Here is a 144,179-nt window from a genome sequence, read left to right as displayed (position 1 = left end):
AAAATTATCTGAACTCACATTTGATAAAAATTCAGTAAGCTCTCAAGTATTTTTATTATTATTTTTGTTACTAATTTGAATGCTATCTTGGATGTTGTCTTCTATTCAGATTTCTCTGAAAATGCTGTATTAGAACACACGTAGTATTAATGTGTTTCAGATTCCAATATCTAATCTTCATTTACCCTTTTTTTTTTTTTTTTTAACTGGGAGAACTTTAGAAAACACTTGAATTTTGTTCTTCTAGGGAAAAGTTCACGATTGGTAAAGTCTCTTGGATTAAATTAAATTGTTGTCCAGCAATGATTGTGCAAAATGCTAATTCTTCTTAAGGATCCCAGATTCCACACCAAGGACTAATAATGCTGCTGACTACTGCATACATCAGGTCACATGTATCCCACTGAAAAATACTAGATCATATTACCTGAGCACGATGCTTATTTACTAATAGGGTATAAAAAACAAAACAAAACAATCAAACAAACAAACAAGCAAAAACCCACACCACCACACAAAACAAACCACACACAAACAGAAAACCCCACAATGACTCCCAGAACGTTGTAATCAATTCTCTGTATGATAAAAATATTTCAGGAGAGGTGTGACTATTTAAATATGTTTATTTATCCACAAACAAAAGTATTGCTCACATTCTTATTGCAAGAACAAGGGTCAGGGTGGAAGACTATTTACAGAAAGATTGCAAGTGCCTTTAAATATTTATTGTCTAAGGAAGTCCAATAAAGGATGGTGGGTGGAAAGGAAGGCACAGAAGGAAAATAACTAAGTCAAGGTAACACAGCAGGATGGTGTCAGCAATAGGAATAGGCCGTACTCCCAAACTCCAGCACTAGCTAGTTGATAATGCAGCATCTCATGCACCTTCACTTTATTTACCACTTGATCACCTCTTACCAAAAATGTGAGCATAAAGTTCAGTTCCTACATGTATATTGACATACCTTATGAACAAATTATTTTTTTAAATGCTTTTTAATAATCTGATCCCCTATGTAGTGCTTTGTTTCTCAGTCCAAAGCTCTTTGGACAAAATCTTGCCTTTACTGCTTCTCTGTCAACTCAGTGAAGTGAGTTGAGCCCTCTTTCTCCCACAGTAACTAAACTTTCCAAAATATTTAAGCCCTGATTTAAAAAATAATATTTTTTTTTCAAATTCCCTTGTTCAAATTCGAACAAAAAGGATTTTTGATTGCATTGAATTTACTGCACCTTGCAAATATCATACAGAAGCAGCAAAGATGGAATTTATATTTGCTGATGATGTAATGATTCTGCCAACAGTTCAATTATATATCAATATTAACACATATTAGAAGTTACTGTAATAAAAGTAGGAGAAAATGTTATCTTTGTCCTAAATATGTTAAGCTCCATCTGTTGTTCTCATTAGTTTCACTTTGTGCACTCAGTAATAAACTAGATTTTCCATGTTCTGACTTTAACATTTTTTCTACAGCCCCTTTTCTACCCCTAGCTCTTTGGTTCTGAAGGGTCATGTCTTGTAGTGAGGCATTTATCATAGTTAACAGAAACAAAGACAATTCACGGTACTTGTTTTATGGATGATCTTAGCTGTAGGTATCAACTCCAGAGCTTGCAATCTTTGTCTTTTCTGTAAAGCTGCATACTCTCTCACCTCTCCTACTGCTCCTTTTCCTAGCCCTAAAATAACTTTTTGAAAACAGTATACTGAAAAAAATGACTCTTTTTTTTACAAAGAGGGTCTGAACACATGCACCAAACATATTAGAAGCCATATGATTGCTATGCACATTCTGGATCATCATCAAAAGAAAATCTGTTTGGGATAAACTAGTTACTTGGGAGCAGCGTTTGGCCTATATGATCCCATAGATGTATTAGAGATGAAGGGGACCGTCTTTTGATGGAGGAGCTGGCATGGCAGTGTAGACAGCCTTGGTGTTCAGTGCAATGCTGTCACATCTGAGCCCTGAAATCTGTTTCTCATCTCTCTTTATCACCAAACTTAGGTAGAAAAGGATGACCTTAGAGAGTAGCTTGAAGAATGATAGACAAGTGGGAGACTATTGTAAAGGTCCACTGATACTATACATATCTCATAGCTGGGAGATGGACTGTGATCTGTGATAACAGACAGGTGATACACATGAACCTATACAGCCAGGCAACGTTTTTTCTCTATATAACTTTCCTAATGTCCCATCTGCTTCCTTCTTCCAAAGGGGACCCCCTGTGCACTTTGCTGTATTTCAATATATGATTTACAGTGCATTCCACTTAATCTGTAATGCCCTGAGAGATCAGTTGTCCATATAGCATGCACTGAGGAAGGGTAATTCAAGTCAGACGTTTATGGAAGAGGACCTCTAGGTTCTGGAGGACTTTTTTGTACATGTAGTATTATAGAGGTAACAATGGAAATTGCGGGTTTGTTCAAAGAAAAATGTAAATATTTATGTCATCTTACTAAAATTAGGTGAGAAATCTGCTGTTAATTTAATCAGACTGTGTTCAAATGACCACCTGCTTACTCAGATTTGAAGTAAAACTTCATGAAACCTTTAACCCTGGAGTCAAAAGTTTAATTACATTTTTCATCAATTTAGCATTTTAAAGGTCAAAGATTAGGGGAAATAAGCTATTTTTAGAAAAGAGCTCTAGCTCCTCTGCATGTTTTCAAATATCTCCTTTCTTGCCTCTTCCAACCGTAAACTGAGACTTGAACATGGTGCTATAGACCTGATAGAGTGAATCATTTGAATCATCGCTCCTGCTCTAACAGTGAAGGTGTAGCAGACTTCAGAAGTTCAAGAACTCAGTTCACTTGCCAGATTTTATTTGGTGCCTTCAGCTTCTGAGTGTCTCACTTAAAATTACGAGAGAGGGTGCAAATTTCAGAAGGGAGGTATCCAGAGGTTTATAAAATGTTTTGACTTGTGTCCACAGGCAGAGGTATCCAAGACATACGTTGTTTCCGACTGATGCAAAAATGATAAGCAGGTGTGAAAAGCTCATTTGTGGAAATAAAGTTTCTAATAATAACACCAAGCAGCACAGCAAAACAGAAACATATTAAAATACATGTTCTGGTCACTGCTATGTCTCTTCATTTCCTTGATGAGCTTGCGATGTTTTAAATGTTGTAACTCCCAGAATGCCACTATGTGTTGAGCAGCTTCCTCCTCCAAACTTCATTTCTGCTGCTTTATCCACCATATCTTCTTCCTTGTCCTTTCCTCTACCCCAAATTTCCTCAGGCTGATCTAGCACCTATAACTTTTATTATTTAATTTTTTACTCTTCTCATCCACCTGCTCTATGTTTAGCTTTCCTAGAAAACACAATAAATGTTTTCAGACAAGTAGAGAGCTAGGTTCTTACAACTCTTTAAGGCACTAGACTCTGTTTTGCCATCTCTGTTAAACAGCCTTTGGAAATTTTGATTTAAGTTATTTAGAAATACACGTGCCACTGAAATTACATTTTATTAAGAATTAGAGTTTTGCATCCTGTTTTGGACAGGCAACCATGTTTCCCATGCTAACCTATAACATAGGAGCTGATTTGAAATATCTTCTGCTGATTCTTACTGTCACCGTTCAAGTTTCAGGTTAAATGTTGCACGCATCTTTTGTGGATAATCAGTATTGAACATCCTGTATGTGGTAGACGATTGCAATTTAGGTCTGTTTCTGCCCTGGGACTGTATCCTAATTCAAGCCATGTGTGGGAAGCTAATGATTCAGTGAGCTGTAGATTGGACCCTACTTCATGCAGAAAAAGCCATTTGCTCCAGCGGTAGCATTTGCTTAGAAAGACGAGCAGTACCTTCCTTTATCTGTAACTGCCCCTACCGTAGCTGGCCATCAATAGGTTAAAAAAAAAAAAAAAAGAAAAAAAAGAACCTAAAGCCATCTCACAGTGTTACTGGCCTCAGAAAGAGGCTGTGGGTTCACCATTTCTGCATGGGTAGCTGTCTGATGCTGAAGATGACCATTTAGACTTCCAACACAGAAATCAAGGATTTCTCACTGAAAGAAAGTGATCACCACCATAGTCACAGATAAGCTGTAATATGTAATGCATACAGATATTGTTATTTCTTAGAGGAAGAGGTAGTGAGAACTCATCTCACAAAATTTGGTTGAAACTGTTGAACAACTGACAGAAGATGCCCAAAATAACAGATCAAGGTGATCCTAGACATCATTAGAAGACAGGTGAGGTTTATACAAAGTTAGAAACTCTCTATTTGTCTAAAATAAAGGACAATAGTATGGCAAGAGATATTAAAAGGGAAGAGCTTTTTGACATTTCTCTCCTGCACTGGGAAATGTTGAGTGATGTTACCTTCCTCCCACAACCCTGTTCCTGAAGCAGAAGCCTCGGTGACTGCATTACTGGGAACCTGGCATTGCCTTTGTAGCCCGGTGTCTTTCCTCCAAGCCATGAGCATTCAGAGGTGGTAACCAGCAGGACTAGATAGTTACTGGCACAATGCAAGTGTCCTCACTGTGAGCTGCTTCGGCGCTTTGTCTCCTTAAAAGGAACTCAACGATTTGAGAGCACGGACACCGGCGTTGCTGAGGGGCCACCAGGCCAACCATTACATCAGTCTGCTGCAACTCACACGTAGCTGGGTGGAGGCAGAGTCAGAAGTGTGGAAAGGCTTCAGGCAAAGAGGAGAAGGGAGAAAAGCTAAAAAGGGGAAGTGCCCCACCCTAGCTTGCAAAATCAATCCTGTTGCTTGAGACAGGTCCAGCTGCACTGGTGCTTTTGTAGGGTAGGGAAAGGGGCTGGGGGAAAAGACTGCCAGAGCTTAACACTTCTGTGCGCTCCTTCTGTAGGAGTTCAGTAGCCATGGAGGCAGTGTATTGTGTATGAGTAACAAAATGAACACGTGGCATGTGTGCACATGTGAATAGGTAATCATTCAGAGAGCTAAAGTAACCTTTGGGGACAGGCTGTGTAATGTGTTTTACTTGCTCAGGCTTCAGATAGACATCTCTGTTGCTCAAAGTTATGAAAGTGTCTAGGAGCTGATGAGCCTTTGTAAATAATTGCTGGTAATTGCTGTGTCACCCGATGTAGCCCTACTGGATCTCAGAGCAGAGAGAAAATCTGTTTCAAGATGGTTTGGGGAGCTTAAGGAATTGTATTTAACCCTCCACAATGAAACAGGGCTTGAAAGTCCAACTGAAGAGGCTTCTGAAGGAATTGAAAAACTTGTAACTAAAATATTTTAGGAACTTTTAAAAATAGGGAAGTTGGGAATCTCCCCTCTTGTTTGGTTGAAAGCCTGTATTTCTAGACCCAAAGAACTACTCCCCAGTATGGATGGATATTGTGTGTTCTGAAACCCTTCCAGTATGACATACCTGTTTTTAAGGGGAATGCAGGAGATATTTTTGTCAGGATTATTTTCATTTTGTGTGCAAGACTCTTCTTGGAATCTGTATAGAGGAGGACAGGGGTGCTTTACTGAGAGAAGGAATGTGACAAATTTTGTTAATCCCCTTATACACACCGTATGAGATATCTGTTATATAACAGCCTTCAATACTATGTTTTGCATGTGCATAGTGTTAAACAGTGTACTAGAGTGAGGTGCAGAAGACCCAGGTACACGGGGCCGTTGTGAAGCCGAGGAATTAGGCACACTGCAAGTGACAAGCTTTACTGACTTAGGACTTAGCAAAATGTGCATGTATTTTCACAAGGCCAGCGGAAAACAGCCCTCTTACTGAAGGAAAATTCCTTTATCAAACTTAAAAATGCTTGCTACAAGTAATGGAGGGTGAAGATTTTTGAAACAAGCTGGCAAGTAGTTTTTCGAAGGGAGGATGAACCAGCCTGGAAAGGGGAGTTGCTGCAGCACCAGTGAAGGCTGCGCTATGTTAGCGCAGTTTACTCAGCCGTGAAAAGCCAGGGCACAGCTACCACCTAAGCAGGCACATAAAAATTTGTCCCTCTGATAGAACTGGAGCGTGTGATAAAATCAAATCCTTGAGAACAGAACTGATCCTAAAAGAGAATTGCACTTTCCCAGTGATTTCTATTCAGTTTTGTGAGGAGTTTTTCCACTCCTGGCCCGTTTGGCAGAAGTATGATTTCTGTTGCCACTGTGTGGCAACACAGCAATGCAGTGGGTAGTGAAGCTATGCTTTTTTTCCCCTTATTTCTCCAAAGCTGTATAGCCTGTGGAGCTGTGGCCAATTTAATGAACACCTGCTTGGTACTGCTGTGTTTTCAAAGGGGAATGAATATCAGTGCTAAAGCTAGGGAAAGCCTGGGAGCTGTGCAAGGTCTGTTTCTTCAGCACTGAGAAAGCAGTGAATGTTGTCTGAACTGGAGAGACACAGTGTGTTTAGCTGTGTGGCTTTTAGGTACAGATACTGAGCCTGCTGATCTAATCTGCAGTTAGAGGAAGTTGTCTTTATCTGAGCAGAGGAGATGTGCCTCAGAGATAAGCCCCATTCTAGCTGGGGAGTTAAAATTATCTAGCAGGATCTCAGCCGTGGCTGCAGCACAACTCAGAGGGCTCTGGCTAGAAGGAGAGCATATTTTAAGCTGGGGAGAACCTCTGTAACTGCAGCTTGCTAAACCTCAGGTTATTTTAAGGGAATGGCTCTGCATCGGAAGGTTGGATGGACCTCCCAACACCAGCCATCTCTCTATTCTGTATTATTTATTGCTTGCTCTTTCTTTTAGGTTTGCTTTTTCCCTTGATCAATTTCTCGTTCAACCCAAGTGCTCTTCAGGAGTGCACCCTGAGTGAAAATCTTGACTGCTGGACTAAGGCATGGCATACAGACCACCTGCCTCTACAGAGGCACCATTTCAGAAGAAGCTGCTGTTTTGATTTTCTTCAGCCCCTCACATTTCTGCGATTTCAATTCCCGCTATGGTGGGTCCCTGGGAGGGGACAGTTTCTGGCTGCAGAAGACCTGCAGCGATGCTCTTCCCTCAGGTGCAAGCTCCCCAGGCTCTGTACCACAGCAAAATTTGCAAACACAGTGCCACTGTGGCTGCATCCCCACACTGGAGATTTGCAAGGAAGGGTTTGCAGCGTGGCTGTGCCACCACAGGTTTCCCCACTGTAGGACAAGTTCTTTATGGTAAAGAGTGGGGGATGGAGGGAGCTCCTTTTTGGAGCTGTGGTCCCAAAGCCAGGACCAAACACCACTCATTGCAGCAGGACAGAGATTTGTCCCCAAACCTCTCATTGAGCCCACTATGTGAGGTTTCATGAAGCCTCAAAAGACAGTTTCTCTGGAAAAATCTTTGCTGCATGTGCAGTAGGTAGGTATGCTAGAGCGGCCAGTGCAGGCTGAGTCTCAGCATGTCATTTATGGTGAAGAAGTGTGACCATAACAAACTGCTAACTTGTCATGGTGGAGCAGCCAGTACCTCAGGATTTTGGCCTCCAGAGACAGCTTGTTGGAAACTCTGTCCTGCCTCATCTAGCTGCCTCCCTGAACTGGGAACCAGCAGAGCAGCAGCCCAAGAGCAGGTTAGACCTGCAGCCTGCAAGGTGAGACACCTGCTGCTGCTCTCTCCCTCCCCAGTAAGTGAATTCCTTGTTGTAAAGGTGCACGTGCAGGGAATGTAATTCTTAGTAAAGTAACCCATTTGGTATGTGCTTCTCTTTTGTTGTTTCTTTGCACATTTTTATGTTCATAATAGTGCCTAGTTCTTGTATCCACTGCAGTTTAAGGACATGTTTCCCAGAGGCCTTTAGGTGTCTAAGTTATAGGCATAAGAAGAGATCCCAAGAAGGCATCTAATGTATCATTCAGCCATTAGCCACAGTAACACCACAGGCACTAAATGTAATTTTTGGAAGTAACTCCTGCTCCTTTGATGTAAATAAGATATCAATCCTCACATGCCAAAATCCATACCTAAAAAAGAGATTAAGAATCCAATTGAAGTTTTGCATTGAACTAATAAATTCATAGAGAACACAGAATTACTTCAATTTCCAACCAAAACAGGGCTGGTTCAAAAAGAATAGTAAAGGTACATGTTTTGCTCTTTGATTTTCACCTTCCATTTCCACCACTTCTCCCTCAAAGACAGTTCAAAATTATCTCATTTGAGAACTGTAATAAATGTAGCGAAAGTGGAGAAATGTGACAGAATGAATTGACTTCCACTCTTCCAAGCCACATATCAGAGTTTAAAGAGAGGAAAAAAAAAAAAAAAAAAGAGAAGAGAAGAGAAGAGACTGAAGAGTAAGGAGAACTTTCACATAAGCCAGGTTTTTTTTACCCTGGAAATGTTGCTTCTGAGGAAGTGGGTCTTACCAGGGTTTTCAGTAACTTCTAGTTTATTTTATGGAACAACATAAGAACTGGCCTGCTCCCTGACCCTTCCTTCATATAACAGAAAGAATCTGCACATGATTTTGCTCTCCTTGATGATTAAGTAACGTAACAGAAATGTTTAATGCAATGGTAAGGTGGGTTTTAACTAAAGTTGACGATGCTTTCAGCTTGTGTTGCAATTAATAGAAGAGGAAATATTCATTGTCTCTATTTCATCACTTAAAAGCGTCCTGTATTTGTAAGAAGCTGTGATCAGTCAACATCCCCAGTATGGATTTGAACTTCCCAAATCTTTGGTGGTTTTTGTGTTTTGTTTTTTTTTTTGTCTAAGCTAAGAGCTTTGTGTTCTGATTTTTAATGATGGCTCAGGGTTTTTTGGAGGGAGAGCAGTCCCTTCTCATCCACAGTGCTGTGCACCTCAGCATTATATGAACTGAGTTATTTAGCCTGTATTTTTTCTGCTGTGAATATGTGTTGCAATGCTCGGAAGTGGTGGCAGTGGTTGGTGTTGAAGCAGGATGGTTACATTAGCTCTGAAATGGCGACTGCCAGCTGGGGAACACTGCCATTTCTGCACCCCTTGCAACGCATCTGGGTTTCAAACACATCTTTCCAGCCTTTCCATATGAGAATTTATTTTCAGAGGAAAACAACACAGGCGCATACAGAATTCACTGTGAAAAATAGATACGCCTTATTGTGGGGTGGACTGAGACCCACTGCTCAGTTTTTGTGCCCAGATTTGCAAAGGGAAGGAAACATCTACGTCAAATTAATCCATCCCTACCCCGACTCCCAGCTGGCTGTATTCACAATTCAGGCTGTGAATGTCTCTGTCTCTCCCGAGCAGAGCAACCCACCTGGTTTCCCCAGGCTGAAGCCATGAACAAAGAGATGAAACGTCCCTTCAGCGTTGATATGGCACCTCCCTTTCTGAGTACAGGTTCCTGCTTTTTCCTCCCCAAATCCAAATCACTTTTTGTGATTGGCACCTCCCATGGTTTGCTGGGCATTGGAGGGGAGGTGGGTGTTAGGGAAGTGTGGAGAAGCCCTAAGGGCAAGTGTGGCAGCTGGGACTTTGTCTGCTGCAGGTGTGGAGCTACAACAACTTATCTAGAAGTCAAATGGGAACTTGGCTTTTCTGGGGAGGGGTAGAGCTTCCTGCCCATTTGTCCACATAATGGCAAGGAGAAATAAAAATGAGAAATGATAATTGTGCTAGCAAAACACTTCAGTGGCTTTGGAGTCCAACGCATGTAAAAAACGAGGAAGGAATAATGGTAATGAGGCATTACCGCTGTTGTAGCAACACATTTGTCTAATCTTACCATCACATTGTTAGTAAATCCTAGTAAAATTGGTATCTTACCATGGGCTTATTGTGGTGCTAAGTGATATTTTTTTGCTCCTTGCAAAACAGAGTACAGAAGTCTGATATTGTTTCTTCTGTAGTTACACATTAACGAGTCTGTATGTTCCTACATGGTGTAACCATTGCTAATAAGCTCTTTTCTGTGTGCCATGGAAAAGACTGATTTATACAATGCATGATTTAGCTCTTGTTGTTAAGGAGACAAGGCAAAAATATTTCTCATGTCTAAAACTTTTTGTAATTCATTTCTTCTCTTTAATACTCCCCTTGAAGTTAGAAATGGCAATGTATTTTCCAGCCAACAGGAGCCATTTATTCCATTTATTCTCTTTTACATGTGTAAAAGAGAATACACACGGATGTATGTACATACAAAGATATGTCTGTCAGCACACATACAATTATATGCCTGTAAAGTTAAATTCCTCTGTGTGCATATCTGTGTAAAAAACTAAAAAAACGAACATGTATGTACAAGAAGATTTATCTTGAAAGCTGAACTTTTAATTCTTCTTAAGCGGAAAAGAAAAGACCTATCAAACATATTCTCTGCAAAACAAACACACCATAAAAATATTTCTTTTCAAACCTAAAAGAGGAAAAGGTTAGTTCCTGCTAATTTGTCTGTATCCTTATAAGAAACCTAAGTGGAAATTCCATTTGGGAAGTGGGGAGCAGCTGAGGAAGACCCAGTTGTACCCATTGTGGCTTTTGTAGTCTGTGTAGATCTGCTAGGCTGAGGTATCTGTGAAGGCAGTCAGGGTCATGGTGCTAAAAGGGCCACCAGGGAGTTCATGAAGAAAAGGGGAACTGGGGAAAGGAGAGAGAGACATGCACCCCTTCCTGATCCTTCCCACTGCTGTTCCTTGCTCAAAGAGATGCCTCGGGGAGGCTCTCCTGCCCACTGCTGCTGGCTCAGCAGTGAAGGTGTACATGAGCTCTTGAGATCCTCCTCTGTAGTTCATAGGTGCTATTCCTTCCTGCTTTCAGATGGTTTATTCACTTTATTTCTTACAGTGTTATTCAGGCAAGGTCTGTAATGTAGAGTGAGAGGTACACTGATGAAATGTTTTTTTTTCTAGAGGATGCTTTTACAGTCCTATACCAAATTTAGGATTGCACAGTGAAATTTTTTAGGGGACATCTGTTGTTCCTCATGGCAGAGGGATAGATGGCTGACATATTGAAATAATCTAACGGAAAATGTAGATATAGTATCTTGTATCTCTCATTTGAGATACAACTTTCCACTAAACCTAACTCGATAACTTTCTTGGAGATGTTTCAGTAGCTAACTGAGCTAATGAATACAAAAGTATAATTAAAAGAACCGCTGTAACAGGTGTAGTGATGAACCCTTCTGCTCTTCAATCCTGGAAAGCGACAGTGATATTAATGGAATCTCTTTATGCATGTCTCAGGGAGCTACAGCTGAGTGCTAGTTGAGCAAAATGCAGTCCTTGGCTTTCCTGTGTGAGTACTGGTGTTTGCTGTGCAATGGTGGGGTTTTTTTTCACCCCTCTGTTTTACCCTCAGTGACACAGAGCACAAATAGTTATATTAGTTATATTAGTTGCATACTTCCTGAGAACACAGTGATCCACACATTCAGGGCTGCAGGTTGTGTTTTTCACATTCAGGCATAGGATGGGAGTTCATCAGATAGTGATGGGGAGCTCTAGCAAATAGCACATTTGCATCAGCAGAAACACATTTCACAAGACTTGCTGGGAAGGTTTGCCACAGCATGCCATGGTCCTGCACTACTAACAGCCGCTGCACATTCATTCGATAAAAAAGATGACAACAGAAAATGAAACTTTTAATGTTCTCTTCTGCGAACACTTGAGAAGCACGTTACCCCAAAGACGTGAGCCTGTGGCTCACATCAGCTTCACTGGGACTTCATGGTGCCTTTGAGATAAAGGAATTTGGTGCTGTGGATGAGCCATGCTTCGTTTGTCCTGGTGGCAAGGAGAGCTCTCGGCTCTGATGTAAGTGACCATCCTATGTCTAACAGTTTCCAAGAGTTCAGAGGATACTGGGATTACTTGAATTTGAGTGTCTTATGTACTCTGAAATATGTAGCCAGCACAATTTCATCTTTTTGCGTTAGACAAAGCAGAAGCAACTTTCTTTGAGATGCTCTCCTCCAAATGAACAAAGCATGATTTGTAAGTCCCATAGTTTTGTCTCTGGTTGGTGACCAGCTTACCAGGTAAAGGTTAATTTTCTGAAGAGCAACTTGGTGCACACTTGCTACAGCCTCTGACAAACTTGTCTGAATGTGACCTGTTTCAGCCTGTAGAACCCTATAGCCCAAACTGTATTTTCAGATGTGTATGTTCCTAGGTGGTGGAGTTAGTAGGATTTCATTTGCTTTCTTGATCTCATGCTGTACTCCACAGTGCAGCACAGACATCAGAGTTTACCTTAGTTAGTAAGAAATAGCAACTTCTGTAGAGTTGCTTTGCATTTTAATGGGAAATATTTTTCACTCTTTCCATTAGCCTCACTCTTAGCCCAGTCACACGGTCTAAGTGTTAGTATGAAATTTGGGTCCATTATGAACCCTGGATTGAGTAGTACTGATGCACTCCCTGGCTTGGTAGCAACAAGGAGTTGCAGCTTCGTAGTTCATGGGAAAAGAGAAGGTTTCCTAATGTGTAATAGCACACTAGGACACACATTTAGGTGTGTCTATGCTTAGAATACTTTGTGTTTGATAAAAAAATGCAACACAATGTCTGTTCCTTTGCAATATTTGAAAAGTGCTTTGAACATAAACTGGGCTTTAAAAAGTGACAAAAGGATTCCTCTAAGTAAAAGGCACTTGAACTGTCTAGGACACGAGACTAGGAGCAGAGAGGAAGTTTGACAGAAACTTTGACTGCTAGACACTTTCAAATATTCCATAAATGCTGAGAGGGCAGGAAATGCCAATGCTGATAGTCTGAACAGATCATCAGCCCTTAATGGGAGACCAAGTTTTGGTCACTCTCTGAATGCCTGGTGCCAGTTTTCACATCACAAACCTTCTTGTTACAGATAACTGTTTGTCTTCTGTCCATATTATTTCCTGCTGTTTACGTAAGACTGGGAAGGGATTGAATTAAGCTTTGGGTGTTTCTACTGCAGTTTCTCTCCAAACACTTTGTTGTTTTATCTATGAATTTGTGTTGTGGCACAGGATTCCTGGAAAAGGAACAGAGCCCCATTGCTCTAGACGCTGCACAAACACCGACAGCATGTCCCAAAGAGCTTACAATCTAATTAAGGACATATATACATGATGGATTAATTAAGCCCTGCAATTCCTAGCTGGAGTAAGTGTGAGGCAAGGCATAACAGGCTGTAATTGATTGTGATGTGGAATCTAAACCACGAACAACATTCGGGAGACCAGAGAGCAAATTTGTTTTTTTAATAGCTGCAGCAAAATAGTCTTGTGTGTTCTTCTAGAGGGCAGTGGGATTGGTTTGGTTCAAAGTACTCAGCTTTCTTTTAAACAATGTGTCTCTTTAGCTTGAAAAGTGGGATTGAAAAATATAAACCAGGTAAACATAAATAAATGAAGGATTTGGTGAAGGTACATGAGGCAACAAAATAAATATTGGCAGTAAATTATTAGATCATTTTGACAATGAAGAAATAATTTATTTTGTAACTTCTAATTTGTCTAGATCTTAGCACAGAGGAGCAATTCACTGTATCACTTGGAATTTTGTAAAAAGGGAAGGGCTGTTTTCCAGCTGCATGCTTGATTTGTACAGGCAGAAGTCCCAGGTCATGCCAATGCAATGAGTGAAATTACAGCCTGGTGCCACCATGACAGAGCAGTGAGTGAGGCTGGTCCTGGAGGGTGGGCAGCTGAGGATAAAGTTGGGATATAAGTCCAGATTTCAAGACGTCAAACCCATACTCTTGTCCAGGTTTTTCTTTTTGCTGAGATGTTTCTGAAAATCTTTTGCATTACAAAATTATATATATACTCTAGCAATTTGTTGTTGAAGTGAGATTTTACACCTCATAACCAAACATGTACGAGAAGCACTACAAAGCTGATGGCGATGACACAGTTTTCAGTATTTAGTCATTTCCTACAAAAAAGGTACAGGCTGAACCCCTCTCATTTCCTTTCTCAGACCACTGATAACTTCTGCCATGCTGGCTGCAGTGTGGCGGGAAATTAAAACCCGGTTTGGATATTTTAAACAGCTTATGCGCTTTTTTTTTTGCTTTTTTTTTTCCCTTGTGGTAGTTGTCTTTGGGATTTTTACAGCTCTCTTGGAACAAAGTGGTAGCATGGGAAAAGGTCAGCTGAGGAAAAAATATTATTCCTTTCCTATTTCTTTATCATTAGTTTGATGAAGGAAAAAAACTACTTTTTGACCTTAAGAAATCTCAGATAAAGGAGAGCTGGCTGAGCACTCCAAGCACTTGTTATCCAATATTTTACAGATGCAACTGAGGTTTATTAAGCTGGACAATAATTCTACCTTTGTATAATTCTGTAGTACACATCACAGATTATGGGTAGTATTTTCACAAATACCTAAGTGATGCAGCCTCTTGAGCTACAACTGCTGTCTACCCGGCAGTTCCTTGTCACCTTCTGTGGGATACATGCCAGGAGAATGACCAGTGTATGGCCAGATTTCTACCTCACGTGTTAGGACACTTGAGAGGCAGGTGCCAAGATGCAGGAATCACTCTAGACAGCAACATTGCTTTTGAGTTTCCCCATTAAAAAAAAAAAAAAAAAAAAAAGTCTTGTACCCACCCCTTAAAAAAGAATTGAAAATAATAGAAAAAAATTGGAGATAGGGAAGTATGGGCACATGATGAATTAAGTGTCTTTCCCATGCCCACACAGGAAGCTTGTGGCAAAGCTAGGAATTAAACCTTGATTTCCTCAGTCTGCATTCAGTGACCTGTCCTTCTTTGAGGCCATAAAGTTTTGTTTGTTATCAAATTCTCTATACGCTGAAGCAGAAAACTACTGCTTGTGAGGAAGCCAATAATTGAAAGATAATTACTATTTTTAATCATGAGAAACTGAGAATAGTTCTGGACTAAGTTTTGCCTATTTCTGTTACTATTGAGTGTTCTCTTTTTTCCAAGTTTACATCAGCGGAAAAATCCCCTTGTGGTATCGCTCCTTACCAAGCAAACTCCTCGTTCCTTTCCTTATGGCTAGGACTGCAGTAGAGACCAATGCTTAGCTCTGTCCTGGTTTAACAGTAAGTAACATTATGACAGGCTTGACAGGAAAATTACCATCTTTCTGCCTCTTTTGCTTTGTATTTCTCACCCAAAATCAAATACAAAAACTGTGTCCATTTGCTGTGGACAACACCCATAGCTAAGTTCTCTCTTACCATACTCATTTGACTTGACATAGCATTGTTTCTTGAACAGCTGCATGACTGGTTTTTGTATTTGCAAATGCTGAACTAAATAAAGAGGGGCTTCACTGAAGTTAAAACCAGACCAGAACTAGCAAAGCCAGAAGAAAGAAGGTCAAGATCCTCAAACCCTAAGTATGCACCAGCCCTTCTCTGTAGTAGGGAGGACATGATAAGCTAGGCAAAACCTTCACAAGTCATAGTCCCTCTCACATACACGTACGTGGGTATTACACAGCTTGGTCACCTTGCCACCCCTAGAAAAATAATGCAGTGTATAAACTATGCCACTGTGAAATAGAGGTGCTGGTGCTTCATCTGTAGGGAAGTGGAATAGCAGCCAGAGCTGCAGGATGGGACATGCAGTGCAGATCTCCACCAGTCCCAACATCTCAGGGACTGTTGCTCTTTGCAAGATGGAGCTGCAAATTCCTTCCTAGGCAGGTAAAGTCATCTCTCCTCTGTCTGACACATTACAAAATACATTAACTTTAGCTGAAGAACTAAACACTGATCGAGTGGCCTTGAAGATATTTCCCAATTCACAGATAAATGCTAGGAAAAATAACTGACCCTGTTGATATTCTCTGTGCCAGAGTGTTTCAAAGAAAGTGAAGCCTCAGTAATACCCATTTCTTATCACCTCCTGACAGCCTTCTTTGTGGAGGAATAACCACAAATGGGTTTGAAGAAGCTCTTCTAACAGGGTAGCTTTCCTGCAGTGATGAACAAATAATTATACCACAGTACACCTTTGTGTAACACTCCTGTCTTCATTTACATGTGGGATTTCACCACTATCTTCCTGAGAAGCTACAAAATTCAGTTAGATAAAGACTATTAGCATTGTGATATTTATAGAGAGTCATTTCTCAAGTTTTTACTTTCTACTCAGCCTTTTATCAGACAAATTCTTGATGAAAAGTCCTTGAGAAATGGGAGAGTATAAAAAGCTGGGTCCTACTCTGTTCTTAAAGAGGTTCATGTTCTGCTTTGTGTCTCTTTTACCTGCAAATGGAGAAGAGAAAATTCTTCATGTGAATTACAAACACTTTCTGCTGCTCTGGCCAAGTTTCATTCTGAACGAGCGGGACAGAATGGTGCGTGATCTCTGTGGAAGGACTTCCTAAGTTGTCTGCTCCATCCGCTGTCAGACGAGCAGGTTTGCCCAGTTAGGCAATCCCTACTCTGCCTTAGCCAATTTCCTTCTATACCCTTCCATCACTCTGTCCTTCCTGGCTGCCTTCAGCACATAAAGCTATTGCCTAATCAAGATTTCTTGCCCTGAGGAGAGGCATTTTGAGGCCTTTTCTTAATGTTCAATTTCCTTCTTTTCTTTCTGAGAGCGATTTTAGGAGTCCCTCCTCTTGATTGTTCCGAAGAGAAGTGGGGGGGGGGGGGCGCAGCTGGTTCAGGTTTGGTGCAGTCTGACTGCACACAGAGCACCATAGTTTGGTAACTGTCTTAAAGAAGTGTGAAAGGAAAACACACATCAAGTGGGTGAAAGTCAGAGTGAAATAGTAATCTAGAAGATTTTTGCAGAGGCAGAAAAGGCTAAAGCTATGTATATATATATATATATGTATGTATGTGTGTATATATATATATATTTTTTTTTTTTGTGCTAAGCCACGAAGTATAATTCCTGGTCTGTGCTTCCCTTTCTGTCACTTCTCCATAATTCTTAGCATTTCGGTTGGGCTGCTGTCTTTTGGCTGCTTCCTCTTTTCCTGCTTTCCTATATTTCATTATTTGCCCTTCTTCCTCTTCAAGTGCCTTTACAACAGAGTGAGGAGGATGTGGAAACCCAGTTACAGTATGACACACAAACTGCAGTGTCAAAACTACAGCTCTTTGGTTTCACCTCTGGCACTGCACAGAAGCAGGTCATGGTGGAGAGGCAGGAGTAGGAGCTGAGGGAAAGAAGGGAGAGATTTGTAAATAAGGAGGATAAATGACAGGTCCCAAGGTTTCCAGCTCAGGAACTTGAGATAATGGCTTGCCACATAGTTTAAGATAATCCCAAATTGAATCATCACTGTGTCCTTGAATGCAAAGGAGAGATGGCAGTCTAAGGGTCTCCCACAATACTTCTGCTGCAAAGAAGATATAGCCCTGACATGTTTCTGAATTTGCCTCTAGAGATATGAAAGCTGAACAGACCTCCAGGTCTCTATGGTGCACATCTCATAGCATTGTCCTTTCAAACAAACAAACAAAAACCTCAAAGGAAAAATTATTCTTAGTGCCCATGTCTGTGTATGAAGTAAACCTTTGGAAGATGTCGTGGATGAAAATGAGGAGTTGCTGTATCTTTCTTAAGATATGAGGCAGCTGGAAGACTCACTCCCATGGACTTTGCTCTAACTACTTTGTAGGGCACCTATTAATTAGAGGTGCGCTTCCCTTCCTCTCTCGTTTGTTTGTTTTTGTCTGGGTTCTCCTAGAAACCTTTCAGCTTGGTTGATTTAGATTTACATTATAACAACTGGTGTAGGACTTGCTCCAAACTTCTAGACCATGACAGATGCTAGGGAGATAAACAACTCTGGATTGGGAGGAAATGGGTAATATGTCCAGACTGCTCAGTGTGTTTGTGGAAGGAGTTAGAGGAACAGTAGATAGAGGTTTCCTGTTAAGCTGGACAAGGGGGAAGCTGTGATGTTTCTCAGCTATGGCTGCGATTGGACCCAAGTTCAACAGCATTCTCAGTGTGGGTTTTCTGTTTCTCCACCCACCATGAGAATCTCAGGTTGTCTTAAAAATCTGAATACCACTGAAAGTGAAGGAGATTTAAGCTCCGAAATAATTTAAATACTTCAAAGTTGACCTCCACTGCCACACAGTTGCTTGCAGCCCATGGGATGCTGCAACGGATCAAGGGTTTGATAGTCTCTCTCTCCTGTGGACTGGCAAGCAATGCCTGAACAAACTCTGAGCTTTGAATTCAGAATATGCCAATACACATCCTTTTTGTTAACTACTTCTCCACTGATCAACTTACAGACTATGACAAACAGAGTTTGTAAGGAGCTAGTAAATGCCTGGGCGAATGTGTATGCTAAGCAGAGGGTGGTCCTGATTTTCAGAGGTAACTGGACACCCAGAATTCAGATATGGAGCTTGAGATAGCAGTCTCATTTCTCTGTGACCAATGTTTTCCAAGCTAACCTGTTTTCTCATAATCTATTTTCATTAGTGTCTGAAGTTGGAGAAACCCAAAACATTAGTTGTTTTTGTAAAAATCTTTTCTTGATGGAAAAATGTTAAAAAATTGGTAAGCATATTAAAATGAGTGGAAGAGTTTAAAGAAATTCGAGCAGTATTTGAATGCTGGTTAAACCATCTTAGATATTCTCTTCTATACCTCACCCAGAAACGAAGACCTTGCTGGAAGAATTTCTGTGGTCTGTGTTATGCAGGTTTCTCCTGTTCATAATACTTGTTTTGGGGCTACTAATTATGATTTAGTCTAGAATGGTGCTGTTGGAGACCATTTAATTCAACAACTATTATTTTGAAAGCCTTTTTCCCCTGGAGTTCTGCCAGCAATATTGGCTTGGATGTTTTGTTGATCTATCCGCATTAAGAAAACCGTTGCATTTTGATGAAAGATAGTGATACTCAGCATGGTGATTGTGACTGTTTGAAGATAGTGATCTTGACTGTGTTTCCAGTGAGTTTCAAATGTTGGATTACTTGTTCAAGAGAGTGGTAAAATAATTTTAAAATGCCCTTTTACATTCACCAGACTTAAGCACTGCTGAGGATTTGCTCAGAGTGTGAGGAAGCTGTGCCAGAGTGGATTGCTATAGTGGCTTTTCTCCTCTGAGTGCATAATACTTGCTCCAAGAACTCAGCTAAACCTCAGCTTGGAGTTCCCTTCTGCAGCATAGTTCCTTTCTGATTTTGAAGACAGCCTTCAGGACAGGAATAGGGACTCCTAAATTCAGTAGTTTTAAATCACAGCTGAGATGTGTTTGCAGAGCAGAGCTAGGAAGTTCAGCTAAGATGCTGTTTCTGAGGTAATGTCTTTTACATACGGATAATTCTTTAGCCTGAACTTCTGTCCTGTTTTTCAGCACATCTTTCTGAGAAACTGTGCGTTTTTTAAATAATCTCTCCTTTTTGAGTAAACTGTTGCAGAAAGCTAGTGGAATCTAGAGTTTTTTCTTAGTATTATGTTCAAGGACCCAAAGAAAAAGTATACAACTTTGCAATTGTTGGATGCCTCAAAGAAGAGGAATCAACCTCAGGGATGACTTATAGCACTAATAATGACTAAGCTTGGATTTTGTTCTGGGAAAGAAAGAAGGGCTTGTTTTTTCTGAGGTAAAAGCAAGGAAACAACAGGCATGAAAAATGGCCAAGGAAATGAGGAAAGACAAGTAGTATTTTTAAAATGTGGGCTGAACTGAGGTTGCAAACTTCCAGAATGATCCAGATCTCTGAGTGTTTGAGAGCGTCCCAGCATCATTTGGGGTTTCTTGCCATTTCAGTACTGAGGACTGATTGCCTGAGGGGGATCCAGGTCCCTGTAGCAAAGCATTGGCTGCAATACACAGTGAGAAAGAACTAAATTTGTCCTGGCAATTTTCTTGTCACAAGCTATCTGGTATGTTCACATTCAGACAATTTCTTTAGGATTTGTGTAGAACAATTTATGCCTCTTTTCCAGAAGATGTAGATTAGGATGTCCTTTCACTTGACTGTTGAGGACACTGTAATCAGGTAAATAGCAGTTTACATTGCAAAACCTTCTGGCAATATTTCTACAACCCAAAAAGAAAAAACATTGATAGCCTTGGATGGATACTTCTAGAAAAAATAACTGACCACTGAGGATTAACAGATCTAGAATAGGTTACACCAGGGTTACCTTTGTTGCAAAGTCCTGAGAGAGACCATCTACTTTATCACTCATGAAATGATGATGACATTTGATTTATTATACTTTAGTCTAAAATAAACTCTCAGTATCCCTGGGGGTTTTTTTGTTTGTTGTTTTTTTGGTTTTCAGTTTTGGGTTGGTGGGTTTGTTTGTTTGTTGTTTATTTATTTAGTTGGTTGGTTTTGGTTTGAGTTTGTTTTTTTTTTCCCTATCCAGTGAGGGAGAAGCAGAGGACCTTGCTTGCCAATTTGTTTTCTGAGTAGGCAGGATGATAAAATTGTCATAAAATATTTCCTCTCCAGTGCTGAAACGACTGAGTTCCTGGGTTCCTCTTAATTTCATGCTCCGACCTCTTCTTGAAAGAGCAGGCTGACAGTGCACAGGTTTGGCACAGCACCCATAGGCACCTCCCCAGACCTAAACACAGCTGCTTGGTCTAATTTTAGATCTACTGACCCTTTGACAGCTGGGGAGCTATGGTCATTTGTGCAAAATAGCTCTCCAGACATCATCACAGTAGCTAAAACGTCCCTGGTTAAAGTCCCTGTGTCCATGTCGCTGACAGTGAACGCATGGCACATTAAATGTCCACACGGGTGGACTTGTGAGAGCCTGATCCTGAACCAGGGTTGTTCTTTGCCATGCCAGGGACAAATTTAAAGATGTGTGAGCAGCTCACTGAGCTGGAGCATGAAAAGGGGAAGGTTTACAAGGGTTAACTTTGCATTCAGGGCAAGGCAAATTTAGGTGCTCTGAAGCAATACACAGAACAGTTCTTGTCCCTGCCTGTCCTTCTGCACCCTCACACACCACACTGGCTTTACAGAGAGCCTAGGAGCTATGTCATCCCCTTCCCACCACACTTCATTGCTCCCAAGGGATAGCTTTCTTCTGCAGCCTAACAACTGCAATTTTCAGCTGGTACAGGTCTGTTCAATACCCTCTGTACATGTTTAGATTTCACAAAGTTTTCTTTTTGGTCAAGTTAGCTTAAAATTCCCCTTCTAGCTATAGTTCATATCATTTGTGTGTAACTGATCACCTTAAGTGTGTAGCTGTGCTGCATTCATATTTCTGCATTTGCTAAGCCCTTTACTTTGCCTAGGGATCCTCACAGTAACCCCTGAGTTTGCAGCAGGGTAAGGACAACTTCCAGCCATGACAGAATGGCTTCATGCAAGAACCTGCCTGTCTCTCCCATCTTGGTAACCTTGTTAAATCTCCCTTGGTAATTCTTTGGTAACCCTGTTAAATCTCAACATAGTTGCTCCTCTTCTCCAAAACACTAACCTTTGCAGGTTCACACTCTTTTGCACATTCTCCTAGGCTGCCATTAGCTAGAATTCTGTTGCTTCAATTGAGAACAGGTCAACACCCATGAATTTCACCAAAGCACACTTTGTAGAAGGATTAGAGAAGAAGGATGCCTTGTAAATGTTAGATTATTGTAAGTCTGAGGCTCTGCTTCCCTTGGGTAAGTGTTGCTGTGTGGGTAAAGGTATAAGCCACAATGTTTGTGCCTATAACCTTTCTGGAGAACACAGCTTCACAGGTGTCAGACTTGGCACATTAACACATGTATCTGCACAGATGTTCTTGTGTGAGACAGGAATGTTTCAATATATTATAGAGGTTTTACCTCACTATTGTGTATTGTTACTTGAGGTTACTTTGCTTTTTAAAATATTCTTGCTAAATGCCCTTTTGCTACTTCTTCATCATTTAATGCCCATATTAAAAAAATCTGATGGAAGCAGAAGAGACCAAGGCATTGAGGATGAGAAGTTCTATTCTCGCTGTCATTTGTCAGCAAACCCTTCCCTCCAGTTGGAAAATCTTCCCATCTTACTTCTCAAAACAGAAAAGTATCAGTAAAGTCTGTTACTGGCAAGCCTGCAGCAGTTCCCTTAGCTTGTCCATCATGCAGACAGTAAAATATGCCCTTTGTATAGAGGAAACATGGGTTACACATACATGTGGAACTTAAGAAATAAGTTTAGCATGGTTTTTCTTGATAATGCCCTTTCTCTTGCCTTTCAAACTTTGTTTTTCTGGTAATTCAGATGACGAACATCACGCAGCCAGGTAGTTAACAGTCCATTGAAAAAACAACTTGAATCCAGTATGAGGTGTACCAGCAAGTTGCACAACAAAGACAATAAATATGAATTAGATCAGCCCCGTGGCTTGGTTACAGATGGTTTCCTGCTGAAACACAAAATCAAAAAGATACATGAAAAGCACCTAGCTTCAAGGATGCAAGTAGGTTTCAGGGGAATTACTTAAATCTGTCTTTAACCTGTCCATCTTTACTAATGCATTAGAGCAGGGGTGTCAAACACATTTTCACTGGGGGCCACATCAGCCTCGCTGTTGCTTTCAAATGGATGAATGTAATTTTAGGGCTGTATAAATGTAGGAGTAGATACATTTATGCAGTCTTGAAATTACATTTGGCACTTTGAAGGCAATGGAGAGGTTGATGTGGCCCCCAGTGAAAATGAGTTTGACACCCCTGCATGGGAAGATTCCCATAGGTACCTAACGGGACGTTACTGGGAATCTGCACCATGGAACAAGAGGCTTTTTGCACCTAGAGAGGACATACTTTGGTGGTTGTATTCTTCACTTGTTTGCATTCCCTGTGGTTTGATCTCATTGCAGCCCCCAGAAAACCACACTGATAGGTTTTGCAATGCAGTGAGCACCCATCCCTGCTCTTTGCTACCAAAGCTGAGCCGTGTGTGCCAGCAGGCATGGGCGCCAGCACCTCCCCATACAGAGCTGAGTGGTGGGAGGAACTGTCAGTCGTCGGCCATGAGATGGGTGGAGCTCCTTACAGCGCTTGTCCCATGGGAGATAGCTTATCTGGGGACGCCTGAGTTTCTGGAATAATATATATTTGATCAAAAGCCAAAATTAGAGTAGGGAAGAAATTGGCTGCCAAGGGCTGATTGGCACTTGGAGTCAAAGGAGGGGCAGCATGGACCCCGCAGGGAGGATCTCCTTATCCGTCTGCACCAGTCTGCTCTACCTGCAGGTGTGCCCCGGCGGTTCCTGCTACTACTCTTCTGTTATTTTCGTTTCACTTTAAAAAGCCAGCTGAGAGCCTCTCATTAAGAAGCCTTCATTTTTGTCTGTTGCCCTCTCTTAGCCATGTTGCAGCCTGTGGTAAAGACTTGGGCTCTTTTGAGAAAAACGATGAGGTGCCAGCACCACGTTGCTGTGCTGCCTTGCCAGCCTCAGGCCATGTGAGTGGTCTCTGTCCTGTCACACAGTGAGTGCTGGGTCCTGTTTAACAGAAGCCCTACCTAACAGCCTGTGCAACGTGGGCTGCATACATCCCCTTTTATTTATTGATGTGTTTCCTTTTGTCTATAGCAATTGAATTGCATTGTAGGTTCTGACTTTTTAGGCAATTCTTATCTGCCTCTAATTTTCAGCATTTTACACATGTAGACACCACAAATGCTTGATTAACTGGGCAATGCAGGGCTATGTGTAGAAAGGAGAGGGCAAAACAGTCATTATTATGAGCACTTGGATGGATCCACTTTTTCTATAGCTAACTAACTGGTTAGTTTGAATCAGTCCCACCTATGTTGTGTTGTGTCTTCTGAATTTTACTGAAGAAGGGTTGAGGCCATTGCATAACTAATTATGGTTGCTCTGCCCAGACTTTTTGTTGGTCTTTCTTACATCTACATGATTCTTCCTGTAACTTCAGAAGTTCATAAGGGAAAGATTCTATTAATGGAAGAATAATTTAGTTTCAAGAATTGAATTTTGTTGTTGTCAAGCCTAGTCAGGGAATACTGACTCCTTAAATATTCTGTCGACAAACAACTTGCTTGTGTGACTTACATATCTGAGAATGACATCCTCCATCCTCAGTGCTCTTGTATGGTAAGAACAGAGATAATGCCATAATAAATGACCATGACGTAAAAAGGGGGAAGGTTTGGATTTCAGGCCATAGCCAAGTGCTAGAATTCAGTGCACTGTAACAAAATAGAATAGCTGTTATGTTTTATATCAGAAATAACAGGTGGTATCACTGGCAATATTCTGTTTTCTAGTTTTTGCACCTATGTAAACAGCAAGTGATCCTGGCTGGTTTTGTTGACACATATTGAGGTAAATTTTTTTGCCTGATAGGCTCTTTTCATCTTATTCTGCTTTTTTAGCAACATTTTCTATATGTTAGAAAGGGTGATGCTGAAGGTTTTCTCCTCCTCACCCTAACAGTGCTAAGCCACCTCTCAAATCAGCCAGGTGTTGTTGCAGATTCATCTGTCTGCTGCTTGAATAGTTATGGTGTCTTCATGAAAATCTCTTGTTGGAGTTAAAAGCTACCACTTTAACAACAACTAACATCAACAAAATACTTCTGACTTGTCTTGGAATAACAAATGAGCCATTCAAACAAAAAAAAATACATACATTTAAATTGCTTGAAACAACTCAAAGAGAGGTCTTTGCTGTTGGCTACAAAGTACAAGCAAGACATCACACACACCAAAAATCAGATTATTGTGGTTATTTTCAAATAAAGGTTAAAGGCTAACTTCTTAAAGGCAGGTGTATGACACAAGATGCAGCTAAGTACCTACTGGGATAAAAGTACTAAAGATGCTCAAATCCCCTTAAAAATCAAGGGGAGTTGAGGAACTCCATTGTTAAAATGCCCCCAGAAGCTATAGTGTGATTTATCTTTTTCTGTTACTCTCTAAATTCTTTTGATAGCCAGGTCTTATGCTTTTTTCTTCTTCCAAAATTCCACTGGAGAAGAATATGACTTTGGAGGTGAATGCCTCCTTCCAAATGGGATTTTGGCCCAGGTACTTAAACCTGCACCAGTGCCAAAATTTCACAAAACTGAAAAGATTTTACATCTGGAAGGGAGTCCCATAGCTATAAGAGAAGGTAAATTGGCAATGGACTGAAAAGAAAATACTCATTCTTCATATGCCTTTTTTTCTAGCTGCCTATTACTCTGTCCTTTAACAGCCACCCTCCATGTCCTGTTTCCCAGGAGCTGTTTGGTTTCTCCTTTCTCCCCACTACCAACCCTTTCACTGGTTGCAAAATGCCTCCCTTGCTTACATTGCTTAACTGTTGCCGGGGAAATGTGACTCTGTCTCCTCACTCTCCGTCCTCCCTTCTTGACTGTCGCAGCCTGAGTCTCGTGCTAAGCCAGCTACACCACCCTTCAGTGATAAATCACATCATCAACCCTTATCCCTTTGACATGTCATTTTTTTTCCAAAACTTGCATTAGCCACCTTTAACCATAGGATACAGAACAGTCGTCGTAACATAAATTTAAAATGCTCTTTAGAAAATCCTCAGTGAAACTCCCAGTAAACATCAGAGAGCACAAGAAGCCCACACAGTGCCCTGTTTTGGGGTATATTTTCCGCACTAGGGATATGTAAAAAGGGAGAGGGGCAGAGCTGTCAGTTCAGTGACACCGGTGCACCACCCACTCCTTGCACAAAAATAAGGGCTTGGATTAAATTCCCCTGAATTGCGCTAATGTGTACAAAGAGTAAAATACAGAGCCTTTTAAGGTCATCTCCAACCAAACTGAAGTAAACTAATTAATGAGTAATAATTTAATGGTGTTAGAACAGCCAATGAGAAATTATTATCATAAATTATTTTAGAGCTAATTAATGTCTGCATGTATGTACACATAGAGATGGATGTGCACAGAAATCATTTCTACAAAGACTGTATCAAGTATCTGTTTAAGAAACTTGTGCAAATACTGAGCGTGTTCTTGATCAGTATATCTGAAAAGCCTGATTCTGAGGTATTTGTTCCATCATTAGTGCCCCAAGGGCGGGGGGAGGAACAAACAAACAAACAAACAAAAAACCCTATAGCCTGCTTTCTCATTTCTCATTCAGATTTAATAAAAATCCTTAGTATTTGTACTGGACTGATTTCTCTCTCCTGTTTTGTCTCCTACATCATGGAGCTTTTTTCACTGGTTTTCATTTGGAAAACAGATTTGCAAAAAGCACTAAGTTTGAACATGAAGAGATTTTGTTTGTTAATTAGACCCATCAAATCTCCATGAGGATCCAGGGCAAGGTGGGCAGCCTCACTGCCCATCAGCTCTCACTGGCAAAGGGAGCTCAGCACCTGAACTGAGCCCCTGCCATGGGCTGCGCTGCCGAATGGATGCGCTTGTGAGGGCATCCTGGGTGCTCAACTGCATCTGCGTGGGGACAGTCATTGAGCAACACAGCTACGACAGGCCAGGGGCACAGCTATGGAGAGCTGTAGTGACAACTGACTAGATCGATATCCCTATCATTGCTTATGTCGAGTAATTAACTCCATCACTACTTGTATCAGTGTGCCTCGTGGTATGTTAATTTGCACTTGGCTGCTTGTCACATGCAGGGTATAGTGTGTTTGTGCAGCTTCTTTTGTGTAGATATGTTGTGAGGACAAGCCTTAGAAATACAAACAATATACATAATATACACAATAACGTATACATAAAATTGAATTCCCTCTTCTTCCATTGCATAAGACTAGCAGGCCTGAGAAGAAAACAACACAATTTCATTTTTCACAACTGCAGTGACTGGAAACAAGGGTGTATGAAGAAGAGATCTCTGGTACACAAAGAGAACACGTTGGCAAAAAAAATAATGCTGAGAGGAAGCTTGCACTTGTAGGGGCCCACAGTTTCCCTGGGTTAGGTGCTCTACTTCCCCTGACCCTTTCAAGACATTTTGGCAAAAGTTCCTCTTGACTCTAGCAGGAGTTAATCTGCAAGCAAGGGGAATACCCAAGAGAGGTTATGCCTTTAGAAAACATGACAAAACTTGTTGGATGCTTTGGAAGAAAAGGGCATTTTTGCAAATGCGAATTGTTCTGGGCAGGTCAGGATTCCCCTGCCAGCTGTTCTGCTGCTGTTCCTGCTTCATCCTAAACTGCTTGTGTTGCTTCTGTGATAACAGTTCTGTCTTTCTACTACTTCTCTTATAGCAATAATGCCACCTTCTTTTACGTTTACTGCTAGCAGTACCACAAACCAGCATCCTGTTTGCCTTCTTTATTACAGCTGCATACGGGGCAGACGGCTTTAGGGACTTTCATGCAATAATTCCCAAATCTTTTTCCCGTAAGTATACTGCAAACTCAGCTCACTACAGAGCATTTCCATCTAGTTCCTAATTTCATTATTTTTGTTTGTGTCATTTCACTTCTCAGCAATGTATATTTGTCTGCATATGCTGCCATAGGGATAAGTAGTCTGATCTTTTTGCTTTGCTCATTTGTATTTTGTTTTACTTAACATAAAGCCTACTTCAAAATTAATTAAAAAAAAAATAAATAAAGCCTTCTCCAAATCCCTGACAGGCAACTGTTTTGTAAAAATGTTTACATTCAAATTATAATTTTTTTTATTATAATTAAGAGGAAAAAAAAGTAGTGTGTGAATTATGGAAAATCTGACATATACTTAAGCCAAATAGTTCTGTTGCTTCCATTTGCCTTGGTAAAAACAGCAGAGTGGGGTTGTAGTCCACTAAATTTGCAGAATGATGTAGATTACTTCTGTTCAGCCAGTCATGCCACCTTTGTATATCACTGTTTGCTCATTGATCATTATTCTTTCCATATCTCTAAATTATTCCCCTTTTTAGGGCATGCATTTTAAAGAAAATAATTATATTTATGATGTGCACTCATTCTGTCTTGCATATGATTTCCATTAAAAATGTGACATTTGAAAAATCATTAAAATGCCTAGATTGGTAGACTTTATAAAAGATGTCCTGTCAAGAACTGTTCAGAAATGTGAACACCTTTACACTCAACATGTTTCCCAGTAAGATTTTGAGTCAGATATTCTTGCCAGTCACATCCATGAGTCCTCCTGGAACATCTGGGAGGTTTCAGGGTGTAGCAGAGCAGTTTGTCAAACCTTTCGACTTCAAATGAATGTAAAATTCTTTAATCTCTTGAGGTAATTATTGCTGATAGCTTAATTATGTCATTGTTACACCATCACTTATGAATAAGGCTACCATGAAACTGCTGTTCCACAAAAGGAAAAGACCTGGTCTTTATTGGGTGAAACAGACCCCTTTTGTACACAGCTAACCACTAAAGAAAAATGCTTTCTTTTTGGGGGTGGAATGAAGCGTAATGAAGAACTGTTTTTTTTCATCAAAATAATCAGGTTAGAAAAGAGAGAAATAACTGTAAAGATGGTTTATTCTACACAAAATGTCATACAGTCCTGTGGAAAGAAGAGGAATGAATACTGGTACTAGCTGATCTGAATCTTGGCCCTTTTCCGCAACATTTAGGTTTGCTATGTTCATATCAGATCAAATTTACCAGCCTACATTTTATCACATGTATTGAGGCTATGCTAAATTTATACCTGAATTCTTCTTCTAGCTGCACGCGATTGTCACCTCTGGGGTTATAATACAAAGGACTTATCCAATCAAATCAAAATGGTTCTCCCACCCACCTTCGTTTATTTGACTGTTTTTTAATAATAGCTCATGACTGTAGACTTCCTCTCCTCTTACTCAGTGATCCTAATCCTGCTGTCCTAAAAACACAATTATCACTCATAATTTCCTGTAATGATAGTTCTTGCCCTTAAATTCTTTCTTCTGTTCTTCCCCACTATGATTGCTTTATCAATATGTGTACTCTTTGCTTTCCCATTGTCCTTGCTTACCCTAAAGAACTGCAAACCAAATATTTGGATTCACTACAACCCTCAGGATCTTCCTGCCAATTGGAGAATGTTGTCTTTTCCGTTCATTTTCATCCATTGTCTTTGATGAGTTACTTTCACAATTGCTTTGGACAAAACCATGTGAAGTCGATTCATTTTAAGTTTCATTCCAATTAACCTGAACTGTCAAAATGAACATTACAAATGCAAAAATCTCAAAGTGACCTAGGAACAGACTTGTAATGTTGTTTGGGTTTCCAGCTCCCTGGATGCTTTGCATTTGTGTTACTAATATTCACTGTTCATTGCTCCATGTGTTACAAATGCATTGCGTTGCCCATAGAAATGTAGTCATGTTTGTAGCCTTTGTTACTTAGGTATATTGTACATGCTGTTTAGAAGTTATCTCCTTTGATGTGATTGTTTCTTTGCCACCGTATTTATTCCCTAACAAAACTGAGTGGCATCCTGTATTGTTTTTTTCAGCTGGTAATATTAAAATAGAGACTCAGAGTGATGAAGAGAATGGGCGTGCCTGTGAAATGAATGGGGAAGAATGTGCGGAGGATTTACGAATGCTTGATACCTCGGGAGAAAAAATGAATGGCTCACACAATGGCCCAGGCAGCAAGGCTATGTCAGGAGTTGGAGGCATTCGACTTCCTAACGGAAAGCTAAAATGTGATATCTGTGGGATAATTTGCATCGGTCCCAATGTGCTCATGGTTCACAAACGAAGCCACACTGGTAAGGCCTGACATAGTTTTTCCTTTAGCTGGCAACAATTGGCCACATATTAGGAACTGAGATTTATTTTCTGTATCATGCACATGTTCCCTCTTGTAAGATAATGCAGCATCAGTGAGCATTTGGAACTTGGTTATTTTGTTATGCCATTTCAGACAGCAGAGGAACTTAAATTTCTTCTCAGTGGAAGTCCATCTATTGTGCTAGAAATTGTGCAGTTTGCTTTGAAGCTACATGTTGGTTTTGTGTTTTTTTTTTTTAAAGTAAAGAAATCTTGTTTAATTTCTGAGAAATTTCTAAGAATTCCTGAAGAAAAACCCATATGTGACTAACCCTGAAATCAACCAAATTCTAATGTTTTCAACAATGCAACAAAGCTTGTTATAGATCAATGATTATTGAAAGTGATTGGTAAAATAAATGTTAATGGAATTGTACTGGCAGTCTTAGTAAAAAAAGGGGTTGATTTTATGTCAAATGTTTCATGAAGTAAAAACAAGTACTGTCACTGGTCGAATTTGGACTAAAGGGTTTCCACTGGGACACTAAAAGGGTCATGTAAAGATGTGCTCCATAGGGATAGCTTTTCATTGTACAGTGCTGTGTATCCTCTTGCCCCAATTTTCTAATTGTAAATAGTCTCAAAGAGTGCAAAAAATGAAGAGGCTGAAACAAATGAAGAAGTAAAGACCAGGGTGAGTCATACCTTACCTGCTATAAGCTGTTTAAAAATTAGGCTTCCAATCTAAACTCTGTGGTCATCCATAGTCAAAGGACAAGAACTGAACTGTACTGTTGTGCTACATAAGTTACTTTGAAAATAAGTAAATAAAGTGTTGGGCATTTTTGCATAAATATTCAAATGAGAGATGATTATTAAATATTTTCAAGGTAAGAACGACCTGTCTGATGGTTAAATTCCACTGAAATAGTCATGCTAGTGAACACATAGACACTGTCTTCACCTGCCTCCCCCCAGTCACGCCTAAATGATTTCCCCAGGATTACTAAGGAGTGAGATTAGCAAAGCATTTTGAGAGTTTAATGGAGAGGATCCATGAAAACACCTCAGGTGTCATCCACCCCTCCCAGTGCTAATGTCTGTCGTTGTAACTGTGGCTGTTCAAGCCCTGGAAGGGTGCGATCTGCCAGTGTATGGTGGATTAGCCACGTCCAGAAGCAGTGCTGGGGATGTTAGCAATGGTGTTACATTGTCTATTCAATTCAATATGATCAATCCCTCTATTAGGGAAGAGCAGATAGTTACCTTTATTGGAAGAGTCACAACTTGTTCTCAGAATAGAGGCTGCAGCCTACATCCTAGGTATAATAACATGCTTGTTGATTGATATTTTTCCTTTCTTTTTTAATTTAATGTTACTGTGATCCTTTAAAAGTTGATAAAATGTATATGGAAAATGACTTGGACATGAGGCCTTTTAAACAGACCCATGGGCTTGGAGAGGATGCCATAGTAGCTAAAATAAAATATTGCAACTTAAAATGCATTTAGAACTAGAAGTCTTTGTACTTGCTTAAGGAGGCTGTCATTTCAACAGATGTATGCTGTTTCTGCTTCAGAGGAGCAGTTTTGGGTCCCTGAAGGTCAGAGGCAGGGTTTGCACCAGGGCTGAAAGGTCTGTGTGCCTGATTTAAGGGAGGCAGTGGGCAGAGCTGCTTTTGTTTCTAATGCACTGACTGGTACCCAGTGGGCTGAGTCTCTGGAGGACGAGCTGGGCCACCTGTTCCCTGTGTCGCTGCTTTGCCGGGCACAAATCTCCAGTTGCCCAAATACCCTACCTGGCAGAGGGGTTCATGTGCCTGCCAAGGGTGTCTGGGGCCCTGTCACACAAGGGCTGCCCCTCCAATACTTCTCCACCCTTTGCAGAGCCCTCCCCTTGCCAACTGGACCTTTTTTTTTAATCAGGGAATGTAGTTAAAACCAAAGGTGGAAGCACCCCACAAGCTGCACTTCGCTCAGCAGGACCTTCTTCTTTCACACTTCATAAAACTAAAGAGTGTAAAGTTGCACCCCTGACTCCTTCCATGGGAAGACGCTTTCCCTCCTGACTTGTCCTCAGCTCCTCTCCTGAGCAGCCTCTTCAGGTGAGCTCAGGTGGTTTTTCAGGGGCTGGCAAGGGAGTAGAGGCTCAGAGCTGGTAGTTTAAATTAAAGGGACATCATGGGGAAATGGTGGTGACTGCTTTTCCTTTCAGCTGTGCTGTGAAAATTAAAGTAGAAATGGGATATACTATTGCAGACATTTAACTGACTACACCAAAGCCCATTTCAATACATGCCTGGTGAAGGAATAAGACTTGCAAATGAATTACTTTGCTGCTAATTCATGTAAAACCTGCATATGCACTGAGGTTTCCTTAAATATTTGATAAGTGAACAAAACTCTAGCACACTAAAGTGCCAAATTAAAATGACTGTCTGACCTGATAAAAGGCATAATTACTTTTAATGAATACACCTGCCAAGTGCAGATATGCAGAGCAGCACCTGATATTTCTGCCCCCTCCTGTCTGCAAGCAGCCATACAGCACTGACTGCTACCTAGTGCCTTACCTGTTGCTCCTGTCTGCGGAGTGAATCCCACTTATAGATGCCCTACTCTTTTCAGTCTCCTTCTCCAAGGCTTTCAGTACACTGATTTTTCTCCAGTCCTGCTTGGTGTTGAGGAAAAAGGAGCTCTAGAAAGGAGAAACCCTCCTCTCCCGCCCTGCTCCCTGGTGCTGAGACCTCAGGGTATAGATTCAGGCTTTGCTTGCTCAGTGTGCATATATGTGTGTGCCTGTGTGCCTATGAATACATGTACATATATATGTATGTGTGCACAGGTATACGTATATATATCTCCTCCTTTAACATAAGTCATCAGTTAGTTCACTTTTGTCTTGTTATATTGTTTAAGAAATTAGAAAGATTTCAATTAAGATGACAGATATTCTTCACTGAATAAGTAGTCCAGGGCCCACCTTCCCACTAAGGCTTGCAAATCACCACAATGGTGGTTGATTCAATTCAGGGTCCCGTTGCAGTCTTTGCACCTGGGCCCATGTTCATCCATAGCTACACATCATGCAGTGAAACCAACACCGGATAGACATGCTATTCAGAACTGGCAAGAAAATAACACACAAAGCTGAGTGTTTAAACAAAAGATGCATTTTTTTCTTTCCATCCTGTCCCTTCCCCATTTTGGGGGGACAGCGCCACACCTAGTAACCTTCCATCAGTGACCACCTCCATCCTAGCGGGGCTGAGAGCTTTGCTGGGCTCACAAGATGTTTATTCCCCACCCCAGTAGTTTCAGCATGAATGACCAAGGGCCAGGCAAGCTACACATAGTTTGAGGGTATTTTGGTGCTTGTGTCGTTTCCCTAGAACAGCAACATGAGTGAAGGTTCTGTTATGTTTGATCCCACTGTAAGTTTTGTAGAAATATTTGTCATTCAGCAGTCTTGTTTGAAATGCTCCACCCATCTGTCTTCTCCACCCAGTGCAAAATTTCACCCTGTAATTGCGAGAGCTGTAGGCTGGAGATAAATTTCATTCTTACTTTGCTCTGCATTTCACTCCTGGAGTTCTTCTACAATCCTCATTTCCTCCTCTTCTACTCCTCTGAGTAAAAATAACAGAAATGAAGGCTAGGAAAGCTGTTTAATAAGAATCAACCATTTCTTCTGAATTTGTGTCCCCCATGAGAAACTGACTTCTTCATTACTGTTTCAGTCCATATCTGAAAAATACCTTCCACACTGAGTAACTGCCCCAAAGATTAAGAGGTAAAGCAGACAGACTCTTAATTGTTATTTTTTTCCCCTAACAACTATTGTGCATGGCTTATGAAGTACCTTGCAAAATACTGTCAGGCTAATGCTGGCTTTTTTTGTGGGCCACCCTAGGTGAACCACTTGCAGATATAGGTTAGACGAATACAGCTACTTGATGGATGAAGAAAGTGAGCTCATTTGGCTTGACAGGGACTATGCTGATCTGCTTGAAGCTATTTGACCAATGAAGATATCTTGCCATAAAGTAGATTCATTTTACTGATTGCTGAATGCTAAAGCTGTCAGCCTGATGGTCAAGTTTGCAGATTTTTAGGTTGGGACAGTGCTGCTGCCTAATTTTTTTTCAGCTGTTCTGCTACATTACACAAAAGTCAAAAATTATCTTGCTGCACACATAGGGACATATAGGCTGGTCCTAGATGTGCAAAATAATACATGATGCTTAAATGAGAGAGAAGAAAGAAATTGTTTAACCTGGTTTTTTTTCATATATATATTTAAACTTCAGCACTGAAATTTTAAGTTCAGTATTATTGTTATATAAAGAAAATGAAAATGAAGAGCAGTTCATCTCTGAGCTGTTGCTAATATTGCAGATGCATTGTAACTGCTATAGCAGATTACATTTATGCCTAAGAGAAATAGAATTCAGCAAATGAGTTTCAAAGTCTAGTTTGACTTATTTGAGGGCTACAGAGAGATGGGCATGCAGAAGCAGTTCCTGTTGATGGAGTACTTTCATGTCTAAATTTTCCTTTACGCCTATCTGATGGATAACGTAACGGATAACGTATCTGATGGATAATGTAATACTGGAAACATATTTTATTTCCCACTGAGTTATGAAAAGGCCTCATCTATCTTAAATCTTTAAAAAGCAACCAAACAAACAAAAAACCCAAACTAAGTGAATAAATGAGCGTATTGATTTTAAACAGCACTAAAAAGCAAACAGCCATATTAACATTTGCAAAGGCTAGTTGATTTGCTTCCTTGATAACAGGCACCAGCTTAGACAAATCAAGTCTGTGTCTCTTCAGGTTTTTCCCTGTGTCCCTCCGAACTGTAGCCCAGCAGGGCCCATTTGTGCAGCTCTTCTGTTCATACCTTACCTAGAGAAGGGCTGGGACTTTGGCGGGGAAGTACAGGGCTTCCTTTGCACTGTCTTAACTTACATGATTTTACTCTCTCTCTTTCTCTCTGTCTCTTTCCTGATTTGGCTGCTTAGGGACAGACAGGTAATGGAGAAGAAATTGAAAGGGAAAATACAGGGAAAATGTAAATGAAAAGAAGTTATTATAACTGTTATAATGAAGTGCCTTTCATTTAAATATAAGAATGTAACGCTGAAATGAACTTGTGATCCTGAAATGCATTTTTAATGAGTTTCCTTTTTATTTTGCTGCTTCAGTGGCATATTTTAAAGACCCTTTGAAAAAAGCCACATTAAAAACCCCACCAAATGCCACAACATGCAAAATTGGATATTGGTTTATTCCAAAACTGCTGATCAGGAAGAGTGGCTCTTCAACACAAAATGTTGCAGTCACTTTATTTAAATGAGTTTGAATTTGCATTGTGATGTGCCATTCTGATTTAGAAAAAAAAAATTAGATTTTCAGATCAAATTGACCCAGCCAGTGAAGCATTAAGAAACTGGCAGGTTTAGTCTGAAAGCCTCATGTTATATCAAACCTGCAGCCGGTGGAAGTCACAGAGCAGCAGTGAGAAAACAACTTTCTCACTGAAATCTTTCTCTTGTCACCGTGTAAGTTTTTTTTTGTTCTCACATATTTTCTCCTTCTCCCCATAGGAGAACGCCCTTTCCAGTGCAATCAGTGTGGAGCTTCCTTTACACAGAAGGGCAACCTTCTGCGCCACATAAAGTTGCACTCGGGTGAAAAGCCCTTCAAGTGCCACCTCTGTAACTACGCCTGCCGTCGCAGGGATGCCCTCACGGGACACCTGAGGACTCACTCGGGTAAGTGAAGGGGTGGGACTGTCCAGAGGTCGTCCTCACAGCATCCATTGAGGAGACGGGGACATTGGCGGACACCAAGTCCCACAGGTCTTCTCACCCTGGGAAGAAGAGTCACCCCATGTTGGGGTTAACCAAGATGTGAGCCGGCCATGGTGTTTTAGCAGCAAAGAAATTACTAAACTCATCTCATGCTCATGATCCTTCACCAGAAGAACTCTTTCTTTTTTCCCCGTACTTCTTGGCTGTTTAAAAGTTTCTGTATAAGGATTTCATTTTTCAAGCCTCCTCTAAGTAATCCGTTTTGTGGAACTATGAACATGAATTAAAGCTGATGAATTTTTTTTAGAGTTTGGATGGCATTTATCTGCATATAGAGATCTAAGGTCTAAACACACTAGGTTTTAAATAATGAAATCTCAAAATCCTCCAGTTTGGTAAGTCATTCTCGACTGGAGCGTGAATACCACCTACAGCATTTAGCAGCAGTTATTTGTTGTACCTTGTTATTACAAGTACTTTGAAAGAGAAAGGGTGGGAAGGAGGGAAGGAGGGTGAAAGTGGGGGATAGAAAGATGATAATCTTCCAAAAAAGAGGACTCTGCCACAGTTCTCCAGTTTTTTGTCTGAACAGTAGTATGGAGATCTGAATAAACACTTTTGAATAGCTGTGCTTTTCCATTACCACAAACCTCTCATTGTTTGGCAGAAGCCATAGTCACAGACCTTCTATGAAGCAAAACCAATTTAGCACCTTTTTAAAGTGCCTTTAAAAGCGGAGTGTTGTCTCATCTAGTTTCCCAAGCTAAGCTGGTAAAGTAAATGGTTATTTGGATAGGAGACCTCCAAAACACATTGCTGGAACTGAACACTGGTAACTTGTGAAAGTTGGCTTTGGAACCAAATTCTAGGTAGCAGAAGATCTCAAAGCAAAAATTTTTGTGTTGCAAAAACTAAGGAAATTCTAGCACAGACATTAAATAATAAGATCCATAACGTTGGTCTCAGATGTCCAAAATGAGTCCTGTTTCTGCTTGGTTCTGGCCTGATTCAGGAAAGTACATCTTTAAAAGACTATTTTGCCTCCATCTCCCTTACTGTTACTGATTTTCACGGCTGCACAATTTTAAACATAATTTTATATATACACATGAAATTACAGCTAGGCATTTTTGTCAAACTCTGAGGATTCCATAGATAAAGAGACAATGCATAAACTATAGATTTGGATTAGCTCCTGCAGTTGGCAAATTGACGTCAATACGTTATAAAACAAGTTGGATGTCTGAGTCTGATTTTCACTTGAGAATTTGTAAATAAAATTCAAAAGTTAATCTGTGTAATCATCTAAAATTGTGAAATCACATGCAAAGTGAGTCTTGTCATACTAGGACAGAAAATTCAGGTCCAGAATTCCGTGAAAACATATTGTTACTGTGAAATTCCCGGAACTACATACATCCGGATTGGTGTAATACAGGAAGAATTTTGTCATGCCATTTCTCTTGAATTTCCAGAATCAGAAAACATGTGAAATCTAACACTGTCCTAAAAGGGTTGTACTGGTTCTGGTTACATCAGAACTGACATCCAGCCGTGGGCTTGTGTCTCTACCTACACCACCAGTTCCCCTGCTGGGAGTCTCTGTGGGAGCTCGGCACAAAAGCGACTACGCCCAGACCTTTGAAGGTGTCTCAGTTTCTGACTTGCGTAGACGCTGTTTTTGAGGATTTAATGTCACGGTCCTTATCTGATGTGAATCATCTGAAATCAGCTTGCAGCACCCACAGAATTGGCCTGTTGATGTAAAGGCATACAGTTTTCCATTAGTTTGTTTTTGGTTTGGGGGGGGTTGTTTGTTTGTTTTTAAATTAACAAGATCTTTATTTGGTTCACCGTAGCATGGGTCTATTTTTGGCGTGAGCTTTTTTCCTGCTGTTCTTATCATTGTTAATACACTGTTGTGTACCTCATCTGAATCTCTCAATGAACTGTGTTTTCTCCAGTTGGCAAACCCCATAAATGTGGATATTGTGGTCGCAGCTATAAGCAGCGCAGCTCTTTGGAAGAACATAAGGAACGCTGTCATAACTACCTGCAAACTATGAATATCTCAAGCAGCCTTTATTCAGGTAATAAACGTGTCCATTTGGGGATTTACATTGTCCTGTCATGTATGCAGAAAAAGGAGTGCAAAAGGAACAGTAATACCATCTGTGCATCTTTTGCATTGTGGAGGCACACTTCTCAGCCCCCCACCATGTGTATGATATTTCATCTGGATTTATTCTATATTTGATAAATATTTGGCTGTTGTCTTATTTTGTTTAGCTCAAACAAAAAGCCAAAGTAAAACTCAGGCACATAGCAAAACACTTGCAAGACCTGAAAGATTTCAGTTCACCATCTCAAGACAGTGTGGCTACATCATCTCACCACCTTTCCCTTTTGTCTGGAGTCCTGTATCACAATACTCTTGTGGATGTATTCTTAATAAAGACTTAATACCAGTGTTCTAGGTAGGGCTGCAGAACCTTCTGCATTGCACATCTTCTGCCCTTCCCAGGTACAGATTAAGGGGCTTAATTGACCACTGGGACCAACTTCTCTAACAAGGATGAGCCATCTGGTTTTGATCTCCCTTTTTACAAGCAAGAGGACATGAAGCCAGAAGCATTTAATTTAGCCAGTTTGACTGGGACAGACCAGCAAGACTAATAATTTGTTGACAGCATTCTACCCAGCCTCCTCTTTAAAAGAAAGCTGGGAGAGGTGAGCAGCTGTTGTGCTTCTCTGAGAGACGAGACCAATCTTATGATGAAGGTAAAGTCCATTTCTCAGAGAATACAAAATCTAAAACTATGCCCAGAAATAGAGCAAGCAGATATTGGGGTTTGGATTTTACTTAACAAAGATCCTAAATATCTCTATGGGATTGATCACAGCAAATAGCCATACAAAATCCCCTTTCATATGGAGTTTTAGATAGACAATATAAGATGCAGCTTCTGTGGTAGAGTTTAAACCCGTCCAGTAAGTTACATTTATTGCGTACTTTTTGATCCTGTCAGTATATGTTATTTGGTTTGTCAAATTACAAAAATGGAAGGTTGTCTCTGACCTATTTGCAGTGATGCCTCATTCAATATTTTGTATCTGGACAGAACCTGAACCTGGTTTTACGTGCTATTAAATAATGTAAAGTATATACACATAATGATAGCAGCTGAGGAGCTTCTGGCAGACAACATGTTAGAGTAGCGCCCCTTCTAATTTTATTGAGGAGCTGGAGAATGTATAAATAGAAAAGCTCAATGTAATATACAGTAAGCAGCAATACTTATTCCTCAAAGAGGTGACAGGATTTAGAAGCAAATATTCTGTCTTGGGATTTGAATTTTCAGTGTGTGGCACATGGACTTGAATGGCTACAAGCAGAACATGAAAATCTGTGTGAATGAGTACCTGAACTACTACTGAAGTCTTAGTAAGCAAAAATGTCCAGATGAAACCAGTGTAAGGAATCATAAACTTTGATAAGAAACAATACAATTATAGAGATGGACATGTGTTTACAGCAAATCATGACAGGAGAGTTTACACCAGCTTGGGACTGAGTATCTAATATCTCAGTGGGATGAAAACTTGAGGAATTCATGCATGCTTGGATGAATAACTTCTTCCTTGCATATACAGAAAGTCTCATATAAATCTGTATTTGATATAATAGGAGTACTTTTGCAAACGAGAAAAAAAATGAAAGGAGTAACTTCTGGGTTTAGACGTTGTATCCTGGGAAAAAAAAATCACTCTTAAAGTATAAGAAAAAAAAAAAAGTAGTACTCTGTTAATAAATAAATTCCTTACATTTCTAAAAATAAAGCTTTCCTGCATTTTCCTAGTATTTCACATTCTAAAAATCTCTTCTACTTCATTGCAGATATACAATTTTGCCATGTTTACATTCTTTATTTCCCTTTCAAACTTAAAGATAAAAACATATAATGAAACAGTTGAGAATGAGTGAGTGTCCTCAGATTTTTTAATGCATTCTACATTATACCTAGAAAAGCAAGTAGTTACACTACCACTGTTCTTGTAACATTTCAAGATGTGATATGGAGCTATTAGAGTCATAGTTCAGGCCCTTTATTTTTCCCCAAACTCAAAAAATTTGGTACAAAAATCTGCTACGGCATCTAATTTGACATTCTGCTACAGTGGGATTGTGTTTTACAGCACTTTAAAATACTTTGTTTTTAAAACATAGAAAAAATGTCAGTTGAAAGGGCCTAAAATGGTAAAAGCGATCCATCAGCTTGTAATTCTAACAAATATAATTGGGAAAGAACTTAAGTAGGGGAAAGATCCAGCAAAAAGGAGTAAGAAGGGGAAAAAGAGATTGTATTTATATTTTACCTTTTATTTGATCTCTTTAAGAGAATGAGATTCAGCATGAAATTAGGAACCTGCTGAATTTTAAGGCAAAGTTCTTATTTTAGAGCACTAGAATCTCACTGTCCATGTGAAGTTCTTCTCTCAGAGATATTAATTGGAGTTTTGCATTCAAGTTGGGTGGAAGTGTGCTGAAGTCCTACCAGGCCTGTATAAAATAGAACCAGAAATAGTTGGTCAAGTTTTAAAATACATCACTTGTGGATTTACATATGGAAAGATACTTTTTTTGTTGTTGTTTCAGAGACACCAAATTACAGAAAATTAGTGAATTAAGTTGTTGGCAAATTTCAGGGGGTGTCAGTTGAAAAGGCTGGAAATTAGTATGTAATTAAATTTGGCCAGATCTGTGGGTTATTTTGGTTTTTGTGTGTGTGGTATTGTTGTTGTTGGGGTTTACTTGGTTGGATTGATTTTGTTTTGCTTGTGTTTTTGTTTGTTTGTTTAGTGGGTTGGGTTTTTTTAGTGGCAGTTTTAAAAGTTGCAACATTAAAAGTCTGAAAATTGAATACATAACTTACCCTCTCTTGAATCAATTAGAAATTGAATGTTGTTATATCCTAAACAGATACTTTGTGATCATTTCAACTTTTAAACAAAAATTCAATTTTTTGTTTCCTTGTTGAATGGGCTGCTTTAAAACATTCTCTGTAAGTCTCTTCGTGAAGTGGTATCTGGAAGCCTTGGTCAGCACAAGGTGCTTGCTCATGTGTGCTTGTTTGATGATGGCTAGATACCATCAATGCCCTTTACTATCCTGCATCCTCATGAACAAATTCTTGCATTGGTCACAGTCTTAAGTGTCTTATGGGGCTGGGACATAATTCCATGACACTCCCTGTCACTGTTACCACCACTGTCACCATCACTGAGTATGTGCTGCTGCAGTAGTGACCTAAGAAACAGTTGTCTACTCTTCTGCTTCGTACTGTGGGGTGTTGCTGTCTCGGACATTTCACCTGCTCTTTCCAGTTATCCACCAAATCCTGATTTCACATCTTTCAGGAACAATGAGACTTTCACAAACATCCTTTCGTGGCATTAGCATATTGCCAAAATAACATTGCATACAAATGGTGTGTTCTCAAGAATTGAGAAACACCCAGGTACCAGAGTAATGGGTTCCATGAACCAGTAAATCCAGTGATTGAAGAAATTCTCAGCAGGCACAGAAGGTAAAAAGTAGCAGAGTGGTGCACCTATTTGATATAGCTTGCAGAATCGAAGTCTAAAAAAAAATATCTTTTTGTTTTTCTCACAAGTTCAGGAAAAATATCCACATCCTAGTAGGAGGTAAAAGTAAAATTAACCCCTTTCTCTCTTGCCTCTGATGTCTCTTGGAAAAAAAACCAAAACCAAACAAAATACAGTTGTGCTGTGATCTCACTGTATATCACCTTTCCTTTAGATGCTGGAATTCAGAAACACCTTTCCATACATATTTCATAGTCATTGTTTTGACAGTGCATTTTCATACACCTCTTCTGTTTCTGCAGGAAAGTACTGAAGTGAAATATAGTGAAAGTGGAATAGTCTCCCTTTCCTAGACCCTCACAGCTAAACTCCTTTCTAATTCTGCAGTGTCTCAGCAGCAGCTGAGGTTGAGAAACATGTTTGAGCGCTGGAAATCAGTGTTCCACTATAGACATGACTTTACCAACTTAGGTTAAATTGCCATTTAAAGTCTAAAATTGCATCAAGGAAGTTTAGCGATATTAGGGGAAAAGGGCTGGTGTAGCTTGCAAACACATCTTCCACTGCTGGAGTGGAGAAGTTTGTCCATTTTTCCTGCTAAAGAAGCAGTGATCATACAGGCAGTTCCCCTGAGAGAGGTGCAGAGGGATGGGTGGGGGTGACAGTGGGAGGGTGAAAAGATAAACTGCTTCATGTCCAGTATAAGGTTAGGATGCAATTCATTCACAGAAATGAGAGTGGCTGTAGAAAGGTGGAGTGATTACATTACATACAGGCAGATGCCTTGCAGTTGCAATCTCATTTTTGTACCCTAAATGAGGGAAACATGAACATGTGCATAAATTAATCAGCATGAGGGACATTGTTACCAAGAGTCAGAATCATCCTGTGTCTGCAGCGGTGAGCTCCTCCTTCCAGCTGGTTGGGAGCTAAAAGACATTAGCTGTGAAGCAACAACCTGAAGACAATAGTTCCATTAAAATGGAACAAACATGCCTAACCCTTCTGATGTCATTTGATTTCAGCCATAAAAGAGGAAACTAACCAGAGTGAAATGGCTGAAGACCTGTGCAAGATAGGGTCAGAAAGATCCCTCGTGCTGGATAGACTAGCAAGTAACGTCGCCAAACGTAAGAGCTCTATGCCTCAGAAATTTGTTGGTAAGAGTTAAACGTTTGCTGTCTCGTAAAAAATAAATGAAAACAAACCCCAAAATCCATCTCATGGGGTTTTTACTTTTGCTTTATGATTTTACTTGTTTTTCTAAATTAGCAATGTCTCTATAGAAGCAGATAGAGCTATGTGCTGGCAGGAAAAAACAAACAAACAAAAAAACCCCATCAAACTTCTCCAGCATACATTTCTGAATGATTAATTTTCCACATCTGGAAACTAATTTTAAGGTTTTTTCCTGTCTTTTCTAATTCTTATGAACCAGATCATTACGAGATCTGGACAGGCTCTTGAAGTTGCCTTAAGAACCTGAAGATAGAAATAGAATTTTCCTATTGGGAAAGCATTTGACCACACTTTCAGGGTTATTTTATTAACTTCTTGGATGACATCCAGATCTGGGTATATTGGTGTTTGTGAAAGCATTTGTGAAGACTTGAGCATAGGCTGGATAATATTCTTCACACCTTCATAAATTCTGTATACATTTACAGCCCAAAATGATAATGGAAATAAACAAACCTAGGTCTGAGAATAGTACGTAAAATAAAAGATCTTTGAATAGATTCTATATATGATAGAAAACCTTCATGTCCATTTGCACCTAGTAGTTTTTACCTTAGCAATGAAAACATAGATGCATAAAAATGGAGGCTATACCTACAATTGCTTTCTTTGGTAAGCCTGTATGAAGTAGTGGTTACATCAGTTTTGGAACAGTGATAGCCACAGACAATGTTTTGTCAGCTGTATAGAGTTGGTCTTCAATTAATAAAAATATGGGAATCAGAGGGCAGAATATCCTCAGAAGTAGTTAGGTTCTTTTATAATTCTCTGCACATTCCTGTATAAAATTATTCCATAGGAGACAATCAAAGAACACCAAAGTCTTTGGAAAAAAAAAAAAAAACAAACATACATTAGAAGGTCTTCAGTCAAAAGTCAAGGCAAAAAAGGCCAGTTTATGGGACAGAAATGCCGAATATATTTTCTTTAATGAAGACAGAAGGATGAAAGCAAAGCTAGTATTTTATACAAGGAAAAGGGAATCTCAGCTACGTCAGGAGGTGCAACAAGGTTTGAAATGGAAGTCCAAGATTGTCTTCAAGTCCAAAGGCAACAATTTCAGGAGGTATTCAAGGATAAGAAATGCTTATTTTTGAAGGATGAAACTTTTAGTAGAGATAGTTACCAAAAATATATCAACTCTATGAGGCAAACCTGATTCATTTAGACACTCTAGTAACTGATTGCAATAGGCAAAATACTAATTCTATGAAAGCTTCAGGAAGACCAGAATTGTTAAAATGTAAAATGTACTAGCAAGTATCCTATATGTGATGTATCTGTGGGTGTGGTCTATATTTTTCATTCTCATTTTCTCTCTTTCTCCCTGAGAAACAGTACAGGCAGACAGTTTAAATAGGACTTTTAGGAGGGCAGTGTTTCCTGTCAGTTATTCAGGGTGCGGTGTAGGACGACAACCTACTGACAGCAGATATTTAGGGAAATTTGCTAACCTTCAAAAGGATGAACTTTTCTGACAAGAAAATGCCCCCAAATCCTTTCCTTTCCAATCCTCACCTGCTGCTTCATGTAATAGGTACATTCCTGAGTAACGCAAGGTTGGGCCAGCTGGTCAGGAGAGTTTTTGAGCAATAAAACATGTTTATTGCTCTGGTAGATTACTGTGTCATCCCAATCCCTGTGCTGAATTCCAGGGAGAAGGAGCAAATGGCATCCTTTGCATAAAGGAATGACTGCTTCTTCACTCATTTTTCTCAAGGTTAAATTCATTACCTTTCAAAAATGAGATTGTTCACCAAATAAAGCCAGTTGTCTGTAAAAATCTCTCTGTATTTCATACTAGAATAGCTAGCAAACTACAATAGAGAGCAAAACTGGGCCATCCAAACTAGAGAGTGAAGACTGCAGGTGATGTTGACACATTTATCATGTTAAAAACATAGGCAGAAAAGAAGAAAAAGAGGGAGAGGGAGAGGGAGAGGGAGAGGGAGAGGGAGAGGGAGAGGGAGAGGGAGAGGGAGAGGGAGAGGGAGAGGGAGAGGGAGAGGAGAGGAGAGGAGAGGAGAGGAGAGGAGAGGAGAGGAGAGGAGAGGAGAGGAGAGGAGAGGAGAGGAGAGGAGAGGAGAGGAGAGGAGAGGAGAGGAGAGGAGGAAAAAGAAAATAAAGAAGGGAAGGGAAGGGAAGGGAAGGGAAGGGAAGGGAAGGGAAGGGAAGGGAAGGGAAGGGAAGGGAAGGGAAGGGAAGGGAAGGGAAGGGAAGGGAAGGGAAGGGAAGGGAAGGGAAGGGAAGGGAAGGAAAAAGAAAGAAAAGTGTCCATATGCACTGAGTGTATTTTTACTATTTAGGTATCTGCTGCAGAATCTTGAGCAGTTCAAACCTTGAAGTGCATCAAACCATTGGCAGTTTAATTTACTTATGCTCTAATAACCACAGAAATGAGCTATTATTTTTAATGAGTGCAAGTATTATCTGCATTGCCCAGATATAGAAATGATACCTGCCTACCTCAAGTTTGTGTCTGTTTCAGACATTCTGCTTGGAAACAAATTTTTCTTATGAGCACTTGATCCTCTCAGTCCCACTGCCAACTAGTTATGCTACATAAAGCAAATACTACCCAAGAAACAGCTATGAAAATAATGCCTTCTGGTTGCCCAAAATTTTGTGTATAATGAAGACTGGTCCCACTTTTCAGTGGTATGCAGTGCTTATGGAATACAAATTATTTTGGCCTAATTTTTTCTCCCTTGAGTCAAGGGATATTCATATTAGGAGAGTTTTTCTGTATTTAATTCAAAAATCTTTCAAAACACCTATTTTGAATCTTAAGACTGAAATTTTGCTTGAAAACTACAGCATTAGAAAAGGCAAATCCGGAAGAAAAAAGAATGCACCCCAGTAGAGGGGTGCTCAAATTGTCAGAATAATAGGGAAAGGAAACAAGAGGAAGCAGAAGCTTGTGCAGCACAGCTGGAAGGTGTCTGTACCCTACATCCACTATAGGAACTTACGCAATGCTCAGAATGTTTCTTTCTCTGCTTACAGAGCATGGACAAACTAGTATGAAACCAGATCTTGTGGGAAATGTAGACAGCAGGACTTTCTACACTTCAGCCCCATCATTGCAATAATGTCATACTAGAAGTTTTCTGTGCTCTTCACTGACTTTGAATAGTTGATTTGAGTAGAAACTGGGTGGGAAGTTGTTGATCAATTAATTTGCAGATCTTCTGGTAAATTTTTCATGCTCCTGTTAGTAGTTCTTTTAGACAAAGTAGGACTTTCCAAGGACTACCAGCAAATGTCATGTTGATTAGGAAATAGTGACAGCACCTCATAGAGATGTTTGTGGCTTTCAACAAATTTCCCAAGATCTACAGAGCTAGAAAATCCATCCGGACCATAAACAATGTGTAACTGATAGTCCCTAGGAACTTATGGGGATTTTTTACCACTTTGCATTTGCACAAAATTAAATAGGGGCCTGATAATAACTTCAATAGTTTACCTTGTTTGAGAAGACTGTTCAGGTTCATAAAATCAGCATCTGTGCATCTAAATAGCTTCTCTCACTCCTAATTTTTACCTTCTATGTTTTGCTTAGTCTTATCTATCCATGAATTTTGAGAAATTGTAGTGAAACTCAGCATTCAGTAAGAGGGTATCTAGCTAGAGATACATTAATGTAGTCTTGACTTTTGGCATCCCAAATCAAAGTTACAAGTAACAAGTAATGTTGCTATATAAAGGCCCTACCTCCTAGGAAAAACATATTCCAACTACAAATGCACTTTAATTTTTTCCATGGTTCTTGGCTGCTCCGGTGGTTAATAACTTTTTGGCACAAACTTCTGGTAATGTGTGTAACACAGCTTATTTAAAAAACAAGGTGTGTGTGGGAGGTGTCAATATGAAAAGTTAAGTTTTTGTTGATTTTTCCCCAAAACTACATTGGGCCACATTGCCAATGTGGGTTATTTATAAGAAACTGAAGGTCTAAAACTAAAGCATACAATTTCCGGTCTAAAATTGTAATATTTTAGGGATAAATATTTATAACATGCTTCACGCTCTGAAGCATGAAGGCCAGGTTCACTGCAGTTGTGCTGGTGCACTGTCTTCATGAACCACAAAGGCAGCCTCAGCTCCATGCAGGAGGCAGATGAGGGAGTCCAGTCAGAAGGCAGAGAGGATGAAGCACTTGATGCCGTGAGTCCCCATATAATTATTTCCAGAACGTGTTTGCATCTAGTTGCTTTCCCAAAGACCTCAAAGTACTTTGCAGGTTAAAACAAAACAAAACAAACACCAACCAACAATTTTTCTGAATGGCTATATTGAAGAACTATGAATACCTGAGGTGAATTTCAGAGGTGGATTTGATGAACTCTTTTCTTCCATATTGCTGTTTTAATAATCTATGATATTCCGTTCTTTAATTATGTAGAAATCAACCCTCTAACTCCTGACTGTTCTTCACTGTAGGTGAAAAATGTCTGCCTGATCTTCCATATGATGCCACCACCAACTATGAGAAGGAGAATGAGATAATGCAGACGCACGTTATAGACCAGGCCATTAACAACGCCATCAGTTACCTGGGGGCAGAGTCTTTGCGTCCCCTTGTCCAGACACCACCAGGTGGTTCTGAGGTTGTGCCTGTCATCAGCTCCATGTATCAGCTCCACAAACCCCTCGGGGACAATCAGGCTCGCTCCAACCACACAGCTCAGGACAGCGCAGTGGAAAACTTGTTGCTGCTTTCCAAAGCCAAATCTGTCTCTTCCGAAAGAGATGCCTCACCCAGCAACAGCTGTCAAGACTCAACAGATACAGAGAGCAATAACGAGGAACGTAGTGGTTTAATTTACCTGACAAACCACATAGGTCCCCACGCAAGAAATGGCATCTCTATAAAAGAAGAAAACAGGCAGTACGATGTCTTGAGGGCGGGTACTGACAATTCCCAGGATGCTTTCAAAGTGATCAGCAGCAATGGGGAGCAAGTGAAAGTTTACAAGTGCGAACACTGTCGAGTCCTTTTCTTGGATCACGTGATGTATACGATCCATATGGGCTGCCACGGGTTCCGTGATCCTTTCGAATGCAACATGTGTGGCTACCATAGCCAGGACAGGTACGAATTCTCTTCCCACATAACTCGAGGGGAGCACCGTTTCCACATGAGTTAAAACTCCTCCGGCACAGATCTGGCCTCAACAGCTGTGTTACTGGAGCTGCACGAGCCACGACAGCAACAAAGCACAAGTCAGCTGGACAGTGAAAGCAACAAGAGAATCAGAAGTTCAGCTATCTTCTCCCACAAGAAAAGATTTTTCCTTTTGGTAGCATGCATTGTAACTCAGTTTTCTAAAATAAGTACTGAAGTTTTTATTGAAAATGTTTGATCACCAAAAACCTTTAGTAATGTAAGTAGGAGTTTTTGTAGTCACGTAACTGAAAGCCCTTCCCTTCACTGATGCTTCTTGCAAACCTCCCTTGCCAAAACTGTTAACCATGCGCAGGATGTACCACGCAAAGGAGGACATGACAGGCAGGAGTGGCCAAGCTTCCTTTCTTAACACCCTGAGCATAGGCCTCTTACACCAGATGTATGTTTTTTGGCTTCCTGATATTATTTGACCCTTTTGGGAAGATTAACCTCAATTAAAGATGGAAGGCCCCATCCCAGATGACTTTGCAGACAGCTGGAGTGGGACAGGATCCCCAGTCAGAAGGTCCTGAGTTGCTTTGGTGGTAAAAAGTACAATGTTTCCACCTGCAAGGGTGCTGCTGGTGTTGACATCACAGCATGCCTTGTTTGTGTAACCACGCAGGCGAGCAGGCATGTGAAAGAGATAAAAACCACCCTTGTAATATACTCTGTGAAGTATGAATTGCATTTAATGTATAGAAAAAGGGTATTGTTGGCTTTTCTTTAAATAAGTGTTTTCTCTCCCTATCCAATAAACCCCCACTTTTCATTAAGAAATCCCTCCTCTCTCTGCATAAACAAGTTATGATGTATTTAATTTTTTCTTTCTTTTTAAAATTTTAGTTATATAGAAAAGTATGATGTACAGTCGAGATAAGCACTAGCTAGAAATACATGTGGGGAATGTCTCCTTATGCACATTTTTCATCTTTTTAAACTGCCTGGAAAACATCCAAATGTCCCTCTCTTGCATATGCAAACAATCCCATTGTACTTTCACAGAAGATGTCGTCTTGTAGATTTTGTGGCTCTACTCTTAAGTGTTGCACTTTTAATTATGTTTAAAGCACTGAGCTGAATTAAACCAGCCCATCAAAATTCACAGCCTTCTCCCTTTTTACTGGCACTTGCTGTTTAATGCAGCACCAAGCCCCTCAAAGGTGCTGAGAACCCCGGCTTCCTATTCAACAAATAATTTCACCATGTGCTTTAAGTTACTTTTACTTCAGTGGAACTAATGTTAAATTTTTAAAAAATCGTATTTTGCTGAATAGAGACCACAGACTGCAGCACTTTGCAAAGTGCAGTAAAATCCACCAAGACCTTACTCCATGGCAGGTTCTGCTGCAGATACTGTAACTTCAGTTAGAATAAAAACTTCTATGATTAATTGATTTTAACCCTAAACACAGCTGATATTGGTTTTTTTAATCTTCTTCTTAACTTCCTCTTCCAAATAGTTCATTCTTCTCCCTGAACTCCCTGATGCTTTAAGATTGGGCGAAAAATACATTTTTGCAGCTGCATAAAAATCTGTCATCGGTGCTGCAATACTTCCTGGGCAACATTCGTAAAAATAAGCCATCTTATTAACTTAATATATAAATACTTCCACTCTGTGTAATTAGTGGATATTCTCCAACAAACATAGTCATATAACAAACGCTAGCAGCCTTGTCACACACTTACATGTTTTCCATTCACAAGTGTATGCAAGCACATATATTTATTATATGAGAGATTTGATGGAACTGTGAACACTTATACCTAGGCCAATTTGGCCTGATATGTGTAGCTATATTTGATATACATTTCCTATATATACATACTATTACAGGCATGCAGAGTTCCTTGTTCTGCTTTCACTTTTGCAGGTGTAAGTCAAGAGCAACACCACCGAAGTTACAGGAAAGATACTGACGAGATAATGAATTACAAATGTATGCTTTTACAATCTCATGTCTTAGCTTTTCATGCCAACTGTAAGAAAGACACTCAATTCATATGACACATGGTCATAGAGGTGTCTTTACACTGAAAGTACATGCCTAAGTAGTAGCTTTGTCCCCAGATGTGAATGCTATGTATGAACATCCATGGACCGCTGCACATACACAACAGTGAAAACAAATTACAAGTACATGTTAGGTGGGCTACTACATACAGAATGGCCAACAACCCTAAAAAAAAATGAGCAGTGTAAGCTAGAGGCCCAAAGGTGATCCCCTCTATTCCCACATTATAGCTCAGTTGCCTCAAAAGACATATTGCTCGTTACCTTCCAGCCCAATACACTGTGCAGACGGTGACCACAAGGAATCGTTGGCCACTTTCATGACCCAGAGAAAATTGTGTCATCAATGGCTGCTACACATTCAGCTTCAAGGCAGGCTGTACCCAGCAATGAGGCACTGACAAATACTTTGTATAGAAATGACCTGAAGAGGACCTTCAAGGGGGTACCTTAGGGTGATGAGTTTACTTCATTACTTTCTTTTCAAATAAAGTTGAAATGTGTTCATTTTTTCACAGCTGGTAGGATACCTTCGGTTCTTCTTGCGCCTCTCCACTTTTGACTGATACCAACCAAGAAGGGACAAAGTCATTTCCCAGCTCTGCTGCAACGTCCTGTGTGTAGTCACATGTTAGCTGTACAGAAACATTCTGCTTTTATTGCTCTTGCAGCAATTTCCTACTGAGCTTAGATTTAGGCCACTATATACCCCATGCCGTAATTTTTTTTAACCCTTCATTTTAAGACATCCCAAGCTATAAAGAGGAGGGAGACAGGAGCTTACTCAGGTGCTTTTGTTGCTTTGCTTTTACTAAAATCCAACACAAATAAAGCCACGTTCATTAACCGTGTAAATAAGCACAGCTCCAGAGGAGTTTAAGACTGCCTTGAACTTAGTTTTTAAATGTGATTTCAGATTATTGGGTAGGTTCACTGCCTTTGCAGCACTGCTGTGCACACATGCACATGTATGAGTTTCCGTGTCGCTTTTCTTGTCGACATGCACATGCTCGATCTGTAGGTTTGCGTATCATTAATATTTTATATACATATGTATGTGTATATATATCAAAAATGGTTCACATGACATGATGATGCACTGTCAGTCACAGTAGGTTTGTTTCCTGGGTCTGGAGTTTTCTTATTTATACTATAACAGAATATGTTGATGTTGTATATTGAACAGTACAGTAGTAAAAGTAAGTATAGTAAGACACAGTGTATCAGAGGGCATAGTGTAAAGGCAGGAGCAAACAGCATCCTCTGTTCATGAAGGGGCTTTTTTAGGTTTGCCTTTTTTAGGTGTTTTTTTATTTTCTGTACAAAATCAATTTGTTCAGAAACAAGTGTTTCGATAATTTTATTTATGAACATATGCAAGGATGGCAGGAAAATAGGATGTTGCGTGTCTGTACATTGAAACAAACTGTGCCCTCATAAAACTATAATTTAGTGTAATATCCCTTTTTATCTTTTTTTTTTTTTTTTTGCTATGGTGCAATACCCTGATATGGTTTAGCTGAACCCTAAAACAAGTAAATATGGTGACTTGCTTTAATTTTATATATGTTTTTAAAAAGTAAAAAATAACCGCTTCCCAGCCCTTCCCCAAACACTGCCTTTTCTGATAGACAAGTTGTATTTACACACCTTTTTGTTTTTGCTGTGATTTTATATTGTAACTTCATTTTTCTTTGAGAACATTGTATTTAAAAAAAAAAAAGCAAATTTCATAAAAAATTGGATATGTTATTAAATTATGTCTACAAAGCGAGATGTATCTTTTAAGACAAGAGAACATGGTAAAAAAACCTAAGGCCACGCCCCAGAACATTTTTGCCGCTCTCCGAGTGGGTGAAGAAGGCAGAAGAGCTGGATGCTCTGTGTGTGGGGTGGTGACTGTGTGTGTGTATATGTGTGGGCAACGTATGGTGAGATGCAGACACCGCTTCGTGGGCAGAGAGGGAGTGCTAAGCATTGTGCACAACCTCAGCCTCTGCTGCCGCACCTGTAGCCTGCACCATGGTGAGTTCATCCTTGCTCCCCTCACAAACCATCTTCTGTGGTCGAAAATAGTCACACCGTGTCTGTCACTCTGCACGCACCAGCTATGTGAAGCAGCCTTGCTAAGCCAACTCCATCTGAAGATCAAGTCCTAAGTTGTTCACCTCCTATCCAGACTGTCCCCAGCCACAATACTCACAGAGCTGCTGACTTTGAGGTTTCTTCCTTTCCAGCCCTCTCCTCTTACCCTTCCCTCCCACCAGCCAGCAAAAGTCATTACAGAACACAATTACTTCTGCATGTAGAGCCATAGTAATTCAAAACAAAACACTGAGAAATTATTCCTACTATTTGCCGTAACAAAGGTGATTTCTCTGCAGGTGTCTCTGTTTCCTTCAGATTCCAGCACAGTACATTTCACATTATGTATTTATTGCAAACAACCACCACCGTTTTGCTTAGAAAAAGCACCATTTATAAAGTTTTAGAAATATTTCCATTCGTGAAACTGTATAATTATGAACACAATGAGATAAAAACCAACTGAACACCTCTAATAATATTGCAATCAATTCTTCTACAGGTTCCCAAAATCTAAATTTTCCTTACATTACTGTGATACGGTTTTATCATAAACTGTGACTACTTTCTATAAGAAGGAACCTTTTAACACTGTAATTCTTTTGTTCACCATCATAGCTAATTCTCAGTAAATGAAGTAAACTACAAATTTCTGTTTCAGTGGGTGACTCTCCTGCAAAATAAATATGATCTGTTAAATAATAGTAATCCCAAAAATAGACCAAAGTAATATTCTTAGTTAATATTATTAAATCCTTGAGCTTAAGTAAAGACATGCACAGATATAAATGAAAGTTTGTGTAGCTAAACATCTATTCTGTGTATCTATTGCATTTCAAAGTCTTTTTTTCAAATCATTGCATTTATGTCTTTTTTCTGCTCCCACAGTTTCATTAAATTACATCAGAAACTGTTGTAGGTGCAAAGACACAAACATATGACTACCAGGGGTGAGTATTTTCAGTCTTGAGTCCCCACACAGGCTTCCCAATCCATACATAAGCATTTAAAACCCAAAACAGTATGAAGATGTACTCAGCACCCAACATTTCCTAGTCAGTTTTTAAAAATCGAGAAATACACTAAAACATACAAGATTCTTTTAGCAGATACCAAAATGAGAACTCAGAGCCAGACCTGGAGCACACAGATCTGGTTATGTAACAATTTTATATTTTTTCGAAGGTTGGGGCAAGGTCATTCAACATCTTATTTGGGGAAAAAGGGTCAGAAATGCTCCTGACTTTGCCAGTAGACTGAGGATATTGCACTGTTTTTGTCAGCTTGTGAGATGGTCAAAAATAAAGAAGTTTTCACTGAAAGCTTCAAGTTTCAGCAGTAACAGCAACAATTTGAAAGCTGAAAATGTTGCAACTGGAAAACTAAAACGTTTGATTTCTGAAAAAAAATGTTCCTGCCTGACTAGTGAGTCAGAGTTGCAGGGAATCCTTCCCTCCTACGGGCCACCCGGTTTGTGTCTACCATCATGAAACACAGTCACACAGTATCACAGTATGTTAGGGATTGGAAGGGACCTCAAAAGATCATCTAGTCCAATCCCCCTGCTGGAGCAGGAACGCCTAGGAGAGGTCGCACAGGAATGTGTCCAGGCGGGCTTTGAATGTCTCCAGGGAAGGAGACTCCACAACCTCCCTGGGCAGCCTGTTCCAGTGCTCTGTCACCCTCACTGAGAAGAAGTTCTTTCTCAAATTTAAGTGGAACCTCTTGTGTTCCAGCTTGATCCCATTACTCCTTGTCCTATCATTGTTTGCCACTGAGAAGAGCCTGGCTCCATCCTCATGGCACTCACCCTTTATATATTTATAAACATTAATAAGGTCACCCCTCAATCTCCTTTTCTCCAAACTAGAGAGACCCAGATCCCTCAGCCTTTCTTCATAAGGGAGGTGCTCCAAGTCAACCTTGTCTGGAAGGAAAATGGTGCATGAGAATAAATTCTGGTCCAAATGCATAATGAAATACAAAAATACATCAGACCTGGCCTGTGGAAGGCAACAGAAGTCTTAGTCTTAATGAGAGGTCCATATTTCCAGTTTCTCTATTTTAATTTTTGATGCATCTCTTTTTCAACTACACGGACTTCGAATTTTCAAGGCTGCTGAATGTGCAGTTCTCATGAAAGTCACTGGCAGCCACATAAATGCACCATTGCCAGAAGATGGACACTCAGAAAACAGGAGGGCCAAAAATTCGCAGAGTTTCACTGAACATGGGACAGATGGGAGTGAGATATTCAAAGCTGGGCTTCAAATGGGAGGAGTTTATCACATTTAAACAAAAAAAGGATGCAGCAAGCATAGCTGAAACCCGACTCTTGCTGAATGCAGTCCCTGTTAACTGCAGGAACACATTTGCTGCATTTAGCTTTATAACATTTTAGTTATCTATCTCTCTCTATATATATATGTATGTATGTATGTTTTGCTCTTTTTTCATATAAGCTAAGGTCTCAATGTTTTAAAGCCCATTCCAGGACACGGAAAAATTCCCAGTTTTATCTGTCCTGACCACACATATGAAACATGAGAGTGATAGAGCAGCTGCTTCTGCTGCTGCCGCTGGTGTCAGCTGCAAATCACACAAACCAACGCCTTCCTGTCCCTTGGGAGAGAAGTGAAGGTTCTGGTTTATAAGCAGTTAGAGAAGAGTAACAAGAAAAAAAAAAAAAAAGAAAAAAAGATCTACACCTTGCAGCAGACAGTGAGCCTGGGGCTGGCGGGGTGAGGAAGTTAATCAGCAGCAAGCAGGCTGTTCGGGATGAGGCCAAACAGATGGCTCGTCTCTGAAACGGCAAAACGGGAAGCAGATGTGGCCGCTGCTTCTCCCCATGCATAACTGGGAACCAGCCGGTTGGTGAGGAAATTTGCATAACAGGGATAATTTGGTATCAAAACTGTCCCTAGAAGTGATCTGAATGGATCTGGGCACAGTTGACAGTTTTCACTTCTTGTTTCCCACTCAATGTTCAAACAGATTAAATTTTAATTTTGAACCTATTGTTTGCCTGAGGTTGCTCTCCGCTTTCTTCTTGGGAAAGCTATGATGGGAGGACTTGCCAGGTCTCTACTGAAGCTTTCAGGGGCAAAACTCTGATCTCTGTTCAGTCAGTTGAAATTTTAGTGATTAATTTCGGCAGGCTCTGATTTTCAATTTAAGTTCCATAAAGTTCACGTCATCCTACAAACAACCAGCAAAACTGAGCCTGAGCTAATATATCCTCTATTTGCATGAGCTGAAATGTATAGAGCCTGGACATGAGAACGCTACAGGCCTGGGCTAACACCCTTTATAAGCTCCTTACAACCAAAAGCAGAGCCAGGAGCTCCAGGCGAGCTCCATTGCCTCCGCCTGCCCTGGGACTGGTTGGTCACCAGCTCGTCAGAGCCTTTGCACCTGACAGCACTGCACAAAAAAACTTCCCAAAAAAACTGGGAAAACGACATGAATATTTAGGGGGTAGTTTAACATGGTGATGTTAAATCGTATAAGTAAAGGTGGGGTTTCCTTTTTTCTATCCCTCTCTATTTTGGTTCAAAGGGGACAGTAATGTCTGTTTGGCTACAACATTTACTTTATGCTGCTCCTGTTGCATTGACAAGGACTAAATACATCATATAAATCGAAACGGAGACCCAAAGAGCTCTTAAGGGAGGTTCAAATCTAGATTCAAACACTTTGGTTTTGTTTCACTGATAGTTGTAGTGCACAAAGAAGTACCTTTATCATCTTAGGGAGATTCCTGAGTGTAGGTATGGGGTGAGAATATAGGTTCATTCTCTGTTGTGCTGGAGAAAAAGAAGACGGAGTAAATATTAGGTTGGTGCAAAAGTAATTGCAGTTTTTGCATTGTTGAAATTTGCCATGTGATACTGGAATACATTCTGAAATAAATGTGGTTATGTCATACATCATTTTAATGTGCTTTTCTCGCTTTATGTTTTTTTGCTACTGACTTATAACTTGCTGTTTCTTTTATATTTATTTTAGACTATGGAAATGATGTTAGACAAAAAGCAAATTCAAGTGATTGTCTTCTTTGAGAACAAAATGGGTCGTAAAGCAGCAGAGACAACTCGCAACATCAATAAGGCTTTTGGCCCAGGAACTGCTAATGAATGTACAGTGCAGCAGTGATTCAAGAAGTTTTGCAAAAGAGACGAGAGCCTTGAAGATGAGAAGTGTAGTGGCCGGCCACAGGAAGTTGACAAGGATCAGTGGAGAGCAATCATCAAAGCCGATCCTCTTACAACTACATGAGAAGTTACCAAAGAACTCAACATCAACCATTCTAGAGTTGTTTGGTATTTGAAGCAAATTGGAAAGGTGAAAAAGCTCAATAAGTTGGTGCCATGTGAGCCACCAAAAATCAAAAAACACGGTGTTTTAAAGTGTTGTCTTCTCTTATTCTATGCAACAACAATGAACCATTTCTTGATCAGATTGCCACGTGTGATGAAAAGCAGATTTTAGACAATGATCAGTGATGACCAGCTCAGTGGTTGGACCAAGAAGAACCTCCAAGCTCTTCCCAAAGCAAAACTTGCACCAAAAAAAGTCATGGTCACTGTTTGGTGATCTGCTGCTGGTCTGTTCCACTACAGCTTTCTGAATCCCAGAGAAAACATTGCATCTGAGAAGTATGCTCAGCGAATCAATGAGATGCACCAAAAACCACAACATATTTGTGGACACTAATAAAATCATTGTTATAGGAATTTTACCTTTTTTTTTTTTTTTTAGCACAACACGTACACAGTTTACTTCCTCACCTCAGAAGTCCTACTCTGAAACATTCACTAACTTTTTATTTTTGCATCACATCCAGTCACTTAGTTCTAGACTAGTAGTATATATAGTATTTTATTTGCATAGTCTAGCAAATGCACATGGGAAATACACTTAACACACACATGTATGTAGGGGTTTTTTTGGACTCATTAAATATTGGTACAAATTAGAATGATTACTTCTGCTTTGGAAACATCTGCATCACTGGTCCCTTTGTAAATGTAAGCTGGCTGAGACACAAAACAGTTTAATAAGGTCTAATGCTGACATTACGATAGTACCTGAAAGAAGAATTTCTACTGCAGTAATCAGAGTAAACCTGAATAAGTGAAAATAATCAAGCTGTTGAAGAACACACAGTACTAACAAGATCCTGTAGTTCATGCATGTACAGCATGCTGCTTCACCCCAAGTCACAACTACACTGCGTTTAACTGACCTTTAAACAAAGTTTGGGTCCTGATGAGCAGAAAGAGTAGAAATACACAAAAAAAGCAAGAGTGGCTTTGGGAAGACAATGAAATGCAGGTAATAATATGTTAAGAAGTCTAAAATTAGGCATTTTCAACAAAATTCCAAAGCCCAAACCAGGAGAAGGAAACTGTAGGCATCTCCCTGAGTTTTGTTAAATAGTTCTTGACAGCTGAATCATAATTTGGTCATTGAAGGTTGGGGCAAATGTACCAGAAGTGATAGGAAGAGCAGAAGGGAAATGAAGGGTGGTAGAAGATTGGGTGGAAAAATTAACACATACAGTTCAGCAGTGAAGAAATTACTCTCTACCATAAGGGTTATTACCACAGAATTAAGAAAAGCCAAAACCAGTGTATTTCAGGGGAAAAAAAAAAAAAACATTCTTAATAGGTGCATGCCTTTTATACCATGGAAGAGTTGGCCTCTTCTCTTGATTATGCTTAAATCTAAGATGAATTTGTGAACTAAAACTTCCCCCACCTGCCAAATCCAGACAGTCAATGCAGGTGTTCTCCGTATACATTCATACTTCCTTTTTTATTCAATACCTGACAAAGCAGAGAATCACATAGTGTAAATCCTTTTAACAATTCCTTTCATGATGTCATTAAGGTTTAAAAAATTCTCTTTTTCTTATATTCCAGTCTCTGGAGACACACAGTTCTGGAGAATATCCATTTTTGTTTCAAATACAAGAGGTGCGTAGCTCTATTATCTTGGGAGAGGGAGGTAAGATTATAGTAAGTAGAAATTACTCTGAACTAAAAACGAAAATAATTTCATCCTATTACCTTTAAATTTATTCTATACTTTCTAAAATCCAAGATATCATTTCTGAAAAGCTGATAAACAGCAGTACTACTGTGAAACTAATACATCCTTCCCCTTCCCTGAAAGGGAAATCGTAGCACAAAAAAAAAAAAGAAAAAAAAAAAGTCTAAATTCCTTACGCAAGATCATGTAATGAGTTTTTGACAAAATCAGGATTGGTAGACAGGTCTTCTAAGACTTGTTTATCCTCTAGCCACAGACTAGGCTTCCTCTTCAGTGGGTAGTAAACTCAGGAATTCACATTTGCTGACCCTTGCACTAACTTAGGCCATAGGTCTAAGAATTCAGGTTTTAGGTTACATCAAAGTCTCTCTGTATGTGTGTACTATTTGTGTATACATTATATATGTGTCTAATTCAAAATATTCAAAAATTTATATATCTTTAACCAACAGTTGCCAGTTTTCTGTCCACTTCTTTGTTACTGAAAACACTTTACCTAAACTTATAGAGTACTTTGACCACACATACAAAGATACATAATCTTGTTCATGATCAGTTGTGGAAGTTAGACAGCTTTTCCCTTGCAAATATCTTTAAATGAAACACAGATAAAAAGGAAAACAATACTGGGAGAGAGGCCATCTGTCTGATCTGTTGTTCTGTGGGCCCTCTCTTACTTTTCCTACAGACACATAACGAGCTGCTCAATTAACAGTTTTACGGTAACCAACCGATGTAACCAATTGGGCTGTTTTTCTAAGGCTTAAAAACACAATGTAAAATCACTATTTTACTCTCCCAACTATCTCAGGAAAAATAATAAACAAACAAACAAAAAACTAACAGGACAATAGCAACATGAAAATATCATGCTCCAAAGAAAGAGAAGCCTATGATGGCTTTAGTTAGCAAGCTAATTTACAAGAGAAAAGAGAAGGCTCACTGGAAACTTTGCACAAACACCAATGTGCAAAATAGAAACTTCAGATAAGCTGTGGAGAGAGGGTGGGATTTCCAGAAAATAGGGAAGGACTTGTTACACCCTCTTTGTCAAATTTTGCAGGATCACCACAGCTTCTCTGGAGAAACAGTATGTGCAGAGGAGGAAAGCTGAGAGCTTTCCTTTTGGTTCTGCTTCTCCTAAATAAACTGCTTGCCCAATTTCCTTTGCAATTAGAGAAATATTCGACTCAAAAACCCAACCTTTCCACATATTACTGTGCTGTTTGCTTTTGCTACTAAGCCTTTGGACACTTCCATAATTTTATATTGCGAATATTATATCAATACCTTACTTTTGCTCAGACTCTATGTTGCACCAATATTAAGCAAGGTAAAGTCACCAGGGCAGTGAGAAGAAGGAGACTGGTGCCATTCAGCAGCTCACAGCAGACCTTCTCCAAAAGGCATGCGGGGACCAAGGGTCACGTCCCTTCACTGCTTCACACCATGCCAACATGGGAAGTTACACAGCCCATCCTTCTCAGTGTTTTCTGAGGTCATCCTTGGAGTTTTTTCTCCAGAAAAGCGGTCTGAATGCTTTCTCACAGGGAGACTAGCAGGGTCTTGCTTTCTAAGCTCTCCCATCACGACTGCCTCCTGAGAAGACACCAGTCAGAGACCTTCCCTAGCCTACACACCCTGACTTCTTCAGCCTGGGACGTGCCCTGCTGAAGCCCACCAGCTCCTCAAGGGGACAGCACAGCAACCCAGCCCTGGTCTTTGGCCATCAGACAAGCACTCCAGGGACATTCATCTGCCTTCAGTCTTCACCAGGCACCTCGAGACACCCCCATTTCCTCACGAGGGATGTATTCACCCCCACAACACACCTTGCCAAATTTGGTAGCATGAAGTTAGAAAGGAAGTACTTACAAGAAACAAACATATGGAGGTTTGGTGGCAGTGGAGAGGGGAAAGTAAATTTACACAATAAGAAAAAAAAATATTTGGGGGCAGTAAAGTACAAAAAATAACTTCTTGAGAAAATGAACTTTGTTCATTCTTGCTTTCTTTTGACTGAGCCTGCCTCTGCATCAGGAAAACACTGGGAGGAATTAAGGTAGATATAAAAATCCTGGCTTTTGCAGTTAGCTTTTTAAAAGGTTTTATTGCAGTGATAAGGAAAAAAAAAAAAAAAAGGAATAGTAAAAATGCTATGTACAATCAGCATACAAAAAGGGGGTCTGGAAACAGCTCCTGCAAAGATGCATATTTCACAGAAGGAAGTTATAGTTTTTAGGTAGCCTCATATTGGTTACAATTTTAACTATGTATGAGGAAAAAAATTAAATAGGGATTTGGGATTGACTCATGGATGTCTTGAAAATTCACATAAATTCCTGGGCACCACAGAGTACCTCAGCCTGCTTTAGGCACAAAAATTAAGTTCAGGATCCAAGAGTGCACCTCTCTATTCAACGGGCAGGACAGCTATGTTACATGGCATCATCCCAGAAGCCAAGAGGAGACTCCTCCAGCCATCACCCCTACCAGGATTTCAGCAGCAGCGTGTTCAGACCCACAGGACAGAACAAGAGAGAGAGATTATTGCCATTTCCTCTCTCTTCCCTGAGATGTTTGGTCTGTAAAGAAAATGCTCCTTTCAAAAAAGGGAATTGCAGCGGCACACAGCTTTCCCCCAAACATCCATGTTGCCACTCTTTGCTGTTGCCTTTCCAAGGATTTGTTGAACGGTGCGGTGCTACTGTGTTGAAGACTGAATCTGTAGTCCAGTAATTTGTTGGTTCAACAAAAGGCATGGCTGAAACAAGCTGCCTGACTCAAAGAGCATACGCTTCCTGTTGTTGGCAGAAAGTGAGACTCTGTGCTGTTCCCCCTTGCTTCCTTTAAAAACAGTGCCAGGAATTGATGTAAATTGGCTGCAAAGCATCTGACCCACAGAGCAGGGAAGTGAAAAAGTGTAGGAATCAGGAAGGTAGAGCAATATTAGCCACCTATATTTAAATATATGTATATTTAATATACTTCATCAATGATCATGGATGGCATCAGCGATCTTTGCTTGAAATGCGCTCAAGGGCCTGGTGTCTTCAGCAACTCTGAAGAATTCTTTCTCTGGAGAAATCAGTCCAGTGGTTTCTTCAGTCACGAAAACTGCCTACAGTGCCAACCACAAACAGGCATGGCTTATGCTGCCCAGACAACTCGGTCAAACATTAGCCAAGGGATCACCCAGAAAGTTAACTGATTACCCAGCACGTAGGAGTTCTGTCTTCTGGGACTTCTCTCAAGTGGGTCAGGATAAGGTCCCTGCACCACTGGGGTAAGAGCAGTGCCAGGTGTTCTCTTACAATAGCATTGACGATTTCTACTTGTGAGGCAACATGAGGAGAGCAATAAATGCCAACTGCCATCAAGCAAAACTCAAATGAATTGAGATTCTTGAATTAGGTGGACTCAACTCCTATTAACTACCTGTTATGTATCTACATTTCAATGCATTTTCAGGATCTTCTGGCTGGGAGACTGCTCATAGCTGCTTATTTACTCTGCTAGTAAAATTCCTAAGACTGATGATCTGTTTCAAGACAAATGCACTGTATTGGGATTTTCACCTCTTTTCCTGTCCTCAGTGTAATATTACAACCTGAGACATAAGGTAAAATTAACCTTTAAAAATCCAATCTTTGTTAAATAGGGAGTTACAGAGATGTCTGACTGGTTTCCGCAGCTCACCCAAAAAACTTCTTAAAAATCCAAGTCTACCCAATGAACCAAAAATAATCCTTAATAAAATACCAGTAATGAGGTATCAATACTGCATGATTTTAAGAGACCAAACAAGGCAACGTACCTTTGACTACACTTGGGCTTTCCTTAAGAAACTGAGTGGACTTGTTTGGGAAAAGATCTCCATCTGGTGGTAGGCTATAAAAAAGATCAAATCAACACTATAGGTGCATTATTTCCCCTTTCAAAAACTGCTGTTATGAGGAATTCAGGACATTTGTTGTGGACACACTTTTTTTCCATAAATGTTTAAACCTTATATAGGTTGGATTGAGCAAGGAATCTTTTAGTCTTTCTATGTCTGTCTTAGATGTATGTTTAAGCAAAAGCATTTGAGCTCAACTGGCTCAATTATCCCACCACACAACTTTTCCTGCCAACATCCCTGTAGGAAAGACCTCTCCAGCCTGTGGATGAAGAGAAGCAGCAGCACCATTGCCACCTGCATCTGCAGGCAGATGTGTCCAGGATATAGGGACGCACCTACAGACAATGGCTATACATCCCTCTGTATCAATGTAAATAAGGTGGTACTCCCTTCCTGCTGCTATGGGCACAATTAGACTCTTAAACGATACAATTTTTCATGGGGATTATGTTATTCAGATAAAGGTAACCTTCCCTGGTATAAATTACCCCCACTCTGGGGTCACTAGAGGAGGGAGGGTTATACAATCATAACTATATGGGAAGTCGGACTACAATAATTATTTTTTTAAAAGCACATGAGAAAGAGTTTTAATGAACGGAATGACAACAGAGCAGCCCCCAGCATGGTCAAGTCCATCCTTTCTGAGCCATTTAGAGAAAGAGCATTAGTATATATTTTTAGCAGATGACAGCGAAAGTTTCTAAAAATTTGATCTTGAGTTTTCTTGTACTTCTTTGATGCAAATCCTCTGGTTTTGGTACAACTTCTGATATCACAATGTTTTAATTAGCATATTTAATTTTTTTCAGTCAACTATAAGACTCACTGTCCTATGACGGTAAGGTATCACATTAAGCATGGTTGAACCTTTTAAATTTATCATTTAAATTGTTGAAAAAAATCACTAGGGATGCTCAGAAAATATCAGACTAATCGCAGAACCTGAGAACAAATTACCTATTACCTCCTCCCTTGTCACTACAAAGATGATTTCTACTTCCTTCTCTTTGGTTGTAGCTATATCAACCCAGAGTTTCTGTACCCTTCTTGGAAGTGGAGTTTTTATTTTTTCTAATTTTATGCTATCACTGCTAAATATGAGCTTTTATATGATGTTAATCCACCAACAGATATTGAAAAAAAGATCACAGAATCATAGGATACTTTTGGTTGGAAGGGACCTTCAAAGGTCATCTAGTCCAAACCCCTGCAATGAGCAGGGACATCTTCAACAAGATCGGGTTGCTCAGAGCCCCGTCCAGCCTGGCCTGGAATGTCTCCAGGGCTGGGGCATCTACCACCTCTCTGGGCAACCTGGGCCAGTTTTTTACCACTCGTAAAAAATTTCCTCCTCTTGTCTAGCCTGAATCTCCCCTCCTTTAGTTTAAAACCACTACTCATCGCCCTATTGTAACAGGCTCTGCTAAAAAGTCTGTCCCCATCTTTCTTCTAAGCCCCTTTTAAGTACTGAAAGGCCTCAATAAGGTTTTCCTGGAGCCTTCTCTTCTCCAGGCTGAACAACCCCACCTCTCTCAGCCTGTCCTCATAGGAGAGGTGTTCCAGCCCTTTCATCATCTTGGTGGCCTCCTTTGGCCCCTCTCCAACAGGTCCATGTCTTTCCTGTACTGAGGGCTCCAGAGCTGGATGCAGGACTCCAGGTGGGGTCTCACCAGAGTGGAGTAGAGGGGCAGAATCACCTCCCTCAATCTGCTGGCCAAGATCCTTTTGATGCAGCCCAAGAAAAGATTTGCCTTCTGGGCTGCAAGCGCACATTGCCGGCTCATGTGCAATCTTTCATCTACCAGTACCCCCGAGTCCTTCTCCACAGAGCTGCTCTCAATCCCTTCATGCCCCAGCCTGTATTGATACCAGAAGTTGCCCTGATACAGATGCAGTACCTTGCCCTTGGCCTTGTTGAACCTCATGAGGTTTCATGGGCCAACTTCTCAAGCTTCTCCAGCTCCCTCTGGCTGGCATCCCATCCTTCAGGTGTGTCAACTGCACCACTCAGCTTGGTGTCACCTGCAAACTTGCTGAGAGTGCACTCAATCCCAATGTCTATGCCATTGATGAAGATGTTAACCAGCATTGCCCAAATAATTTTAAAGTATATGTGTTTATTTGCATCTTTACTTAGAAAAGTGTTGTAAGGAAATTGATTATATTTTCTCTGTTGATTCTTTTTGAATTTTGTCCCTTTTTTCTTGTTTGATGCCAAGTTACAGCATTCTTCAGGTAGCTGACACCAGAATACCTTGCAGAAACTGGCTTCCAGAGTTCATGTCCTCTCTGAAAAGAAATTCTCCATAATTTAAGAAAAATTATGAGTCTCTGTAATGCTACATACAGCATTCTTCATCTTCTTCATTATAGTAGACCACATAGTCTTCATTATAATAGATCTATATCCATTCTGCAGCGTAAATAATTGATATGCAAGGAATAAAATATATTGAGAGTATTCAAAATCCCTATGTCAATATCTCACACCTCTTCTTATTTCTTCTTTTTTCATATTTGAAAAAAAAGAATAACCCATAGGTGAAAGAATAATGAAGGTCAAAGTTCTCCTTCTTCAGAAAATCAAATGAAGTATATTAGCACAAGCCATTTCCTGAAAGCTCTTGTGAGAAATTCCATTGGTTACATCAGACCTACAAGGATAAGCAATCACTAGTTGTAAATGACAGAACATAAGAATATTTATCTGTAAAATCTTAATCACCACTGAGTAATATTTCTAACTGGTGATGCCTACTAATCACAATGATTCTGTGTAACCGGTTTAAGTGGAAGGACCATCCCAACTGAAAGACATCCTTTCCTCTAGCTGTAAGTAAAAAGTTATCAAAAGACTAATATCAGTAAACAGAGTAAAAAATAAAACACAGAAGCTATTCTAAATTGAAAAGCAGAAACCTAGGCAATTTTAACTCGCACTACATTTGAGCCCACAGTACAGAACTCAAAACCTTTAAGAACTGGGTAGGAATTTTAACAAACCACTGCCTGAAATTTTGTGATCTGAGATTCAAACAAACAAAAAAAGCCACCAGTATTTTTTTTTTTCCTGACTGCAAATACACAATGATTCTAGGTGGTCTTTCAAATGAATGCATTAGCAGACCCATCATTTAGTTTCTCATGCCCAGGTGTTTCCACTTTACAAAGTCCATTGAGGAATTCAGATTACGGTATTCCAATTCCAAAAGCAAAACTCATCTGAAACTGGAATTTTCTGTTGACACAATTTAAGGAAAGACTCAGTTCTTGGAAGCTTTTCTCACACGGTTTGGGTGAAAAGCCCCAGAAGAGCCCAGCTGTATTTCTAGCCTGGATGTTTGATTATGCTGCATACAGTGGTAGCCAAAATGATATGTGAAGTATGATATGTTCAGAAGTAGGACAGAACACAAGATGCCACTCCACCCTTTAAGTCTCCAAACTAGCATGACTGAAACAGAGGGGAACTCTCATGCTTAGGATGCTGTTAGGGAATCTGAGGGACCATTTAAACCACACACATCCAAGTCAGGATGAACTACATGGCATAAGAATTTGATGATTTCTTAGGGTTCTTTCTGAATCCATGACTTTGTGACAAGGGATTTTGGCTTCATGTGTATGAGCCAAGATTACATGAAGTTTCTGACTTAATGGGAAAAAAGTGAGTCCTTGAGATCTAACAGTACAGCAGCTGCTTATAGCTGCAGCACCATACAACTGCTTTTCTGCAGATAACATAAAGCTAATAAAATATTTAAAAGGCTAAAAAATCTAGTCTTGGGAATTTCATGTCAGTATCTTCACTGAGGCCTGCAGTTATGTGAATTACTCCGCTGAAGGTGTCCATGTTGGTTGGAGGTGGGAAGGGTATGGTAGCAGGGATCTGCAGGAATGGCCTCCATGGGAAGAGGCCTGGGGCTGCCCCATGCTGAACACAGCTGGTTCCAACAGACCCATGGTGGAGCAGATATCAACACTGTAGCCCAAGAGACAGCCCACATCGGAGCAGATAGATATTCCTGAAGAAACTGTGGTCTATGGACTGCCCACACCAAAGAAGAGGAGAAACATGAGGTGGAGGGAGGTGCAGCATGTACTGGCTGCACCTTCTTACCCGCCCAAGCCCTGTGGCATCAGGGTAGGAGAGTTGGGCGTGAAGTCGAGCCTGGGACAGCAGGGAGGAAAAGTAATAATTGACAATAAGTTAATTTTCCCAAGCCATGTCAGTTTTGCCCACAATGGTAACTGGTGAGTGCTCTCCCCATCTTTATCTCAACCCAGAAAGCTCTCTCATGCTATTTTCTCCCCCTGTCCCACTGAGACAGGGGAGTGAGTGAGTGGCTGGGTGGGCACCTGGCTGTGAGCAAAGGTTAACCTGCCAGAGTGTATCTTTAGGTAAGAAAGCTACTTATGAGCCTTCTTCCAAAACTCTCCTAAGCCAAACCTTTCATTTAAATTTCAAAGGAATACACACTCATAAGTTTGAAAACAAGTGAAACATTGTATATCTACAGTACAAAACACCCATTAAGTCTTAGTAAATATAAGTGCTCACCAAGGCAAATCCCTCTCTGGGATTTTGGCATGGGACTAGTCCCATAATTTCTATTAGAAAAACAGAAATTGCCTTATTTCAATAAGACAATCTTCACAATGGTCTCAGAGGCCTGTCTGGTTTTCATCTGTTTGCCATTAGTAAATGATGATCATTGCTGCTTCATCAGCTTTTAACCTATTTGTGTTTGCACGGCTTTCTATAAATGAAAATTCATCTGGGGATTTCATACTACTTTGAGACAATTTAGCTAACTCAGATACAAGATGGGCTGAGAAAATGAAGAATTTGGATTGCCTTGATTATTAAGACCTCACTTTTCCAGGACTGCAATTACTTACCTTTATTTAAGGGAAACTAAGAGATTGTGCACCAAATGTTACTGAACCACAAAACCAGGAGAGTCTTGCATTTTTTCTTACAAAGTTCAGCCAGCCAAAAGGAATAAATAATGAAGTACACAGGTTTCTGCATACACCAAACAGATCCATTAAAGTGGATTTATCTGCACCATTTCCCTTAAATTACAATCATGCTCGACTTCTGTGCAATTTTCTATGTTTTGTGAAATTATGTTACTGGTGATCTAATCTCTTGTTTGGTGGCACTGTTATAGCAGGTTATGAAATACATACAGGGCTAATATTGGAAGTCCTGCTGGCTGTGAGTCCTGCAGCAAAGCCTGAACACTGCGAAATGGCTGAAGAAAAGTCATATTACCTGCATCATTACCAAAAAAGAGAAAGACAAAAAGAATAAACTTTACCTAATGTTCCCTTTCACTACTTCTATGTGTTTTCTAAAACAAAAGCATGCTCATGTATTCAAGAGAGTGATAAGAAATGAATAATGTAAGAAGAGGAAGAATACTCCTGTCTGGTGCTGCGGTTTTACCTTTTATCTCTTTCACAAGTTCCACTTCGCAGGAGACAAATACAGAAGCACGGGATTTCTCTCCCAGTCCTTGTCACCTTAGGATGCATTTTATTCTCTATCACCATGTGCATCCTCACTGGTCATTTCAGCAGAGCCATTTCCATTAAAATATGAATATCCAGATACATAGATGAGCACAGTATGCTCACATAGCATACCAGAATAACTCTAAGTATAAATAAGGCAATTATTTAATCATACATAAGGGTTTCATGATCTGTGAGCAAACCTTCGGTTTTACTAAACAATTAAAATTCTCTGGGGTTTTCATTCACTTGTCTGAGAAAAGATTTTAAAAGCATTTTTCCATTAGGGTTTGAGAGATATCTGGAGAGAGTAAAAATCTTATGTAGTATATGTTTATAGCTCTTCAATACTAAACTTGTAAGAGCAGATTTAATCTCATAATCTTTACCCAAGTGGCACAAAAGTAATCACTTTGGACCACATCACACATTCATTCCTAAAAGATAAACTAATTATCCTGCTTTCACTATTTCAAAAATTAAGATAAATTTGAACATCTAAATTTCTGTATCTCTGAAAATAATTTTTAACACATACCAGACTTTACTAAAAACATAAGCTAAGAATCATAGAACCATTTTGGTTGGAAAAGACCTTTAAGATCATAGAGTCCAACTTTTATCCTAGCACTGTCCACTCCACCTCTAAACCATGTCCCTGAGAACCTCATCTACATGTCTTTTAAACATCGCCAGGGATGGTGAATCTACCACTTCCCTGGGCAGCCTGTTCCAATGCCTGACAACCGTTTCTGTGAAGAAACTTCTCCTAATATCCAATCTAAACCTCCCCTGGCAAAACTTGAAGCCATTTGCTCTCATCACTTGTTTCTTTGGAGAAGAGACCAACACCCCCCATGCTACGATCTCCTTTCAGGTAGTTGTAGCGAGCAACAAGGTCTCCTCGAACCTCCTTTTCTCCAGGCTGAACAGCCCCAGTTCCCTCAGCTGCTCCTCATAAGGTTTGTGCTCTAGATCCTTCACCAGCTTTGTCACCCTTCTCTGGACACACTCCAGCACCTCCATGTCTTTCTTCCAGTGAAGGCCCAAAACTGAACACAGGATTCAAGGTGCAGCCTCACCAGTGCTGAGTACAGGAGGATGATCACTACTCTAATCCTGCTGGCCACGTGTTGAGCATTGATAAGGATCATGGCTGAAAACATTGTGACTAGTTCAGCCAGAAGAAGACACATTCAGAGCAGGAGGCACTGCGATCTGCACATCAACGATGAGCTAATGAGTCACAGATCAGGCTGGCTGACCGAGAGGAGATGGAGGATGTGCTGGAGGGCACATAGCCCCATCTCCTGATATGCCCAGCTTGGCAAACAAAGGGGAAAAGTTGGGACCCCTTTATCATGGCCCAGGGCTTGTAGAAACTTGTTGATCTTTTGCAACCACCATTTCCCCCTGGATTTCTGCACAACACAAAGGGAGACCCCAAACGTGGCCCAGGACTTGTCCAGACTTGTCCCTCTTTCGCAATCACCACTTCTGCACCGCCTTCCCTGACTTTCCTCTACTCTGGACGCTATAAAAAGCTCACCCTAAAACAGAGGCGGGGGGAATACCAGTCTCACCAAGGGAACATCAGCTTCACCAGGGCCTACCAGACTTCATCAAGGGAATACCAGCTCGGCCTCACCAAGAGAATATCAGCACCCTGAGGACCCTCACTCTGAACCAGACAGAGGACGCTGCGCTCCTAACCCCAGCATCCTCGCCGTGGAACACCGAGGCTACACATCATCGTACAAGTCCTGTCATCCACACTGCAGGGCCATAAGAGACTGGATCCCTCACTCTTTTCTTTCTTCCATTCTCTCCACTCTTTCCTTCTCTTCTTTTTTTCTATACCCCCACTTCTCTGTCTCTCCTTCAGTGTATATATATATATTAGTCTTTTTCTCTCTCCCTTATACCTTAGTTTTTTTTCCTTCTCTACCACTCTCTTCCTCTCTTTCCCTTTTGAACATATAAGGATAACATCATCTCTAAGCTCTGCTGTTGATTTCCGGTTAAATTTCATATTATAGCCATTGATGGTTGCCAATATATCGCTTGTAGTAGGACTTTCGCTGTTAATGTGTTGATAAGTTCTGTTATGCTTTTGCCAAGTCACCATTCGCTGTAACCAATATTCCAACAAGTACTTTTAGTAAAACTCACAACTGAATTGGACCCCGGAGGTGATTGTCTGTCATTCACTTCACATAACCGCACAGAATTAACCCAGAGTTAACTCACACCTGATCTCATCTGTTGAGCCAGGGTGCGTGTTGCGTCTAGAGTTAACTCATCCCTCACCCCATCTGTTGGGACGGGACACCACGCTATTCCTGAGACAAGCCAGGTTGCTGTTGGCCTTTTTGGCCACCTGGGCACACTGCTGGCTCATATTCATCCGGGTGTCAATCAATACTCCCATGTCCTTTTCCCCCCAAGCAGCTTTCCAGCTACTTTTCCCTGAGCCTGTAGTGTTGAGGTTGTTGTGACCCAAGTGCAGGACACAGCACTTGGCCTTGTTAAACCTCATACAATTGACCTTAGCCCATATAGAACTGACTTTTTAATGTTTAAATTAGGATGAGTTCAAAGACATGCCAAGTCTTCCAAATTATTATGAATTCAAGGTTCACTATAGTCTCATAGTCCCTGTAGTTCCAAATGACTTTAAGATAATGCTAACTAAACAGTACTTATGCATTTTTATAAAAATCTAAGACTAGCTTTTAAGCTCTGCATTTCCCCCAACAGGAGAAAAAGTGCTTAGAGAAACTGACAGTAAAGCATGCATAGCACTGCAGCCAGCTCTGCCACACTAACAAAAGAATCCAAAGAAAAGATTTTAATCTGTTTCCCATTCCAGGGCAGCTCTGTCCAGCCTGCACACGACGACAGGTTATGTGAACAAAAGTCAGAGCAGTTCTTTCAGACTTTAGGTAAGAACATCAAGTACAAGCTAGCCATGAATTTTACCATTGTTGTATCAAGATTTTTTAAGGAACCCAGTCAATGTTGGGACATGAGATTTCTTCTTCCCAGACAAACTGGTTTCACTCTCAGACTGAGGCTTCTCCCATCTTAGTTTGATGGATGTAGCTGCTGCTGCTTTTCCTTGCAGATCCAGCCAGGAGTGAGGCTGAGACCCTAATCCAAAACAGCAGATACACATAAACACACAGAGACATAGAGTGAACAGTGCATTTACCAGCATGCAAATACACAGCAAATGTGCTCACAGAAATTCATCAACACAGCCCCATCCCCCACTGAACAGGACTGAAGCTCATCAGCGAGAGAGAGGCCCCGCACTCTCCAGCTTCATGAGGGCACCACACTCAAGGAGCCTTCAAACATTGCCACGGGATTTAAGTTCACCTAACATCCATGCCCAGACCCCCAGGCCCTGTACACTGACGCTGGCTTGTATCTGGGCTCTTTACAGACACTGATTTCCTCCTACTTGCCAGCTAGTCCAGCTTGAAGTTTGCTAGTGAGTTTTGTTAGTGAAGTTCACACACACATCAGGATCCCTACAGCACCTGGTTGTAAACACATTGGCTGGCCCTCAGATCCTACAAGCCCCTATGCCTCACAGTCTTTTCTCCAGCTGCAGATGCCCAGACCTCCTGATAACACACATCTACACAGGCAGACGCAGCACAAAACACAAGGTCAAGCAGAAAATCCATCAGGAAAAGTATTTAATAGTAAGCTGGGATAGACTGCAGTGATGTGGCACAGGGCTCAGACAACTGCAGTGGTTACATGAGACCATTCCCTTTTATTCCCCACTTCTATTTTTCCATGCATGCTCTTTCCACATCCACCTTGACCCTTTCCTTCTTCCGTTCCTGTCTCCTCCCAAACAATGCACCCCTAACTACTTTTCCTCATCAGGCCCAGTTTTGTTACATCCCTACCCAAAACTGGTATTTCTGATAACATTACCTGGGTCCTCTTAGCCTTGCATGGTATTACTGATACAGCATAGTGGGCCTTGCAAGATTCCCCCCAATCCTCCCTTCAGCTACATGTGAGATTTGACCATCTTCCCCTTAATCAATGAAATGTATCCATCTTTTACAGCAGCTATTTGTAATTTTTGTCAGCTTCTCACCCTGTAGCCTGTGTTCAGCAATTATCACATATCATGACCACCAGTTTCTCATGGTCTTTTCAGCTGGAAAAACCTCAGGCCAGGGCCTAGACAACTGCCTGAATAACCTAAGATTTACTTCAAAGACAGAAACAAAAAGAAGTGCAGACACTCAAAATTATCATGGGTTTAATACACAACAGTGCTAAAGGAATGCTTCTGAGAAACAGTTAGGATGCAATTATCTACCACAGCCAAATGTCTGGTTCCAGGTTTCATACAGCTCTAGGTCCTTTGAGGAGACGCTGGGCCGCACGGTTCTGAAGGCACTCTCAAAGTCCAGAAAAGCAATAGGCCGCACTTGGTCTGGCGTGATGGTTGCAATGTCCATGGACTGAAGACTGCGGATGGGGCCCAGAGAAGCTTCCCGACAGAGTTGTGTCATGTCTGCCCCAGAAAATCCATTTGATTTATTAACTATGAGTTCAATTTCCTCTTCATTTAGAGAGCAGTGCTCCTTTGACATTAGACGGGTGACAATCTGCTTCCTAGCTGAGGCTTCTGGAAGAGGGATGTACAGTCTCTTCACTAGTCTCCTTCGGGCAGCTTCATCGATTTCTTGAGGTCGATTTGTTGCTCCAACCACCAGAATACGATCTTCAGAGGAGGTTGTTGCCCCATCTAACTGGACCAGAAATTCAGTTTTTATTCTTCTCGATGACTCATGCTCCCCATCTCCACGCTGAGACAACAGAGAATCTATTTCATCAATGAAAATCACTGCTGGTTGTTGACACCGTGCCACAGTGAACAATGCACGGACCATCTTTTCCCCCTCACCTACCCACTTGGAAGTCAGAGAGGAGGCACTGATGCTAAAAAAAGTCGCTCCAGACTGGCATGCGATGCACTTGCCTATGAGAGTCTTGCCTGTCCCAGGGGGACCAAAGAGAAGAATTCCCTTAGGAGGACCACGTAACCCAGTGAAGATGTCTGGCCTCAGCATAGGCCAGACTACTATTTCTTTTATAGTAGCTTTAGCAAATTCAACTCCAGCAATGTCATCCCAGTTGACAGGAGGCCCGTGGTCCATGATCTCATGCATAATGAGTTCAACCATTTTTGGTTCTATGTTTTTCAGTCGTTCATCTACAGGCAGCAATGGATCTGTCTGCCCTCTTGCATGAGGTTTACACTGTGCTCCTCCGTTTTCATTTCCATCTTGTTTAGGAACTGGAGGAACAAACTTGCCAAAGGGACCCCGAGATCTGCCTGCGCCCAGTGATTTTTTTACACCTCCATATGATGAGACTGGTACACGCTGGGATAGATTTTGAGATTTCTTTTGCTGATCCACCCACAGCTGTTCTTTTGCAGTTCTAAAACCAGGAACGCTGCTCTCTTCATTTCTGTTTCTATTCCCTGAAAAACTACTGGTTTCAGTACTAGTGGAAGCCTGGCATGGAGCAAGGCTAGCAGTCACTGTGCTGCCTTCATCAGCCAAACCATAAAATGCTTTTCTTTTTCCAGAACTTGCAGACCATGCAGGTATAGCTGACTGATTGGAAAGAGACAAATTTTGTCCATCGTGACAGATACTCGACATTTTCAGAGAACTACTTGTCACTTCTTTGGTTCCAAATAGCGGAGTTGCCTGGAAACCTGTGCGAACCTGTTCATTTAAGGAGGCTGAAGGGGGAGGAAGTGTATCCAATGTTTTGGTCACAGAAGGCAAAGTGCTTTGAGAAGACTTGAAAGATGAAGGATGCTCAAGGAGAGCTGGTCTTTGACTTGCACATTTTGCTGAGCCAGCACAGAGCTCAGTCTCTCCAGCACTGCTGAAGATACTGAATTTAGGAAGACCTGGAGTAGCAGAGGGACGGACCCCTTGATCAGCAAGTACACAGGCATCTGTTGGTGCCACCTGAGAGCTCTGGAAATTTTTGCCAGTCTGCATCCTCTCTTGCACACACTTCAATTCAAATACATTCTCGGTTGTCAAGGCAGATTGCCACTTGTCACTGTCATTTTGCTGACATTTTGCCAAAGTCAAAATGTTTTCAGCATAGTTATTCAAGCCAGTCTCTATGTTGTCAGAGTCAATAATTGCAGCGTATTTCTCTGCATATTTTTTAAACAGGTGGGCAGCACATACCTGAGAGATCTCGGAGTTTGCCCATGCATACTGAATACGCAGGATTTTGGCACGGTACTCATCTGCCTTCTGTCCAGGCGTGCAGGTGCCAGAGGTAATAGCAAAGTAACTTTTCTGCCAGTCACTCAGGTACACTGTGCTGTGGGTGGGGGTTTCCATCACCGATGCTGAAACATACATAAAATATCTGCTGTTATAAAATGCATTTCACAGCTATTCGTTTTCACTTCTCTCCCCGCTTCCTAAACACATACACATGAAAACATACATTATTTTCATTGAGAGAAATAGAGTAGTAGATCTTGCAAGCTACTTAGTCTGGACACAACCATTTTCAAAAAGCAAACAGCTTTGAGGTATAAATCCATTTAGACTGAGGTTCTCTTTTCTTCCTTGTTGAAAGAAAGAAAAGAAAAAAAGAAAAAAAAAAAAAAAAAGAGAGAGAGAGTTTACTGCTAACTAGAGGTCTCCTGGGGAGGTAAATAGACTGCAAAGGATGGTAACAGATGGTGAAACAAAAATTGGCCTTGTTAAATGAAATCACCAGTGCTTTCCCTCTTCTTCGACAGAATATGGCAGAGTGCAGAGGAGGACAGATTACACATCACTGTCAGAATGATGACATTTATTACAGTGATGACAGCAACCATGAAGCAAATAAATAAAAACTACAAGCAAAGTCTCTGAAGGGAGGTAAAAATTGAATGAATAAACCTGAATGTAGTAAACTTCCAGATTAAAAAAAATATTTACAGATTCATAGCAAATGTTCAAAACTATTTATTCCATTTAGAACATAGTAAAATATCCCCATTTTGGATTTTAGAGAAACAAAGCTCTAGTATGTTTAAAGCAATGCTTGTTTCTCAGTCTTATAAAGAGGGAATTAAATTCATTCAGTGAATTTTTACTTAAAGAAACTGAAAAGATGGCATTTGGCTAGAAAGAAGCATTTTGCTAGACTTGAAAATATATGCTCATCTTTATGATGTATTTTCAAAAAATTCTTTCTCTGCAATGTATCATGTGCAGAGATATTTCTGGTAACGTCCAGAATTCATGATTTCAGAAGAGACACAGGCACAAGCAACACCATGAGAAACCTACCACTGTCTCAACAGGGTCTGCAGTAATTCCAATCTTCTGTCCATAATGGACATATGTCTAATATATGATATAATAGAAATATATCAAATTCTAATTTATCTTTTTTAAACTTCAATGTGTACCAGGATGTTTCAGTCTGAGAACATTTAAAACAAAGACTGTCAAAGTGGAGGTCCATGTATTCTGCACTCCTTTCAACAGAGTATGAGTCAACTTGCAATATTCTTCTGAATCAGCAACATACTAGGTATGAGTGCAGATTAAGGTACAGGTGTAATGAACATACAGCACTGGGGAGAGAGAGCTGAAGGAATCTGGGGCATGGAGGGGTGGGTCCTCTCTGTTTACTTTCAAAAAGTCAGTGTTAGACAACAGAGAGCACAACATGGTTATGGCAGGAGGGGTTACACACATAATAAACAATCAGGAGATAAATTATTTTGGTTTGGACTTCAGCCCAACTTTGTAGAGCTGTTTAGAAAAGCCAAAATAACTTCTATATGCAAATTCAGTGCCATTACCATGGAAGTCAATTAAAATCGAAAAACAAACCACAAAAATAAAACTTCATCTGAAAAATTATTGTCAACATTTGCACCTTGAATTTAACTTGCATTTACTGAATGAGGTGCAAATTCCCACCATAATCCATCTACAGCTGAGCGACACGTGAACAGAAGATGAAGGGTCGCAGCCTTTTCTCTAAACAACTACTAAACAATTTACTAAATAAATATCGCACTGTGCACATAACATTTTTGTAACTGTTGAATCAAAACCACCTTATGAAATGTAAAAGCAATGCTCAGGAAAAGATTAGTAGCAGGAATTTGCTCCCATGAAATATTACTATAGATTTACATCATTCGGAATATAAAAATCTCAAGTTCACCAGCACTTCCTAAAGATGAAGTAATCATCTTCACAGCACTGAGGGAAGGTCATAAGTGAACAGAAGTAGCTAGTTTAAAACTTCAGTTCGATTTTTCTTCTTAAATGTCTTCCAATATCGTATTCTCTTCCTGTTCCAATTTGTATTAGTTGTCATCATAATCGTACTATTTTCCCCAAGAGGCAGTCTAATGCCTATGTGGACCGTCAGTCCTTCAGCAACAGCCAAAACTGTTCCTAGATGTTGTGGGCACCATATTTTCATATAAGTGTCTAAAGTTGGGAGCTTATCAACACATCAACAATACCGGATTTCTGGCATGCAAGTGTTCAGCGTCAGCAAAACAAGGGGTAAGTAACTACCTGACAAGCCACGCACGGGATATCATTACATTCACACATGAACATATACGCCCATTAAAAATGTGGGGAACGCCAGCCTGCCCGTAGGCAAGCACAGCAGGGCCGCAGGCCAGCTGTCCGGGCACGGCTCAGCCTTTCCCGCCGCTCCAGAGCACGCACAGGCCGGTACCGTGCGGCCAGCAGGAAGCCCAAGCAGGGCCCGTCAGCTCAAGAGCCCTCACCGGCACAGCCCCGAGCGCCTCAACCCCGCCACCACACCGGGGGAGGGGAAGCCGAGACTACAGCCCTAAGGGCTCCCCAGCGGCCTTGGCCCCTCCGCACTGGGGCGGAGGGACACCCCCACCGCGACTGGGCGGGCCGCCCGTGGGGGGTCGGTCGAGGGAGCGCAGCGAGGGCCCTCGTGCCTGAGGGGGAGGGAACGCAACGGCCGCCAACCGTCTCCAACGGCCGGTGCCCGGCGCCCGCCGCTCCGCGCCTGCAGCGGAGGCGAGGGAAAGGCGGCGGGGAGGCGGGCAGGGGGAGCGAGGCACCAGCGCGGGAAGGGGCAGAGGGGGTCCCGCAGCGCGGCCGCACAACTGCCTCCTCCGCTTCTCCTGCCCACTCGCCGCGCGCGCACACCCACCGTGCAAGGGCAGTGCTGCCAGCCGCCTCTGCGGATCCCGCGCCCGCTCTACCCCAAGCCCCACCCCGTCCCGCTCTCCAATCGGAAAACAAGGCTCTGGGAGGCGCAGCCAATCAGAGATCGGGAGAGGGGGCCGAGCGGAAGCGAGGCGAGTTCTATGAGCTGACGTCACCCACTCGGGAAGGAGGGAGGGCGCACGGGTGGGCGAGGCCCGCACGCGGGCGTTCCTGCTCCCTATTGGCTGCGCCTGAGACGCACGCCCTCCAATAGACGCGGGATCCGTGCCTTGGGAGGCGGGCTGGCTCCGCCCCGCCCCGCCCCGCCCCGCCCCGGCGCGGAGCGTGAGGGGCGACTGAGGCCCGCTAACCCCGTTCCGGGTTCCCTGTCTCGGCGCCCCCGGTGGCGGCCCCGAGCCCTTGCCTCCTGGGCCGAGACCGTGTGCCTATTTTCCGGAACGCCGTTGCATGCCCGGAAGGGTTCTCGCAGCCTGTCAGGCCTGAACGCGCTTCGGAGAAGCTGCTGTACTGTACCACAGCCACCGCGGCAGGACAAAAAGCTGATGCTGGCCAACATTCTTGGAAACAACAGCTGCTCAGCGTGCCTTCTTGGAAGAACAGCTCTGCTCCAGGTCTCAGCAGCAGCAGCTGGACTCTGGCAGAGGGCGAGATGAGTAAAATGATGCCTCACAGGGAAAAAGATGGTGGCCCCGGGGAATGTCTCCTATGAGCTAAATCTGTTCATGGAGTCCCTGGCTGGACCACACCAACGTACTTTCAAATTAGCGCACCAGCCTAGATGCAAATTAGCACACTACACTGCAGTTACACCTCTGGTATTAACATAGTCACTTCTGTGTGGGTGAACTTTTGATTTCTTATGAGAAACATTTATTGCAGTTACTGTCAGGTTTTTGTTAAATGTCAAGCTTGTTATACCATTAGTGCAGACAGCATATTAAACTGTCTGTGCTGCTATGCAAGGTGTCATATAAGACCCAACTGGGCAAACATTTATAGCTCCTAACACTGCTGCCGTGGAGTTTCCACCGAGTTGTGCTCGCCTGATTTCCCTGGGGTGGGACAGGGCCAGGGAGTGAAGGCACCTGCAATTTGAGGTCCACTCGGGGACATCGGCTGCAACCGGGCAGGGCTGACAAAACGGGACCCTGCCTTGTTCTGCCCGAGGGCACCTGAGCTGCAAGCCAAAGCTGGAGCTGGGCAGCCCGTTCCAGTGGTAGATCCAGCTGCAGGACTGTGCAGAACTTTACTCAAGGGTGGGCATTGACCCCTGTTATGGCCAGGCACTTTTCAGACTTACGTTGCTGAGGAGGAATCTTCCCACAAAACCTCTCATTTGCAAAGTAATTTGTTGGAAGAACAAATTGAGAAAAAATCACTGCAGTTGAAAAGCATGACACTGGCATGACTCAGGAGGCGAAGTTGGACCCCTTACAGTGCATATGCATGAATAAAATGGAAAAAGCTTAATTAGTAGCAAAGACAGACAATACTCATAGTTTTGTTTCCATTTATTTAGGCTGCTGATTAAAACTCACATGTCTGTTGAAGAGTCTTTGGATACAGATTCTAAAGGAACGTGACAGCTCACAAATTACAATAAAAAGGCACTAAAGTCTGATTATTCTTCCATCTAGAGCATACACCCTAAAAATATGCTATGTAGATATTATTGTTGTTGTTGTTGTTGTTGTCATTGTTATTAAATCTGCCCCTACCCCTCTGGTCTTCAGAATTCTCAGACTTATCTCTCATTTGCTCCTGTATTTCAGCAATTCAAGTTTACGCATGCCTCAAGGTTTAGACTGCTGTTGTAAGACAACTGCACTGTGAGTACTACTTGATCAAATGTGGTATCCTTACGGGAGACAATAACAAGAAGCAACAACCATGAGCAGAATCTTGTATGTAAAGGCAAGAAAAAATTAGCTGTTAAATAATTATGATGCAGTTCAGACCATAATATATTAGCAATACTTTCATAAATCCATATATTTTCAATATTTCACCATTAGTAATAAAATATATTAATAATCTGTCATTATTATTATGAATGTAAGTATTGTACTAGTACTCTACTATTTAAAAAAAAAAAATGTATGGTTCCTGAAAAGTTGCTTTTTTCCCTCCATCTCTAGTATCTGCATTGTCTGCCTTTAGATGTGAATATTCTACTAAAGTACAATTCTCACTTTTTGTAATTATTTTTAACATCAAACAGTATTAATCAGCACAGACTGTATTGGCTTTTACACACAAGGCACAATAAATCCAGGTTCACATATTAACTATTCAGAAATACAGTATTTCTCATTTTACAGACATGTTGCAAAGCTACAGAACAGAAACCGCAGTTGCATTCTTCTTTCAAAAATATCATTTTCAACACTTTTGTTCTTGAGTTCATTACATAGCCCAGATTTTATTTTCAGATGACCTAATATTACTACTCTATTAATGAATTATCATGTGGGGAAAAGAGAGTATGAGAGACTAAATACTAAGGTGGTCTTCACTAATTACATATTAAAATCATCCAGAATTCCATAAAAACTAGAACTGTGAACTTCAGATTTCTGTACTGGGCTGGCCATGGGGAAATATAATTCCATGGGTCTTGTCACTGCTGTTTATTGGAAGATTTATTTATGGCACTTCTTCAAAAACGAAGTAACTTTTAATGCATTCATGGTATTTTAAATTAACCCTTGTCCTAAATTCTTTACCAAAAGGAGTTTTGGTGTCTGGACAACAGCCTCTTCTAAACCTGATACTCATAGGCTGAAAAATCTTTAATTAAATGTCAGCTTTGGGAACATTTTCCCTCAGATGTCTAGAGGGACCTGTGTCTAATTCTGGGCTGTTGGGAACATTTCACCTCTCCTGGGTCTGGGTGTGCATCCTGCCCTCATCCCTGTTCAGCAGTTTGAGGCTCTAGTTTCCATGGAGAGGATTTCCACCAAAATTCTCTTAGTGTTGCCTTAACTTATGCATTTATTTTCCAATACTTATTAGTCTGATCTTAACTTCAATTATAGCCTCATAAGCCCAAAGCAACTCCATTTCCTTTCAGTGGAATTACCCTGCATTTACCCTAGGATACCTTTGATCAGAATCTGATTTCTTTTTTTTCCTGGACAGACCTGCTTAGGTATTTCACATCTAAAATACCAGTCTGTCTCGTATAGAAGGTGTAATTCTTCTGTGGCTCCTAGATTGTAGTAAAAGCTGATCATGTAAAAGCTGCAAACTTGTATCAATATGGATCATATTTGCAATGGATGAACATTGTTTCCCAAGTCATGAGAACGGAATAATGTTGCTTTAGAAAAACTAGTGACAAAGAAAGGGAACAACTGCCAGCATTTTCCGCTCTCTTCAGTCTACCAACATATTGCATTGTGCTACTGCAGAATAACTGAATTTCGTACTAATTCTGCTAAAGGGAATGTTGCTGTCAAAATTTCTGATGATGTAGCTGAGAGTAGTGTCTTGTAGAATGGCTCACTCACCTGCTTGAATATAATTGTATTATTATATTTATATAGATATGTATTTCATTTATATACATATATATATAATGGAGTTATATATATATACAGAGGAGTTGGACTCGATGATCCTTGTGGGTCCCTTCCATCTCAGGACTTTCCATGATTCTACTTGTTTTGCCATATTAATTTGTCATCCCTTGCCTCATCTGTTACCTGTGAGATCAATTCCTTAAAGCAACAGTAATCAGCTTTTCCATCTGGGTGGATAACATAGCCCCTGGCTAGCCTTACAGAGGGTGGAATACTGCTGCCTCCCCTAGTCACATAGCTTGACCTGCTGGAAATGCAGAGCTTGGTCTGTTTTTCAGAAGTGTATGGGTTTGTGCACATCTCTTACGTACCAGTTGAACACACACTAATACTAATTCTTCCCCAGTTTGCATTGCAGAAGCGAGGTGATTAGGAATCCCCAGAAAAATGCACCTGGTCCACGGTCAGCTGCTTTCATCCCTTCTGGAGAGACAGTGGGTAGGAGCAGACTATGTGCCAAATCTACCATTTGGGTCCATGTTTCATGGTCTACATGCAACTTTCCAAATATAGGTAGGTAGTATACTTGCAAGAGAGGGAGGAAGAAAGTTGAATAATTGTGCAAGTTGTTCAAGATGCTGTAGAAGTCAATATGACCCCTAAAAGGGGAAAAGGAAAATAAATGCAAATGTAGAAATGATTCCTACAGATTATTTTTCTTGGAGTACCTATTTATTTTGTTCTTATTTGCAGTGAAATAACTGTTCGGAAATTATGTTTTCAAAATAACAGAAGTACTTATGAAAGTCAGATGCTGTTCCTGACTTGCATTACTACACCTGCCTTTGACACAATGACATATCAATGGTTTGTGTCACGTACATATAATTTGACTTTCTCTGAAGGTTAATTGTTTTTCAATGTTTTCATACACCCTGCTTCACTCCTAATAGAAGAAAACCACTGATAAGGCCACCACAGTATATTTTGGGCTTCTCTTAATTTCTGGTTTTATTGTAATTTGTTATCTTATTTGTTAGCTAATTTGAGAAACAAAGAGTAACATTTTTTTTTTTTGAATCACATTTCTTAACATCTTTTGAAAAATATTTATTACACAATGAAGTAAGCAGAATGGTAGCCCTGAAAAGAAGTCACAACAGGCTTTTTTCAAGTAGTCAATGCTTATAATAACTTGGCTAAAATATGGAATACCAGGTAGGACATTGCTTTTAACAGAACTCTTAAGAAGGAGCTTTTAAGAAGCCTCATTAGGAACCATCAAAGTGAAAACCAACTATTTGCTGAGATGTGACAAAATGGCTGTTCTAAAAGCAAACCCTTTAGAAGAAAGTAGAGAACGTGCCACAAGGCCAGTTAGAGTTCATTTAGTGCTCTCTCCCCTCAATCTGAATATGTCACCAAGGAAGTCCTGAAGTCCTAACTTCACAGATTAAATGACTGCAGCAAGTGTGTCATGACTTGATAGTGCCCCAAATAATGAGAACATCTGTGTGTGCCTGTTTGGGTAGGACCTGAACAGTGTTAGCACCCAGCACTGAACTTCCCCCAACCTGGATTCTTTCTGAAGTCACAGTAATGTTAAATTAATTGGTTACAACAGTTTCATCTGTGAAGAAAGGAGTGGCTGTGCTAGAGGTTAGTTGAGAGAGCACTAACCCTTTCGTTTCCATTGCCTGGTTCAATAAATGCTCTTGATTACAAAGTGGCAAGAAGACAGCTCGAGCCCCCATGAATATGTGCATCCTAGAAACAGGCAAGAGAAAGAGTGCAGCATGGAGAAGGAATGAGTAAGGCTACAACACAACTTGCTGGCAAGGGTTTTGTGACTGCAGCTGGGCTATATAAGAAGAGGTTTTGTATTTTTTTTCCTACATAGTTTCACTTTCCCCCCTGCCCCTTAAATGAAGCTTGTAACACAGAGAAAGCCAGTTAATTTCCTCCTCCCCACTGCTACTTCACTGCTGGTGCTGCTGGTGGTTGTTTTGCTCCCATGCTTTCAGAAGATCAGTTGCCAGCTGTGAGATGTGCTGCCAGGCAAACGTGACATGGGTGGATTCCACGGTGCGGGAACAAATAGCAAAACGAAGCACAAACTTCTCTCGCAGGTGGCACGGAACCAGATGAATCTTCTTGGCCTCATTTATGCTTTTAAGAAGCTCCTTATTTAGTTCATTTGAGCCCTGAAATCATTGTAATTCAATGGATATGGTGATGAATTCCAGAAGCAAGTTTTGAATATGTAAATCGCACCAAGCAGCCAAGCCCAAGCACTTCTAGTAACATGTAACCGCTTTTGCATCTCCCAGTGCTTTGCCATCAAAGGATTATGAAAAGATAATGGCTCAAGAGAAAATTTTTCAGCCACAAAGAGACTTATGGATTAACTGGAGTTAACTGGGGCATTTGTGATAGCCAACTGCTTTTTTGTGACCTAAGGATGTGAACTGTGTAGCTTCATTTAGAAACATTCATTATCACATCCATTTCATTAAACATTCCTTAGCTTAAACAAAACTAACATGGGAGGAAAGTTTGCAATGAACTATACCAACATCTGTAAGGCAAATCCTCCAGTCTTCACTTGAGCATGGCTGCTGTGAGAGGGTCTTTTGAATATGAAGATGGAAATCTTACCCTTAGTAAAGAAATAGTGAAAGTAATGTATCCCTGATATGAGTAAGCTTCATACTACCAGTAGAAACCCTAAAAATATATTTACCTCACATTCTATAGGAAATGTGCACCGCAGAATCCTACAGAGTGAGGTTTTCGGGGGGTTTTAGAAATGTGGTAAACTGACCCTCCCTCTGGAAGTAAAGAGCCTTCTGCATTCCAGGAAACAAAGATATAAATGTTAAATATCTCACAGAAGGTCAGAGGGACTTTACACTAATGCAGTATGGAATTTTATCTCCTTCTTGTGTCCTTCATTCTCCTTGTGCTTAAACAGTGAATGTGAGGATTTCCCTTGGAGCAGCTGTAAGCATTTAGTATCAACCCTCAAAAGAAACAGGACTGCAGGGAGGAATACTGTGTCTTTCGCAGGTGCAGCTTATGTTGAATCGATGGTTTTCCTAGTTTGAGTCCATTTGAGAATCAAACAAAGGGTGTCATCAGATTTGCAAAACCAGAAGTAAATTGCTTTGAATAAAATGAGGAAAGAAGGGATCCCTTATAGAACACTGTCTGTAGTAAAACAGGCACAAATGGACAAAACTGTCCATCAGCAGTTTACTGTGTTACTGCAGCAGCACAGGGCTTTTTGAAAACATTGATATCAGAAACACGTGCAGTTGAGACTTGCCTGCTTAGCCTTTTCCATATAATAACAAAGCATCAGGAAGACAGAGTATCCTGTTGGCACTGAGAATGTCTGTGTTATTATCATGCTTTTTTGGATCATATTAGAATTAGAGCTGAACCCCAGTCAAAACCATTCTGACTTAGCACAAGTTGTCAGGGATTTTGAATGAGAGCCTGAAACCCATGGCTTAGCCTTCGTTTTCTAGGAGGTATTTGCGCAACTTGAATGCTCCCAAGAAAAGAGCCAACTGTGGTGTTTTGCAAGTCCCCAGCCATTATGGGTCAGTCTGGTGACAATGATATCCATATCTGATATGCTTTCTTATCAAAGGCAATCCATCATTTAAATGATGATCCTTGTCTTTAATATGAAATGCACAGCACTAACTTTCAGGCAATACAAGGGGTTATATGATGTTAATGACTTTGACTTGGAGGAATGGGAGGGATGAGGAGAATTTATGTATCTCTCTTCTGTTCTACTCTCACAGCTGCATGTAGGGGCTGCTGTGACACTTGGGTGTCACATCAAATTGAAGTTAGAAGTGACTAATCCTCTCCCAGAGCTCTGAGAAGCAGCAGCCAGCTCTGATTGAGTCTGTCAGCTCCAACAAGACAGTATTCTCACCCCCTGGAGAAATGACTAGCTTGACATGTATTCATCTGCAGACATGACAAGGAGGCCAAAAAATAACCCTTTGGCATGATACATTTGATGAACTAGTTACAATATGAAAGTCATTATTATTAGCCCATATGCTCAACAGTGAGAAAGGCAAAAATCTAGAAGTTACTGGTAAGCATAAAAGTAAAAAAGGATTTCTCAAGAACTAGGGAAGGAAAAATATTTCATACTTTCAAAGCTGTGCAGCATTACAGTTCAAGTCCTCTGTCTCTCAGTCCTTCTGCGACTACAAAGAAGTTACAAGTATCCAACTTCTAAGATCCATTTTAATATGAGTTACAGAAATCACAGGAAGATTTTTGAAATAATGATTTAAAAAACAAATAAAGCTGAAAAAATAACTATAAAATGTTCTTCATTTAAAAGCTTCTTAGTTTTGGGTTTGGGTTTTTTTTTTGGACAGGGAAGACAAATGATGAAAACACTGCCATTCATCATTGGTTTTCAGCAGAATCACATCTTCATTCTAGAACTTGTTCAAAAGTTTCTTAGCTAGGTGTCCAATATTTACCTCCTATTGTAAAATTGTCTTTCCCTGTAGACCTCATTTCTTCCTCTGGATCATCAGGGACAGGAGAAGAGATGTCGATAAACCACTGGTCTGATCAAAAGTGACAATTCCTGTGTTGCTATGTTCTATTTCACCAAGGCTGCTCCTTTAAAGTCAATGTAGAGCACTGACTAACAGCTGTCTCTGGATCTGCAGAACTAGTGTTTGCTTGTTCCATGTGAGAGGCTGGCTACAACTAACATTTTGCTTTGAGCAATAAAAGCCAGAGAACCTATTCCTCAAAATCTTTAAAAAGTTCTTGTTAGGAAAGAAATTCCGTTCATGTTCCCACTTACAGGAAAATCTCCACATTCTGTAATCAATCTGATCCCCTAGCACCAGACCAATTTTTTTTCCTTTCATTTTAAACAACATAAATTCAAGCAAATCTATTTTCCTCTTCCAGAGAAATTCACCATTACCTTATTGCTAACAATTCATTAAGTCTTCAGCCAGATAACTGGGGCAACTGCATGACTGAAAAGAATTTGTGAGAAGCAGTGGTACCACACTACCCAGAAGGAGCCAAGATGCGTTGTGAGCCTTCAGGAGAGCTAAAAACTGATTTAGGTATCATGTGAACCAGTGCTGTTATTATTACTATTAATATTGCTTGGTGTTCAAATTCAGTGTCACAATCCAGCCCTTCACAGAGGCTTTAGTTGCAGGCTCTTCTGTTAAGTGAGTTCTTTACCCAAAACAACACATTGATCCCCTTGTAATGTCTGATGAAACGAGAGAAACCTCCCAGCTCCTGCAGCTCTTATGCCCTGAGTGCAGAGTGGGTTCTCTAGTTCCTGTTGGGGGAGGTCTCTACGTCAAGGAGTTTGGCACTTACAGAGATTTTGGGGAATGAAAGGCCAAGAGGGGCCGAAGGATCATGTTCAGCAAATAAAAGGAGACCAGGGCCAAGGGCAGCTGGAAATGCGGCTTCCTATGCAACCTGTTCTTACTCAGATTGTGCTCCAGTTTGTCCAGTCTGACTGTAGGATTTTATAAATGAAAATGTATTCTTGAAAGAAAATTTTAAAAATGTTTAGTATTCTAGTCTTCATCCATAATAGCAATGATACATATAAATAAATATATAATTGTTTATTAAATTTACACACATGGAAAATTAGGTTGACAAGAAACACACAGACACATACACACATCATATATAAATGTCTAGGAAAATATACTAAAATAATCATCTTCATCAAAGCCCATGAAACATGTAACAGTAATTGTGTATGACTGTGTAGACTAAGACCATTTGTTTGTCCTGACTGTAAATTTACGCACCCTAATATGCTTTAATTTCTCTTAAGCATATGATTAAGTTTTAACAAAATTGTCTTAAGCTTCTTTCCTTAATCTGCTTTAATTTACATGAACTCCCACTACTTTCCTTAAAAAATAATTAAGTCTATTAGCTACAAAGACTATATTCTATTGCAGGTTATTCTGTTGCTATAAAACATGACAGAAGACATAGGAGGTCTCAGCTGCCTTACCTTCAGCCGAAAACAGACTAGTCCCAAGACAACCTCAGCACAGATCTCAAATCTTTCGTCCTGAAGGACTAAATCTTCAAACTGATGTGACAGCCTGATGTGCTGAGAAGGGAAAGATAATATCTGTGTTGTATTAATTTGATCTATCAAGAGAAAAGTTATGCTTTCCATCTCTAATATTTTTTCTCAGTTTCTTCTTCTGCTATGTGATCATTTTCACATGTTGCCATCTGTTTTTGTTCGCTTACCCCCATTTATGACTTTCAGAGACCAAATTGAGCCATTACTGTAATAGCCACTCCGTCTGCCTTAGGCCATACTAGTCTGTTTCGTAATTAAATGTGTCAGCACAGTTTTGTAACTGTCATGATACCAGATTAATAGTAAATAATGGTAATATTTCTTCTTTAGGCTTTCTGCCACTCTCCATTTTGGTTGAGAATTGCTGAAGGGTCCAAATCTTATTGTGGGTAAAGGAGGAGATGCACAGATAGAGAGAAAATGATCAGAATTCCAGTGCAAAATAAGCTGGAAAGATACACTTTCTATAAGAGTTCATTAAATAGGAGAGTAAATGTGAAGAAGGATGGAACGTGCTCACTCCTCTGACCTGGGTGGTCAGGTTGCATTGAAAAGTGGTGACAGTATAATCAGGAAAGTGGATAGTGAACCTCAGCCAACCTGTTTAAAAGTTACTGGGGAATAGCATTGGGCACCAAGCCAGAACAATTATTTTGAAGCATAGGAAAACAGTGCTCTCCAAAATCAAACAAATAGGAAAAATGCCAAGAGACATAACAACCAGCAGGGATGTCTCAACATCAGTCAGTGATGCTTGCATAATCACAGAAAATGAATTCAAAAACACTTGGAAAAAAAGAACCCCTATCTTCATCAGGTACCTGCAGCACCCTATCCAGTGCCTCTCTCACTGGCTATCATCAGATTAGTGCTCACTACCCACGGCCCGCCCCGCCCCCCCCGCCAAAAAAAAAGACAGCAACAGCCAGCTGTTAGAATTACAGTTTGCCTTCATGCAATAGCCAAAAATGATCAGTGACATCTAAAAAGGTGTTTAAAAGTTTCTTAAGTTTTATGTATTAATGATTGCGAAAAATTTTATAAAAATAAACAACTAACTCCATGTTTTTTTCCCTGCTTTGCACTTTGCCTTTTTGCAAGTTCGAGGACAGACTTCAAACAAAAATTGTGTCAGGATTAGATACGGAATGTTTCATCTCACAGGGACTTTTTCCAAAAGGGCAAGAAGGAAAAACAGAAATTACTGTAAAGAAGAAAAAGGGAAAAAAAAGAAAAAAAGAAAACTAAGGGAAAAAATACCACCACATTTTGATGTTTGTTTGTTTCTTAAAATAGAAAAAAACATTGTTTATATTGAATCAAAACATTGATTCAAAACCTTCATGTTGGACATAGTGGTATCTCATGAAACCAGCCAATCTTACTGTTGTTACCAGTTCATCTCTGGTGTTTGTTATATCCATTTACCATCTCCCTCTAAAATCCAAATGGAAGCTCTTTACATCACTGATGAGACCAATGAAATGCCCAGTCTTTTCCAAGGCATTTGAATGTTCTGCTGATATGAACAGTCTACAGCTATGAAAATTGACCAGAAGTATGTGTATCCATACAGATACTTGTGTGCACATGGAAAACATATGTAAAATGTGCACATGTGTTGTAATGATGTTTTACTGTCTCCTCCTTCATGTTCTATAACCTTAACTAAACTGATGTCTTTTACACAGCTCTACAACATTTCACACTGCATGTACTAGGTCTTGGAAATCAAAACCATTAAAAAATCATGTTCAGCAAAATGAGAATTTCACAACTGTTCATCTGAATGTAATTGCCAACTAATTAATCAAAATTTACCCGTGTAACAACTAAATAAAACAAAAATCTACAATTTGGTTTACTGTGAGCAGTTTGTACAAGAAAACTTTGGACCCATGCCCTAGATGGTATTTATACCTCTCTATTTATGCATCACTTTTTGCACTAAAGGATTTTTCAGAAATCTGAAAGAAATAAAAGCAAGGAAAAATAGAGAATATTCGGTAAAAGACTAGTCAAAATTCTGGAAGTATTTTGTATTCATGCCTGGATGCAAGTATACTTTTAACCACAGCGAGTCTTAACAAGCAGCAATAATTTGTAAAGCCACAGGGGGGCACCAAGTGTTTTAGAGTTTACAGAACTGGAAGGCGAGAAAGTGGAGATTCAGCTAAAGTTTCACCTGTAGAGCTTTGTTTAACTCAGTTACCCAAAGTTATTCTCCCGAGTTGCTCTTACAAAGGCTGTTGCAACCAAACATAATTAAACCCAATAAAGTTAATTTTATTAAGTCTGGAAGTTCAAACTCTGTAAAACCAAAGGGCTTTTAGGCATCACACCTGCCTCTGTGAGCCCGAGAGCTGCGCACACACTCTGGACATCAATGTGGCAATAACTCACAGGAAAACACACGTGGCTTTAGTGCTTCATTTTTTCAAGACATGCAGGTAAATTGTGACAATAATGTCCTGTTTGGAGAACCATAGGCACTGAAACTGAGGACAGGAAAGAGTGAGAGGTAAAAACTGACAGGTTGTTCTCAGTTTTCTGCTGAATGTGCACATACCGAGCCTGACCTATGGATATTTTAAGCCTCTGAATGCTTTCGATTTTGACATTTGTTTTATGCTGTGTCTCTAGCACCTTAACTTAAAATTGATGGTCAAATATTATTTAAGCTTTAAAAATTGTTTTACTTAACACCGTTACATAACTCAACAAAAAGTGGATGTACACAAACCAACTCACATACTGTTTCCAGGAGGAAGATCATTTGGACAATTCCTTTATCACATGGGTTCTCAAAGTGGAATCCCATGGACTGCATTAGCGACCTGAAAAGTCTTGGTATGTAGTAACAGAATATCAGTCCTTCTCACAGTGAAATTTAGTACATTGAAGACAAAAAGCTTGTAAGGAATTTTTGGGTATCACTATCTGACATAATGAACCATTGCTCTTCTGCCGTGAGAAGGGAAAAAAGAAAGGGATCTAATTCATTTGAATGTTTGGGATTAAAGGAAATGTCTCACATAATCATTGATGGCAACAGAAAACTTGTGAGGCATTAAGATGTGGTCCCAATTTAACAAATCTGTGTATGTGTATGTGTATGTGTATGACTATAAATATAAATATAAATATAAATCGTCCTGCATTGACAGGTTTAAACTGAATTTTGATTTTTGGGCAGAGCCTTAAAGACCTAGAATAGGGTTTGATTGAAGGGAGCTTCTCTGGAGCATCAGGATACATTTATGTGTATATACAAATCAGCACACCTGCCTAGCCTCAATCACTTCATACATTTTCTCATATAGATTTCACCTCTGTGCCTGCCTTAGCTCACATCCCACTACACTCTGAAGAAAAACACTGTCAAAAGAGTTTTCTCAAGAGTCACGTGGACTGCACCACTCCCCAGTTGAAACACTTTCTCTGGCATTGCTGTTCTGTACAGTTCCAGTTTCTCAGTCTCTGCTGTTAATATTTAGTGGAATTCATTATCCTCAGTGAAGAAAGAAGGATGCAGTACACTGATTTCTGCTGGTCCTGTGGAGAATTTGCCTGAATACTTGTGGGGATTACATGCAAAAACATTAACTGCTAAATTTCTCATATTATTTCTCAGCTCTTGGAGGGGACATAAACTGACAAAGGAGTGATACACACTCAAACAGTTTGCAAACTGACCATTTACAAATAAGCCATTTGGATGTCACATTTATACTGACTCTGAGTGTTTCAAACCTGGAAGACTGCTGTTCTTGTTGGTTTTGACCTCTTGGTACATCTCTGTGGCTTTAGGATTTACCTCCAGAGTCTGTACTTTTCGCTCTCCGCATCCGTCAGAGATGACTGTCCTTCCCTGTACCACCGTTTTGTTGTTGTTGTTTGGGGTTTGGTTTGGTTTCGTTTTCTGTTTGTTTGTTTGTTTAGTTTGGTTTTTTCCCTAGGTGAGCCCAGCATCTCTATTTGGATTTGCATAAACTGAGAAAGGAATTGAAACCCTGGGTCGCAAATCTCCTGGTAAGGCCCAACCCTGCATCTGAAGAGGCATGGTTTAGCTGCTATGGTATAGCACAGGTGTGTTGACATATGGAAACTACGTGGTATACAGCTGCATGCTAGATCCTAAACTAGGCATCCTCTTCCCCATGTTCCAGCCCAAGGAGCTGTTTCAAACCTCTGCTCTTCTGCTTGATTCTGTGCCCCTGGCCCTTCCCTGGGGCAACTCCTTAATGACACAACACAGAGCACTTCTTCCCCCGCCCCCAGCTCCAGACACCTGCTCTCCACTTGAAGGATGCAGTACCTGCTGCTGCTGCTGTTCTATATCTCTTCTTATTCCACCTGTGCCCACTCTATGACCCACTGTAATAAAAGCAGCTTCAGAAATAATTTTGGCAACTACAGGACTTCACTTAAATGCAGCTAGAAGTACGAGCACTTCTCTTCAAGGACTGCCTTTGCCAGCAATGGGGATATAAAAGCTGTTATTGCAAGATGCTATGATGTGTTTAAAAGAAAGCAAATTTCAAAGCCAAGCACTGGGACAAGCAGTGTTAAAGTTCAGTTAACAAGTGAAGCTCCAGGTTACTTTTTGTTCTGAAACTTGTCTGCAGGTTTGAAAATACAAACCAGTGTCAGGCTGGTTTACATACTTCATTACTGTACTACTGAAAGAAAAGTCATCACAATATTACTGGAATCAAAGATAATTCCTGAGAAGAAATGGGCAAGTTATGAAACACATTTAAAAAACGTTGTTTTGCAGTGCTGATAGAACGTTGCTAACATGTCTACAAACTTGCAAGATATGTCTTAAATACTGGTAGAGAAGGCAGCAAATGAAATGCAATTGTTTATCTAAAGGTAAGTTCAACAGAGAACCGCTGGAGATATACTTGACTTTTTTTAAAAGCTGCTTTACAACCCACTGGATTTTGTCATCACTCATCTGGGGAAAGGTGTGATGAGAAACTAACTTAATAGTTCCAATTTGACAACAGTGTACAGGGACACAAATTCTGCACTTAATTACCCCTCTTGTCTTTTCAAAGTTGCAAACATAAGGTCATAACTTATTTTTTCCATACACCAGGGAACACTGTAGTCCCTAATGAAATATTAAAAATACACCACGCTCAATTCAACAAATCCTTGGAAGTCTAGCTGCCTGAATTCCATTTAAATGTAAGGGAAGATATTGAAATTTTACTTTGGAGTCAGTATGTTTAAGGAGAGATTGATTTGCTAGGCCTTCCTGAACTGTGTTATCACAGAAAGTATTAAAAAATGGTCATCAGCTCTGATTATAGCAAGGCAAGCACTTTTTGGCTGGACAGTCATGGAAATGTCTGGGAGACAGGGGAAGAGGGAACCTGTTGAATGTAAATACTGGCCTGTACGAATCAGCCTGATAAAAGACCATGTTATTAATTCCAGGTTTCCAACCCTCTCTTTTCCAAGTTAGAGATTTAGCCCTACTTAAAAACCTGGCATCATATTAAAATAATTGTAGTCTCCAGAAATCTGATGTGAGAGAGAAACCCACTGGAAATTGTAATGGTGGCCTAGCACAGTGAAAACAAATCTTGTGTCAATTGTTCATGAGAAAGCTAAGTATCAGTTTGCCACAAGGGTGACAGAACATCGGGATTGCCACTGTTGTCAAAATGTATTCCTGAGATCCTCACTAAGGATAGAAGTCCAATTCAGAGATCTGTGCAGTCAGTTGATTATTATAGTGTGATAAAAATGAGAAGCAAAGAGAGTACCCTCCATCTCAGAACCTTTTCAAATCAGAAGAAACTTATTCATGCAGTGACCTTACAACAGTGGAAAAAGCCTTTCTTAGGAATTAGTCTGTTTAGTACCACAACAGAAAGCAACGTATGTCTGCAGAGAGTTCGGTATACTAGACCAGCTCTTAGCTAATGGGTATTTTTGTAAATATCTAGACCCAAGTCATTGATCTCCCCTCACTAGAAGATTCCTTAAACTTCATAAAGGTGAAAGATATGCTTGAATTTGACTTTTCTGCTACAGAGCAAGTTTATATATAACTTAGACTGGCACCAAGTGTGTTTTTTACTGATAAAAAACCCTGTCTTTTTACCTCAAGAAGAAGACTCAGTATTTAATCATTATCAATCATAATCATGTTAACAAACTCTATTTTGTACACATCCTTTTTTTTTTTTTTTTAAACAGGAAACAAAGAAACAGCAGAGGCAGACATGCCCAGTAAGTTACTGTATCATAACTACAGTCCAATGAGCTTAATCATGACCTAAGCATGTTATCAATGCAAGCACATAGTAAAATGAAGAAGTCATGAATAAACATGCTTTTCCCCAATAAAACCATTAAAGTCCTCTGCCTTAACTTCTGAGGGAACTATGGTCCCACATGATAGAAATTCCAAATTCTTAGACTTGTCTTCTCTAAAGAGAAAAACCAATGACAGTTTCAATCCTGGCATGATATGAAACTGTGATAGTACGTGAGGCAAGCAAGGAGTAGTCCTGTTGTACCCAGCTGTCCAAAAATGTTGTCTGTGCTTTCTGTTGTGTGCAGGAGTCATGGAGAGAAGACAGGTAGCAAGCTCATTTTCCCTTTCCCTCCCACCACGGGTTACCCAAGAAGGCAAACCACAGTCACCTTGCGGATGTGCTCCTGCAGTCCCCTGACCCCGTACATCCTCAGCACGAACCAGAGCTTCAGGGAGCGGAACCGCCTGCCCAGGGGGATTTGCCAGTGCTGCAAGGCAAGGAGAACCCACATTAGAAGTCACCTCTGCAGTGATGCTGCAGAAATTGTACATTCTACAATGATTTGAGGCATTCCACATTGCCACTTCCTACAGGCAATTGCTGAAGGTGGGTCAGCTGGTAGTAGAAGTGTCTGTTTCTGGTTAATGCCCTGATGTGACTGTTTCATATTTAAATTTTTCAAATGAAAATTAGAAAAGGGTATTGGTGTCAGAATGGTAGGGTTACAAGGCAAATCAAATTTTCTTTGTGCATCCTTAATTCTCCTTGAAGGCCTTGGAAAAAGAAGTATCTTAGAAGCTCATTTACATGGGCTTGCTTACAGTTGTGGGGCTCACATCTACAATGACGGGCACATTTTCCATTTCAAAACAACAGTGATTCTATTGATCAAAGGTTAAAACACAAGTGCATTTTTAAAAATGTATTATTCACTCTGTTACAGAAAATGATCTTTAGGACATTTACTTCTACTTCTTAAATCTTGAGACGTTACACATGCGAGATGATTTCTGCTTTTAAACAATTTTTTTTCAAAAAGAGAGAGTTTACAGTTTCAGCTTGCAGAATGCTACAAATTTAGCAAGCTGCATCCTTCCTGGGAAGAAACGTCAAGTTCTGAGGTCTATAATAGTAATAGAAAATGAAAGTCTCAGAAATATCGGTGTATGCAATTAATAGTATTAATTATTACATTGATGCTGTACTTACCCGATAATCTGTTACAAGGCCTGGAAGTTAAAGAGAAAAAAGTTCACAGTGTTTCATCACAACAGCCAAAACCTACAGTCATTCTAATGCTATTCAAAAAGCTGTATCTTTGCTGTCCTTTATGTTTGCTACCAACTGCAAAATTATCATTGTCAACAGGAGCACTAGACACCTAGTAGGATACCTGGCAGCACGGTAAACGGAGGTGCTTGTAAGTGAGCTTCATTCCTTAGCTAGTCAGAATATACCAGTAACAAGTTAAATGGTTTTTAGAAGAAGATACATGATTTTTCCTTTCTATTATACTTCAGATACTGTGGAGACTAAATACTGTGTTTATTTTTCTCTTGTAAGAAAAAGAAATAGTGGATTAAATTGCAAGTATTCTGTTTGCTTGAAACCGTCTGCTGAATCCCCACACTCACTTCATCATTTATTCTTTGCTTCTAACTACCTTTTATACTCATCCACATATTTGTTGCTAATTCTTCAGGATGCTTAATAAGTGATTTGAAAATTTGATTCAGGATTGACCTCTTCATGTTTGGAGAACAGCATTCTGCATTTTTTTATGGCTCTTTTTCATTTGATGCACTTAAAACCTCTTACAAACACAGACTGACCAAGCCACAAAGCGGTCCATGGAGGCAAGCGGAGAGTGTTAATAGTTATCTTTTATATGAGCACACAGAGTCAAGATGCATCTACTTTTTCTTTGAATCAGGTGATTACACTCATTTCACTGTAAGGGAAACTGTAAAACAAAACTGGATTACTTGCAATGAGCCAGTGACAGAAATTAAACTGACTGAAATCTAAACCACTTCTTTAGGAAAGTGTGGAAGCATCTGTTGGCTTTCTTATTCTGCCTTATTATTCTGCAGTGGAGCATAAGCATCATAGGAAAGTATGTACTGAAATTCAAAGTGCTCCTGCAACTACATAACTGCAAGGTACTGTGTAGAACTGTAGCTTCTGAATTTGACCAGTTTATGTCATTTATGTAATGCTCAGCCTCTGTATTGTCTTGGGGTAAAAAGACTGTATTTCCTGTGTTACAAGCTCTCTTGCCAATGTTCTGTCATCTATGCAGCCAAAACATAAGAAAAAACATGGTCCTTCCTCACTGCAACATATAGCCATTTGATTCTTTAACCTGTGAACCTGTGACTAGGCTATTTCCCAGATTAAAAACAACAACAAAAACAAACCCAAACAAACAGAAAAAAAAAACAAACAACACATAACAATCAACAGTCATAAACCTGTTCCTGAACTTCAGGAAATGAACCTGGTTGTCTCAGCTCAGTAACAAGTTAATTTTATGACATTCATATTCTTCTGCATTGTAGCAGCCATTTTTACTTGATGGCTGCAGGACTAGTAGCAAAGAGAGTAAAGCAACTGGTGATAGATAAATAATCCTACATTCCTGTAAGGGGCTGTGTCTAATGATCCACAACAACACCTTTCACAAGCTGTGGAGCAGAATGCAGTCAATGATGAGGCCTTGATTACAGGCCTTAGTCTCACATCTGTTTCTGGCCAGGAGGAATTGCATTGTGGGAGCGTAAGTGGCGTTCACAACAGAGTGTAAAGCTGCATTCTTCCAGACCGCCACTAGAATCTGACCTAGATCCTGGGTTGCCAGGCAAGCTAGTATAATCTTCCTGGTGTGATGTGCAAATCACAAACAATTATAATTAATGACAAAATAAAGACTTTCCCCTTGGGGGCACACATAATTGCCAGATGGTTATTAAGACTAATTGCTCACAGATAGAGATATTTTTCTGCTCACTTAAATTCTTGAGTGAGAGAAGAGCAAATTCAAAAATGCTGCTTCATCAGCCTTGTAAACCATGATGGGAATTCTTAGACCTGAGACCTACTCAGAAAATAAGACCCTGCATGAGACAATTTGTGTTTCCAGGAGCGCTGATGTCCCATAAATCACAAAGGAATCAACAGGGATTGTAACAGCCTAGCACCTTTGCAGATTTGGCTAATTTTATTGAGAGCATAAGTGTGTATTTGATTTAACAGTTTAACTAGAAGCATTTGCATTTGCAAAGTGTAGTCTAGCTCTTTGGAATATAGGTATATAGATAACGGATAGTGATAAGTATATTTGACATAACTTGTATTTTTCATGTAAAAGGCAGGAAAAAAAACAGTTAACACTTCTAGTCTTTGGAGGGTGAACCTCAGCTCCAGAGTTACTACATTGTCAAGTGTATTGCACTGTTTTATATTGGTGTTTCTTGGAAATGTAGAAAAGAAAGAAAATGCAGAATTTCAGTTAGTTCAGGACTAAGGCGTGAGAATCCTCTTTTCCTAGGGCTTTTTAGTGAATGGTGGAATTCTGGATGGTATTAATTTAAATGTCAATGAGGTTATAGCCATAGTAGACAGAAAAGTACTTGGGATACGCTTCTGAAAACAAATCAGCACCAGCAATTCCGGGAAAAATAGAAGACTAAAGGGTAAGAGCATCCACTTGTGATTGACCCTCTAGAGAAAGTTATGAGGGAACTTGCACCACATGCTGACACTGCACTGCTGTGACCTTCTCCACAGTAGATCAGTTATTAACCAAATGTGTAAAAACCATCTTTAGGATGGCAAATGCCGCTCTGCAGTTGCCAGGTATGTGCATGGAGCGACACTAATCCATTAGGGAGATTTGTGCAGGGCCTAAGATTTGTTGGTTCTTTGCCAGCGTTTTGTGAAGAGCTTTCGTGAGCATTTTGTACTGGGCAGGCAGTCTGAACATACCTCCCTCTGCAATCACTGTAAGATCACGGGAGCAACCGGATAATGTCCCAGATTGCTTTAATTCAAACCAGAGCAGAGGTATCAAACACAGCTCACCTTTGCTGTGTGGTTTCAGGGAGTGTTTGGTCTTGACAGGGATATTTGAAAAACTGAATCAGAGCTCACATGCATAGATAAGAGAAAAGGTCACAGACCTCAGAAACTCTAAAAACAAACCAGATCCTGAAACCATTCTGGAGAAAGAGATGTTGGCAAAGGCAGGTGAAGGGACTCCATACACAGCAGCCAATATGTTTATATGACTATCAAAAGCTGATTAAGAATTTTCTCGACACCCCTAAGAAGAGTCAGTCGTAAATCTGGAGCTGGGGAAATACCGATACAAAAGTATTCATATGATGCTTTATAAAATGTCTTTCCATCAACTGACTTTTTTTATACTAACTAAAATCTCACCAAATATGTGTTTGCACTTCGATAAGCTTTACTCCCTGGGGCACCTGGAAATGGAAATAGGCTCCTAAACAACTTAAGTAGTTTTAAGAATTTCAGTTTTGATCTTCAAGTCTTTTGTCCCATTAAATATCAGTGTGCAAACAAAACAATAACAATCTCATTTAATTATAAAATTACCAGACTCATGATGCTGATGCTGCAGGTAAAGAGGTTCCAGTTTAAAGGCACCTGTTAAATCTGATCTTTTTTTCACCCTGTATGAAAAAATAGAGGAATAAAATTGCAAAATTTAAGAGATTAAATTTCCACAAGCGAAGGCAAATTGAATGTGCTTAAACTGGCGTATTTCCTGAGCACAGCCTGTGCCATTTTCAGTGCTTTTTCACAGCCGCACCAGTACTGACAAGTAGTTAAGTGTAAGGCTCAGCAGGAAGGGGCAGCATGACTGCACGACTTGCATATTTAAAAACAGACAAGAAACAGACACAGAGGATCTTTTTATGGTGATAGACACTCCAGAATGTGCAACTAGCTGAAGCAATGTTCATGTTTGCAGTCAACAGAAGTTGCCTTGAAATTACTGCAGTACAGAACTGTGGCTTCCTAGACATGGAGTGCAGATGCCCTGAGGCTTTGGGGGTGCTGGACATGGTCTGTCTGTGCTGTGGTGGCAGCAGCAGCCACTGGTAGGGATAAGACACCCAGTCCAGACTTGGGCTCCCCTCTTGTACCACTATGCCCTTGGTTGGGTCCAATACATGAGTACTGACTGACATACTACAGCACAAGGTGAAACTGAAGTGTCCTTCCTATTGCCAGCTTGTGGGTGGTGTAACTGGACTGAATATCAAAAGCCAATGTTTCCCTTTTAGAAGGAAAAAACTACATTCTGCCAGTGGATAATAACAAGATTTTGCTAGTTTATGCTTCACTCCGTGTGTAAGCTGACTCATCTCTACAAACAATGTGGTTTATAGAGGCAGAAAAAGAAGAAACCAGAAATCTAAAAGGGAGAGGCTTCTACATAATCATATTAGGCCTATAAATATTCACAAAGTAAGCAATAATTATATCAACATGGGGACACTCTCAATGAGAAAAGTCCAAACCTTTTATGACGTTTCTGTGCATCTGGTTTTTTATGTTTTTTAATGTTTTATGCTAAATTTCAAGTAAAAAATCTGATTTTCAGTATTTTAGTGTGTATGTATAAATGCACAGGCCAGCACATATTCCCAGTGTCATCCACATCTAACCTATGCTCATAAAACACCTTTTTGAAACAAAGAAAAAGCTCTCCCCTCACTTTAATGGTCAGAAGAGTACCAAGGTTAACAAGGTACTTGCCCTCATGTGTGGAAAGTACATAGCTGAAGACATGTAGGCTTCTGCACGTGAAAAATAGTAAAAGACATTCAAAAGACTCTCAATAGAAACTGCTAATAATCTATTTGTGTCTTGAAAATATCCAGTGGACAGAAGGAAGAAATTATTATCTGAAAACACATTTCATTATGGTAGATATTGTAAACAAACCCTTAGTTGTTCTACTGTAATTTATTTGATACATTTGGATACTTCAGTATATTTGTGTTTCAATAGTTGATTCTATAAGCAACTAACTCAAGTTACAAGCAACATCATTAGTTGTCTTGGGAGAGCTTAATTCCTTTTCCTGGAATATGCTGGCCTAAACAATGGAACATGTAACTATTCTGCAGGAACATCTGGTCACTTAGAAACTATAAAAATACTGTCATCTTGCACTTCCTTGGTGATGTTACTGCTTTTTTAGAAGATGGTGCCTGTTCCATCTGGGGACTCCACCGGTCTTGGTCTGGCAGCCATGACGAGCTATCTAAAAGGGTTACTAAAATACATCCAATGCCTGGACATCAATGAGTATGAACCAGTTGAGTTGCACCTCTGTATGGCATGTCTAGACTTCACACTGCGGATTTAAATTTCTTTGCATTAAGTGCTAGTGTCATCTGATAATGGGTAGAAGTGATGTTCTCAACTTTCTTTGCAAATACCCCTGGTTGACTGAAGGAACCCGAAGACATTTTTCAAAAAACTTCTTTGTCAAACTAGAATTTTTCTAAGGCTTGATGTTATGTGAATAAACCTGCTAAGATCTCGCTTGAGGGACACAGATTGACATATCAAGTACTCATAATACTAAACACACAAGAAAAGTCCAGGTGATTAAAGCAATGAAAATTTGTGAAGACTTAATTGGATTGCACAACTGTAGCTTTTAACAGCCTCACTCTATTCTATCCTTTTTAACTGCAAGATACAATAACCAAGGTGACTCCATAGTGTAAAACAACAGGAAAATTTCACTTCGATATACAGGTAAACATTTCCTATAAGCACCATCCTTTCAAACACTCAAACAACCTCCCCAACTAAAAGTTAACACTTAAATCCTGAAAAGAGTAAAAGAAAAGCAAAAATACCAAGACTTTCCAATATTATTATTTTCACTCCCTCTGAAAGAAGACACTTCCTCCTATTTCATAATATTCCAGAGTACCAATTAAACAAGTCAGGCAAAACTGACTGGTAGCGTCAAGGCACAGTCTCTAAAGGACCCCAGCACTTGAATATGGAAAATATACTTTGTTAACAATGTCTCGGAGTGATGAGAAAGGAAAATGAGAAACTACCAATTATCTTCTCCCTGTTTTCGTGTACAGGGGGAGACAGACAGCTAGTTAGGAGGTACCTATCAGCTGTAGTCTTGGGTTAATCACTGTAACTACTGATGAATCAGAATCCAAATGTAAGCCACTTACTCTGAGGAGTACAGTGGGAAAATTCTTAAATTCAAAAATGTAATGTGTATCTGAATAATATGCATATTTGTGCAAAAGCCAACTTTGCTGAGGATTTTTAAGAGGTTGAAGGTTAACCAAAGGCAACTGAGAGATCACTATCGCACATTTCTTCTTCTTTTAAATAAGTTGACCTATTTCTGGATGATGTTTTAGAGTCTTCTTGTTAACATTGGTTTTTCTTCTTTTTTTTTTTCATTTTTGCAAATTTTGTTCTATTATAGCTGAAATTAATGTTTTCTTTTATTTTGATAAGTAGTCTGCATTAACTGAATAGCTGTTTTGCTAATAACTATCATTAGTCATGACACTAAGTTCTGGAGATTCCAGTTTGGGACACAATCATACCATCTACTGTGGGATGTTGTTACTGTTATTGTTACAGCTATGATACTTTGCTTTGTTTCAAATTATATGTACTGGTTTCTACTTTGGCATATTTTTATATCAAAAGGTCATCTCTTCTGTCACCTGGGGAAATTGCAATTGAGTACAAAATTTCATAAACAGTCCTTTTTGAAAATGAATGCTTTTCATCAGCCAAACACCAAGCATTTTTAGAAAACTTTTGAGTCAACACTCAAACAAGGAGAAATTTTATGGAAAAGAAGAGAAAGCCCTGGCTAGCATGCTCTTCATTACATTAACATCCTTAAATAAAGAATTTTCATTTATGCTTTAAACAGTCACAAAATGGAACAAGTCTGAATCTGCACACTTTCCCAGATTTCTCCCTCTCTGGAACATAAGGCAGAGCTCAGAGCTCTTTCTAATTTTTGCCTTTTTTGAAACTTGGATTAAATGAAAGAGTGAATTTTGTAAATAATTTACAAGAGTTAAAGCTATCCAGAACTCCTCATTTCAATCGAGAAATGTAAATAAATGTCTACTGCTAGGAAGGCAGAATAATTTAACATGGGATTTTTGTCTCCTGTAAAGTTTTCTTTTACTGTCATACTTACCACATAGCAGAGCAGTCAAAATTCACTAGGAGCCATTTGTGAGGATTAAAGTTAAATGAATCTGCAAACTGAGAATGAATAAATAATAAACAGAATTATGAAATAGAAAAGGATCCTTGTGCTAATGATCCATCTTTCTCAAATTGTCTGAGTACACGTTACCTACAAATGAATTCCCGAACTGGGGCTTTATAGATAATGTTCATGCTAACATCACCTTGCTTAAAAATTATTGTAGTTAAATCTTCATTTATTTGGGGGTTGGAATTCAGGATAGTTGTGCAGCTAGGCTATTGGTATTATCAAGATATTGAGAATTTGTTATCACAGAATCACAGAATGTTAGAGATTGGAAGGGACCTCAAAAGATCATCTAGTCCAGTCCCCCTACCGGAGCAGGAACACCTAGATGAGGTCACACAGGAAGGCGTCCAGGCGGGTTTTGAATGTCTCCAGAGAAGGAGACTCCACAACCGCCCTGGGCAGCCTGTTCCAGTGTTCTGTTACCCTCACTGAGAAGAAGTTTCTTCACAAATTTAAGTGAAACCTCTTGTGTTCCAGTTTGAACCCATTACCTCCTGTCCTACCATTGGTTGTCACTGAGAAGAGCCTGGCTCCATCCTCATGACACTTACCTTTTATATATTTGTAAACATTAATAAGGTCACGCCTCAGTCTCCTCTAAGCTAAAGAGCCCCAACTCCCTCAGCCTTTCCTCACAAGGGAGATGCTCCACTCCCTTAATCATCTTTGTTGCCCTGCGCTGGACTCTCTCCAGCAGTTCCCTGTCCCTCTTGAACTGAGGGGCCCAGAACTGGACATAATATTTCAGATACAGCCTCACCAGGGCAGAGTCGAGGGGAAGGAGAACCTCTCTCGACCTACTAACCACCCCCCTTCTAATACATCCCAGAATGCCATTGGCCTTCCTGGCCACAAGGGCACAGTGCTGGCTCATGGTCATCCTGCTGTCCACCAGGACCCCAGGTCCCTTTCCCCTACACTGCTCTCTAGCAGATCATTCCCCAATTTATACTGGAGTTATCAGTTATATATGTTATGGAAAAGTATAAATCTCAATGTAAACTAAAATGAAATCTGCATATTCAGGTATACCCACTGTAGTTCATATCCCAGTTTCCAAAAACAACTCACTAAGCTTTCAATTTCCAGGAATATTAAACACATACACAGAAAACTCATGCTTAGAGACAAATCATATCTTTAGTTCAGAATCTGCATATTGCATTCATTCATAAAACTACAACTGACCAGGAAATTACTTTTTTTTTTTTTTTTTTTACTGACAGGGTTTTTTCTTTTAGTAGATGTCATTTTTTCACCTAAGTTAAAAGAAAAAACAACACAGAATAAGCATTCACAATAGATGTTTATATAAATCATGTAACAGGCCCATTTCACTTAATGTGAGATTATCCATCTGTCTGCCTGTCTATCTATCTATTTATCTATCTATCTCACTGTACTATGTAAGGTAGGAAACCTACTCATGGTTCTTTATTATTTACTCTTGTGACAAATGCTGGCCCAGACAAGGGATGCTGTTTCATCTCCTTCAGGAACCAATAACCATAGTTTAAAAAATATTCCCCCACAGGAAATTACAAGCAGCTTCATTTGATGATAAAAAAAGGAGTCAGAAAGAAATGCTTTATTTGTGAGGGGGTTTTCCCTCCCTTTCCTCATTAGCCACTGCATATCAGTGCTGTGTTTGAACTTCTGGCTTTACCAAACAGCAATATTTTCTCCACTGACATGGAAGACATGGACTTATCTGACTGTCTGAGGGAGCAGCAGGAAATTGAAGTGTTCCTATCTGAGCAACTGAACGCCAAGTAGCTCAGCGAGCGGGGGAAAAGGAGCAGGGGTGCTGTTGGGGGAATATTTCATTTAGTTCTCTTGGTTATTAAACCCTGTCTGTTTGAGATATAGCTACTGGCTGCATCTGATATGATTTCCAGAATCAAAGCAAAATAACAGACATAATGAGCTCATTAGTCAGTTGAACATTCTTTTAAATTATTTTTTGTGTGTGTGTATTGTAGAATTAGGGTGTTATAAATGTCCCCTTTTGGATTTTTGAGAAGGTGTTCCTCTTTCTGTTTTGTAAGACAATTTGTTGATTCACGACTACATGCTGTTTTGAATGACAATCTTTTACATACTGTGGTAACTTGGATACTCCCAGAATAAACCAGTAAAAATTATGGTAACATTAGTGATGTATATAGAATATATAGGCATTTGCATTGGAAACTGAAGTGCAACATACTTAGAGATGCTGGAAGAGCCATTAATGTTGGGTGCACAAGAGACCCACAAATTCCATGTAAGAGGCTGGTTTTAGCAGGCTGCTATAGAAGAAACACTTCACTCACCTCTACTCCATTTAGAAGATGCCTGAATTCAGGACAGATGAATGCACTCCCAGCATAGGCTGCATCAATATGCATCCAAATATTTTCCTTATTGCCTAAAAAAAAAAAATAATAATAATTAGAGGGGAAATAAGCTAAGCAGCAGATTCAAAAACCCTGTTAATTTGCATGCAACCAGGTGCCTGAGAGCTTTTCTTTGATGTCATTATTTTCCCAATTTAAAATTAAATTAAGAGATCAAATGTTTCTACCATCTGGGTTTCTATTAATACATAAAGATGTACACATAAAATATTATTCTTCCTCCCCACTTCTACTGGAACAGAGTCCTTACACATCTAGGCTTATTGTATTACTATTAAGCAACTTAAAATATTAAATTATTTTGATTTAAGAACCATTATTTAAAAATGTATATCTAGAGAGGTGGTTATCGTTTCTATGCTAATTGAACTATCTACTTTAGCAAGAGGAGCTAGAGTTTCACCTGTGTTCCCCACTTCTAACTCATTAATCACAAACACACATTTCTAAACAGAGTATTTTACATGTTGATAGTTGTGCATGCACATGCTTTTCAACTACGTGCAGCAAACTATTAATTTTAAGGACTGAAACATGTATGCAAGAGCAAGCTTTGGAAGGTTAGGAAAGCGCTAGTTTTGATTAGTCACTGAATAGTTATTGCAGAAATATTTTAGCATATGAACCTCCCATATATTCTCTCTAATTTAGTATTCACGCTCTGCTATACGCCATCTGTATTAATGCACACGGTAACAATTCTGGTCTCTGAGTTGATGACTGAAGCCCACATAACATCTTTACACTGGTCGCCAAATAATTGTGATGAGTATTTCCCCATACAGACGTATATCCATTCAGATCTGCAATTGGACACCAAGTTCATGCTGTAATTGTCGTTCTTGTGAACTACATTTTCTTTTTGCATAAATGTCTGGAGAAAGTCACTAAAATATTAATCATGACATCCACAATTTACGTATATTTGAAAACGTGTTCAAAGTTCAATTTATTATTTATCTTTAAATATACTTGGTTTCAGACACTGCCTTTACTTCATGGGAGTACTGCTCATGTGTATTAAGAAGAAAATTCACCTGCACAGAGAAAAGCTACCATAAAGCCTCCCAGAGCAAGTCACCACCTCACAAATCCCTAATGTTTTAGGCCCCACCTGAATAAATTAACAGAACATCAAATCGTTCCATGTTCCTGTGAGGCTGCTTCCAATTGCTTGTAGCTATACATTTCCTGTTCTAAATGTACACTTGACTAGATACGGTGCAGTTCTGTTTCATTGTTATCAGCTAGCAAGTGAGTTCTTTTGACCAGGCCTTGCCGCAGATCAAAGCTGGCACAACAGATAGAACAGAAATATTATGAAGAGTCCAGGGCTCGACCGCTGTATCAAGCACCTCGGTAGCTGTCCTGTTTTCTTGCAAGAGAAAGGGAATCGGGGAAGGGAGAGGAAGGATTAAGGAGGTTACACGTGCGGTTTTGGAACATATTTTCCTGCTTTTAATAGTCCTTAGAAGGGCTTGAAGAAAAATGTTACAGACTGAAGCACTTACAGTAAGCTTTAACAGGCAGTGTCGTAACACACACCCCCACCCCCCAAAAAAAACTCTTGGGGTTTTTTTGTCCTCTCTACTGTCTGAGAATGCAAGCTTGCTGCTTGGCCTAATATTAGATAGAAAACTAACTGAGGATCTCATCTATAAGTAGCCTTCTTGAGTCTGGACACCGACACTGAAGAATGACTTGGACATTACTCAAGGTGGCTTAAGCTGGCAGTTTTAGAAAATAGCAGCAAAGACTCACAAATAGGACCCAGTTCTAACAGTTTGTCAAAGGAGCAGGAAGGTGTGGTTCCAAGTGTTGCACAGAACTGCAGAGACAAAAAAAAAAAATAAAAAAGGTAAAAAAATTTAGTGTTACAGCAAAGAAAATTATCAAATGAAAAAAACTGTCTGCAAAGGGAACAATAAACAGAGAAAACAGATTTTATAGGGCAAAATAAATTGATTTTAGCCAATACCCATCCTTCAGTGGAACTTTTGAGAAACTAGTTTTTTTAAAAAAAATAATATAATACTAATATAATACTAATACAAAAATATAATATGTATATATTTATATACTATTATTATAATATTATATTATTATGTAATATTATAATTATATATAGTATATATTTATATAAAAGTGACTGAGAGGTGATGTAATATAGTCACACTATTATGTTAATGCTATATTTTAGAAATGTTCTACATGCTTATCTTGCGGCCAAGTGCTAACCTCACATATGCAGTTATCACCAGAAGGTTTTGCAGTTTACAGTACATAAGCAAGCTCTAAAGTCAAGCAAATTAAAGATGCTGGAATTGCTGTTGACAGAATGGATCACAAAATGTTACTGCCTGAAGAGCCACAGCTCTGTAACAGAGACATGTAATTGATTTGTCCTCAATGGATCTGCAGCCTGGCACCTGTTCACTAGTAGCAAAAGTTTACTACTCAGTTTGCAAGATATTTTCACAGAGAAACTTTTTCTCCCGAATTCATCCTAAAATACTGGAACCATTCGTCCTTCATTCTGTTAATATCTGATTTAATGCATCCTGCTGCATGACCAGTAAGCCAAAAGCCAAGGCAATTTAAATGCTGAAGTTTCACAGTCAAAAGAGAGTATAACCAGGTGAAAATGAGCTATAGTAATTTACTGGGAATATGTAGGTAGAATTACAACTCCAAAAAACAGCTACCAAGTGCATATAACCTGACATGATTTTATTTTTCATTGCAACACTTATGTTTCAAACACCTCTCATTTTTGTAAGCACTAATAAAGACTGGGTCTAGGTTTTGCCTTGCACTGGATTTTTATGTAATATAAGACACTTTCCAGTTGAAATAGGCTAATAAAGTATGCAGGGTTTTAGTTAGAGTATTGAAGTACAAAGGAATTAGATAATTTGTCACACACAAACTATAATACAGCCAGGAGATGACTTTAAATATGTCAAATCCAAATTTTGTTTTTGTTTGGTTTTTGATTCTGGTTACTTTTTCTACCAAGTGCACTGTGGATATTTTCACTGGATGCTCTATACCTGCCACTAGCTACATTTTTCCAAGGAGGATGTGTGCATGCACATCCCTCAGTGAATTCATGACAAGACCTACAAGAAGACAAAGGAACGCCTAGATGATACTTGTTGATCCACTACACCATTCAATAAACAAACGTACTTTCATAGCAAAACATAGAGAAAAACTCTATACTGTGGATTTTTGTCTCACAGCTCCATGATGAGTAGGTATGAAGGACCTTTGGGTTCACTGCTCCCCTGTGTAGTGGAAGTGATACCATCAGGAAAGGTTTCTAGTGGCTCCTTCTCTGCACTGGACTTCTTTGGGTCATCCAACATGCCAAGCAGTATCTTCTGTTTCTTACGTGTCTGCTAAGTTTGTCCAGTGCAGTAAGTTTTCCTGCTGTACTAGAGAATGTCCACATTGTTGTCATTGCTGCTGTGGTGGAGCTGCTGTGGGATGAGGACATGTTGCTGGTGCCCAGCTGAAGGATGCAGCTGGTGGCTTCAGTGCCTGGGCCTGGGTGAACATTTGGCCTGTTCTGTCAAAGGCATGGTGATATGAGTAAGCACTTCTATAGCAAAGGATTTTGTTAATGTGTAAGCTACCTGATGCGGCCTTATCTGCTCTGACCTTTTAGTCTCTCTCTCCAGCACAACAAGCTTTCTACTTCTGAGAAAAGTAATTTCATGTTATAATGCCAGTGGCAATTTTTTTTTCAAAATCCTATAATCTGTTTTAGCCTAATATCACATTTTGCTTGCCAAGTGTATGCTCTTTTCTATTTTTGTCTAGCTTAGACATTTGCCTACCGTCTTTCCTGCATTTCACTGATAACTCATTATTTCTAGGAGTTCCTGTTACTCAAATGTTAAATGATGCCAGACTTTTCTAGGGGGTCTTTTTACTTCTCTTGTAAAAGATGGCACACATTTGCACTAAGTATTCCTGCTCTGATTAAACAGACTGCCTGATAGCTACCAATATTTACCCTTTCATTTGTTCCCTTGAACACTCATCCTCATTTCTAAGTTGTCACTCACTTTCAAGCTAGATATTCCCTTGACTTTTCCACTTCTGTCAGTTATTGGACATTGGAGACTGTTACAAATCATCTACAGTCATGTGTTGAAGCAGGTCCTGTGCAAATCTCAGGACTAAATTTGTTTTCCCTCTGGGGGTTCCCTAGTGAGTCCTCCCAATATCTTCTCACGAAGTTTTAACATGTTGATTTATTTTTGCTTTTCACATTTCCCATCAGGTTTTTTTTTTTCCTCTTCTTTTCATTCTATAAAATAAAATGGCAACAGCACACCAGAAAGCGCTGACATCTTGGAAAAAATAATCTCATTATGAGACAAAGAGTTGGATAAATGTGATGGGATTTTCATTTGCAAGTTCCAGGTTTTTAGAGAATTCATGCAAAGTAAGAGACAGTTGTTCTGCCACTTATTAAACTAGTAAAAAGGGCAGGTGAATATGTGTTAGAAAAGCCAGATATTTAAAATGATTCATCCCTAGAATACTGAAATAATTCAATCATCTATTGCTAGAGAAGTAAACCCTCTCTTTCAAGTACACTTTTGAACATTTCTGTATCTATATTATGGCATATACCTCAGAGATATTTTAAATTGTCATAGGGAGCTGAAATGTTCTGTTTAATGGAAAGTACACAGACAGTACTCCGTTCATGCGAATTTATGTACACTCTTGGAGGAAGTCATATCCTGCCTTTGTATAGGGCAGACATGATTAAATGTATCATATAAACCCTGAAACCTTTTTATCCCTGACAGTGCACCTGTTCCCTCAAAGTCACCATTACAGCAACATTAATAACTATAACCATGTTTCATTGCAACAATAAAAATGTTGGCTATGGGAAAAGTTATTACTAAAAGAAGAAAAGGACAATTTAGGTTTTTCCATATCAAGCTACTTAGAACCTGAGTTTGAAACAAATACAGTTCTGAAAATGAGAAGCACATTGAATGTATAGTTTATAAAATTTTGTTGTTGACACATTCTTCCCTCCAACTAATCTAATCCTTATCTGTACCTGGCCTTTCATGTGGCTCGAGAATATGGAAAAGAACAGAATAATTACAGTGCCTTGAGGTGCGTCTGTGACTTCTCTGGAAGTTTAATTCTCCTTGGAGGGAGGTTGCTTTAAAAAGACAGCAGGATTTTCTTTTTAAAGGAATAAGTTTGCTCCTTTTTTTTTTTTTTTTTTTTTTAATGAGAGGGCATGCATGTATGGAATGAAGATATATTTATCACCTTATTGTCTAGCTAAGATGTTCCCACAATCAGGAGAAGTCTGAATTTCATCTTTGGCTGAACTACAGATGTACAAATTGGGTCACAAGAAATGAAGGATACCATTATGAAAATTCTTATTTTTCTGTATACATAAAGAATGGGGGTTAACCTATTAGACTGGAAAATACCCAAATAAAGAGTGCACTGTAGACTTAGCTCTGCTTTTGTACCTTTATTATATGATTATATGGTGTGGACGTTCTGACAAGATTAGAGGGGAATTATCTTGGCTAGTCCAACAACTAAAATAATGATGGAGAATTCACAAAACAAAGTCACTCATTACTGTTACTAGTGTTGCACTGCAGTTAAAATATTCTCCTTCACATCAGGATAAGGGGTATGTTGCTTCAATGAGAGATTATATGAGTTCAAACATATGCTTAGTTTTTTAAATAATGGTTTGTTTTGTAAATTATACCTCAGTTTCTAAATTAATTTTGTTGTTCCCTCTGCAGGTGTCTAAGCCTCAAAGCTACTTGTTCTGATTCTCAGAAATCACTTAAAGTGACAGAATCTGCTCTTGTCAGGACTCTCATTACCCTGCCTTGGTACTATACAAAGAATCTAATTCGATTTGTAACCTGTATAACACCAGCAAAATCACATTTGTGCAAAGGGCGGGGGAGTGGCTGCGTCACAGAATTGGGACTGATGGCTCAATACAGCCTGCAGGCCTTTTCCTTCTCAGGTTGCACACTTCAAATTTGACTCAGCCCTGGCTGCGAATACAAAACAGCTTAAATACTTGAATCAGTCATCTTGTGTATTACTTTCCTGAAATCAAGAGCTGTGTCAGGGAACATGCATGAATCTTTACGATGCCTGAGAGCAATGACTCTCAGTCTTTTCAATTGGAAGACCTCCTACAGCTTTTGAAAAAAAGTGGATATATTTTGCACAGTTTCACCACAATGTTTTTCATTCGCAAGTAACTAAAATGAGAGAATAGTCTATGTTCTCTTACTATTTTTATGTGCTCCTTCTCTGTTGTTTGCCAGATTGTACTCATGAGAATGTCTGTGGCTTGAAGAAAACTGCAACTGTTGACTAAACCACCATTTAGTATTTTATGAAACAGCGATCATTCACAAGCTGTGTGTTAAGAAACATTGCCCTAGAAGCCTGTGCATGTCCCAAGAATGCTTCTTCCACATCGGAAACAGTGGTCAGGATCTAAGCATTAACTTCTGCTGAAAAGGAGCTTCACTTCAGCTAGAATCAGAGAGGTTTCACGGTGGACTTTGTTCACCATCAAAGCAATCGTGGTATAGCAGCTGTATACTGGATGGGGTTGTTGAACTATATTGTACTATATCTATGCCAGCTGCAACACATCAGTGTTGATTTATGAAAGACAGCATAAAACTCACAGGCCACTTAGATACATTCAAGTGAACTAGGCTGGAATGCAGCAAACTCTACCTCTGAATTTAGCAGTGCTCAGCTCAGTGGTCTCCACAATTGAGCATCTGGGTCAACATCCATCCAACAGAAGCCTGTCTCAAGCTGGGAGAATAGGGCCCAAATGAGAGAAGCATTTATGTTTGTGCTTAACCATCAGTTAGTGTTTATAATTCATGAAATGGACCTGACTTCAGCATGTGCATTACAGCTCTCGCTCAGCTGGTGGTTAGATGAAGGGCTGCATATCAGCCACGCTTGGATATTACTCCTCAGTAAATTGCGGCAACTTTAGCACCTCAGCACCTGACACAGTTAGTGCTTTGTTTCCACAGTCTGCTTGCTTTACTATATGAAAATATATCTGTTTGAATTTCTGCAAAAGTATTTTGAAAGAAACAAATTAACACAAGTATGAACTTAAAAATTAAAAAATGAAAGAAAATTAGAGGTCTAGGTACACTAATTGGCAATAGCCTTCACTGAACAAAGTTATATACACATTACTATTGCTAAAAGATGCTAATGGTGGATAGGAATTCAAAGACTCATTGTAAAAACAATGCCTCTCCCCAAAAAAGGCTTCCAAATCCTATGCACGCGGAAAGCAAACCTATAATTACCAGATTGCCGCAACAACAGAACCTGTTTCACACTAAGCAAGTGCGCCCCTGATCCTCTGCTCACCTCTACAAGCAAAGCACTTAAAGCACTTCCACGAAGCTCAGCGTAATGATTCCTTGATTCCTTGTTCATTCATTAACTACAAGAGAAGAATAGTGCCTATAAGGCACTGTGATTTGCTTGTATCATCTTTTTAATTTCCCACTTTTTTTTTTTTTTTTCTGATAAGGGGGACTGCATCAGCTTGGATGCAACCAAGATCTCTTCATTAGCAAAGATGTCTCTGCTGCCTTTTCTGGCAGAATTTCTCCTGTTAAACTTTCTGCTTTGATGCTGAATTGCTCCCCTTAGTGAAAGATCAGTGAATACAGGGAGAGAAGGAATAAAGTGGCCTAAGGTGTTTCCTTGGCAATGCGCATATCTTTGTCATCAGAACAAAATAAAATAGCACCAAAGTACTCAAGAACAGAAGAAATGGAAAGGCTTTTGAAATCTGCAAGCCAGAAAAAGGAGCCCTAACACAGTATGTGAACTGCTGCTCAGCATGACAGAGAATTAACACACCTTTTGAGCTAAGAGGCCAACCATAAAGATAATGAGATCTAGTTTAATCTAAGCTGACATGTTTTATGTATACAAATAAATGGAAGACCTGGCACAGGCCATATTAACTCAGACTGAGCCTCTCCTGTCTTTGAAAGCCTGTTAGGCACAGCTAAGCAAACAGAGGAAGAAAAACAACAGTTAAATCATCCTTTATAAAGGTGTCACTGAATGCATTAAACAGAATGTTTAATTTCTTCTTGCTACACATGGAAAAATTGATAAGGAATTAATATTGATGTGGGGCAAGTTGCATTTTTTTGTTAATGGATCAAAGATGAGGAAAAAACACATTACATTTATAATTAGTGCACGGAAATGTGATATAGGGCTATACTTATAATTGTTTCATTAAAGATAAACAAGTAGAATCTTATATAATGAGATGGTACCATATAACAGAGAAATAAAACATGCCTTGAGGCACATCTCCACTTCAATAGGTGCAGCACACAGAAGAAACTTCATTTAGGCAGCCTTAGAAACATCTCAGTCATAGTCTTATTATATTGGAAAGCAATTGGTGCGATGTGCTTGGTCATCCCAAGGGCTCACTGGTTATAGGCAGGCTAGAAATCTGCATTCTGCACATATGAAAAATACTTTTCACCCTAGTCATCCTCATACTACATAAAAACAGACACCGAAGGTTAATAATACTTAGAGGAAAAATATTACATTTTCAAAAGAACTTGGTGAAATTTAAGCTTCCTATTTGGCATTTATCCATGACTATAAGTAAGCTTAATCTACTAATTCTTCTGAAAATAGTTAATAGAAATTTAAGTCTCATTAGCCCTTTTCAAAATGTTACCACATGAAAGAAAAGAATAAATGGCCATCAGGCATGATTTTTCTGAAAAAATTGTGACATATTTTTGACTCTTAAAAAGTCCCAATTCTTAAGTTCATGGTTTGTAAAATAGGAGGTTTTTTCCTTCTATTTCTTCTTTAGCGGAGCCTAGTAAAAACAGATAATTGGAAGCATATTAAACCACTTTATAGATCTATACAGATCGTGGTCTATATCAAGATTTGTAGAGGCATAATGCTTGGAAATTAGCAAAAACTTTTGTTGATGATGCACAAAAACACAGAAGAGATTACTTAATCCATGAAAAGAACAAATGGTAAAATCTTGCTTTAACTTGAAATAATAAGATGGTGTTTTAAACTGACAGGAGGAGTTGATCTGATGAATAAGTAAATACTATTTTCAATCAGGTATTTCTGATAGGTACTTAGAACTAAACTTCAGAATTTTATCCAATCAAGCACTGTTCTGTATCAAAAACTGGGATACTATGAGCTTTACCTACTGAGATATCACCTTTTGCTTTTGCTGGATTGCTGTGGAAGCAGGAATCTCTGGAAAGTGGACAGATAACAAGAAATGATGACACCTTAAAACTTTCACAGCCAGGTTCTCTATAGCTCACCTGTTAGAGATAAGTCACATACTGACAAATGCCTGTGTGACAAAGTCTGATCGTACTGGTATTTGGAGCGTGTCATGGAGGTTGATTTATTTGCTGAACTAGTGAGGAGTAAAAACTACTTTTTATAGAAAAATACCTGATTTTGAGTTACCACCATTTAATTTATGGCCTTTAAACTTGTTTTATGTGTTAATAAGTTAGAACCTGAAAAAGAAAACTATACATGTGTAAAAGGGGCAGTTCAGAACTGCAGTGTTAGGAAATTATAACATTGCAGGATTACAATGAAAGTACAAAATTCACCTGCATTTATTCAACTGTCTATATAACATTTTTGCTAAAAAGTGCAACCAGTTGCTTCAATCAGGTGCTTATACTGCACAGAAAGGTGTGTGAAGAACACTCATAGAACCTGTCCTAGCATTCGAGCTAGGCTGCCTATCGATCCCTCTGCTAGGGACAAGATCATCTACTCATGTAGCTTGTCAGAAGCAATAAATCCACTGATTAATTAAAATCCAGTACTCACAAAGAAGGGGATAAGACCTGAAGCTTTGTCTTCATCCAAAACTTTCTTTAGGGCTGAACCACGAACACTGAATTTATCATCAGAAGAAACATTTTTAATCTTCACACCAGCAATTAATGCTGCCCTTTCCACTGATGAATGAGCCTACAAGGGAGGTTTTAAGACAGATACCTTTTATTAGAATGTAAGAAGTTAATTTGGATTTGAAAAGAAAACACCATTTCTTTCAAATGAAGCAAAAACTTGAGAACCAGGGACTGTTGCTGGTACATAACAAATATGTACACCTCCCTCTTTCATACAGATAGACAGACAGGTGGAGACAAGTACAAATACATATATATGCATACATACACACACATGCAAATACACTAATAGAATAATAGAAATCCTGAAGTGCTCTTGAAACCATTGCCATGGTGTCATTCACACAGAAGTTCAATTAACCTTAGTTAGAGTTTTAATTAACGTGTTCACACTTAGGCAGCATTGATTAAGAGCTTCAGGATTTGGCTCCAAATCAACCAAAAACCATGCAGATAGTCAGCTTGCCTAATAAGTATTCATTTGCTCACTAGCATATTTTTATGGTGTACAGCATTGCTGAACCCTAAAAAATTATACATCATAGTACATTATATACAGAGATGCTTTCTTACATTACTGTTTTTTTACATTGTGGTTCAGTCATTGATGCATATTGGTAGGCAAGTAAGGATCATTCCCAATATATTATTTCATTTATAACTCATCTTACTTGAACTGCCCTTAAATAATACTTTTTATAACATAAAGTACATGTCAGTAAATAAAAACAAAAATGTCACTAATATATTATTGTGAAATTCTGAAGTACAATACTATAATAACTCAATAACTCTATTAACAGTAAAAGGTATGCGTAGCCACAAAATAATCTCCTGGAGAGCATGACTAAAAACAAACAAAAAAGAGCTATTTTACCTTCCACCTTCTACAATTTCCTTAATCATACTCAATTTGAAAGAGAAAAATTCCCCATATTTTCACATCATGACAATTCTCATTCATAATCGCTGTGCTATCCGTGTAGGTTCTTGCTAATACATACGAGAGCACTTACTCATTCTATTCTAACTTAGCCCAGAATCATGGAAAATATTGAGCCAAAACACAGGTTGAAGAAAATAAAATTTCTGCCAGATGAAGATGAAGTTTCTGCCTTTCAATTTTTACATATCCCTGGAATGATGTGTTTTAAAGGCAAATTGACTGCTAACTTGCATCTCAGCAGGGCCTTTTGTGAAAGTACTTTGCCAAACTAATTAGGCACCAGCTTCAGAAACTATAGAAGTCTAGAGCTGAAATGAAACTAACTGCTTTTGAAGTGAAAAACAATGCATGTACCATACCAAACTTCATTCAACTGTACAATGGAAAGAGGTATTTTATAACTGATTTATACAAGAATTATAAATAGCAAACTATAATATTACACTGAGGTTAGCTAGTCAGAACCCTGGAATTCCTTTCTCAAGTCTCCAAAATCGTACTAAGGCTCTCTGGTAACTACAGCCATTCACAAGATTAAGCTTAAAACTGCCAAGATGTTTTCACATTAGAACAAATCTTCGGTGACCTGATGCTGCATGGAATTCCTGGTGCTCATAAAAATACTCAGGAATCTCCCATCATCCTCGAGAAGAGCAAGGAACCAAACAGAAATCATTGAAATGAGTGGGTAGCTACTTAAAGTAGCCAAATAAGCATGTCAAAAAAAGACTGATAAAGGAAATGGCCTGAGAAAATTTGAGAATATCAAAAAGCTACTCTGACTTCTGTCCTGGTCCCAAACAGTCAGGTGGCTCCTGTCAGGGGTAACTGGATGTTCCTCTCAGCTCGTATTGAGTGTCCCTTGCAAGAGAAGCCTCAGCCAGGATAGCCCAGGCGCTAAAACCAACAGGGAATCCTCTTCTGTTGTCCCCAAATGCCCGAGTAGTTATCGGGGAAAGCTTTGTTGCCAGTCCTGCTCTGTGCTCATTAACACAAAAGAAGAATATTTAAATGAGATAATGATTTTCCCAAAATGCCAATAGGCTAAAATGATCTCCCAAGATCTGAGTTCAACTTTCTGCTCTGGGTCTCCTTACCAGCCAACTTATTACCTCCCTCCTAACATATTCTTGCAGTGTTTTGCTCTGTCCATGCATGCTTTTCTCGCCCGCAGAATGGCTTAGGCTTACTTCCATTTGTGGATTACTGCTTATGAGTCACACAGGTCTGTTCTTAACGCAGAAGGACCGGTGAGCTCTGCAACAATCTGCTTCAAAAGGTCAGCAATATCTTAAGGCAAATCCTCCTGTAAACATAAGATTGTCCGACCTTCAGTGGATAGGAAGGCCTGTCAGTCCTCATTTCAGGTCAGCTACTTACATGGGACAAAAACATGAAAAAAAATAAAAGGCTTTGTGCATCAACGGGTCAGAGCCTGAGCTCTGAGACTCTCAGTCTGCGCAACACAAACCTTTAGGTCCTAGATTAAAAAAAAAAAAAAAAAAAGAAAAAAGGACAAATATCCTTTATGCCTTTTGAAAACAGATCTCTTTCCTCATTTTTACTTATCCTGACTCTTTTCAGTCTACGATAGCAGCCGATAGCACCTCTTCCCATCAGCAAAGAACTCGTGCACTTTTAACTTGTTCTTCAGTGCTTGTAGTAGAATCATAGAAACTTTGTAGTTGGAAGAGACCCTCAGGATCACCATGTCCAACCATACAACGCTAAACCATATCCCTAAGAACCTCATCTAAATGCCTTTTAAACACCTTCAGGGATGGTGACTCCACCACTTCCCGGGCAACCTGTTCCAATGCCTGACAACGCCTTCCCTGAAGAACATTTTCCTAATATCCAATCTAAACCTCCCCTGGCACAACTTGAGGCCATTTACTCTCATTCCATCACTTGTCAATCGGGAGAAGAGACCAACACCCTCCATGCTACAACCTCCTTTCAGGTAGTTGTAGACAGCGATATGGTCTCCCCTGAGCCTCCTTTTCTCCAGGCTAAACAGCCCCAGCTCCCTCAGCTGCTCCTCATCGGACTTGTGCTCCAGACCCCTCACCAGCTTTGTCACCCTCCTCTGAACTCTCTCCAGCACCTCAATGTCTTTTCTGTAGTGAGGGCCTAAAACTGAACACAGGATTCAAGGTGCAGCCTCACAAGGGCTTAGTACAGTGGTACAATCACTTCTCTAGTCCTGCTGGCCACACTATTCCTGGTACAAACCAGGATGCTGTTGGCCTTTTTGGCCACCTGGACACACTGCTGCCTCATATTCAGTCAGCTGTCAATCAACACCCCCAGATCCTTTTCTGCCAGGCAGCTTTCCAGACATTCTTCCCTGAGCCTGTAGCGCTGCCTGGGGTTGTTGTGACCCATGTGTAGGACCTAGCACTTGGCCTTGTGCACTCAATCCCCTCATCCAGATCATTGATAAAGATATTAAACAGAACTGCCCCAATACTGAGTCCTAGGGAACACCATTTGTGACCAGCCACCAACTGGATTTGGCTCCCTTCACTGTAACTCTTTGAGGCCGACCATACAGCCAGTTCTTTATCTACCCAGGCCATGAGCTGCCAGCTTCTCCAGGAGAATGCTGTGGGGTACAGTGTCAAAGCCTTTACCATCTGTAAAATAGTAAATCAAGGTAAAATAGTAAATCAAGGTAAGCCTGAAACTTGGCCATTTTATTATGCAGAATCAGATATTATTTTAAATGAAACATCATGTATTAAGGAAATTTCTTCTATCTCATTGACATTTAGATAAGTAAATGTCATAGCTATGAAGAGATAGAACATTGCTTGGCCCTTCAGAAGGATTAGACAGTCAGAAAGGTAAAAGTAGCAGAACTTATAAAACTAAAATTTGCTTTCATTAACAGTGAAAGCCTCTCATGGTCCTGGCCTGCTGAGAATTTACCCTAGCTCAGTCTGCTAAATACCACTCACAGTCAGAAATCAAGGATTATGTTTTGTTTTTTCTTTCAAGATAGCTTAGCATAATAGATAACGTGCACACACAGACACACAAGTCTAGATGTAACAAAAGATGGTCTGGACTTACTCAACACAATTGAATTTTAAAACCTTTCTCAAGTATCTTTGTTTACTTCAAACTAGCTCTTTTTATACAGAATCAGTGCTTCCATAACACCGACCTCTGGATATTTGTTCTTTGTATTATGGTAGCACAGATGAGGTTCCAGCCTACTTATGATGTACAGTAAGATTTAAACAAGCAAAACCAATCAGTCATCAACACAAAGAGTTTATACTTAATTCACCAGCCTGTTAAGATGGCTGAAATGGTTAAGTATAGACCCCGTATCTCCATGGTTTTGAGAGGTACTCACCTGATCAGATGCATAGGCCACCAGCCTGCCCATGATGTCAGCTTCTGTTAGCTCAGGCTTTTCTGACTGCACCCGTCTGATGGTTTTTGTTCTTGCAGCAAGCAGTGAAACCAGGGTGGCCTCGCTTGCACTTCCCTGTGGGACAAATTGAAGGACAGTTAAAAAGGAAGATATTCCAGAAGAAAGGCAACACTTTCTTCTGTACGAACCTGCAAAGTTGTCAACAGAAACTACATAGGAGAAACCATGCAATCTCTTAAGGATATATGTGACAGCAAGGGAAGAATGTTTGATCTTGGTCTCCTTCCTGATGCCTCGGTCCGCTCTCTTTAATGTCTGTGCGTGTTCAGTTTAGGCAACAGCTTTGTAATCAGTGCCAGAAAGCTGAACTCACAGACTAAAACATATGTGAAAAGGTTCTCAACACAGCAATTAATCATTTGTTAACCAGTAACAATGGCAGAGTAACTGGTGATTTCTCTTACTCTGGATTTCTGCACATTTAACTTCAATCAGAATTTGACTGTCAACTCATTTCTGTCAAGCAACACACAAAATTCTAACACTTATTTAATATTTAAATTGCCCTGAGCAAGTCAATTATTGTGGCTAAAAGTGAAAAAAAAAAAAAGAAAAAAAGAAAAAACACTGAAAGGCAAAAATGTTACGGTTAAATATGGCTAACTATTTCAAAGTCTTAGTTTTGTGTGTTTTCTTCATCAAAAACACACAGGTGAAAAGAACGGTCACACACTATTTCTAAATTGCACTTTGTCTCACAAAATAGGAGTTTAAATTGTGTCTTGGATATTCTGTGACAACAAAAGGATGAATTTTTTGTATCAATTGATCTGTAAATTTCACAAGACAATACCTGTTCCCACAAGTTCTTTTTAAGGTTTTCCTCTAGACCAGAAACAAACTCTATACTGTTCTTTTAAACTATAAGTAATAGTTTGTAAACACATGTACTTAAATTTCAATGATTTTGGGTGTTCGTACAAAAGACAGAGCTTTTAAGTACTTTGAAATGTGAACAACTGTCATGTGAATCTTCCTCTGCCAAGCACATAACAGTGCAATGAATACAGTTGCTTATATTAATAAGTAGGTCTCAGAAATATCCCCAGCGTCAACAAGCTATTTTTGGAGTGACGTTTCTTATCTTGTACCAAAGTTTTATCCTCCCTCTGTTGAAAACCTGTATATACTCACTAACTACAACAAATGTTTAAACACTTGGCAAGTCTTATTTCTGTCTGGGAGGTGGGCCTGATCCTACAGATTTCATACATGAGAATGATCCCAGTGAAGTCATATTTTCTCCTAATACTGCAGTGACCCCATCTTTTTATATGAGACAAAGCTGCCCTCACACACATCAGCGTCTTAACAGCGAGTGAACTCAATGCAGCTGAAATTCAACAGCGTCATGAACAAAGTAATTAGGAAATAGGATAGTCCCTAAACATTAAAAAAATGTGACAAATGTATTTTATCTGCCTTTCCCATGGTGTGGGACTGGAGGACTGTAGACCCCAGGGTCTGCATCAGTGCACAAAGACCCTGAGATAGTTTTGTGCATTTTTTTTATAGCTACTGCTGCTGCATACAGCTTAATGGCAACTGAAGCAAATGGTAGAGGTGCAGAATGGTAATGCAAAACAAATATCCCTCTTTGGTCAAGTAAGGTAGAACTTCCTTGTGGAGGCAAGGGGTGAAGGAAATTCTGTCTATTAACTACAAAAAAGATAATTTGGTAGACTCCCCATCTAATCTTACTCTGCATGTGGTCTGTAGCCAGACACCCAGAATACCCATCAGAATACTGAGAAATCATGCCTGGCTGTAGTTCTCGAAACTCATGATGCAAGAGTACATGCACAGAATTATATTCATCTTGCACATAAAGAACTTCCACGATCTGATTCATCTCACTGTATCTATCTAAAAAATTAAATATCTGAGATTACATAATTGTTCAGGGTCCCTTGGTATTCAGTGCAGAGAGATAAGCATATCCAAAATCAACAATTTCATGTATTTTAAGCAAATATTCCAGACTGAAATAAATCATTCCTCTAAAGGTACCTTCTTGTATGTTCAACTTTATCTGATAAAATGTCAGAGGAATCTCACGGAGTGTAAGTTTCCTGATGAGAAACTTCTCTCATCATGTTCATGTTAGTAAAACAATTTCCACCATGCTCAGCACAAGATTATCTAAGTAACCGTGAAAAAAAAAAGTACCTCTGCTGCCTGACAGTAGTGTGAGCTAGAATATAATGGCTCCGGTCCTGCATGTCCAGCAAGTTTGAGGAATGTTTTACAAGAAAGAACATCTCCTCTCTTCTGAGAAGCTGGGGAATTTTTTTTGTCTTTTTTTTTTCCTGTTGGTTGGTTGGTTTAGGTTTTGGTTTTCCCAAGCAGTATATAATCTTCTAAAGAACCCCGCATAACCAGAAGACCTGTATAATGGCCATATACTCTCAGACAATGTTGCCTGAAATAATCCCCTTTCCAGCAGTTCAAGAGCTGGCAATACTTTTCATTTGTGCAAACCACTGGAACTTATTGAGATGCTCATATAGGTTTTCATGTAAGTTGTATGTCCTCATAATGAAGTTGGGCAAAATAAAGCCTGTGTGCAAGACCTAAATCCATCTTGTGTCAGGCAAATCACTCAAAACAACCTTTTAAACCTGGTTTCTTTACACAAAAGATCATTCTATCACCCTTGCATTTAAGACTAATTAATATTTTTATTAAAGTATATCTTTAAGGGGACACATAAAAGTCTTTCAAAGATATACATACATATATATATGTTGTTTTGGTTTGGTTTTGTTCAATGATAAGGCCCTGTAAAACTGCCAGGACGTGTAAGGAATTTGCATGTTGAAGCAATGCATGCAAACAGATAAAATTAAATGGCTGTAGGAAATTCCAAAGGTTAAGGCATCAATTTGAGATCTGGAAATTTAAGCCCCTACTATTCTGGAGACTGCCTGGCTGGGTGAGAAAATGACCTAGAACAGCCTCAGCCTTCTGAGGAGAGCCGCAAGATGTCCTGGGATCCTGTCTGTTCATCCAGGATGGTGCGCAGTTCGTGTATGCAACAGTTTTTCTAGGAATATCCTTACACAGAAACAAGGATGCCTCCTGATCCAGAGCTGGGACACAACCTAAAGGCACCTGAATCTAGCAACAAGGAAATCCTTTCAGATACCTCATGATATTTCACCTTACCTTAGTTTTCATAAGGTACCTATTTTATGCTGAAGCTTACAGTGCTTGCAGAACCTGATTTGTGAGGCTCTTATATTCATTTGGCAACGAAGCTTTCTGCTAAATATTTTTAAGTAAAAAACCTCTTGATTCTTGAACTACTAGGCTATCTGACAGGAAAGACGCATCAGCAATGGCTTTTGCCAGGCCCAAGATAGGCTGAGTTTCATTTTGCTTTACCCTTAAAATACTTTTTCTTTGCAGAACAAGAAAACTCTTTAATATGTGGAGGTACACCTTTCAGCAGTTTGTCTAGAATGAACAGCAGGACACAAGCTTCAGGAAGAAAGTTGGTTTTTCACTTATTTTTGAAAGCTGTGTTTTCTCCTCTTGAATGCTGTATTCTACATTAAGTGAAGGATGATGATACCTTTCCTTTTACCACAAGCAAACAAAGGTTGCCATGGCAAGCAGGCTCAAAAAGTGAAAGAAATAGCAGCAAGAGCTGATGTTCATATCCACCAGTGCTCTGAACTGAAATTTTCTTTCATCTTTTGCCATTTTCAAGTGTCATCCTGCACACAACAATGTGCTTCATATTGACATAGGCTTTCAAATGTAATTAAGAGCCAATTTTCACAGGCTCGGTTTTACCCAATACCATTATAATTACTTGGTATTCACCAAGAGAATGACTGTCACTTTCACTTGCTCATGTTGTCTTTGCCTCGTGCTCTCTTATTTGTGTTGTTATTGTTTCAAGAGCAAGACAAGACGATCTGCAGCACAAATGACTTCATTGTAAGCGGGAACACAGAGCCCACTTTTGATTCTTGAAACTGACTGGTTTCTGATGAAATTATGGGCAATCTAGCATCATCAGCCTGGAAGGGCAATATTTCCTGCTGATAACCATCAGGCATAATTGCTTGCTTTCACTGGTGTAAAAGAAATACTGTGGAGATGCATGACAAAATCTTGATTTCTTGAGCATAACCCTGTCCCTGGGTATTGCAATGAAAAATATGCTAACAGAGCAAGCCGATGAGTAGAGTTATTCTGGAAATACGCTGGTGTAGGTGCAGTTCCACCTGGGAGGATCAGAGCAGTTGGGTTAAATTCATGTTTGCCTGGGAAGATGTTGAGAAGAATTCACTGGAATATGCTGTAGGCATTTACAGCTGGGATCAAAGAAAGGAACCCCCACTTCTAGCATGAATTTCAGATGCATTTTAGAAGCCTGTCTTAGGATAAAATGGACTGTGCCTTGGCCTCTTATGGCCAGACTCCAGTGATTACCGAAGAAGCACAGAACAATTGCTTAAAATTCAGCCTTTTTAAAAGTAAATATTTATTTTAGTTAGATTAAAAACTGTGACCAGAGTCTGAAGAAAGGTCATGCACTAGTGCAGCCATGGTTGATAAACAATATAGCTTTATTACGCATGCAAGTTTGCCCATTGATGATATATTTGTTATCCTACAGATCCTCTGTTCAGTCATTGTAGACTTTCATTAAGCATTCAACATCGAAGTTTGAGGATAATGTTCTATTTCAGATACTCCACCATAGTCTGAAAATTGTATTATCTACTGATAGAACTGTTTGGTTTTGTATTTTAAACAGCTCTTCATTTGAATATTCCAATATTTCATTTTGTTATAGAAGGAAAACTTATTAAAATAATTTCAACTTTTTTGACAAAGATTGATAGACTTACAATCACATTCTCTTATTTCTACTAATAGAAGATTCTCTCCTATGTTCTTATCCATTGCTTGATCTCTGACACTTCTTTCTGGAAAAAAAGGATGTCTGTTTTGGAAACTGACTGAAGTAAACAACTGAACATGTCTAAGGTGGCTTCAAGGAAGCCTTTGTAACCACTTTTCATGATGCTGTGCTCAAAATCTTCAGATATATTTCTAGCTGAGAAGCTTTTATTTCTTTTCAGCCACAAAACATTGCTGCACATTGTTGATATGAGCTCACTTCACTTGTTTAACAAATGAAAGTTTTCATCCTACATCTTTTTCAACATTATGATTTTAATTTTAAGCCCAAATTGTGATGTTCAGTTATCTACTAACAATTCTTCACAAAGAATAGTGTTTCGTAATTCAGCTGCTCTGAAAACCGTTACTTTCATCAATGATCCTACCTACCTATGAACACTCTCACAGGTTATCAATCTTTCTGAAAATCTGAAAGGAACCCATGTGGCAGAAAAAAATACACCTTTCCTCTATTAGTGTATTGATATTAAGGTTTTACAGAATCCTCCGATCTACGAACTCATCCTGTATTGTTTTTTCATTTCTCCCCTTACCTGAATGACTCCTCCACCTTGGCCATCTTTCCCAGCCAAAAATTCTTCAGGCAAACTAATCATCTTCCCTAGCCAATCCATCATGACAGTCTCCAGCTCTGTGCAAGCTGGACTTGCAGCCTGTGTTGAAAAAAAAGAACAGAGGGAGTAACCTCACTAGGCCATGAAGAGACATAAGATCCACAAGAGAAAGAACTTTCTGTCTTTTGACTATAGAGGAAGAAACTAGCTGACTAACTTCACCAGCTCAATTAGGGACCTGAAGACCATTTTGTGCGTGTTATTTCTAATATTTACCAAGAAAAAACAAACTGGGCCTCACATAGAAGCATGACTATCAAGTGTCAAAGCTAGGATTTGCATCTTGTGTAATTTTTTGTTTACATCAAGTACCAAGCTCTTTTGAGAAGAGCTCATCTCATATGAACATGGGGTTTTTAACACAGTTTTCTATTCATCCAGGTGGTAAGAGAAGTTAAAACATCAGGTGACAGGCAACAAGTTATACCGCTTAATGAATTAGTAGTAAGTTTGCACTGCTACCACTAATTCTAAATGCTGGTGATTTCTCAAAGGCAAAATTTCTAAGAGGTAATACCTTTTAATACTGGAATCCTTCGGGGTGTCTATGTGAAAACACTTAATTAGTCCAGACAATTTTACCTATAAAAATAGTTCTGTGACTTCACTGTTACCTATCAATAATTTCTTTGAAGAATGTTACTGAAATGCTTAAAATCTTGGCATGGTGAAGCACCGTTACCACATAGCAGTACATACCCCAGTAAACTTACCCAAGAGAAGCCCACACATCCTATTCCTCCACACAACATATCTGCAAGAAGAGCTGGGAAGGAAGAGGCTGCGGGGAAGTAGGCAAAAAAGTACGGACTGTGCCAGTGAGTCACCTGTATTAAGGGAAAAATTGTTATTTTTAACTAATGCAGGAAGCAGAACCAAATTGTTACAAAATCAGCAAAGATTAGAGGTTTGCACCAGTTAACAGTTCTCTACTCCCTGGCTGTAACACAGGATCTCATTTTTCAGATAATCTTGCCTTGCTTATTCTCAATTTTTTATCTGTGTTTTACTCAAATGAGAGTTCTTTACCCTACCTCCCAACAGTGCAAAACCCAGAGTTCTCCAGTTGTCTGCCTAGAAGACAAGAATTACATGTGCAGTGGCAACGTGAGTTTCTGTGCACGGCACTGTTTTTGAGCCTCTACTTTCAGTGACCCTGATATTTTGTTCTTTCATCTCTGTCATGAGACTGACTTAGCAAGGGTGTCTTCAGTGCAGCAGGGGTCCATGGAATTCTCTTGGCCACACTCTGGAGTTATTTGCTAAAATTCAGGCACTGAATCTGGCCAAACATCTCCTCACCATAAAATCAAATAATCCATTCCAGTAGCCAATAACTTCTGTAGAAAATTAAACTTTCATCTCCCTATAACAAGCTGTGATTTATGTACAATTCCACTTTATATGTATTAATATGAGAGAATAACAGAATAACTGCACAAATTGTGTTCAATTGTCTTGCAGCAGCAATATTTAGAATTATCTTATGCAACGTTTAAGAAATTTTTAAGGATTTTAGACATACTTAGTAAATATTTGATAATTTTGATAATTCTCTAAAGCTCCAATCTAATAAAATCTGAAATCAGGAAATGTACCATCAAACTGCAATGTTCAGTAGAAATGATGTGATATGATGGGTTTGGCAAAACCGACTTATAGATTATAGGCAAGTTTTAGGAAAAAAAAAAATAAAAGGTGCTTCTAGAGGATGTGCTTCTAGATGAAGTATTAGCTCAGGTAATATGGGTTGGATGAGTGGACAGTGAGATGGATTGAGAACTGGCTGGATGACAGAGCCCAGAGGGTTGTGATCAATGGTGCAGAGTCTAGTTGGAGGCCTGTAGCTAGTGGTGTTCCCCAGGAGTCAGTACTGGATCCCATCTTGTTTAACCTGTTCGTCGATGACCTGGATGAAGAGACTGAGTGCACTCTGAGCAAGTTTGCTGATGATACCAAACTGGGAGGAGTGGCTGACACACCAGAAGCTGTACTGCCATTCAGCGAGACCTGGACAGGCTGGAGGACTGGGCAGAGAAGAACCTACTGAAATTCAACAACAGCAAGTGTAGGGTCCTGCACCTGGGGAGGAATAACCCCAGGCACCAGTACAGGTTGGGAGTTGACCTGCTGGAAGGCAGCTTTGAAGAGAAGGACTTGGGAGTCCTGGTGGACAACAGGGTGATCATGAATCAGCACTGTGCTCTTGTGGCCAAGAAGGCCAGCGATATCCTGGGGTGCATTAAAATAAGTGCATCCAGGAGGCTGAGGGAGGTTATACCCCCCTCTACTCTGCCCTGGTGAGGCCATATCTGCAGTACTGCGTCCAGTTCTGGGCTCCCCAGTTCAAGAAAGACACAGAATTACTGGAGGGATTCCAGTGGTGGGCTACAAAGATCATTAGGAGACTGGAGCACCTTTCTTACAAGGAAAGACTGAGAGAATTGGGTCTGCTCAGCCTGGAGAAGGCTGAGAGGGGATCTTATTTATGCTTATAAATACCTCGAGGGTGGGTGTCAAGAGGATGAGATCAGTGAGGCAACAGGCACTGACTGAAGGACAGGAGGTTCCATCTGAATATGAGGAGAAACTTCTTTACTTTGAGGGTGCCAGAGCACTGGAGCAGGTTGCCCAGAGACGTGGAGTCTCCTTCTCTGGAGACATTCCAAACCCACTTAGTCCTGTGCCATCTGCTCTAGGTGAATCTGCTTTAGCAGGTGGGTTGTACTAGATGGTCTCCAGACATCTCTTCCAAGCCCAACCATATTGTGCCAGGGAGAAACTGTCCTAACTCTCGTATACACAATTCATAAGATATCACTTTATCTGCTGTAGTATACCATCTGTAACATTTTGGGTGTCTCTATCTCTTTCATATGGAACCAGCTCCTATCCACCACAATTTTTCACTGTCTAATCTAGCCCTATACCTGGTATGTTTCAATTTTACTGGTCACTAGGACCAAACCTTCTCAAATTAGGTATCCAAAGACAAGACACTGTAAACATTTTAGCTGTAGGTCTTACAACTGACTAGGATCTCTTTACTGCAACAAAATTTTGGAGCACTTGTGGTAAACACTTTCATTCACACACACCCCCCCTCCCCCAAAAATTGGGATAAGACTTGGTTTGTCACAGGAAAACAATAAGCAGATTTTTAAAATCCCCAATAAACAGGGGTCCCTGAAAGGACTCACATACACAGACTTTCACTGACGTGCATAATGAGCCAGGTCTCCCACTGTTCATCTTTCCAGCTCTAATCCTCTGTGATCTGTAAGGCTTGTGACATGCATCTTGGGTTAATCAAGTTAAACTGCCTACTTCCTGGGAGCCATTTGTTTAATGAAACACAGCAGATTCCAGTTGCACCACTCACACAAAGCAAAGAAGCCAAAAGCCCTAGGGCAAGTGCAGCTGCAGTTCTTCCTCCTGCCTCCTCTTCCCCTCTGCTTGAAGCAGCTGTAAAATTCCTTTTTTTTACCATGTTGGAACAGACACACTTAGTCAAATATTGCAAAGAGCATGACATAATTGATGCTTGTTTTTTCATCCCTCTACTGATAAACAATGATACATAAGTGTCTTGGGGTCAGTAATTACCACTCTAATGCTACTCAGAGACAACTTATTCCCAGATTTCTTGCAAGGATGTCTGTCTTTCTGTGCCTTGCTTAGTCTAAGCAAGAGTGTATCACACACTAAGGATAGGTACATCAGCTGAAAGTTCACAGATTAATGGATCCAATGTGAGGAAAATTAGCATCTTCAGTACTGCTATTTGCAATTACAACTAAACTTGGTCATTTGGGGTTCTAAAAAAGGGGAAGATAGATTTCAAGAGAACAAAACAAGTCTGAGAGAGAAAGGTGACTCCCACTGATATTTTTGTATGCAAATCCCTTCCATTTTGGCTTCCTAATGTGGCAATAAGAGTTCAGCAGCTGTTCCCTCAGTCCCTGTGTTAACATTAGGACTATGGCCATTGTCATTTAGTGGAATACTCTTTGAAGGTCTACATCTAGTTTTACAAGAAGTCTCCAAGAAGAAATTTTACCACTCATGAAAGCTTGTTCTCCTATGGGGTAAAAACAGCAGTGAACACTGCATTATTGCTTTACACAATTAATTGGTCCTTTCTCCTCTGAAGGAACACCATTTTCACATTTTCATTCATCCAATAAGTAGCGATTATCTGAACACAACTAACACAGTAAAGAAGTCAACATGAAGGAAACAAGAATCACTTATGGGCCACTGACAGCTTATGGGCAAAACAAGGTTTTATGACCTCTGTCATACTACTTATTCTGTCTGAAGCCCAGTTCCTCCTTTCTAAAATGAAGATCAGATACTCCCCAGTGAAACGACAGAAAAGCACAATAGCTGAAAAACACTAGATGTACCTATAAATGCTACTGTTGTCATGAAAAGGATGGGAAGAAGATTATGGGAAAATGTTATGGGGGTAGCACAACTACAGGCTCCCAAGCACAAATACAGTCTGGGTGGAGAAGAGATTGAGACCAACCCTCAGGAGAAGGACTTGGGGGTGTTGATTGATGAGAAGCTCAGCATGACCCTGCAATGTTCGCTTGCAGCCCAGAAAGCCAACGGTATCCTGGGCTGCATGAAAAGGAACGTGATCAGCCTGGAGAAGAGAAGGCTGAGGGAAGACCCTATGGCAGACTTCCAGGGCCCAAAGGAGGGCCTATAAGGAAGATGGAGAGGGACTTTTACAGGGGTGTGTAGTGACAGGACAAGAAATAATGGCTTTACACTGAAATAGGGTAGATTTAGATTAGATATAAGGAAAAAGTTCTTCAACATGAGGGCAGTGAGGCTTGCAAGGATGATGGCAGCTCTTGTCAAGACTGGGGCAGTGGGAGATGGTCTTTCAGCCCGCAGGAGATACACACTGGTGGAGAGTCTGTATCAACATATAAAGGAGTAACATAAGTAGGTGATTCTGTGCTCATGTGAGTCTTCAGTATTTAGTATAAACAACACAGGGATTTATGCTCTTGTGCTCTTAGTGTCACAAACACTAACATTTCACAACAGAGGAAAGTTTTGGATAGAACACTTCTTCAGAATGTCTCACTTTGTAAAAGTAAATTTCTTCGCAGGGCATGTAAATATCAAGAAAAAAATCAATTTATTTGAGAGGGAACATGACATCTTGATGACTGAATTGCAATTGAATGTCTCACTTTCGATACTTCAATGATTCATCTCTTATTTTTTTAATGTGTAATTTTTTATACTGAGTGTTCTCAAGCGTTCAAAACAGGGTGTTTTCTGTTCTGCTTCACAGACTAAAAAATGGTCAGTATTTTCCTTCAATGAAAAAGGAGAAGCAGTCATACCTGTGAGCAGCAATGGAAGTATTTGTGTGTGTTGGACATATTTCACTCGTCTAATCTACATTGTTTTAATTCTGCTGGATTTAAGACTCCATCCACAAATCTTTGCAAAGATCGAGATTTCCATTTTCTTCAGTGGAGCTTTTGCATGTGAAAGGACAGCAGGGATGGCTCCAAAGGAAACAGATGAGGTCATGGTGAACATCAAATGTTTACATTGGTCAATGAAAAAGAATTGGTATTATAGTAGAATGACTAAACACATTATCAGAGCAGTGTTTCCGTATCTAGTCACACAGTAATCATATCACCTAACTACATCCAGAGAAGCAACCCAAATTGGTTATTGCAGAGATCCAAAGGAGAGATTCCTCATTAACATTTACTAATAATCCAGTCCTCTTCAGGCTATTCACAGGCATTAGGCTACAAGCATAAAGTTAGAATTTAAAAGGTACACCTTGTGTGGATAAAGAAGAAAGAGTCAGAAATGGATAAATGCCAGACATTTTGTTTTGCACCGTCTGCAACACTGTCTATCCAAGGACTAATACTTCAGTAGTGGCTGTCTGCTTTAAAAGGTACTAGAAGTTGACATTTAGGAGAGTAAGTCAACAGAACAAGTATTGGGAAGAATCCTTCCTAGTCAGCTCTGCAATAAAAAGAAGTCTCCAAAGAGAATTTTAACATTTAAAGATCAGCTTGAAGGAACACTTTAGGCGGAGTAGTCTAATACAAATCCCATTTTGTAAAATATTTACTGTGCTTTGTAAGTGGTGAAAGAATTACATGAAACTGAAAGTTATGACAATTTGCCTTAACCATTTCAAAGGTGGAAAGGGAATTATTTACATGAACTAGCCTTGCATGAAGCAAAAGAATGATTTGATAATTTCTGTCAAGAACAGAAAACATTAGTTCTGTAAAGTGTTAGATCATATTGAATTATGGATGTAAAGCAGGCTCCTGCCCTCACAAAGCTAGTCAGTGTGGGCACTTATGTTCATAAGGTCCAGCTGCACAGGATTCAATCTAAACTTTCCTAAAAGTCTTTGAACACCTAATTGCAGTGTTGAACATTGCACTACAGATCCGTTTTACTTACCCCTGGCATAATGATCTTCTCAATGTCTTTAAAGACATCCTCAAAGCTCTCAGGATCCTGAGGTGCGCAGTCTGGAATGAGGGGCCTTAGATATCCTGGTTCCACATCTGGGAAGACCTGCCTTTTATCTATCTTCTCCAGGTAATCTGCAACATAGTCCACCATCTCCTTCCCTCTCTTGCGGAACTCTGCAGCATCCATGGATATCCCAGTATAGGAATTATTAGGAAAACCCTGGGGAAAAAGAAAAGAAAAAAAAAAGTTCAGTTTTGAAAGAATATAATAATGGGTTTAAACCTGTTGTTCAGATGTTTTATAAGATAACTCATATGACCTTTTTGAAAAGACCATATGCTCCTTTATTGCTGCATGTAAGGCCAATGCCCATGCAGTCTTGCATTCTGCTCCACTCCAGTATTGGCTGGACATGGTAGAGAAGTAAGTCACACTGTTAAATCTTTGATGTCTGGGTCCCCATGTAGATTAGATTATTATAGATAGGCTGAATCTTTAGCACAGAACAGCAGTAGAAGCACATTGTTGAAGATTCAGAAATCACGGATTTAATCCCTACTGCTGCTGGTTGACACAAGGACGTGGCATCGTTATGTGGCACATAATCAGCTCCCTCCTGCCTTACAAAGAAGAGGTCTAAGGAAAGAGTAACCTGTGTGTCTTTGTTAGAATCAATAATAGCAAGCTGTAATAATCACAGTTATCACAGTGATCCACTGTGCTGCTCTGTCATTTTATCTCCTCCTTGCCTTCTGTCTTGCCTCAAGATTTAGCTTCTTTACTCTTTTTCTGTAAATGCACATGCTGTGCCATTTATAAAATCTTATTTCTTACTGAGGTTTAAGTCAGAATCCACTTAGAGTTGATCTGTGCTGAATTCTGCAGCAGGATGTGAGGAAGCTTCATCTGGGGCTGTCCCTATTTCCACGATGTTGGACCGGAGCTCTAGGTGTCCTTTGAGCTCGGCAGAGACTGTCTGAGCACACCCAAGCAATGTTTGGCTCAGCTGACATGAGCTGCACTTTGCCTGAAAAGCACTTTGCAAACTTAAATCCATATTGCTGGGGTGCCTGCTCCTGCCATCCTGGCCCTCCCAGCTCCTTTAATGTATGTGCCTTTGAATTTTGAGAGCTCAGTGAATACAAGGTTGAGGCCACAGTGACTGAAAAGCATCCAAGACTCTTTATACACTCAGATCTGAGTGAGTGATACTGTTCCTGAGGATCTAGTAAGAAAATTGACAAGTGAAACAAGGATTCTCACTGCTGGTGTAAAGAATTACTATGCTTAGTTCACGTAGCTTCAGATCTTCACTTTGTAAGAAAATAATTACACTGAGCAGAGTGTGAACATTATGTTGTTAAAAGACAATTTTTTAGATATCAGTTATGTGTGCTAAGGATTCCTAACTGAGGCCATCATCTTGAGAAAAGAGAGACCCTTCTAGGCTTCATTATATTTAAGTTAGTACTGCCACATGACCAAAGAAAGACATCATTGATAAACACCATGCTAGAGGCATTGCTGCTGCTGCAAACAGAAATAGAGAATCTGGAATTTGTGTGGAGTGTCTGCAGCTGCTATTTAAGAAGGGAGGGTGCTGCTGTAGGTCAGGAACCACTGGGAAAGCAGGGACCTGCACAGGAGGGACTTCTAGCCCCTGCGTAGAAAAGCTGTTCTTGTTGCTATTTTGTCTCTATTTCACCATGATGTTTATTTGGCCCTCTCTGTGTCTTTCTGAAAGAGGAATTAGGACCTTTCTCTGATGTTGTTGCTAAGTTGCCAGAAACGCATTACCAGGGGTCATTATGGTCCTCAGAGGGTTTGGATGGGCAGCATTATGTGTCATCTCCCCTTTGAAAGACTGTGTTTAAGCAAGCAGATTTGTTGGTTTTAGTTAACCTCTAATGAACTTTCAGCTCAGCTTCATCCAGTGAAACACATCTATCTGCTTCAATCCGAAGCAAAATATTTTTCTTCTTTCCCCCAAAGACACTACTGAGAAATTAAAATTTTTCTAAACGTCTGTTTTCCTGTAACCATGCATGTTCTTTCCTAAAAGTCCTTGCCTGGAAATTTCTTACCTACCGCAACACACAGATCTCACCGACACTGTGAAGCCATTCTCCTTGCAGGAACAGAGCGGTCATCTAAATTTTCCTTTTCACCTCTCGTTTTACATCTGTTCTTCTGTGAGTGACAAGACTCGCTTACACCCTCATCCCTACTTGTATCCTATTCCTCAACTGCTCCTTATAGATCTCACCTCATCTGTTTGAAAGTATTACTTGCTGCAGAGGCCACATCCGATAGACCGAATATCTGACAAATCTAATACTTATCAGTTAGTACTCTAAAAATGCAAATTACTTCAACTCTTTACCAGTAAAGAATATTTCTCCCTTCTACCTTTCACATGCACACACAACACACCTACAATTCAACAACACAACACATAGTACCATCTATGCCAGTATATTTTAAAAATACAGAATGTGATTTTATAAGAAAATGTCTCTACCACCTCAGCTGTTAGGGTCTAAAATGAAAACACTTTTTGAGAGCATCCATATTTTCTGATGGGCTGAGTATTACAATCTGTGTGTACTCAAAAAATTCACTTAGCTTGAAGGGACTTAAACTGCAAAATACCGCAAGCTGAGTTTCCAAAACTAAATGGAAATTTCAGAGAAACTGAACCTCTCTCTAAAGTACCTAATAGTGGTCTGTTTTCCTAAAGGCCCATAAGGAGTGAGAAAGGCTGCACACTCTCAGGTGTTCCACACCTTTACCTAATTGTCAACCTCTACCACTTCGTAAGCACATTTTATATTCAAATCCACCAATAGCATCATTCTGATCGATACAATACAATTTTACCTACTTTACTGGAGAAGATTCAGTTTTGCTCTTAACTTCAGGTAAAAACAAGAACAATCATGTTAAACTTTTTATTATATCAATGTATCTTTCTGATTTTTATTCTTATTCATCTATAAACTCCTTGCTTTATAATTTTCCTAGAACTTGTCACAGGACAAGGACACAGCACAATCTAAAGTTGGCGTATTCTTTGCTGCTTTGTTTAAACTATTTCTTCTACCTCAGTGCACAGAAACTAGTACACAGCAACATTTCGTTTTAGTGAATTTACCAAAAGCTGCTATTAGTCTTTAGATTGTATATTAAGTATAATATAAGCAGTTTATGTACAATTACATAATAAATACATTTATACTTTAAATATTATGTAGATAGCATTCAGCTTATTCACTATTCCTCTTAAAAAGTATTGTCTATAATTTTAGACTCTGTTTTTTCTATCAACTAAATATAAATGTAAAAGATACCTAAATATTTCCAGGAAAAATGTTACAAGGAATAAAAAGAGAAAAAAGGGAAAAAATGGTAAAAAGAAAAAATTATGAGAGAGATATGTTCAACATATTGCAGATTTATGAGTGACTGTTCTCCAGTTCATCAAAGTACAATAAAAAATAGCTAACAGAATAAAATCTCTAAGCAGCTCCTACTATTAGATACAGAAAGGAAGAAAGCATAGACACATTAATAGCACCTCAAACTGATAGCTGCATTGGCTCAAAAAAAAGTAATAACTGTGTATCTTTCCAATAAATGAGACAAGTGCACTTTCTATTCTGCCAACTGATTGTTGCAGAATATAATGTAGTTTGAAGGCTTGTGGTGCTGCAGTGACACCACTGAAGCCATGAGGACTTTCTGCTGTTGGACACACCTGAAGGTTTTTGTAGCTCTTGCTACAGTTAGGTTCAACTTCTACCATTGGCAATAGGAGTATTGCCTGAATAAGGATGAATTTTATCTCAGCATGAGTAGAATGAACTGGATCTGCTCTGTACTTCTACCTTTGCACAAGCCAAGAATTAGGTATAAATGTTAGAGGCCCTACATGTCACTTAAAAATTTCCTTTTCCAGTTAGAAGCTGCTGGTTTTATTCACTACTGTCACTGGCACAGAGCCTGTGATTTAGGAATTATCCTTGCTGAGGTGTTATTGTAGTGATGGGAGAGAGTGATTTCTGAAGAAAACCTCAGCCTAAGAAGTCATGGATTGAACTTATCCTGAAAATACCAGTATTCAATATGTTGGGCAGAGAATTTCTCAAGGTCTGCTTAGTTGTTCAGACATAAACTTTGGGACCCCTGGGACTCTGTATTAATGTACAGAAAGTTATAACTGACATACATCATCTGTAAAATCAAGCAGACACAAAATGAGAGATGCACGCTACATTGTGAAAACTTAGGTTGAAAAGAAACGCTTTTGTGCATCCCAGATTGTCCCCTTAATAGCAGAGTGTGGCTGTTTATTAGCAGAGCTCCACCTCTAAGTAACCAATTGTTGCATTAATCCAAAGGAACCTACTTGAATTCAACAATCACAAAGCTTTAAGGACAAACAATGTTACTTACAGTGAGCTGGTGAGGATTTTCCGTCTCCTCTGTCTTCTCACTGTCTGTCTTTGCTCCTCTGTTGCAGCTGTAAAGTGCAGAGGATGCAGCTGCCTGCAGATATAGGCAGAGAATCCACGTCCCTCAGCCTATCACAGCCAAGTGCTTTGCATTGAACATACAGCAGCATCTCCCCCTCCTCCCACGCCTCCTCCAAAATATCCTTGGCAAACAAGCTGCTACCCGAGAGGCAGACGGAGCGGAGTGAGGAACGGAACGGCCATCGCCTTGTTAGCTGGGAAGTGGCTGGTGTGTGTTTCCTTCCATCAACCCATTAACGAGTCTGACAGCCAGTGCTCGGTCACACGCTCCAGGACATTTCTGCTGTGGCTGTTGCTGTTAAAAGCAAGTGCTTCTAACCACTCTGTGAGACCTTATTTTCAGGTTTCACCGATATGGTGAAATACCACTCAAGTGACTGCAGACTCCGAACAGGATGTATGTGAGAGTAACATCCTCAGATATGCTGCATCTAACTTTTTCCAGTTCCTCCCTTTCATCATACATATACTTAAAAGCAATAGTAAATGTTCAAGTCAGTTTTATTTAGTTCAAGTTTGTTTCAAAGAAGACTGTCAGTGTTTCATAGTGCTGAGGAGCTTATAGCCAGGCAGCGCAGCAGGAGATCTGGGACAGCCACAGCTCCCAGACTGGTCTCTAGTGCACTGCAGAATTACAGCCAACCTTTTCGTGACGGAGGAGGAAGTGCGGGCTGTCATATATTTTAAAGCTGTCACGGCTGTGTTTCCTCTTATAATGCTATAAGTCCAATTATTACTCTGCTACTATTCAGAAGAAAAAAAAAAAAAAATTCAAAATAGAAAAAGGACCTAAGATTCACAGATCAGCTTGAGGATTTCACTGCACCTGTTTTGCTAGATGTTACTCTGGGATCTGACTTGCGTTTTCAGTTCTTGGATTGTGTCTGCATAGTGACCAGTCTATAATCTTGAAAGCATCCAGAAATCCCAGGGTCAGTTGCTGCTGGCTCTCAGTTGTTTCCCATTGCAAATTAACTCTTGAGTGTGCTGGGTCACAGCCTGGGGAAAATGGGACCCAATCAGAATGGAGGTTTTCCTATTTTTTCTTTCTCCCTGAATTTGACTGAAAAGGCTGAAAATTCAAAATATGTTGTAAGGGTATAAGAGATGCAGAAAATGAAGATGTCTCTAGTAAATATAAAGATAATTCAAATCTAACTTCAATGTTTCATCCAAATGGTTTGCAAAAGGTAAATAACTTTCCAAGGAAACTAAACCCAGAAACTGTCATCAAGATTGGAGTAATAAAATGCTGGTTTAATCAATCAGATTGTTGAAATAATACCTCAAAGTCATCTGATGTGTGTTTACTTCTCTGCTGTACCTGTTAAGTTACCTTAAAAGCTGCTGTGATCAAAAAAACCTGCATTTTATATTAAAATCATGTTTGTTTAATTCCTCATGAAGCAAAGGAGCTAAAGTGTGAGAGGTACAACAGGCAAGTTGGAAAAAGGGAATTAAATGCCCTTCTAAAAGCCATGTCCTATGTGTCTATGTAATTCTAATAATTCTTCTGGCTCATACTACTTTTCATAATTCTCCTTATCACTAATTCTTTCCTTAACAGAATCTTTCTGTTGGGGACGAAAGCAAGATCATGAGGTTTTCCCTAACAGGTGCTGGCTAAGGCAGAGCTGCTGTGGCCCCGTGAATGTGCTCCAGACCCTTGGGTGTGCTGGCTCCTCCACAGAGCAGCTCTCTTTGCTGCCACACAAGGAACAGAGATCTCCCCTGTACTGCCAAACTGTTTCAAATTCAAGACACTGGTGTGTGAGAAATAACAAATGACCCTTAAAGGTTTAAAGGTTTGTTGATGAGAAACCAACAGATCGCATTAGTCACAGCTAACATGAGACAGGCTTCAATATGATTTTGCGCATGGAGATATGTCACCCTGGTGATGATATATAACGATGCTGTGCCCATGCAGTAATCATATCAATCTATTAATATTACCACTGCTTAAGTCTTTGGTTTGCAAACACCATGGGAGAGATAACATGTTTGAACAGGAGGCTCCAGCACAGCACTGGAGAATGGTGCAGACAATGTGTTACCAGTCACTTTGCAGTCCCCCTGCCAGTGCATGTACAGAGCCATGGGTCAAAGGAAATGGAGTTAAACAGTTTCTACCCACTTTCCAACACTTTTCCCCTCTTGCATCATTGTACAATGCAGATTAGAAATAAAAGTCAGTTTTCCCAGGCCTTCAGGCAATTATGATTTGAATGCTTTACCGCCACCTTTATTTTTCCCTCACCTGAAGAGCACAACACCCACCCCATGCCGGCCTCCCAGTGTGGCTCTGGTTGCTAAATTTGGTTATGATGCGTTTGTTCTGTATATCACTGAGCCTAACATCATTTGAACAAACCTGTTCTGAGCTACAATGCAAAGGGCTTTAAATTCACTCAGGTATCATCTGTATCTTAGCTATTGAGAAAATAACTTGAAACAGTTAATTAGGAATTGTACAAGCACAATATTCGTGCATGTTTTCAGCATTTGCTGTCAAAGAAACAGTCAAAGTTGACTAAGCATAATAAAAAACACTGCTTGGTTGCTTAGTATTTGGTTTACTCCTTCTCTGTGGTTTGAGGATACTGTTTGGAAGCTGCAAGCATTTCTTCCTGCTTCTCTCACTATTACTCCTTGAGAAAACCAACCAACAAACAAACAACTGTAGTAGAACCCTGTAATAATATCAGTAATAGAAAATGAAATTATCTCCAAAAATGGAAATAAAAGAAAAAAAACTCTAAGGATCACTTAGATGTTTAGCAGAAATGTACAACTAACAATTTTCTGGATTAAACAAAGGGTGCATTTCCTTTGGAAGAGAATAACAATTAAATAAAGCCTTCAGACACAAATAGATGGATTACTTGCACCATGTGATGATAAAAACTAAGTCTCCTGCAGAACATAAGTAGACTTTGCAACAGATTAGCCAGGAGATGAATCTCAGACAGAGCTGACAAACCGGGGAAGTATCTGTCACATCTTTCTTGAATATTTTATGTGTGACTTGTTTTCCCAGTTCAGTTCTGTATTGCTGTCTGTGTGAACATGTGTAGGTAAACCAAAGAAGGATAAAAAGGATAAAACTGGTAATGAAGTGAACATGGACCCAGACTCAAACAACAGCTTTGGAGGAGTTAATGTACCACTTGCTGGATGGAGGCAGCCTAAGCACTTTACTCTTCTGGAAGCAAGCCTACCGAAAAGAGAGAGGTTGTAACGAACCAAGAAAGTGTCAATAGAAAAAATGACAGGCTGTGAAGAGTCACAGAGACAGTGAGAACAGGCTGCAATCACAGCAGGCTCTTCCAACACAGAGGCAGGAATAGGTTCTGCTGTGAGCTGCAAAGATGTGCTTACCTTGGTGTGCAGGTGCTGCTGGGGCACTTGTCCAGGCAAATGTTGCTCGCAGAAAGGATTTCCTCAAGTGTTGACCACTGTGAGCTTCGCAGAAGCTGTGGTTGACAGATGAAATGCTATTAGGGCTTCAATGTGCTATTGAAATCTCATCAGAAAAGCAAATTACGGCAGTTATTTAATGAATTGAATAGACCATTTTGTGGGTGAAAAGACAGACCCAGGTGAGGCGTGAGGAACAAGATGGTTTGAGATACAGAGGGAAGGCAATGCTGTGCTTGTTCTTACAGAAGTGATTTGTTTTGTTCACTCTTTACAAAGATGTCAAAGATCACCTAACGCTTGGTCCAGAATATATTTTCTCCCTGGCTGTGATGAATGCATTGTCATGAGGACCATGCACTACCTTGCACTTCTTGCAATAATCTTAGAAGAACATTTGCCACCAATATAAGCCTTGAGTCATTCTTTGTGAGATGAGAACACTGGAGTCTCCTCATAAAGACTATGTTAGTGCCCAGTTGTCTGAGATTACAGCAAGTACCATGGCAATGGACCATACTGGTGCTTCTTGCCCTCCCTCCCCAATAACCAATGCCAATTTTCTGGAGAATTCATGCTTAATATAACATAAAAGTTACTGAGTATGTGGACTTTCTCCAAGCAAGAGAAATTACTTTCTGCATATCACAGACTGAGTACTCTGGAGAGCTCAGTGGGAACTGAATCTTCCACATCCACAGGTCTTCCTGCTCACGGACACACATTCACAGTTGAAGCCATGAGTAAAGTAATGTTTGCTGCCTTCTCCTGTGAGTTATTATCTCCATGCAATGTGTGATTTTTGTTCAGGAAGATGTGTTTATACTAAGACAAAGCTTTGTGTTGGAACTATGTGACTGGTGTGCCCTGCTGCTGACTCCTGGTAACATGGTTGGCATAAACCACGCCATTTCCTAAGGCAAACAGCCATAAATCTTTATTCCCCTATTCAATACTGTGGTTGTCACCAAGATGTCATGACTCCTGATACAGAACAGCCTGATGCCCTGTTAGCACTGCGATAAGACTATCTGCCCACCGAGCACTGATACCAGGATGTGGTGACTCCATTATGGAACAGGGAAATGTAAGAGCACAAGATATGGCCTATAAAATCAACCATCTGCAAGTCCTGCTGTTGGACAGCAAAACCCATGATCCCTCAGTGCTCCAGGATGCATCCACCATTGTCTTCTTCCTCCAATGACTGAGTCAAAGTCTGAGGCCAGTGTAAGATCATTGTATCATGATTATTAAGAATTTGACCCCATCTGCACAGAGTCCAGTGACTAAAACTCTAGGTAACAAAAGGCTCTGGATAGTAAGTAAGATACACAGATCATGAAAAATTTTGTTTAAGTGCAAGTATGGTAATTGCTAAAAACTTTGTGCAACTGTAAGTTACACTAAATACTAGAAATTTTAGATAACAATAAGCTATGCTGATAATTAAATATTTTACGTAATAATATTTTATGTAATAATTAAGCTCTAACTATAACTACAACCTTGTGGCCAGTCTTCATTCTGTTAGTAACAGAATCAATTTTACAAGATATTCTCTGCTGGAATAGGTGCAAAACTGATTCATCCTTTGCATATCATGTTTTACCTAATAAGGGATTTGAGTATATTCTTATGTTATCAACCTAGCATTTATCTTAGCCCAAATACGCCTAGAATGAGAAGAAATATACACAGCATCTCTGGAAATTAAGCTAGTCAGCAGTTATGCAATTATAGAGTAGTGCGCATGTACAGTACCCAAAGGTGAAAAGGACAGAAGCGATGAAGACTACTTACCTCATCCTGAAGACCCCCTGAAAGACCACCAGGGGACACTGCGCATGATCAAAGTAGTTCCAAGGTGTTGCAATCGATGTTGCAATAAATGTTGAGTAACTACTACGTATTCTAATGATCCTAATGAATATATGAATATGTATGTGAATGGACTGTATAAATACTGTGCAACTTAAACAGACCGCTGAAGCCAGCTTTGGGTGCGAACCCCTGGTTTCCCAGCGCTGAAATAAAGCACCGCATATAACTACGCCCGTGGTTATGTGTCCTGATTGCTAACAATTCTACCAAAGACCCCTAAAAGGACCTGCCCGTTCCTGAAGCATTGGGTGACAGAGCCACCAAGTATTCACATGCTCCATCCTGCCAACTCCATGAGAAGGACGATCATCTCCAGCTGGGAAGCAAAACAGCCAGCCAGGAAAGACAACAGCTCAAGCAGCTGCAGGTAGCCTCATTGCAGTGCCACCAGCCATGTCCCCACTCAGAACTGCCTGCCCTCTGGTCTCCTTGTGATGCTATTCACTTCCACACCTCAGATAATCACAGCTCCCCCATTATCATTAGGAGACACAGGCTCTCATTTAGACAGGATTTACATGTGACTGGAGGAGACAGGCAGTTAAATAAGGATAGTACTATGCATCAATTACCTTTGTGCTCAGACACCTTAGTTCAAGCTCTTGCTTTCAAATACAGAAGCAAGTCTTTGCCATATGCTGTACAATTCTGAGTAAACCCTCAGGGGCAGCTTCCATAAAATATTTTGCTAGGAAGGGGTGTTCTTTTCCAGTTTATTTTTCTGTTACCACATTTAGCTCCAACTGCTTTTGGAATCCAAATGCCATAAATCTAAGCCAGGTGTGAAGTGGTAGCACCTCCACACCCACACTCTGGCAGAGTTTGTCTCTGCTCAGAAGCACCAACATTGAACCTCTGTGTGCTGAGGGCAAATGCTGCCCTTCCAGGAACCTGACATCCTGCATCATTCTCTGAAAGACAGCCTAGAAAACTTCGGGGAGTTTTCAAATGTCTGTTTTTTCCTCCTTGCTAATTCTTTAACAAACTTTCTCTTTTATTTGGGAGTGATCTTGATTTGTGTAGTCTTAAGGAACATCCCTTCCACCTCCACCACCAGGCAAACTTTTGTCAGCAGAAAGTGGCTAAGAAATGTCATTTTTTACTCTTGTTCAGTGCTCAGAGAATACAGAATGGAGAGAAAGTATGCAGAGCGAAGGAGAATCACACACATTTAATTGCAACGCATAATGGAGCAAAATACTTGCCTGCAGCTTCTACTGAATTCTAAGTGATAATATTTTCAGTTTCCCTCTTTCCGCAAAACACCAGTCTAAACCTCTTCCTATTGCCCACTGAAGCAAAAATTAAGAAAACTGCTCTGCATCTACATTCCTGACTTGTGAATTATTTACAGGCAGTTAATATTTGACATTGGTTGCTACTTCTGTCTCTTGATGTGTGTGTTTAGCATGTAAAATCACACTAACCTTTCATCAAAATTATGATTTATTTACTGTTATCTTACACAATAATAAACTCATAAAACCCAGATCCATAGTCTACATGTTATGTAACCACAGACTTCAATAAAAAGAATTGAAGTAATTGATATACTCTATTAAAAAAAAAAAAAAAACAATAAAGCTTGACTCAAGAGTCTTCAACTGCAAGTACAATGCACGTCAAGCATATTCCAAGCCTGCAACATTGCCAAGGTAAAGGAAGTAAGTGAAAGTTATGTTAAACAGGGCATGAATTACATCACTGCCTTGCAAGGGAAGATACTTCATATTTACTGCAAAAAACATTCAAAAGAGTGTTATGTATTCAATGGACACTTATAAAAAAACATTGGTTTCTACCAATCCTAGGACAGCAAGCTGTCACAAAAAGTCTGACAGTATTTCTAGACCCTAAAGACAATTTCTCTTCAGCTGTACAGCTTACAGCTCTGCTGGCTGCTGCTATTGCTACCCAGGAAGACAAGCCGTAAAGCTGATGGCAAGGTGAGCAGAAGCACCCTCAGCCAGCATGTGGAATGAGGGACCCAGAACATGTGTTAATACTCAAAATATTCGCTATGGCTCTGCCTGCTGAATTTGGAATAGAGACAGGTGGGAGCTGTGGGTTTTCTTTCAGTGAAGCTCTGTACACACCCTCATCAGGCATTTACATCTTTTTTTTTTTTTTTTTTTTTCCCAGGGAAAATGGATTGAATATTGGGATTGAAACTGGAAGTTCAGAAGCCCTGTGCAGTGAAGCTGAGAATAATGGACAAATTACAGCAAAGGACACAACTTCTTGTACTTACTTTGTAAGATTAATGACCCTGACTTCCTTATACCATTTTTAATACCTAACTGCTTCGGCCAGCTATGAAATTTGCCTATATTTATGTGTCCTTAAAATGACTACTCATGAAGAGATCTTATGTCAAAAATTGTTGCTTCAAAATTGCACAATGTACTTTTAAGAAATATATTTTGAAAAGGACAAGAGATATGCTCTTAAATAATTAGAAAATATTGGCCACAGGAGCCTCCAAAAAGGAAATCACCCAAAACCAGAAGAATACTCATTAGGATGTACAATAACCTCATCAATAACCTCAAAAAGGAAGAGGCAGAGGTAGGTGTCAGAACAACCCAGGGCATGGATTCACACAAAAGTTTAGTGCTATGGGCAAATATTCTTGAGTTCAACCTTGTAACTGCCTAGACTGCTGGTAGGGCTACAAAGAATCCTTACACTTGCATACAATCACGTATACAAATTTGTGTGTGTGTCTTATCTTTCATTAGCACAGAACCTCTGGGTTTTATTTTTTGAATTTAAACTTTCCATCACAACAAACGTTATTTTCAGTAGCCTAGCACAATAAGGCACCTGTCCCGACAGGTGTGGCAGGCCCCAGACCTGTGGTCCCACAATACTTACTCTGGAATCAACACCCATGTACCTGGTCTCCAGGTATCTGAACATAATGCCACAATATGAGCTCGTTTAAAAGCTGGGCAGGCAGGTGGATGAGCAGACACATCATCATCCCGGTCAGCAGGACCATGAAAAAATTTCTGGCATGCAACAGGAGTTTAACACATATCAGCATGTGTTTAGATACCCATCTGAGTAAAGGCTGTGAAGTATTACAGTATGTCATCATTCTCAACAAACATGACAAGGAAGGCATCACTAAATAATTAAATTCTAGGAAATCATAAAAAGAAGGATTCTAGGGACAGATGCCAACATTAAATATAAATTTCCTTGGAGGAAATAGAATACTGGAGAGACAAAAGATTATGCCAGAAGAAAAACCGTCAAAATGCTAAAACAACAGAAAGAATGGACAAACATGGGAGTATGTGGAATGTGTGCATCCAGTGAGAGCTGGATATTTTTCCTTCTGGCTCAGGCCACATGGCCAGTGGTGAAACCCTCAGGACTGAGACAGGGCCCTGCTGCCAGCTGTGCCTGCTTGGGGATGCCTGTGCTTGCACCTCTTGATTGGGGTGTGAAATGTTTTCTGTTTCAGTGTGCACATTCCTTAAACATTTCAGCATGGATCACATTTATATTTGAAACTTTGTTTTTATCACACTTTCGTTAGGGTATCTGCCGTATTTTTCCTTTTATTTACCATTGACTTGAACAGTAAGTTTATGTAACATAAACAGTAAATGGTAAAAATTGTAATTTTATTCCCCTTTCCTTTTCCAGCTAAATCTCTACAAACAGTAGCTTTATTTTCATCATCTTCTTGTTCTCTGAACCCCACCAGTGTTGAAATAATTTTTGCTGTTCTACATTTAGCCACACACAAAATTGTAATGTATGTATGGAGATTGATCACACAGAATCACAGAAGTCTTTGTGTTATAAATAAGACCACTACAAGAGGACAAGCCCAACGAAACCAGGCTACAGGAACAGAAGAAGCAACTTTTCAAAACTCTTGACAATTTCAACAAAATTGGCTTAAGTACATGTCAATTAAAATAGAATTACATTTAGCGTATTATTCTGCATTTCTAAACACTCACAAGCTTAATACTTAACAAATCATTTGGATTTGTCAGGTCAGATTATCTGGTGAAAGTGCAGAGGTAACTTCACTTAGAGACATTAGTGAGTTTCTCCTTACTTGTTTGGAGATTTCACTCCTTTTCCAGGCACTTTGGAAAGAGGTGTTTTCTGTAGTTCCTTATACTCCCCTGTCCTGTGACGAAGAGGTCACTAGAAGCAACTAAGAAATTTTAATCTCAAGAAATTTCTAGAGTTTTTCCAGTAACCCTCTGGTCTTCATTGCTACTTTTTTGTTAATCATTAACCATGTGTAGCATAGCTTTATCAGTCACTCTTTCTCAATAAGTGAAAAAAAGAAAACTCGTGAATTCATTTAGTGGCAGTTCATAGGCAATAGGATGGGAGGGACATGGGACTTAACACTTACAGAGCCTCGAGTGAAAATACACTGAGTGCCAATGAGATATGCAATAGAGAGACCCAGAAGCCCCATTAGATCCTGGCTCTGCTGATTTGAAACCAAGGAATTACATTGACAAAACCGTTTACACAACTGAGATGTCTGGCAGTTCATGCTAGAAAGCAAGTGGGGCAATTAAGGACAAAGCAAAATCAAGTGGGACAATTAAGGGCACACCAAAGTCAGACCCCCCCCAGGGCAGTGGGCAGGTCCATGTGCCTGCTGGCCTAGGTGAGGCTGGATGGCTGCCCCAGATGCCCTGGTGCTGCCGAAAGGTGAAACCCTCACACTCACACACCAGAGACTGCTCCCCTTGGCAGGGACTGGGGTGGGACATGAGGGCACGGCCACCCTGCTCAGATGCAGTGGTGTTTGTGTTTGCAGGGCAAGACTCCTTTGTTTAGCTGATAGAATTCAACAAGCTGAATTAGATAGCTGAATTTGGTGTTCCCATCATCCAGGCTGAAAAATATCTGTCCATTATCTTCACACTGGGGAAACAAAACATCCTTTTCAAGTTTAGGCTGCACATGAAGAGATGCAAGTGCGGCAAAACATAGAGAGTATGGGTGTGTGACA

General features: G+C 39.9%; 3 protein-coding genes across 20 annotated transcripts in view; 1 reads left to right on the top strand and 2 right to left on the bottom strand.

Annotated features, from left to right (window-relative positions):
* The window catches only part of IKZF1 (IKAROS family zinc finger 1), a 69,719-nt gene extending 19,858 nt beyond the window's left edge, over positions 1–49,861 (top strand). For 5 of the 13 annotated variants that reach the window (XM_071804431.1, XM_071804430.1, XM_071804428.1 and 2 more), the window contains exons 4-9: positions 27,098–27,157; positions 29,225–29,485; positions 35,102–35,269; positions 37,273–37,398; positions 41,941–42,075; positions 46,601–49,861. In XM_071804431.1, the coding sequence (XP_071660532.1) occupies positions 27,098–27,157; positions 29,225–29,485; positions 35,102–35,269; positions 37,273–37,398; positions 41,941–42,075; positions 46,601–47,307 (1,457 nt within the window). In that variant the 3' untranslated portion in view covers positions 47,308–49,861. The remainder of the gene's footprint in view (positions 1–27,097; positions 27,158–29,224; positions 29,486–35,101; positions 35,270–37,272; positions 37,399–41,940; positions 42,076–46,600) is intronic. The other 8 variants (XM_071804432.1, XM_071804434.1, XM_071804433.1 and 5 more) reach the window with 8 other exon arrangements.
* A 20,745-nt stretch (positions 49,862–70,606) lies between these two features.
* On the bottom strand, positions 70,607–76,216 carry FIGNL1 (fidgetin like 1). Of its 2 annotated transcripts, none has more exons than XM_065831193.2 (2): positions 76,157–76,216; positions 70,607–73,340 (listed from the first exon to the last, which is right to left on the bottom strand). In XM_065831193.2, the coding sequence occupies exon 2, from the start codon at positions 73,330–73,332 to the stop codon at positions 71,260–71,262; it is 2,073 nt and encodes a 690-aa protein (XP_065687265.1). In that variant the 5' UTR covers positions 73,333–73,340; positions 76,157–76,216; the 3' UTR covers positions 70,607–71,259. The 2 variants fall into 2 exon arrangements, with proteins under 2 accessions (XP_065687265.1, XP_071660527.1); XM_071804426.1 differs by lacking the exon at positions 76,157–76,216 and adding an exon at positions 74,281–76,139.
* Positions 76,217–77,669: 1,453 nt separating this feature from the next.
* LOC136098257 (aromatic-L-amino-acid decarboxylase-like) lies at positions 77,670–143,413 on the bottom strand. 5 transcript variants are annotated; one of them, XM_071804422.1, is made up of 17 exons: positions 143,259–143,413; positions 137,252–137,346; positions 134,697–134,869; positions 133,791–133,883; positions 129,321–129,554; positions 123,560–123,673; positions 122,766–122,885; positions 117,208–117,342; positions 112,809–112,952; positions 104,613–104,679; positions 102,768–102,862; positions 100,369–100,436; positions 96,741–96,817; positions 93,330–93,349; positions 92,509–92,607; positions 85,759–85,860; positions 77,670–81,901 (listed from the first exon to the last, which is right to left on the bottom strand). In XM_071804422.1, exons 5-17 carry the CDS (start codon positions 129,519–129,521, stop codon positions 81,677–81,679), a joined length of 1,467 nt encoding a protein of 488 aa, XP_071660523.1. In that variant the 5' UTR covers positions 129,522–129,554; positions 133,791–133,883; positions 134,697–134,869; positions 137,252–137,346; positions 143,259–143,413; the 3' UTR covers positions 77,670–81,676. The 5 variants fall into 5 exon arrangements, with proteins under 5 accessions (XP_071660523.1, XP_065687578.1, XP_071660525.1 ...); XM_065831506.2 differs by lacking the exon at positions 134,697–134,869; XM_071804424.1 differs by lacking the exons at positions 134,697–134,869; positions 143,259–143,413 and adding an exon at positions 140,380–140,458.
* Positions 143,414–144,179: the final 766 nt, after the last annotated feature.

This window comes from Patagioenas fasciata, chromosome 2 (genome assembly GCF_037038585.1).
Source record: "Patagioenas fasciata isolate bPatFas1 chromosome 2, bPatFas1.hap1, whole genome shotgun sequence".
Lineage (NCBI taxonomy): Eukaryota > Metazoa > Chordata > Aves > Columbiformes > Columbidae > Patagioenas > Patagioenas fasciata.
Note: the sequence above shows the minus strand (reverse complement) of the source record. Positions and strands in the feature narration are given on the sequence as shown.

What these genes read in the sequence shown, in the direction of transcription:
- FIGNL1 (XM_065831193.2), bottom strand. Translation starts at nt 73,332, where the DNA reads ATGGAAACCCCCACCCACAGCACAGTGTACCTGAGTGACTGGCAGAAA.
- LOC136098257 (XM_071804422.1), bottom strand. Translation starts at nt 129,521, where the DNA reads ATGGATGCTGCAGAGTTCCGCAAGAGAGGGAAGGAGATGGTGGACTAT. An exon ending in AAGGTGGAGGAGTCATTCAG is followed by an intron (nt 117,343 to 122,765) that starts GTAAGGGGAGAA and finishes TTTGTCCCACAG; the next exon opens with GGAAGTGCAAGCGAGGCCAC. An exon ending in TAGTCTGTTTTCGGCTGAAG is followed by an intron (nt 81,902 to 85,758) that starts GTAAGGCAGCTG and finishes CAATGATTTCAG; the next exon opens with GGCTCAAATGAACTAAATAA.